This window comes from Pteropus medius, unplaced genomic scaffold (genome assembly GCF_902729225.1).
Source record: "Pteropus medius unplaced genomic scaffold, Ma_sr-lr_union100, whole genome shotgun sequence".
NCBI classification, from domain to species: Eukaryota; Metazoa; Chordata; class Mammalia; order Chiroptera; family Pteropodidae; genus Pteropus; species Pteropus medius.
The window spans coordinates 4,286,143-4,430,321 of NW_024349224.1; the positions used below are offsets into that span (position 1 = coordinate 4,286,143).

The 144,179-nt window shown below is 45.2% G+C and overlaps 2 long non-coding RNA genes across 2 annotated transcripts; both read left to right on the forward strand.

Annotated features, from left to right (window-relative positions):
* Nucleotides 1–35,385: 35,385 nt before the first annotated feature.
* On the forward strand, nucleotides 35,386–70,383 carry LOC120617268 (uncharacterized). The gene is made up of 2 exons (XR_005656849.1): nucleotides 35,386–35,691; nucleotides 69,207–70,383. It is a non-coding gene; the product is annotated as an uncharacterized LOC120617268 (long non-coding RNA).
* An 11,900-nt stretch (nucleotides 70,384–82,283) lies between these two features.
* On the forward strand, nucleotides 82,284–84,556 carry LOC120617267 (uncharacterized). The gene is made up of 2 exons (XR_005656848.1): nucleotides 82,284–82,430; nucleotides 83,589–84,556. It is a non-coding gene; the product is annotated as an uncharacterized LOC120617267 (long non-coding RNA).
* The last annotated feature ends 59,623 nt before the right edge of the window (nucleotides 84,557–144,179 follow it).

A 144,179-nucleotide genomic window follows, 5' to 3' on the forward strand; every position in this document is an offset into this window, starting at 1 on the left:
ATCTTTGAAAAAGCACATAAAACTGTGTTATTTCTTGCTAGGGTGATATTTATACAATAAAATTATGAGAACACGCCTAGGGAATTCCAGTGTTTTGCTCAGTTCTTGAGGGAAATGGGCTAAATCATGCTTCTTTAAGTGGAACTGTATTGTTTCATGTCTTTTGAAAAAAGAGAGATCTGTAGCAAAAAAAAAAGTTATTAAGAATGATAAAATTTAGGTAGTGAGTAAACGGGAGTCGGTTATGTTCTTCTCAAAAATGTTTTAGGTCAATATATTTTCAAACTTCCTTTTCAGTTAAACTTTTTATAGTTTTCAACATTTAGGTTTTGTTAGATTTACACTGCAGCTTTCCTTTTTGAGCAATTTTAAACAGTATTGTAATTTTAATATTGGCGTCCACTGTTAGCATGTAGAAGTATTTTTTTTTTAATTTTTGTATTTTTATCTTGTTTTCTGTAACCTTGCTAAATTCACCTATTCTAGGAAAGTTTGGGGGAGAATGGGGTCGGGGTAGATCCCTTGGAATTTTCTAAATAGCTATCTGCCAGTTGGGGAAAGTTTTATTTCTTCCTTTTCATTCTTTTAATTTCTTTTTTTCTGATTTATCGCATTAGCTAAAACTATTAGCACTATGTTGAGTAAGGATGGTGAGATTCTTGACTCGTTCCCAATCAAGGGGAAATCTTTCAGTCTGTTACAATTAAATATACTGTCAGATGCAGGCCTTTTGCAAATGTTCTCGATCAGTTAAGGAAGTTCCGTATTTCTAGTTTTATGAGTTTTTTTTTTTTCTTTGACTCAGAAATGGGTGTTAAATTTTGTCAAATACTTTTCTGCATTGACTAATATAAGCATATGAAACTTGTTTCGGCCTATTAATGTGGTAGATTACATTTATTAATTTTATAAAAGTTAGCCAGCCTTACACCCCTGGAATGATTCCAAATCGGTTATAGTACACGATTCTTCTTATATATAGCTGAATTCTCTTTGCTAATAATGTCTTAAAGATTTTTGCATTTTGTTTACGAAGGATATTGGTCTGTAGTTTTCTTTCTTTTTTCCTTTTTTTTTTTTGGTACTGTCTTTGTTTTGAATATCAGGGTAATACAAGCATTATAAAATGTAAGCAGTGTTCCTTTTTGTTCTTTTTTTTCTGTAAGAGATTGGGTAGAATTGATGTTAATTCTTCTTTTAATGTTTGCTAGAATTTTCCAGTGTAACCATCTGGGGCTGGATATTTGTTTTGGAAAGTTTTAAAATGATCAATTCAATTTCCTTAAGATGTATAGATCTATTCGAATTATCTATTTCATGTTTAATGAGATGTAGTATTTTATATTTTTGTAGAAATGCTCCGTTTTTATCTAAGTTGTCAATTTATGTAGATAGAGATGTGTATAGTATTTCCTTATTGTTCTTCTGAGTTCTTCAGAGTCTGCAGTGATAACTGCTGTTTTATTTCTGATATTGGTAATTCGTGACATCTCTCTTTTTGTTAGTCTTGCAAGAAGGTTGTCAATTTTATTGATCTTTTTATAGAAATAGATGTTTGTTTCAATAATTTTCAATAGTGTTTTTCTGTTTTTAATTTCATTGATTTTTTTTGTTCTTATCTTTATTATTGTTTGTATTATGCCGCTTTGGGTTTGTCTGTCTTCCTTCCTTCCTTCCTTCCTTCCTTCCTTCCTTCCTTCCTTCCTTCCTTCCTGCCTCCCTTCTTTCCTTCTTCTTCTTCTTCCTTCCTTCCTTCCTTTCTTTCTTTTTTTTTTTTTTTTTTTTTTTCCTTTCAACTCTTCTTCCTCCTCCTCCCTTCCTTCCTTCCTTCCTTTTTTTTTCAGATTCTTTAAGTGGGAACTTAGATTTTTTTTTTTTGATTTTTTTTTTCTCTTCCTAATAAATGTGACCAGAGCTGGAAATTTCCTTCCCAGCTGCTTTTACTGTTTCCCACAAATTATACGTGTTGTATTTTCATTTTCATTTAGTTCAATGTATTTTTTCCTCTTAGATTATTTTTTGATCTATGAACTATTTAAAAGTACGTCTTTTAGTTTCCAAATGTTTGCAGATATTGCTTTTATCTTTCTGTTATTGATTTCAATTTAATTCCATTATGGTTAGAGAAGACACTATATGACTTCAATGTTTGAAAATTTATTGAAACTTTTCTTTACTAACAAGAATAAGGTCCATCTTGGTATGTGTTTCATAGAATCTGTGTTCTACTTTTGAGTGGCATGTTCTCTAAATACTCTGTTTGTGTACAACCATTCCTATTGTTCCATCTTCAAATTCACTTAATATTTCCTTTGTTCCTTTCACTCTGTTGTTCAGCCTCTCTATTAAGTTTATTACATCAATCATCGTATTTTTTAATTTTAAAATTTCCATTTGGTTTTTTATGTCTTCTCTCTTTTATGCAATGATTTCCTTATTTCTGGGATTCTATATTTATAAACTTGTTTCAAACATGTTGATAATTGTTTGTTAAAACGTTTTTATCTTGCTTTGGTGTTGTCATCTATTGATTGCCTTTCTTCATTCCATTTGAAAACTTCCTGCTCTTTGGTACGTGAATGATTTTTATTGAAATCTAAATATTTTGGATATTGTGTTAGAAGACCTCGAACATTATTTAAACCTTCTGTTTTAGCCAGTTTCTTCTGACACTCCTCTGTCAAGAGAGGGGAGATGCGGGCTTGTTATGGCCAGGCGGGAATAGAAATCCAGTGTTTCATCTGGCCTCCACTGACCTCTGAGTGTGTGTGCTGGGGACTCCTCATTACTGCTGGGCGGGAATGGGACTCCCGGCTCCCTACCGGCTCTTTGCCGACACTGCTATGGTTTCCCCTACATCACAGGGGAACCGGTTGGCCTCGTTACTGCTATGTAGTCGTGAAAGGCCTGACATTTTACTAAGTTTCCTTCGGTACCATCCCAGCGGGGAGTGAGTGCTTCATTATTGTGGAGTGAGTGCTTCATTATTGCTGAGTGAGGGCACAAGTCCAGGCCCTCTCTGCTGGCATCGCGGTGGAGCAGGAGGGGGCTGCTCATTACCACCTGGCAGGGATGAAGGGCCGGACTCCCCACCTGGTAGTCCCTGTACCCACTGCTGATCCCAGTGTACCACCTTCTTCAGCTTTGAGTCTGAGATATATAAGGGAACAGGAAAGCCCAGGGAACTTGCCACCGTTTTGCTCTTTGGGCCCTGAAGTCTCTAATCATTCTGTCTTTTTCTCTCTATCTTTTACAGTTTTCTTATGTTGGTTTTATATGTAATGCCTAAGGGTTTTTTCGTCATACTTCACAGGAGGTCTAGGGAAAAGTATGTCTCTTCCATCTTCTCTGAAGAAGAAGTGTCCCAAACTTTAGAAAAATATATTTCAATCATTTTATAATTAAAATAAGTATTTACAAAATGAACAGGATTTTGGGGGAGTGAAGGGTGCATACTAGATCGGGGAAAAGCAGAGAGTTTGATAAAGGCAGGGAAGAGGGCCCAGTAATAGAGCCAGTGACAGGAACGCACGTGGAGGAGGGACAGCCGGTGAGAAGGTTTCCGGTAATGAACTCTGACAATGTAAGAACCGTTTCCAGGCACAGTTGGATTTTGAAGATTTTGGGAATATGTGAGGAATGTTCTTTAAATGATCACTTTCATAACAGAAACATGGGCGTCCCTTTGTCCTTCAGGGCCCATGCTAACCTCTTTTTTTTTTTTCACCTTTTTGGAGTAACAAAAAATGACAGTAATCATTGAATTCATCGTATTATTTGAGAATGACCCCTTGACCCAGAGGTCAAGCCTTCGCTTGCCCGTCTGATTAGGACATTCCATAATTTTTGAAGGAACTTATCTCCAGGCCCTTTCCATTAATTAGTCCAGCACTAGCAAGTCCTTGAAGAGGAAAAACCAGTGCTGAGGGCTCTCCAATCCCTCTTTGGAGATTAGGAAGTAAGATAAGGAAGAGAAGCTTTTAACAACATGACAGTCATCTTGCAAGCCCCAGAGAGGGGGCCGTCTGCAATCTGAGAGGAGCCAAGTGGCATGAGAAAAGCAAACAAACAAAAAATACCTCTGTGACGCTTGGAGTTTATAACGTGCTAATATCTGGTGTTTCATCTGCCTATCCGGGCCAGAGAGGACAGTGTTAAATTGCTTTCTATTCCTGGGCCACCTTAACCTGTCATTGTTAAGCCAGCCTGTATGGGAGCCTTTGAAATCAGAGCTCGATGTATAGGAAAGTCATACTGGCCCAGGTCTGGTGAATTCCGAAGTGGCCCGAGGTGAAGTGACGTCACCCAAGCTGGGCGAGCTCTGCTGGCTGGACAGCACAGTAAGATGACTCTTCAGAGTCTGTGGAGGTAAGAGAGGTGGCATCTCTCAGGCCACTTTCCGCTTTCCATCGACTCGGGAAGGTGGCATGGGACAATGATGAAGCACATGGCCTTGGAAAAACCCTGCCTCTACCACGGACCAGCAGGGTGGCATTGGGGAATGACTCCATCCCTCAAGCTTCAGTTCCTCACCGATGAAATGGAAATCATAATGGGCCTCTCTTACAGTTTTGTGGCAAAGATGAAATAAGAATTAGTGTGTCGCATGGGAAGTGCTCGATGAACAGGAGATGCTATTATTTTTAACACCATCGGTCTAGTAGAATATTCATGGAGAATCAGAAAGAACCTTTGAGAATTGAGTCTGATCATCTCATCTTATCAGACGTAGCTGAGACTCGATGTTATTTTCTGTGACCCTTTGCATGTCAGCCGGCTGGTTAGAGGCCGAACTGCCCTGATGATGTCAACCTCCTACTCCCTGGGGCCCCCTCCTCAGAGTTTTCAGTTTCCCCACCATCTAGGTTATAGTTTGACCTGATGAGCATGTTAGCTGATTTTTTAAGGTATTTAAAAAAAAATACATGTCTCAAGAAAGTTGTACCGAAATGAAACGCAAAATAAAACAACAACAAAAAAAACCCACAAAAAACAGTAGTATTGAATGAAAGAGACCTTCGAACGAAGAGACACAGGTGCAAACACCCAAACGGAGGGACGTGTACATGGTCATAATCGCATATTATCGGGGTCTTTCTCATCTCAGGAGGTGAGCGATCCCAAGTGCATTCTAATGCATGTTTTATTTCTCCATTGATTTTAATTAAAAGGATATTGTCAAGGTTGCTAGGCATAAATATTGACTGATTTTGACACTACAGTTGTCCCAGAGGCTCAGGTCTGCCTTTTCAAGGTTCTTGTATTTCCTTTGACTCCTCACATTTCTTTTCTCTGTGTGGGAAACATCAAAAATAGAACTATTAGGACAAGCCTGATATACAATACAGGTTGAGAAAAATAAAGGTCCGGTAATTGGGAGCCATAACTCATAGAAGAGATCTTGGGCCTCGACTAAGCCAGAATGACTGCATCTGTGGTAAATATTTACTAAATAACAATCTGATTCTTTAATCAATTTGGTCGGTGTACACATATGTTTATGTATCTCCCCAAACCCATAGGAACATTAATTATGCCTTTAATAAAACAAAGCAGTGTGTTCTTTTAAGAGATGATTTTACTCTGATTCCTGTAGCCCCTCCCGCACTCAACCCCCAACCCCAGGTCTAGTTCCTTTGTGGTTTCTGGGTGATCACACCTCCCGAAATGAGCAGGTTCACTGCTCAGAGACGCCGTTCCTGCTCGTTGCTGTCCAGGGGCCAGAAGCCCCAAGTTGATGCTGGGCCTTCGGGGTTAATTCTCAGAGTCCGAAGCAGCAGGGGGCTATAGCAGCCCAACACTGTATCAGGAGGCGGTGGGCTGCCAGAGCAGGAATGGTGTGAAATGCATTATGAGCATTCTCAGCGAAGAGCAATTGTCTTTTTCTAGTTGATAGTAGAAAATCAATAGGGTTGTTTTCTGTTCCGTTTTCAAGGGCACGAGTTGCTGCTACTTCAGGCTGGAGAAGTTCACTGGGTGGTTAACGAAATGTCAGTGGTGATTGAGCAGTTCAAGCAAAATTGACACCCCTCTGCTCTATGTCTGCCCTGAGTGAACCGGGGGCCATAGGGGAAGCAGAGCTTCCCAGGCCTCGGGGGGCAGATGGCCTGACGTGTCAAGCTACGAAAGAATTTCTGACTCCACATGACAAGAGGAAAGGGAGACGTGTGGTCACCCTCCTTGGTGTGGGCAGCTGATGAGGACGGGAGAGAGACCCTGATGAGCAGAGGGTTTCCCCAAAAAACTGATACAGCGCCAGACACCGGAGACTGAGTGCCAGTCTCTCGCCCTGCTCCGATCTTGCAGCGTGGGGCGTGTTTTTTCACATGGTGCTCTCCGGCCTGTCATATATGGTATTTCCGTTTCTCCTCCCCAGATGACCTCTGGGTTCAAATCTAGTGCTTCGATCCCAGACTGGACATTTATTGGCAAAGCTACTTAAATTTTTCCCAAGCCTCCGTTTCCTCAACTGCAAAAGGGCATAATAATTGTCCCCACCTCCTCAGGTTGCTGCGAGAATGAAATAAGATTATGCACATGGAGAGTCTTGTGCGTAGTGAGAGCGTCAACCTCCTTTTTCCAAATACTGGGCCTTCCTGGTTCCATGAGTAGCCCTCATCTCCAAGCACGCCTCTCTCATCTGTCAGAAAATATACCGATATGTTAACTGAGACCAGAAGGTTGATAGCACCCCGTCCCCAGGCACACTTCATAGGTTACGAAGTGCCATCAGCTCAGTAGATCATTTAGCCATCCCACAAAGCCCTACAAGGAAGGCGCGGACAGAACATGTTGGTCCTTCAAGATGTTTTAATACCCATGGTTCCTTACTCCAACGCGACGACTCTAACTGTGGGGTCTCAGTGGATGTGGAAGTCGAGTTAGAAAGATGTTTAGGACAAAAGAAGCGTCTCTTAGACCCCCTCAGATCACATTATACAGACACATCTATACCTTCTCTAATGGAAGGCTAGTTCTCATTGGAAAAACTGACTTTGCCATTGTGAGCAATCGTCAGTAGTCATATATGGTGCTATTTTAAGCTACAGCTGATCATATATGGAGCTGGTCAGATAGGCTAACTTCTACACACCGAACTACCCTCCAATACCTGAAGACATAAATGTATATGTCACAGTCCCTTGAGGGAGTGCTGGGGGCAGGGTTCTCCTCCACGCAGTCAATCAGGGACCCAGTCTCCTTCCCTCTCACCAGTGAGGGGGACGAGAATAAAAATTTGCAGAAAGTGGTTTATGAGGCTGGACTAGAAGTGTCATATTCGCTACTGCTCACGTTCCATTGGCCAGAGCTCAGTCGCTAGGTTGGGCTGCATCTAAGTGCAATGGAAGCTGGAAATCAATCTATCTAGGTGCCCAGAAGGAAGAAGGAAATCGTTGCCGAGTAACCAGCCGGAGTCTGCCACACATACAAACAATATAATTTCTGTTTTCATCGGGGGAGGGACTGATCTTGTCATTTTAGGGAGGGGCTTGAAAAGGCCAAAGAATCATAGTTTATGGGTGGGACAAGGTTGAAGAGGGTGAGGCACCCAGCATACAAGATTTAAGGAGGTGCTTACTCTCAAGGTCCCGCAAGTGCAGGGTGGATGCCTGAGAGTGGATGCTCGAGAGCGGATGCCACCTTAACTGTCGTGCCCCACACCTCACTCATTTTACCCTCCTAGTGGTCCCATTTGAGTCACACTTTCAGGTAAATCAATTGGTTTCTTCCTTAAATTTTTTCCACATTGAGTGATTATGACATTTGTATAAATTTTCACTATTTGGCCAAAGCACATTCCCAGACAATCTTCTGACTGTTACAGGATTAATCGCTTGCTTAGTTTCCTACCCCCACCCTCACCACACACACCCCCTTTCTTGCTGCTGGAAGATGACACCAATCTCTCTCATCCGCCACAGAGGTGGTGCTCGCACAATAGGTCTGGACTAAAAGCAGGAGGCGGCAAGTTTTCACTTCTCACCCAATGGTTACAGAAATCCTCTGCTCTGACTCTCCTACTCATTTCTATAGGGACTAAATGGGTTAACGGAACTGGGCGTGAGCAGATGAAGAAAATGTGTCTGGGACAACTCTGTTATGGGCTAGAAGTTTCCTCTCTAAATGTGATGACTGGCTCTTGAGAGGAAGACATTGTGTTGGAGCAGCATTTCCACAAGGGAACACATACACATGTATGCACTCAAAGATGTGTTTTTATACAAAAGCATGAATAGGTTTCTACACATGTTACTTAATTAAGTGATGGCCAAGATTCAAATTTGCATGGGCTTCAGGGTCTCTGCATGGTACAAAATGCAATAAGATTCAAGGTTTGCCAGGTCTCACAGAAGGCCTCCAGAGATTAAATATAGTGAGAGGCAAAAGTTCAAAATCATTTGGATGTAACTACTTCTTCCCTCCTTAAACATTGTCCAATGCATGTGAGTCTCTCCCCAACCATCTGACCCTCCACCATAGCATTTTGGAAAGGAGAAATAGACTGAAAAGTCCAGCTTACAATGAGAATAAGGACATCCTCTGAGAAAGCGACTTAAAGCAGAATCCCAATCCCATTGCTTCTGAAGTCTCCTTTTTTATCAAGATACTGTAATTTAGTCACCTTAGAAAAACTAAAGAGCTTCCCCAGCTTTTTAAGGAAAGCATTTTCCTTCCTTCCTTCCTTCCTTCCTTCCTTCCTTCTTCCTTCCTTCAGCAGCCTTCCTCACCCTCCCTCCCTCCCTCCCTCCCTCCCTCCTTTCTTTTTTCTTTTTCTTTTCTTTCTTTCTCTTCCTTTCTTTCTTTCTCTTCTTTCTTTCTTTCTTTCTTTCTTTCTTTCTTTCTTTCTTTCTTTCTTTCTTTTCTTTCTCTCTCTCTCTCTCTCTCTCTTCCTTTCTTTTTCTTTCTCTTTCTTTCTTTCTTTCTTTCTTTCTTTCTTTCCTTTCTTTTCTTTCTTTCTTTCTTTCTTTCTTTCTTTCTTTCTGTCATTAGGTGTGAGCAATAAGAGGATATATCTTTGTCTTTTCTGTAAACCCAATTTAGCATGACTAAGAAAAAGGACATCAAAAGGCTCACTGAAATAGATAAAATGCCCCATCAAATAGCTCTAATAAAACAGTGTCTTGATAGTTCTTGAGAAGATGGATCAGAAACATATGGACTCAATTTCCCTTGGAAAATCTATTGGGAAAAAGAAAACCCAGTGTTGTGGGTAAAATGTTCCAAGTGTTTCATTCCGTTTCCAGTCCTGAAATGCAGCTCTAACTCTTAATCAAGAAAGCCCACTGGAGTCGATCTGTGCTCTGGGTTCAGATCAGTTTGACTCCCAAGGAGTTTAGAAAAATAAATTGGGGTAACCCAAAAGGGTGCTAGCCTGTGTACAGTTTATCTTTTTTTTTTTTAAAGATCACTGCATTTTTATCTCTAAATGCAAGAACTTCATCTTGGGGGTGGGGAGAGGCGAGAAGGGTTATGGATCGGACTCAGCTTCTTTAGCTTGTAACCTCTTGCTGCAAGCCTTCCATCTTCAAATGTCATTGGTCCTGAAATGGTCACTAATTTTCACTATAACCCTTGCAATTGTCAACCATTCTTTTGTTTGGCGTCAATTAGATAGCGAAGAACTTTCAATAATTCAATAGTTCTGTATTAAAGGGCAGCTCAACCGCACATAACTTATCCCTACAGATATCAATTGTTTATACAGAACAGCCAAGTGGAGATCACTTGGCTAACTCACCAGTCATCCATCAGGGCCCAGATTCATCTGAGCAAATGTAGAGTTATGATTTAATTACCGAAAGGTTGGGTTCAAATACAAGGGAATGAGACTTGTTTGTAGAACAACGGCTTGTTTTTCTTGGTTACTAATCATGAGCTTAATTTTTAATGGAAGAGCATTGCTAGCATAATTAACACCCAATTTACATGTGCATCCATAGAACCAATTAATTAAATTTTATTGATGTCTAGTTGCTCTTTAAAATGCTTTCCAAATGCCTCCAAATTGATTTTAAACTGTTGATAGTGGAAGTCAGTTTATACTTTTCTTGTGTTTATGAAATACTAACCTCTTCATTCATTAAAATATGTTTTATCTACTAGAGGCATTCCATAATTTGCTAAGGATATTTTGCATGGAGTACACAGTGTGATCTGACGGCGATGTAAATTGGAACAGTCTTAGAAATAAATGCTACCATACTTGGGGGCTACGCTTAGGGGGCCCCAAGGATCTGAAAATGAGCAAGAGCAAAGATAGGCAAAGTCAACAGAAAGGGCCCAAAACAGAACATCTAAAAACAACTCCAAAAAAAAACAAAACCAAACCCTTCCAGGACAGCAGAATCCGACTGCAACTTGAAAGGGATGTTGACACATCTCAAGAAAGAGCACGTCACTCCTGTGAGGTAGATCAGCAGTGAAAGTTTGAAAAAGAGGGTTCTGATGGCCGTAATTGAGTAAAGGCATGGTCTGGAAGCACATCGAGGCGACTTTTATGAGATAATCACTGTTGACATTTAGTAGCGATTAGACCGTGACTACTGAATATTATCCAAGATGCTCAAGAGCTTTAGAATTAAAATAAAAAGAGCACATGTTATTATGGAGACTTCCATGAATTATTCATCAATAAGTTTGTAGGAGTTTTCTGGTGTCACTGAGTATAAAAATGATGGTAAAAAGGTGTCATTTGACTTCCAGGACTATTTGTAATTTAGTGTAAAGTTATGAAAATATAAATAGGCTTGCTTTGGCTTAGCATCAGGCGCAGATCTGAATTTAATTCATATTTGGTGACTCACGGTTTCATTTGAACTTACTTTTGAGAGGTCAAAAACTAATGAAATTTGGTAAGCTTTTGGGATCTGGAGGTGGGAAGTCTCCTGAGAAATTCTGTGCCTTAAATAATCAGCTTTTCCTGGAAACCGGAGGTAGATGGTATCACCGAGAACGTTTGCTTGAAGTGAAGTAGCTGAGATGCAGGATCCAGACCCCTAAGTCCCTTGAAAATATCATCGAGGAATCAGTTCAATTGTTTTATTGAGCTGATGGCCAAAGGCAGAAGAGGGTCCAGGGAGTTTGCATGACTTGTGTTAATCCCAAAACTCAAGGCCCAAGTGTGAAGACATGTGAGAAAGGCATGTATAGTTTGTAACATGACAGATCTGGGCTTTATTCCTGATTCTTACATTGTGATGTTGGACAAGATATTTAACTTCTGAGCTTTTTTGTTTATAAAATAAATATGATAATAAATATGATAATCGTCATTATAGTGGTCACTGCTAAAATTTACGGGGAAAAGTATGGAAGACACCTAGCAGAATGCCTGGTCTTTAATGGGTGTCCAATGAGAATAGCTACCTTTGGTGATGCTTTTATTTTGTGTTTAATCGTACTTTACTTACAATGAAAAATAAATTGAAATATGAGGTGAGAGTAGTAATTTGGCAAGAAAATTACCTCAAGGGTCTTATGGACAGTGTAATGGCAGAGTTGAAGTTTAAACTTGAGTTCTCAGAACCGTACATCTTCTGCTGCACTGCACATTGCCTCAGGAAATCTCAAGTTCTCTTCTTTCCCCTCCAGCTTGAAGGGCACTGTGTTCTGGGATCTCAGCTCTGGAGCTAGTAGACTCGCCTCCCGAAGTTTCTGATTCATTTCTAACAAGTTCCCAGGGACCACAGTTAAAGGACCTTTGCCCTAGCGTGTGATGCACCAAATTTACAGTCCTTCGACTACGCACAAGGGTTCCCTTTTCTCCACATCTTCAGTAACCTTGTCTTCCTTCCTTCCTTCCTTCCTTCCTTCCTTCCTTCTTCCTTCCTTCCTTCCTTCCTTCAGCCTTCATCCATCCTTCCTTCCTTCCTTCCTTCCTTCCTTCCTTCCTTCCTTCCTTCTTGATAAAAGTCATCCTAAGAGGCATGAGGTGATATCTAACTGTAGTTTTGATTTTTCTTGCCCTGATGATATCATATATCTGCTGGGCATTTGTATATAGTTTTTGGAGAAATGCCTATTTATTTCCTTTGCCTATTTTTTTTTTTTAAATTAGCTTACTTTTTTTTTCTATTGAGTTGTAGGATTTCCTTGTGTATTTTGGATACTAACCCTTTATGAGATATATGGTTTGCAAATATTTTCTCACATTCCATAGATTGTCTTTTCATTTTGTTGATTGTTTCCTTTGCTGTGTAAAAGCTTTTCGGTGTGTTGTAATTCCACTTATCTATCTTTGCTTTTGTTCCTTGTACTTATGGTGTCACGTGTAAGAAATCATTGCCAAGACTAATGTCAGGAAGCTTTTCTCCTATATTTTCTTCTAGGAGTTTTACAGTTTCAGGTCTTACATTTAAGTCTTTAATCCATTTTGAGTTTATTTTATGTATGGTGTAAGATAAGGGTCAAATTCTATTCTTTTGCATGCGGATATCCGGTTTTCCCAGCACTATTTATTGGAGGGACTATTCTTTCCCCACTGTATATTCTTGGGACCCTTATTAAAAATCAGTTGACCCTATGTGTGGGTTTATTTCCAGGGTCTTGATTCTGTTCCATCAGCCTATATGTCCGTTTTCATGCCAGTACCATACTGTTTTGATTGCTGTCGCTTTGTAATATATTTTGAAATGAGGAAGTGATGCCTTTAACTTTGTTCTTCTTTCTGAAAATTGCTTTGGCTATTCAGGATCTTTTGTAGTTCCGCATAAATTTAAATTTTTTTTTTATTTCTGCAAAAAAAAAAAAAAAGATGCCATTGAGATCGTGATAAGAATTTCATCGAATCAATGCAATTTGAATAAAATGGTAATTTGGATAAAATGGTCATTTTAATATTAATCATTAATTCATGCACATGTGATATCTTTCATTTATTTGTGTCTGCTTTAATTTCTTTCATCAACATTATGTTTTCAGTGTATAAATTTTTCACCGCCTTATTTAAGTATATTCCTAAGTAATTTTTGGATACTATGGTAAATGGAATTATTTTCTTAATTTCTTTTTCAGATAATTCCTTGTTCTGGAGACTTTTATGTGAGAAAATTAATTTTTGTCTTTTTTAAACTACTGAATTTAGAGTTTTTCCTCATTTTTTTTTGTTTTTTTGTTTTTTCCCCCCAGTCGTTTATCTCAAATCTATCCGGATTTAAGACCGGATGAAGCCCCGCATTCTCCCACTGCTTTGTCACGCTGGGATTTTCTCTGTTGAGCTCCTGTCACACTTGGGGTCTATATCACAAGCTCACCACTTTGTTTTCCAACTGTTCTAAGAATCTTTATGCTATCCCCTTCCTTAAACATACTTTTCCTATACTTTCTACTCTATTCAGCACAAATATGAGCATATAGTAGATGCCTAGGAAATAGCTGTCGATTAATGTTTTAGTAAACTTGAGAATTCACTTATATATTACAAATGATCAATTTTTAAAATGAAAAAAGAAATTCATAAAAGACACATACTAAAACTTTCTTGAATCATTCAGTGAGCTTCCTTTAATCATTTAGAAGGCAATTTTTAAAAATGACCCTAGAGGTTTTTTTCTGCATATTGTTGGATAAAACACTCCCGCCTTCCCATTTACACTCAGATTATTTAAGATTTGTGATTATTACATTACAATAAAAAAAGGGGGGGGTGGGATCCCTGCCCACCCCCCCTTTTTTTTTATTGTAACGTAGGTCAGCTTCATAGAAAGAGATAAATGAAGTTACATTATTATTATTTTCCATGGTACCTCATTGTTTATGCATTGTGTTTATAATCTACAGACTGGTGATGAGGGCCCACCACAGCATGTGCATGCAACAGGCCACATGTGCCTGTTAAGAAGACAAATAAGCCTGAAGTAAACAAAGAGATCCAATCTTATGAGTGCGGGCCTATCTCCACTAACACTTACCATTCCCAGTTAAATGCCACGGCAGCCAAAACAGATCCTCTATTCAACTATACTTAACTTCAAAGCCTCAAATTATTAGACATGGAAGAAGAAATCGCAACCTCTCCTTTGAGTTGTTCCTGATTTTAATCTGCAGATCATCAGCATTAAAACAATGTAACTTTCAGTTTGTGGAATATCATTTCCTCCCATGGAGGGCATTAGCCTTGGAGTCATCTCACATAGAAGGCTGGATCAAATCCCACATTACTGTTTAGGCTAAAAGATATAGTACATTTTATAATAAAAACTCCTTAGGTTCGTTTAATTTCTCTTAAATATCTCACAAACTATAAGTATTAACAATTAAAAGCAAAAACGACAGAAAGGGTCCCTATACTATTTTATGCCTATGCAAATTGAAAAGAGTTAGAATGTTTTGCTAGATCCTAAGTGAAATGAGGTAATATGTTTGGATAAGTATACAATGACATATACATATCTACACACACATTTCTCTATACCTTCTGTTTGTGTAGTGTGGGTGGGAAGGGCAAAATTATATTCAACAGAGGATTTGTATCCTGAATATAATACCCACATATCAATAAGAAAAAGACAACCCAATAAAACACGAAATGGGCGAAAGCCCTGAACAGGTTTTCACAAATCAATATATAAAATAACCAATGATCATACTGGACATCAGAGAAATGCAAATTAAGACCATAATGAGATACCAAACACCTATCAGTACTGTGTGTTGCCATTGCTCGTAGCCCATGGTATAGGGAGCCAAGGCCACCACATTGTGATGCGTGAGATGACAAGCAGGAGAACTGAAAGCTGATAAGCAGAAGGTAGCACTTTGGATGGGCAGGAAAAAGCTACTCTCCTGGGCTGGGGTCACTGTTGGCAGTGTTGGTGAGCCTCTAAACCAGCACAAATCTATCATTTGCCCCCGACCTCTTGTTACGGGAAGTGAGAGACAGACAGACAGACAGACAGACAGACAACCCGTTTAAACTCATATAGGGTCAGGTTTTCTACTAATTGCAGCTGAACATGTTCCTAACTTAGAGACATTACTCATTGATCATGGGACTGTGTCCTGGAAACTTTCTGCTCTGGCTTTAGATTGCTTCTGAATGAAGCCTCCACTCTTACAGTTCCTCAGACATTTATAGATCATCTCTACCACTTGGACTTAACCTTCAAATGGCAACCTAGATTGTAACGCATATGCCCTCTATACTCCTTGTCAATTATTTGCGGATTTCCTGGACGACTCATGTTACCTTCCAAACGAAATTGTGGGATGTGTAGGAAGCAAAACTGTGACAAGGAAAAAAGAAAAAGTCATAAATTCCTATTACGCAAAGATAATAGCTATAGCTTTCAGTTTTATATAAACTGTTCATCATTTCTTAAAGCATAAAAGTCTATGTATAAGTACACATCCTGTGTCTCACTCATGGTCGTATTCTCAGTAACCAGCATTGTAAGATAAGCTACGGGAAGTGGTTGGAACAATTACGAGTTTGCAGCCTGACTGCCAGGGTTTAGACCTTGGCCATGTGATCCTGGACAAATCATTTTACCTTTTCATATCAAAGTTTCCTCATCTGATACATGTGATGCAGCATCATAATTGTGCTTACCTCGTGGGATAGTTGTGAGTAATAAAGGAATTAATGCATAGAAGGCTTTTAAAATAGTACTTGGCACATGTAAGTATGATCTAGGAGTGAATACCAGGCAGTCAATATTTATTAAATAAAATATCCACCACCCTCATTTTAACAGTAAAGCAGAAACAGGTGAACAGGGCAAGGGAGAGAAGCTTGTCCTCGGAGTTTTAGTGGATGAACAAGCCAAAACTTCTTCCTGGAGTAAAATCCGAGGATTACCGACATGTGTTCTCTACCTTTCCCTCACGATGGTGGATGGTCTGGAGAGGATGGAAAGTGTGTGTGTGTGTGTGTGTGTGTGTGTGTGTGTGTGTGTGAGAACAGAAAGCCCCAAAAATGATTGCTGAAATACCAAAGAAGGTTATTATTTTCTTAGACATGAGACTTGACCTGGACAGCGGTCAAAGCCTGGTAACAACCAGCCAGGTTAAAATGAGGTCGGTGTATCTTAAGCACGTCACCAGCAGAGTGCCGATGGGAGCTATGGCTCCTCCAGATTCTGTCTTGTGCACTGGCCTTTTCCTCAGGAGAACCTGATGACAGGAGCATATGGTTGGCATAGGGGACATATTGACCCGCCAACCCAGGAACGATATCAAGATTTATCATCTCTTGGAGTAAAAATTGACCCCAATTTAACCTCTATTAATATTTATTTCTCAGGTCAATAAATCTAGAATTTGTCTTAGTAAAAGTCAATATCTGTTGAATTCTGACTACTCTTCTTGGGAGGCAAAGAAGAAAAGGGAACTGTAATTTGAATATGTTAAAAATACAATCATGAAGCTACATGCGAAGTTTCTAGGAAGAAAAAAAAAAAACAAGGGCAACAAGACTTATGATTTTAAAACAAATGGATATTCAACCCCCAAACACAAACTGCCTTGATTCCCTAATTAAGATCTCTGGTTGGGAGAGAGATCGCTATCCAGAAGGAAATGAGTGTAGCCCAGGTTCCAGGCTCTGGGTGACCCCCAGTCCATCACCGCATTCCTCCCAGCCCATTCTCTAAGCTGGAAAAAAAGCTGTACATTTCTACCTAAATTGTTTGCTCATTGTACATTCTCCCCAAGAATTTAAGCTCTGTTATACTAGGTAGTCATCTTTCCTGTGTACATTTTGCTGATCTTACTGGAAAAAAAAAACCAAAACAGAATTATATTACTAGATTATATTTTAAGGAAAACATAGCATTCGATATTATGGGCTGACACACGAAACTAGTAAAATCCTCTCATCTTCTTCATCTTCTCAGAACGCTTTGTGTGGAGGGGCAGCTAGATGTCAACAGCCATGTATTTGGGTCATTAGTTTTCAGACCTCTTGCCCACCCACAAAATCCCCTCTACTTTTATCCCTTTATTCCATTCTTACTGTTTTCCTTTTTTCTTGGAGAGTACCCTTCCAGGATGCCCTTTCTTCAGTGCTCCACAGTGTCCCATCTTACCCATGTCTTGCTATCTAATTCCTACCCAGGTATTTCCAAGAAATGCTGAGAGAATCAGGCAGATAAACGGGGAGGGTACCCTTTCCTGACTCTCCTAAATTAGTCTCTCCCCTCCCTCTTCTACTGTCCCCTCATTCTTTGTATCTTTCACATTACCTATATCGATATCCTACTGTTTTATTTGTTGTTTTTTTTGTTTTGTTTTTTGTTTGTTTGATTTTTTTTTTTTTTTGCCTGTTTGTTGAGTGTCCTTTTCATGAAAATGTAAGTTCTATGAGGACGGGAAGCTTATCCTCTTATACTTTTGGCTTCTGTGTGTTCAGCACATGAATTTGTACTCTGCAAATATTTATCGAGTGAATAAGTGAATAACCAAATGAATATACGTAGAATAAATTTTTAAAAATAATACATGCGATCAGATGAACGGATAGCTGTAATTCCTCACCTTTCTCTCTCTGCATGTCTTTTGCTGTGTGACTTTGAAGCTCCACCCACAAAAGGGGAAGAGTCTGTTTTTCCACCGTTGGCATTGGTTCGGCTATGTGACTTACTTGGGTCAGTGAAGTGAAACGGAAGTGACAGTGTGCTAGGTCCAAGCCCAGGCCTGTCATTTGCTTGTTTTTTTTTAACTTCTACCAATGAAATAAGAAGAACATGGCTGGGATAGCCCATCGGTCTCCGTAGAGGATGAGAGACCTGCAGCAGAGCTACCCATGGCCCAATGGTTGAAATCAGCTGATTCCCCAGGCATGGGAAATAATTTGTGATGGTTGTTGTAAGCCATCGTGGTTTGGGGTAGTTTATTACATAGCAACACTCATGTTATAATAAATAAGATGAATAGTAGTGGTAATCAAGCTTATATTGACTTGGATCACCTACGTGCAGGTAATGAACTGGGTTGCTAGAGGTCAAGAAGGCAGATAGTTCTGGAATTGTGATTTTGGATACTGGGCTCTCAAGTTATTGTCACAAGAGCCTCAAATCAGGAGGTGCCAGAGACACATGCGGAGCGCTGTCTCTAGTGCTCTTCTTCCTTTTGCCTTCCCGCATCTTCTCTGCGCACATCTTGATGCTGGATCTGGAAACCGAGGTTTTTTGATGGGCGCCTACATTATGTGTGGCAGAAACCAGAACCTTTCCCATCAAGTGACTGAGGGAAAATAAATTGTGCTTTGGTATTTGCATTCGCTGTTGCATTTCCCACCATTTGTGAGACTGAGCAAAGTTAATTTGACAGACGTTTATTCATCTTTTGTAATGAAATTGTAAAGAACGGTGTCAATTTCTTCCCTCAGGCCTTCAAGAACATCATTTCCTAAATATGTTTTTTTTAATCACCTAAAACGTTTATCTGCCCCCACGCTTTAAAACCAAACACTTGACATTCCAAAGCATCACTTAGAAAACCATGAAAACTTTACTATTAATCAGAGAGGCAGGAAAGTAGATTACAGAAAAACACTCAATTGTTTAAATCAACCTCGTAAAGCATATCTATTCATATTTCTTATTTTCCTACATCCAACATTTCTTTTTCAAACACTAACGGTATTAGCACTCACGCATTTAATTTACTCGTTGGAATCTCTTTTTTCTTTTGTTCTTAGTGAATTTTTAAAAATAGTTCTGGCTTCCACTTAAACCGGTTACATTTCAAAATAGTGGAGCATTTTACGTTAACTGGCATTGCTATGAGGATAGTGATGCTTCTGAAATGATTTTTTCTGATTTTCTTGAGTTCAAGAGGGTAGGCCGAGAATGAAGCCGCTCAATGATTAGAAAGTTAGAACGAAGTCTAGGCCGGACGTACCAGCGGACGCTTCTCTCAGAAAGTGATGTTTATGTAGATGCAGAGGTTGGAAAGGCCTTGGAAAACAGCATAACGTGGCAAAAGAAAGGCCCCTGTGGACATGCGTATGATAAAAATAGTTATCAAACTTTAACCCACTTTGCATGGGCCTAATGATTTTTTTTTTTTCCCTGATAGCTATACCAAAAATTCTGGGTTGGGCTTCTATTGGCTTGTCTTAGGTCACATGACCATCCTTGAGCCAATCAGAATAGCCAAGAAGATGACTTACCCTGATTGGCCAAGCTGCAGTCTCGTGCTCTTTGCTAGAGGCAGGGAGAGATCAACACTATCTGAATTACAAGGAGAAAGGGGAGGGATAGTTTTCTAAAGAGAAATTGCTATTATTACTAGAACTGAGCAGGCAAAAATGCCCACTAATAATGTTTTCTTTTTCTATTTTCTTAGTCTACATAAAACACACACACACACACACAGAACTATTTGGGTGAGTCAGGCCCTCTATGACGATTTAATTGTTGGTCCTACCCCCTGTTCCTTTGAAATAGATTAGTACATCTACAATTTGCTTTGTCTTCATGATGGAGAACATATCTGATTTGCCACCTGAAACCAAGCCTAGCCAGGTTTAGACAAGATATGCTGAACTCCAACTGAACCATAGATGCATGAGTGAGAAGTAAAGCTTGTTACGTGCTATTGAGATTTTGAAGCTATTTGTTACATAGCAGTAGCTGACAAAGACATCTTCTCTTTCCAATCTAGCTATAAGGAAGAATGAGGAATGAGAATATATATCCACCTACTACTTGTACTTTCTGGAAAATTATTCATCATCCTTCCCATTTGTCAGTCTGAATGCCATCCACGAGGTAAGTAAAAATGATTTCTAATTTGGTTGAGTAAGTTCTCACTATGATTTCTCTGTATTAGATTTTACTTCTGCTGTTCTATATTCCTATAAACTTCCCCCAAGCTCTAAGAGTTTATAATTCTCGTCCTGAAATGTTTAACATTGACCGTGATGCTATAAATAATCCACGGCTTTGAGCATGGTCAATATAAATTACAGTACCATTATTGTGACTACCTTAGGCATTTACAAATTTGCCTTTAAATGGGGATTTATTGGGGGTTTCAGCTGCTCGAAGATGGGACAATACTAATGTCTTCACAAGGACAAGTGAGTTAATACAATCTTTCTATATCCTTAGAGACTCTTTGGCGATGTCATCTTGGACAGCTGGTTTCCCACACACAATAACTTCTCTGTTACATTGAATGGGTGGGGGATGAGCTGTTTACATGTTTCTTTCTCTCTTTTTAAAAATTATTGTTATATAGGGCTTGAGGTTGCAGGGAAAGAACCACTGATATAGGCTTCCCATTTAGTCTGAGGTTCAGACATTCCCAGAAGACAGGAGAAGCAGCAGAGGCATGGTTGCTAAAGGAACGTGGTCTGGCCCTACAGTGCTGGCCTGGCTAGGTGGCTTTTTCATTGGTGAACTCATTAGAAAGGTAGCTCAGTGGTTAAAGTGTGGATGTTAGAGTCAAACCCATGTGGTAGCTCTGAGTTGTGAGCCTGACATTGAAACATTTTATTTACTCATTCATTTTATTCGCTGGTTCATTTATTGTCAAGTTGCGTGGAAGCTGAGCCTGAGACAGGGATTCAGATGCCTTTGCTTTATTGATGGAGGCTCTTAGGCTTTTCCTTTTAAGAGAATGAGGGGCTGAACAGGGAAGAGGGCGAGTGGCCCCAGGTAAGGTCTAAAATTGGCCTTATCTGCAGGATACTCTGGAGCAATGTCATGCCATAGAGGTGTCCTTGCTTGTATGGTGGTGAAATACACTGAAATAAAATTTACCATTTAACTACTTTAAAATGCACAATTCAGGAACGTTAAGTACGTTCGCTATGTGGTGCCATCTTTACCGGTATCTAATGCCAGAACTTTTCTTCACCTCAAAAGAGAATCCATACCCACCAGGAGTCCTCACATTCCCCCTTCCCCCAGCCCTGGCAGCCACGAATCTGCTCTCTGTCCCTATGGATTTTCCGATTCTGGATATTTCATGTAAATGGAATCATAAAATATATGGCCTTTTCGGTCTGGCTCCTTTCGCTTAACATTATGTTTTTGCGGTTCATTCATGTCGTAGCGTATATCAGTACTTTATTCCTTTTTACAGCCTAATAACATTCCATTGTATGTGCATTTATCAATTGATGGACACTTGGGTTCCTCCTACGTTTGGGCTCTTGTGAATAACGCTTCTACGAAGGCACGTGAACAAGGTTTTATTCGGATTGCTTTTTTTTTTTTTCCTTTTGGTTTACAAATCTAGAGTGGAATAACCTACAGCATGCGTGTTTATCCGAAGAGTGACTGGAAGCCATGGCAGGGAATTAAGCGGGGGTAGGGGAGGAGGGGGTCTGATTTGAATTTTTTTATACTATTGCTCTGTTTCTGGTATGGAGAATGGACTGGAATTATAGGAAAACATGAATCTGAAGGAGCACACACACTCGATAGTGAGATTTTTCCATTGTCTCTGATATTGGGGAGTGAATTTTCCAATTTGTGGGCTATGCTGACAAACCTCGTGGTTTGCTTCCCCATCTGTTTGTAGTTTTTAGTGTGAAGTCACCTCCAGCAGGGGTTATTATCCATAAGAACCCTGAATGCTTTGGCCTGTGGAAGCGTTCTTACCAGTTTTGATTTGTAAGCTTGAGGTCTCTGCCTCGTATGGATAGGAATTTGAGGGGGCAGAGATAAATAACAACCTTCCTCCCTGCCTGAGTCCAGAAGCAAATGGCCTAAGCAGGCAAATCAGTATCGGCTTTATTGTGGATAAAGTTGAGATTAGACAGCATGGCTCAGATGCATGGAAATAAAAGGTTTCCTTTACACCTGAGAATTAGACTTCCCCATCTGGTCACATGTAATGGTAAAAAACTGCTGACTTGATTTCCAGGTACTATCCATACCGTTACCAAGAAGCTGACTACAAGGCTGCGTTAGACAAATTATTCTCTTTTCAAGAAGAGGTGAAGAGCGTAAGAGCTTTAATTGAAGAACAAACTGTCCTGGGACCATAGAGCAGATGAGAGAATGTTTCTTAAAGGGAATGAGATTTGAACTGGGCCTTGACTGACATGTTACTTGTTTATTTAAAAAATATTGATTGATTATCTACTGTGTGGCAGGCTACACGAGCTGTGATGACAAAGAATTGGCAGAGGGAATTGATGGCGTTCCACATTGAGGTTATAGATTAAGTCGAAGTAGAGAGGCCTTCCTGGCGTGAATACCAAACTAAATCATCATGAGTTACTTGAGATGCTGGCTAGTAGCGGATACAGTTGGTGCCCTGCCCATGTAGCCTTGATGGTCGCCCTTCTGGCTAAAGATTTCTTGCTGGTAGCATCTAAGACTCTCTTCCAAAGGCTTTCCTGGGCACTGGGAGCGGCTGGGCTGGCATGCAACAGACTCTGTCCAGGCCTCCAGAAGCAGCCCTCAACCAGTGATGAAAGCACTGGGTACCAGCTTCTTTGCCCCTTGGGTTGACTCTGAGATATGCCGCCCAAATAGATATTGACTCTAGTTGCCTATGCTGGAAACCTACTCATCAATGCCTCTGGGTTGACTTCTTTCCCTCTTTTGTTTCCTCCCTCTCCTCTTGAGATACCCTCTTAAATCAAATACTTACGTCCTTTTCTCCAGACCTCCTTCTGGACAAGTTAAGACATTTATCCTTTTACAAAGGAAAAGTCCAATTTTAACTCTTTAGATAACAACACGTGAGTTAATTATTATGTACGGACATTATTAAATATCAAGTTAAAAAAGATATTCCCAAATCCACATACATGAGATCATTCATCTGTCAAATACCATTGAACATGATTGTTGGGCAATGTCGAGCATCATTTTAAGAAGAGATAAATAATCTCAAACTGCATATAGAGAGTGCTGTTGAATATTACTTCAATAAAGATAGGATTCATGTCACTAAATTGACAGGAATGAGTTTCTTTTGTTGTTTTTTGTTTTTTGTTAGTAAGCTTGTTTTCTTCTATTGCAGTCATTCTAGTATATTTGTAACAGCCAGTTGCAATGTTGATTCAGCTGCCCTTTAAATGTCAAATACCTTCCACGTGTCATCAAAGAACGCTTATCTTAAGCCCAGAGAACCATGCTGACTCAATAATAGTAACTGTATCGACTTGGTGTTGACCACCATTGTCTTTGTGAAGTTAGGACTTGGCCAATCACCTGGACAATTTAATCAGAGATCGACCTACTTTTGAAGAACAGGTTAGGGTTATTTGATAGCTAAGTGCAAAGTTCCCTTGGAAGGTGGAACAATGTTTGCTTTTATATCCTGACATCCTCCTGTGCGCACCTAAGTGAGTACGCACCCTCACGTGGACACACAAACAATAGCAGCACCAACAACCATCAGGAGGTATTTTAGGAAAGCCCCAATTTCAACGCCTTAAACAATAAGCCATTTAATGTTTTTATATTCCTTCCTAGTCTTTGGCCATAGACAAATGTCATTTTTATGTGGTTATAATAAGATTTTTGTATTTTGTTCATTTCTTTTAACATTATTTTGCCAGCATTTTTTTCCCCACAAGGGTTTACCAGTGCTTTCTAGAAAGATGTCAAGGCTGGAATGAATTTGTTCCCTCTGTGCTGAAACCACGTGTGGGGTCTCAAGGAAAGAACTACTTTTAACTTCTGTTCTCTAAGTAATGGCCTCCTGGCTCTGGCTTCTTTCAGGAATTAATGTGTTTGGATAATTGTTGCAAGTGGGGGTGTGCCACTGGAGGCCAGGTATAGGGTCTTGGCACTTTACAGAGGCCTAGTTTGTGTATTTGTCATTTATTCACTCATGCATTCATTCAACAAACATTCTCTGAATATCTTTTACCTACTAGACAGTAGTTGCCATCTGCAGGCCGGTGATGGAGGCTGGAGACTGTAATAGGAGCAGGAAGATGCAAGAGACGAGGGAACATGAGAGCTGAGTGTGAGTACCAGGTAGACAGGAACGGAGGACCCAGAGGACCAGAGACCAGGACACAATGAGAAGCCTGTGATCCGATCCAACAGACAGACCAGGAGTAGAAAGACAGGCCATAATGCTCAGTAGACCCAGATCGAAGTAGGGGCTGTCAGGTAGGAGCGTTGCCAAGACGACTCAGCTGTTCGGTGGGAAGCCTGACTCTCGCAGTGGCACCGTCAGCCCGGTGGTTAGTGACAAACAGAAAGACAGGGGCCAGGCAAGGACTTGGCGAGGACGAAGGAAGAGGGTGCGCGATCTACTCTCTTTCCTATTCTTTTTGTTGACAGAAAGACTCTTTGTTTCATTCATTCGGTGCAAGAGCTAAGCAGGTTACAGTAAAAAGAGATAAGGGCAGGCCCAGGCTTCTCAGAGATAGGGGAGAATCCGCGTTCCTCTGGCGGAACACGTCGAAAGCCTGTTCTTCCTGCCTCGATTGGAAGGTGCAGTTCAGTTTTGAGGCTGTTTAAACAGGATCATGCCTTTCCCCCTGAAACTCTAGCTGGGGTGGGGCCAGGGGCTCACATGATGACCCGGGGAGCTCTGGAAGGACGGGACGGCAGCCCTGTGTCACACGTTCCTGCCGAACCTTGAAGGTGGAAAGTCACGTGTGCTACTTCCACTTTTCAGACTGCCAGTGTATTCGAAAAAGAAGAAATGCCATAGGACAATCGCAAAAAATCAAAACACAATAAACAAAATGGCTTTGTCAAATGCTGACTTTCGGCAACATAACACGTTTAACACACACACACTCTGCATTGATTATATGTGTGACTTCATCTGCGGATAATGTCAAAAGTTTGTATTTGAGGAACAGGATGAAAATGAGGCTCCTGACAGATGGTCCCCGGGCCCCCCCCGCCACCTCCAGATGGTTCCGTCCACCATGCTTCTACCGAGAGGATGCCCCCCCCTACAACACAGACAGCCCCTGCACGGAAGGCCTCTCACCCTCACACGGCCACCTCCCCAAGAAACATCCTATGTCTACTCCAACTCCTCTTATTTTTTCTTTCTCCTTCTAGAAAGCCCTCCGAGAGAGACTTCACCTCAGCACTAAGTATTCTCTGTTGCTTCAGAATAAGCCTGAAAATCAAAGCCCCTCTCTGCTCTCCTCTCTCGGCCCCCTTCACACCACACGCACACACACACGCGCACGCACGCGCACACACTGAAACCAAGCTCCAGTCCTCTGTCTGCGTCATCCCTTTTCTGCCCCTTCCGCACAGACTTATTTCATAAAAATGTCAGCTATGAAGTTAACATTATTTAAGGGGCTTTGGGCTTAAGTTCCTGAACGCAACCTAAGCTGGGTGGGTAAAGGCCTGGCACGGAGACCCGGCCGCATAAAACACGATCCACAGAGGCTCTAAGTAAATAACCTGGCTGTGCGCTTCCAGAGCCTCCCTACTTATCACTGTGGGAACGATAAGCATCTGATTTAGAGTGAACCCAACGGAGGGTCGACCCCCAGCACAAGCCGTAATGTGATCTGCGGGGAGGACAGATAACCCGAAACGACGTGAAGAAGCCCTGTCAGATAAATAAAACAAACTGTTTATCCATTAAATAGCGCTGTCAGGAAGAGGACAGGCCAGCCACACAGAGCTAAATCCAATTCTTTTATGGAGGCACCAAGCCGGGAACACCTGAGTGGAAATAACTTCGCTCGGAACTAGGTGGGGGGCTGGGGAAGGAGGGGAACATCTGATTTATTGAGGTCACGGCACTCTTTGATCTCAGGCGAATCCTTTAGTCTCCCTGGGCTTTGGTCTCGCCATCTGTGACGTGGGACGCATCCGCCTGGTCCTGCCCAGCTCACTGGGTCGCTGAGGTGACCCCGTGCAAGAAATATGTAAAAAGGATTCCGAAGAAGAAGGAAGTGACTACGTGATGCTCAGAAATGCAAATGCGGAAAGACCAAGCTGGTGACAGAAGCGTTGGAACCGAAGCATGACGGGCTCCTCTCCAGTGGCAGCAGTGACCTAGTGCCACCAACGCAGATTCCCAGAAATGCCACCCACTGCCGACAAGTCGGAATTCTTTCAGTAGAAGCTCAGCATGTGGATTTGAATGTGAAATCTCAAGAAGTCTAAGTGTCAAAGGCTAAGGTAAGAATTACCGAGAACTCTGTGTGCGTTTCGTTTAAAAACGAAATGTATCTAGTTGAAAAACGGTCGATCAGTCTGTCGTCTGCAGCAAAACCAGGCGGAGTGTTTTGTGATTCGCACCGTTGCTCCTGCCGTCCACGCCAGGCTGAACTTGGGGACACGGAGGAAGGCGACACGGCCCTTCCTCACGTCTATTGGTGGGCCACGCGTTAGTGTTAGCGCTTTCGACTCTTCGACGTAGTTTTCTGGAATCTATACCACAACTCACTGACTACTTCACAGAATCCTCAGATAACAAAGATTCTCTTCGATCCAGTGTGTGATAACTGTCTTCTGAGCTTTTCATCCCTTGGTAGAGAACGCTGGCCCCGCCCTCGGCCATTATTTCTCAATGGGAATGCAGTTGAGATTTGTCAGGAGCTCCTGCCCCCACAACCCCTCTTCCTGAGGCCTAAGGTAACCCCCAGAATGCCCCTTCACTTGATCAACAAGGCACAAAAAGCAAACTTTGGCCATGTCACATTTGTGGGAACCAGAGAACCTACTTCTGTGTTTTTGAAGAAGACCAAACAGAGTAGTGTGGCCCCGTCAGTGGCCGGCATGAGCGGGCAGCCCAGGACTCGATGACAGACACCCTGAGGCAGCTCAGAGTGTGTTTACTCTGGGAGGTCTCAGTTTTCCAGAATGACAAAGGCCAAGCCAGCAAATGGGGACAGAAGGTTCTCTGGAGGGTCACCCAGAGCTTTGTCCCCACCCCAGGCTCTGAGTTGTCAATGCTACTACTGAACAGGGAGGCTCCTGGACCTCATTCGACTGGCCTGAGGGTCTGACCCGGGGACACTTATTTTTATAGATAGCTTTACTGGTGAATCTAGACCATTTTGAGAGCCCTCACTTTAATAAAAGCATTAACACTTCCTCTCTCAAATTTGCTTGTTCTTCAAACTTACCTGGCAAGCTTTACAAAATATGTCTCTTTAGGGACTGGTCTAGGGGACTGATTTTATCTGGATATTGAATCAAACGCTTACATAACTGTTGTGGACATAGAGGGAGTTAGGGAGCTCTTGTATCTTTGCTATGTTTTGGAGGAAGGAGGTCTGCTTATCCCCACATCACAGATGGCAAAGCTGACACCCAGAAATGGAAAATGACCAGTAATGTCTTGCACCCAAGACCAGAATTAGGTTTAAATATTTTGCCTTTTTCCTAAGGGTATTACCAGCACTTTTTATTCAGCAGAATCTGCAGGCAACTTGCTACATTCAAGCTGTTCTTTGCTGGGCTAAAATTAACCTTCTGAGGCAGCAGTAGTGGGATATTTCTTTGCATCAAATTATATTTTTGCTCTTACTTTGTGTTTGTTGTTGGATGAGTCTCTCCCTGGTCGGGCATGAAGCCGGTTCTGTGCTTCCTGGCTTCAAGGCGGTTTACGGCAGAGCCTCCTAGTTTTTATTTCCAGAACCTTAAGCTCCTTGCAGAGCTTGTGTTATCGGAGTCAAGGACTCCTCCTGGACTAAAGGGTGGTTCCCAGAAATGACGGGAGTTGGAGACGGAGGCTCAGAATCACAATTAAAATGATCGAAAACACAGATACATGAAGTAATTGCTTAACTCAGTTTTAAGCCAGATGGACCATCTTTACTTATGTTGTAAATGAACTATTGGCCTTTTCAAATTGAACCATCTCACAGGAGGTCAATCTTATACTCAAGAGATAAAATTATCCACATGGAACAAATTTTTATTTTGAGGGATTTCTTAAGTAAAACAAAAAAATTCATTTAAATTCTGTTAAGAGAATAAAAACACAACCTAAACAAAGTTTAGGACAAGAAAATAAATAAGAAATGTATCGGGCTATATGAGTGGAGAATCCAGGAGTGCAGATGACTCCAAAGGCAACTTCATCCAGCTTCTAATCACATTATCAGGAATTTCTGTGTCCCCTTTACTACACTGGCTTCACTCCTCAAGAAAGTGCCCCCATGTGGCGCCCCTCAGGCTCCTGGCTGACATCCTCCCAACCTGGCAACTCAGCACAGCCAGCCCTTCTCCCTGGCCTGCCTTGGGACGTGTCCATCATAGTTAACAAGGTATGGAACATGCTGATTGGACAGCACTGGGTCATGTGTGCATCCTGGATTCAGGAAGGTAGGGTCAACCTAGCTAAGCCACATGGACAGACAGTAGAGATAGGGTGACTCCCAAAGGAACACACACACACACACAGGACAGCTAAAAAAGGGGAGTTGATCCTGGTCAAGAATGACAACAGATGTTTTCGACAAAGGGAGACAAGATGGATGGAGGGAAAGAAACCAAGTCCATTTTCTTCTTTTCTGTCCCACATTAGCATTCATTAAATAAAAGCAAGTCAATCAGTAGAACAAACACCAGTTGAGAATAAAATCGAAGTCAGGGCCCTTCTCTCACAGTGAATGTTTCTGACTTGATATTGTTTTTAAGAAAGCTTTTTAAAATTTTTTTTTGAAAAGAACCTACAGTAACTCAGTTTGGCTAATAAAGTGTTTGTCTAGTACATTATGGAAGTCTTTGGGGAGGCTATTGAATCAATTAGAATGATTTGTAATTAGCACACCAACCTAATGACAGGGTGCCTCTAAATCGCTTGAAAATAGTTTGCTCTCTTAAGGGATCTGTATGCCCCTCTTATGAACTTAATTACCTTAGTAATATGCTCACTAGCCTTTTAAATTTTTCAGGAAATTAAATTTTGCTCAGATTCTGTATGAAATATTATAAATTCTGAATTAAATGGTTTCAAATAATTAGAAAGTTACTATATTAATTAGAAAGATCTCCACCCCTGTAAAAAATTATTCACAAAAGCCTGTGGAACATACTATCACAAATGCACATTTTTGAGAATTCTGAATGATATTAAGAAGTCATGTTAAGCCCCAAAGCAATTGAAATAGAATAGAAGCTAATAACAATAAAACTGTCTACGTATAATCCTAAGGAATTTCACAAATACACAATACTATTTTAAAAAATGCCCTATGCTTTTTTAAAAAAAGTTCGAAAGGTAAGCTTGAAAATTAACAGAACGTATTCCCCAGACTCAAATGGGAAAGTACCAATTCATGTGGTACAATTTTAGTTTTTAGTTTCTAGAGCCTAATTTGAAAGCCGTGTCAGCCCACAGATACATGGCATTTTCGTCAATAACATAGGTTCTGAAGTCGGACAAAGCTGAGTTCATATCCTACCCCCTTCCTTACTATAGTTGTAGAATTTGGGGCAAATTACTCAAACTTTCCCAGCTTTTACTTTGTCAAAAAAATAGAGATGATGGTAATCACACATTTGGGATTGAAAAAAATGCATGTATCTTGCACGTAGTAAGCCCATATTGGTTGCAGAAAGACGCCTGGGTTAATGGGGATTTGATCCTGGCGCATTAACCCATTTTTATCTTATGGTAGTGAATAACCTGAAAGGTACAGAATAGTCTCCATCACGGGCTAGAGCTAAAGTTGGACAGTGTGGAATGTTCAATAGTAGAAGTGTGTTTTTAGTCAAGTCATGTTTCTAGCATCTCTTAAGAGCTAGCAGTTTTCATTCATTTACTAACTGCATAGGTATCAAGACCTACGCTCATTAACTGAGTCTCTGCTGTGTGTTGAGCATTGCGCTAAACACTGGGAATACAAGGGAGATTGGATCCAATAAGGTAGCAGTGAACTTTCTGCAAGTTAACACCTTCGGTTAATTTCAGCTTGTCATCACTTCTCTTGAGCGATAAAACTCGTGATATTTTGCCATACCCATCCGGCCAAGAACAATAGAGAATAAAGCAGCTTCCCGCTTCATGACTGTTGTTCAGAGAGCCACGTGCTTTACAGCAGGCTTCGTTCGTAACACAAGAAATAGCTCAATATAAATAATAGCTCCAACTGTTACTACAATGATCATTTTGTGATTAAATTTTTTTTTAAGTACTATAATATTATTGAAAAAATGACACCGAGCTGGGCTCGGATCTGGGTCTGCCTTATTACAGCTGCTGATCTTGGGCAAATGACGTAACTTAAGTTTCAGTGTCCTCATCTGTAACATGAGTAGTTTTCAATGCCTGTCTTGTAGGGTAAGTGAGACATGGCTTAGAAAGCGACTCACGTAGTCCCTGGAATGTAGTACATGCTCACTAGTCACCATAAGCATCAGAATATCTAAAACTTGCGTTGCCATTGTAAGGTGACATTATTCTTACACTTAAACCTTTTCATTTAATACTCAGCATAGACTGTGAAAGAACAGTCTGATTCACATAACCGTCATTATCATAAAGTAGGGAGGGGTTCCATGACCTGCCCAAGATCATAGGGCAGGTATGTGGCACTCGATCCTTTGTCCTAAAAAGCATGTCTGGGTTTAGGAGTAATTTTCAAAATAATCCTTGAGACTGGAGAGAACACTTTTGAAGACAGTTGTATTAGGGATTCAGTCGAGACCAGGATAGGTCTGAGCTGACCCTTCTGGATGCAGATTTTGGTGGGAGCGTGACTTATAGAATTGGGGGCTACGCAAGTGAATAGCTCACACCTCCCTCCATGGGCAGAGCCTCTGCTCAGCCAGCCACTTGCTGTCCCTTGCTGTCCCCTTCCACCTGCATCACGACTAAGATATGTCACCATTAGACCGATACTGAAAGATTCTTTCAGCTTGCTTCCAGCATCATTTCAATACTAGCATATTTTCTTTTTCAAAATGTCATAAAAGATGCCACTTGTGGAGAATGTTCTCTGAAATGGCTGGTGAGGCTCTCACCTTCCCCCATCTCTCTGGCCGAACTTCTGGGGGATGTGACTCCAGCACTGGTAGACCTTCTGATTTTCAAAAAAGAGCTAGTAGTCCAGATTTTTATGTGAAATAGCCATGTTTTAAAAACACAGATGCAATGAAAATGGAAACAAAACACGGCTAGTGACCGGATGAGGTCTTGGGCTTGCTGTTGGCACACTCGCAGCTGAAACCAGGGCCCTGGTTCATTTCAGAGGGTAGGGAAGCTGGCCGTGAGCCGGTGGCCTTTAGAGGAGGAATGAGTAGGCTTTCGTTAAAAGAAGGCCAGGAGGCAGCTGCTGATGGCCGCAGTGTAGACTCTACACGGTAGACCGTGGGTAAGAGAGAGCGGGAGGCTGACGGGGTAGGCGAGGGCCAGGTCGAGCCTGCACTGTGGGCCATGCAGAGAGGATGGTGGCGTGGTTGACCCAAGGAGCGCGTTGAAAACAAGGCCGGGGCATGGGCCTTGACTGACCGGGAAAGAAGGGAGCTGGCCAGCCTCATAGGAGCCCGCTGCTTCTCATCGTCGGCCCTGCAGCGCCAACGCCAGGCCAAGCCAAGTTCATTTTCTCCGGCATTTTACTATGTTAACGGTGGCTATGCTTCAACTTCACCTTCTCCACGGACATACAGGAGGCTCCCTGGCTGCTTTCACAGCCTCTCGTACCTCTCACTGACTCCGGGCCCTTCTCGGTTCTCATTTACTCTTCTCTCTAATTCTTTTCCCTTTGTATTTTCTTTTTATACTTAAATGCCCGGTTTTCAACTGTCATCGAATGAGGATTAGAAACATGCTACCTTAAAAAAAAAATAACTTACCCGTAAATCAAACCTTCTGGCAAACATTAGGGTTTAGGTACCTCGTGTCACTTTCTTTTATATCTATCTCAGGAAATATTTTTTCCCCTCCTTACTGCTGACATATTTTTCTGAGAAATGCAGGTCGCTGTTGTGCACTCTTTGAAGTCACCGTGAATTGAATAAATCTGATGTTGGATGGCAAACTGCCATGAGAATTTAAACAACTCGTGAGAGGGGAGTATTATTATCTTTTTCTGTTATTTTAAATTCCCAAGACCATCCCATGGAACAGTGGGGACAGATATTGCTTACTAGTGACTGTCCCTTTGTGCAGGCTCTCGCACTCCCAAATCTCAGTGTAAAATTCTTGGGAGCTAACACGGTTTTTACTCACACCCCCCACTTCCTGCTCCCAGTAAAAACTTCGAGGTCATCATATTGACTTGACGTCTTTGAAAATTTGAGGATTGGGATAAATTAAGAGACGTGTTGAAGAAACTGTCTTTAATTGATTTCAGTAAAGCAATGCTTCTATTATAATGCACAATGTGCCATATTTAGAGGGGTTATTCGGAGGGCATTAGAGTCTTTGTCGAAAAGTTGTTGGGTTTTTTTTTTCTTTTTCTTTTTAAAATGTCCTTAATTCTCTTTTTCCTGTTCTTTGTTCTTATTTCCTACTTTGGAAAAATCAACATAAATCTACCTTAGATGAGGCTAAATGCCCAAACTTCTCTGCTCTTGGTCCATGGTGGGGAACGTGCATTTGGATCAGTCACTTCGAGTGGCTCTGGGTGACACCTGTCTGTGTGGGGCGGGATGCATTTTCTGGTGGATCAGGGCTTGCATCTGCTCTTTTTGCCATGCACTGACTTTTGCAGGTTTTTTTTTTTTTTTAAACGGCAAATAAATCGTTTCTTTCAGATTGGATAAAAAATGGGATCTCCTCTTTGGAAGCAGAAGTCTTCCAGATAATTCTATGTTTGCACTGTAAACTATATCAGTCAATTGTACATTCAGGTTTAGATTTGGGCCAGATTTATGCCCCTGAGAAAATCCTATTTTTGCATGATTTAAACAACAACAACAACAAAAAATGTGTCTGAACAGCGTTACCCAGCCTAATTTATATGAAACTGGGATTCTGCCACCTGGGGTTTCGGGTCTGCTCTGTGAGACGTGTCTGGTATGTGACTAAAAGACCAAGTGAGGAGGAGGTGGCAGCGGCAGAGGGGGACCAGAGCCCACTTGAAAGGGAGGCGGCCATCCTGGCATCTGAGTTGGGCGTGCACGGCCAGCTGGAGAGTGAGGCCTCTTCATTGTGCTTTTATTATCGGCTCTTGTGTACAACCAGAAAGGCGCCCCCCTCCTCAAGGCATGCTTGGTTGCTACGATCTGTTCCTGGGGGCTTGTGTGCATCCCAAATGCCCCCACCCCCAGACAGGCCCGGGTTGCACGATTACAAAAGTCTCCAGCATTCTGATCCCATGCCCTTCCGGGTCCCACCTGCATCTCAGAATGGGTGAGAAAGAAAGAAGACGAGACCTAGGAACTGTCACTGCCGCCAACTTTGGGAATCTCTGTGAGACGACTCGTCTCCCACCGGATGGATATCGCCCGTCGCTTATCTGACAAGCAATGTCGGAGGTGTCTTGGTCTTGCCTTGTTTGAAACTGTCAAAGTTCTCTTCTAAGGCTCCAGGGGGTCTTTGCGTGCTGTCCTCAGGGGCCGGGGTCAGGAATCTCTTCATGGGGTGGAGGCTGACCCTGCAAGGTCCGCACATTTCACAGCCACTGGGACCCCTCCAGAAGCTTGGACATGTTTGAGCATTTTCTTCACGCCAAGCACTATACTGGGGGGTGTCAGGCTGAGGCTGGGGTACAGGGATAAACAAGACACACAGGGTCCTTACTCCAGAGGAGCTAACAGCTTAGTGGAACCGGGAACAGGGAGTCCAATAATCACAAAATAAGTATAGAATTCAGGCGAAAAGCGCAGCCGATGAGGAGGGGGATTCTGGGTTAGTGGGAGGCCGCGGTGGGGAAGCAGAGGAGGGGCTGTTCGATCCGAGAACTGAGGGCTGGACGGAAGGAACCAGGGGTGTCTCCGACTCAGGAGGGGTGACTTATGACCAGATCAGGTCAAGGACTTGCCCAAGGACACTCAGCAAAGCAGGCACAGGGGTAAGGCAAACCCCACTCCCCAACCCTGTAGTCAAAAGGGGCCGAGCCCAATACCCAAGTCGTCCCGCTAGACGGCTCATTCCTCGGTCCTCGTGGGCCTTCATTTCCTCACCTGTGGAGTGAGGAGCCTAAGAGCCGCCTCCACAGAGGGATGTTTTGAGACATAATTAGGAAAAGTATGTAATGTGTTTGAACATACTAAATGTTAGCTTAAATGACTATCAGATAGTCTTATTTGGTCTTTCAAAGCAACTCTATGGAACGGAAAGATAGAGAAGTAACCCATCCCCCGCCATACCCACCCACATACATTTTATTTTAAACAAAGAGCTGTAAAACTTGCCCAATAGTGCATGCATAAATTCACTCAAAATATTTATCGATTGAGTTCTTTCTGTGGTGAAGGCGTTATTTAAGGTGGTAGGGAGGAGAAAGGGACTGAGAAATAGCATCTTTGTGCTCGAGGTTGGGCTACCTGTTTGAGGAGGTTTCAGAGAATCACAGGTGACGGCTAGAGACGTGGTCTTTCTCAGCCCCTCGTTTCATAGGTGGAGAAACTGAGGCCTGAATCAGGAGGTTGGCGGCCGATAGCAGCATTTCAGTCCCGTGTCCTTGCCCTGATGCATCCCCCGTGTCATGACCAGGGACAGTCCCTTTGGACTGAGCACCTGTTTCATGTCCGTCTCCACCGAACCGCCTTAGATCAGCCGAGAGATACTTGAGAGAGTTAGAGAACGCTCCTCACCTCTGTCCCTGTCCCAAGGACTTTGGGTCACTTCTGCAAAGCAGCAGAGGAAGAAACTATGTTCGTTCAGGATGCCATGAAAAATGCATCAGTTCACACAAGACAGTGACTCCACAGGCAGCTGGCGGGCAGGTGGAAGGATTTATTTACTGACATTTCCAAGTGCTTCTCAAACTTCTTCTAACTCCATGCCCCCCCACCCCAGTTTCCAGCTTCCCCAGAATGGAGGGGGTTTCTGGGCTTAATTGTCACCACTTGTACTTGTGTGGTGTGGTTATAGCACGTCTTCATCTCTTAAAGGCGTCATGGTGCAGGACCAAGCTGCTGTGCTCCATCCTGGTGACACCCGCTCCTTCGAAAAACCACTGAGGGACAAAAACCCTGTTTGTCCACAGCCAGCCCGGACTCAGCTGATGGTTTAGGGGAGCTTCCTGCTTTTCTTTCGGTCCCCCTGGTTAATTTTCTAACAGCATTGCAAACAACGTTTTATTCCTAATTTTTTCACGAACGGATTTTCAGGGGCCGATGAGAGGAGGCAACATCCTGCCTGACGGCGGTGAGGATACGGGGTCAGCCCACGAGCCGCGGGGCCCGGGCCTGAGGCTCCTCTAAAGAGCCCGCCTGGGGAGCCCTCCAGCTGCTGCCTCTGGGACAGTGTTCGGGGACCAGATTCAAACCCCAGAGAGCTGACTTCCGAGCCTGTGTTGTTTATCGGCAATTACCCTAGAAGTCCTTCCTGTAATTAACCCCAGCTTCACCGAAGCTGCTATTTGCACATCGGCTCCCTCCTCAACGCCGCCCCTTTGCCATTATTTCCTGGGAGATGAGTCACGGGAGGAGATGGCTTATCTCTACGCAGTCTTTAACTAGCTTTTGTCTCCCGGAGATGTTTGTCCATGAGGCAACATTTCAAACCGGGCACTTTCCACCCCCACCCCCCACTTCTTCAACTTCTTCTTCTTCTTCTTCTTCTTCTTTTTTTTTTTTTTAATAACATTTTCTTCCTTTCTGCTTTTATATTTCTTCCTCTCCCTCCCATGGCCTTTCATGCGTTCAGGATGTAGGAGAGCCAGCATCAAAGCACAGGGCCCTGCGAGTCCTCCTCCCCTCCACCTCCCCTCCGGTAAGACTGCCCTCTCTCTGTCTGATCGTTGACTCATAACCACAGGCCGGCTGGGTGCAGGATGGGGAGAGGGAGGGCCGAATGAGCCGGGACCACGGTCTGCAGCCCCAGCACAGACAAAAGTGGAAGATTTGTTCAACGGGGCTTTTTCCGACTTTGGGGATAATTGTTGAGGACAATCTGAGCTGACCCAGCCCAGGGCCGAAGGCAGGGTTGGGGGTGGAGAGCGGGGAGGGGAGGGGAGGGCGGGACCCCCACCCCCACTCCATCGACTGGCAACTGCAACCGAGTGAAAGTCATCTGGTCAGGCTCCAAATCCAAGACCAGGCCGGTCCTAAACCCACTCCCTGGGCACCACCGAGACATCCGATGGCATTATTTAATTTTAATTCGATTGAATGTGCATGTATAGACGGCCTACTAGGTGCCGGACTTCGAGTTGACAGGTGACGGCCACAGACGTAAACTCTGTGGAAGTTAACGTGCCAGTTCTTCAGGACAGGATTTGCAGGCCAAAGAGCTCCCCCACCCCCCACCCCGTTCCTCCCTCCCCTTCTGTCTCCATTAGGCATGAATGGGCATCGCATCTGTTTCTTTTCTTGCTGGAAAGCAAGAGGCAGAGACCCTAAAATGGGGACAGACCAGCACACACCTGGGTGGTCTTTAAATTAGAAAAAAGCTTTTGCCAGAGCTCTCCATTTGGGCCCGCGGTCTCCATACTTCTCATTGCTCTCTGCCCCTACGTGTTGGGAGAAGTGTGGGTAGCGGGGGACCTGGTGGGTACAAGAGGCGACATCCATTGTATCGGTCTTCTCTAAGGCTCACACATATTCCTCTCCGCCGTTTCCAGCACTGGCTTTCTCACTGGGCAGACCAAGCATGGTCTGGGGCAGAGGCAGGGGTGGGGCGGGGAAGCAAGCATTTCAATTTTAGACTTTGCATACAGTTTAAGTCTTTTTGAAAATAAAATTGTTTATGTTACGATTTCTTTTCATGTTATTTGAAGGATAGACTCCAAAGCCAGACTGTCTGGGTCAAAAATCTATGTTCTATAGCTCTGTGGCTCTGTGCCTCAGTTTCCGGGACTGCGAAATGGACATAATAGAAGTCCGATCTCATTAGACTGTTTGGGGCATAGCGAGTTAATATATCAGATGAGATGTTAGTTCTGGGTAGTTGCTGGTGACAGCCTGCATGTGTCTGCCTTTCCCACCCCGAGATACTTTCCTCCAAGGGTCGTTTTTTGTGTCATCGAGAGACCTGGACACCTGTGATCTTACTCAGTATCTTCTCCCTTGTTTATAATCACAAAGGAAGAAATAAAATACCCAGGATCAGTCACTTCCCCAGAGTCGCCAGGCTCCAGGCCTCTTCGTGGGTCTAAATTTTCCATGTCCACCAGAAAGGCGTCTGGTCTCGGGCTTTCACGGAATAGTGCTGCCAGATAAGGACCGGTATGTCTCGAATATTGCTTGGGGACATACTAATGCTAAAAAATGATTTATTGGTTATCTAAAATTCATATTTAACTGGATATCTTGTATTTTTATTTGTGAAATCTGAAAGCCCTACCTGGGGATTTTCCTCACAGATGTTTTGGTCAGCTGTCCTGTATCCCTAAAGAGACAGAGGTCAGTTGGGCATCTGGAGCTGGTTCTTTTCAGGAATATTCAAAAGTTTTAGGGAGATGGAAGGAGAGAGGGGTGTCGATGAGAACACAAGTCTCCCTGTTTCTCATACAAGTAGTAAGGGCCATTCTCGAAGTCGCTGTCCATGGCTGTCTAAGAGGATGGAAGACTATGCCTTCTGGAGGTTTTGTGTGTTTTTTCAGATTTCAATGTGGTATTTATGGTGTATGTGTGTGTGTGTGTGTGTGTGTGTGCGTGCGTGCGTGCGTGTGTGAGGAGAGCAAGGGCCACGGGAGGGATACAATTAGTGGCTTCTGTACAGCCGTGTTGATGGGTTCTATGAACTATGTGATGTATAACACATATGCCTTTTATTTTTGTATAGACATATAAAATGTTTAGCCGAATGGCTAAGCTACTTGGTACAATTGCCTGAAACTTTCCAAGTTCTTTTTGCTTTGCTAACTTTTTCTGAGTTGCCGCAAGTCCTAATTTACTCATGAATGAGTGAGATTAAGTAGAGGAACACTCAAACGTGGGGCATGGTACTGTGTTTTATTTTGGAATTTGCCGTGGGAGCTATCGAGCGAGGCTGGCTAGGTTTTTGTGATTGTTATATGAGGCTCAGCTGATAAAACTTATTAGTATTCCTAAAAATCATGAATAAAGAGTAAAATCACTGACTCAGAGGAGGTTTATAAGAATATCCATTTTACAGAAGGTGCTTCCCACTGAGCTTATCATTATCTACCACTACGGCTTGTAATGTCAGGGCGTCGTGCTGCCTGCGTAAGAAAGCTGTCTAGAAACTGTGAGCATGTGTGTTTCTTTTTCTTTCTTTTTCTTTCTCCAAAGAGAGTGATGAAAAGAATATTTAGTCTCTAGCCACCACAGCAGTGTGATTCAGATCCCTGTATTTACAGAGGCAAATTAGTTGATGCACCAGCATGCTAATGTGGCCAATGCCAGCCTGGTTGGGTTGTGTGTGTGCGTGTGTGTGTGAGAGAGAGAGAGAGAGAGAGAGAGAGAGAGAGAGAGAGAGAGAGGACAGAGACAGAGACAGAGAGCAGAGAGAGAGACAGAGAGAAAGAGAGAGAAAGAGAGAAAGAGAGAGAGAGAGAGAGAGAGAGATTTCTTCAGGAGGTGATTGAAGGAGACCCCAGGAGGGAGCCCCTCTGTTACTAATCTCAGGAGGAAGTTAGTTGGATTCTTAGTGTCTTCCAAAATTTTTTTCTCTTTTATTGGCAAAGCGCGCAGACATATAATTTTCTATTGCTTCCATCCATAAGTTCTCATCCAAGTCCCTAGGATAAATAAGAAAATAAATGAATGAGGTCATGATTTCTTAAGCAGATCTAAGAGGCGATGGCTAGGAAATAATTTACCAAAATTAAAATTCTGGTCTATATGTAGAGTTGTTTGATGATATTCAGCCGCTCGGAGCCAGGTCCCATCTAAGGCAAGCGTGAGCCCCTTTGCCCGTTTAACCTACTGCTTCGCTCGAAGAGGAAGCAGACGTCGTTTCTGGGACGGCAGGAAGTCAGTGACAGACAGTGGGAGACTCAAGAGTGAAATATAATGGAAGCCACTTTTTGACAGAAACAGTTTCCAACAGATGCGTGGGGCCCCTGGGCCAACAATGATAGAACTTACGCTTACCCCCTTTACCTGCAAGAGAAGGTGCTTTGTGTCCTTCCATTCATGGGGCTGGCAGTGTATCCAGTTATAAACTGTCAACAGTTTGACCTAGAAATATCCTCTTGCCTCAAATTTCACTTTATCCAGCATTTTTGGTCTAACTGTTGGAAGTCATCTAGGCATGGCACGGAGCTCTCCCAATACAGGGCGCCTCCACCTCGTTTTAAGATTTCTTTACTTAAGTACAAGGAGATGGGGTCTCCCTCTGTCCACAAGTCTTGGGACCTGCCCGCTCGCCCTTTGTACCTTCTTCCCCAGGAGGGCCTATCCCTTTTCTTCTCCAATCCTATTTAATTTTTGCATTTCCTGATTTTTATCTTGGGAAAACACAAGCCAGCTGCCGTCGGTTGAGGAAGCGGCGGAAGGATCCTGGCAGGTAGAGGACTTGCAGGTTTTCGGTCTCAGACGGTGAGACTTGAAATGCAGGGTGTCAGGTTGCACGACTTCTGCACCTCCCCGTTCCCTGTGCTCTGCCCGTGCGCACACCCCGCAGGCTCGCACGCGCACGCACGTCCCCTTCCGTCGCCTCGCGCCCAGTGTCCCCCTCGCTTTCCGCAGCTGTATTTCTAATCAGCAGAAGATACATCTTGCCGGGAGACAACGCTCCTTTTTTCTGCGCATTCTTAACCTCCTATCTTATGCATGGATCACTGGTTAGCTTAGAAATGCGCAGACACAAAGGAGAAGCTGACATTCGAGGTTTGACGGCCATAATGGCTGTTTATAAGCCTAATCCATCACGTTTAGTGGACACCTCCATTTTTGTCCCTCTGAAAAGGTATAAATAATAAAATGGGATAGCTCCGGCTCAGAGGTGCCTTGGTAAATATTTTAACTATTTACAAGATCGAACCAATAACAAAAGAAGCATCTGTACCATCCACAGAGGGGCCCCCGGTCGTTAAAGGAGACCCAGATGGTCCCTACCAGCCAACCAACAATAACATTTCTTAATGGCAGAGCTTTTGTGACACGGTTTACATTGTTTTTCTTCATATCGCCTTGTGATATTCTGAACTTGTCGTCTTTCTCTAGTGCCCCCAGCAACCTTTCTAAAGAAAATCTCCCCAAACAGCCTGCCCCCTATGGAAAGAATGAGGCCTTGAAGGAAACTGTAGGTTTCAAAGCCCGATTCAGAGACAAGTCTGAACAATTAGAACCCGGGCCTTCTCCAAGTCCAAATATTGACAGGGGCCCGCCCGTTCTGTGGGTAAACACCCCGGTCGAGCCCAGGGTCTGTGCCATCCCAGACTGTGTGCACGGCTTTGCCTCATTTGATTTGAATGTACCCTTCCCTGCTAGGCATAAAGAACACGCTGTGGGCTTCCCAGGCACCCCAAGGAGGACTTCTAGAGTTGCAGGTATCCTTCTCCACGGACCCTGTGCCTGGCGACAGGACACAGATCAGTGGAGACAGTATGTGACTTTAGAAATCTTTGAGCAGGTTGGATTCCTTCTCAGTTCTGAGGGGACGCTGCCGCCGTGGCTGCTTCTTAGTAACTGTTGGACGCTTTGGCTCTCTCTAAATCACCAGGAAAGTCAACTTTTTGGTTACGAGAATGATAGCAAAGACAGAGCAGGTGAGCCAGGTGGTTATCAGCTCTGGCGCCCAAGGCAAAAGCCTTCTCCACGTGGAGCCTGAGCTTCGGTTCCCAGTCTGTTACTGGGGTGATAACAGTATAAACTTCCAAGAGTGACTGTGTGAATTAGAGACTTATATTTAAAGCCAGGAGCTGAGCTCCATGATGGTCTCTATAATTGATACCAACAAACATATCGCACAGCAAATCTTTTGAAACTAGGCTCCAGATAGCAATTCCATGTCACTGGCATTTGAAGCTTCCTTCTGGGGAGGAAGGGGGAAAAAGCAAAACCAAAAAAAAAAAAACAACCAAAAAACAAAAAACAAAGCTATGTGACCAGTTTCTAGGTCTTTGAGAAACCTCAGTGTTCATTTCTCTTCCAAAGGCTCTATTTAATTTCGGAGCTCCCGCTTTCCAAATTTGGTCAATAAAATTAACAGCCTCCTTTTGAGTGGGACATCACACCTCCAAATGAGCTCAAGCTGGCCTGGCGATTGTCCTTCGGAATGTGAGATTTACATTTCACAGCTCCTGGCCAAGGCATGAATGAATCAGAGCTCGTAAACAAACGATCCTCCGACAGCGGGGTGGACGCTGCAAAGAAAAATATTTATCCTGTTTGTGTGGCTCTGGGTCCCTGAATGGCCCCCCAATAAAACAACATCATAAAGGGCATTTCACAGCCGAGCTCGCAATTTAATAAACAGATGCGAACAGGAGGCCTCGGAGGTCAACAATTAAAAATAAAGCAGCCGAGGTTCTCCTTGGAATCCTCCTCGTCCACAAAGAGGAGAGGGCCGGGCCCCCCGCGGCTGTGGCTGGTGGGTGAGGGGTGGCAGAGACTTCCAGGCTCAGGGGAGTTGTACCTGTTCTGAATGATTATTCCGACCACTGCCTGTCTAGCAAGAAAGGGAAACTCTGAAAGCAGATGAGAGAGAACTCACGGGCCGAAGTGGGCTGGAAGACGGTGCGGTTAACTTTGGTGGACAGCAAACGCCACACGTCGATTTCTCTGTTTTCTGCGCCAAGGACAGTAAATATCGGAGCAAATGATCCCAAACAGTTGGTTTGGGGAAGGATTTTCTGCTAAACTGGAAGTGTGTGCGTGTGTGTGTGTGTCTGTGTGTCTGTGTGTATGATGTGTGTATGAAATGACAAAGCCACTGAATAAAGGCCCGGAGAGCCGGCCGTGGTGACGGTCCTGTACCCACCTTTAACTTTGCCTGTCCCCTTCTTTTCGCTGCTCAGGTCAGCTGTCCACCACAGGGGCACGCCTGTCACCTCCATTGGACTCCACTCTGTCTGTGTCACCTCAAGCTCATCGCCATCTCTCCCGCCCCCACATCTCTCTCAGGTTAAAAAGAGGGTAGAGACAGTGGCCGTCGTAAAGCTCTTAAGGCAGCGTTTGCTAACAGCGAGGACTCGAAAAATGCTAGCTCGTTTGCCCAGTGTCTGTGCAGTCTTAGAGGCTCACACTTTCTGCTGGACCAGAGAATCTCACCGCGGCAGGTCACACTCACCTCGTCTGACAGTGTGCTGCAGGCTTGCACGCCTCTTTCTCACATGCTCCCCCACCTAGGCTCCCAAATGCCTGCACAGCAAATGCCCGCAACCTCCCCACATTCCTCCGCTGATAAGGGGGGAAATGAAGGATGGGTTTAAAGATAACCATTTGCTATGGAGCCAGACCTCCCGCGAGGACCCATCTGGCAGGCAGCGGGGAGCCCTGTGTCAAGTGGCCACACCAAGCCCCTCCCTGGACCCCAGAGCCACCCCGAGAGGCTCCAGTATAAATGACCACCACGATGGCTCTGAGCTACACACTTAGCAGCTTACTTCCCTCACACGTGAAGAGTGGGGGTGATGAGCTGGAGAAAATCTTCAAGTACTGTCTATTTACGTGGTGCTCCCCAATATACCAGGGGGCTCCATACTGCCTTGTGGCTCATCTTTGGATGTTTTATGCTTTTGGAGACCCTCCTCTCCTTGAGTTAGAATTATTTTGGAATCACATGGGCTTGAATATATATGTGCTAACCCGCCCCCCCTTTTTAAAGAAGTGAGAATATACAAAAAGCACTGTTAAGAGACAGGATTCAGAATCAGTCTCTCTTTCCTTACCTCGATGCAGAAGACATCCTTCTCTGCAACTGTTTACTGACGTTGAAATGACCCCCTCCTGGGCACTTTCTCACCTACTCCTTAGGACCAGCCTAAGGGAATATTACAAATCCTTCTGTCACCAAGGAGAAAATAAAGGTTCTGAGGTGACATAGTCCCCTTCCAATTTCATTACTTTCAAGTAGCAAAACTAACCATTTTTCATTCATTACTTTTTTTCCATTGTGGTCTAACGCTGAACTTTAAAAGGCTAACCACAGTCAAATAGAACATTCATACTTTCGAATAATGTATGAAATATAAACGCGTAGTTTAATAAAGCAGCTGGCCGAGCAGCTACGGTTCAGGTCAAGATAGAAAAATCTCCGTGTCTCTTTCTGTTCCTTTTTCATCAAGGCACTCAGAACAGATAAAGCCATTATTTTGACTTGTCCGAGAATCATTTTCTTTCTTTATTATATGGTTTTACCACCTATACGAGTATCCATAAACAATACAGTAGAGTTCGCCTCTTTTAGAACTTTATAGGAATATATACATTTTGCATTTGGTTATTCGTGTGTGCCTCCTTTTCTTCGATATTAAGTTTGTAAGATTCACTTGTGTGATGCATTCATCTTTTTTATTGCTGTATCGTATTCCATTCTGGGACTGCACTCTGACTTATCCGTTCATTCTGAGTCGGTTGACATCCGAGCTGGTTCCAGCTCTGGTGTGTGTGGTAGGCTGCAGAAATTCTTTAAGCCTCTCTGCCTCCATGCTCTCTGTCAAATGACATACTTTGGCTAATAAAGCGGTGATGGCGTGTCAGGCGCGAGCCAGAGAATCATGAGGACTTACGTGTTTCTACCTACTCTCCTGCGCCTCTCTCATCACCTAGAAAAGGCCATGAGCGTGGGAGGCTGCTTATGCGAACAGGTGGATGAGAGACACGTGGAACAGAACAAACTCAAAAAGCCACGAGCCAGGCCAACCCAAATCACTTGAATGCGTACGATAAATGCTTATCGTTGTATGATGCTAATATTTTGTAGTTGTTTGTTGTGCAGTATTACTCAGCAATTGGTAATTGATACAAGCTGCTATAGGTAATACTTCTAAGCTTATAAGTGTTGTTGTCGGAATTAGCCATTTTAACTCAGAAGTCTCAAACTCCAAAGCCTGAGTTCCTTCCGTGGTGCTGGTTCCTAGTCTTTTTTTAAGTAGCGTTTGTGGAAGATACCAGATGGGATGGACGATCAGACTCCTAGCTTATGGGTCCAAGTGTGAAAATCCATCCATGGCTGTTATGAACTCTATATCGCTCTTGTTCATATTTATAGTTATTTATTTTACATTTGCAAACTTCAGCTCTTCGAACCTCTTCTTTGGTTTACTGTCCATACGGCTCATGCACGGTATTCTTTTTCTTTGTTTTCTCTTCTGAGTCCTTTAGCGACATCGTGGAATGGCCACAGTGTAGAAGTATGTGGAGAGTCACATCAATACTTATCCTGGACACGTTTAGTCCACCAGTGTATTTTGTCTATCCTATAGAATTTTTAAAAACTTGGGGCCAACATGAAACCAACAGGACTTCATACAGAAGTCTAGATTTTAAGCTTCTCCCACATCATCAGAATATTTGCTCCCACTGGGCGTTCCCTCCTGCATGTTAAACATTTAATGAAACTGAGATGGGGTGGTCCCCTTCTGAGGGACACATAGTCTCTTCTTTGCCACAGTCCCCATGATGCCTTATCGATTCCCAATCCTGAACCTGAGTGTCGGTTGCCATTTGTCCTTATGATAGTTCTCTGATGATGGAGAAATATTTTTCCTCACCCATGTCTAACAAAAAGGGAACGATGCAAGTATCTAAAAGTGAGTTCCGATTTATTTTTTAGCAATCGAGGCTCTAATGAAAGTCTTTATTCAGTGACAAATGTGCAAATAGATCTCGTCACTCATTCCCTTACTCCAGAACCTTCAGTGGCTCCGTTAGCTACTGAATAAAGTTCAGATCCTTTAGCTTGGCTTTCAGTTTCTTCACAGTCTCAACTCAAATGTCCTTTGTAGCCTGTCCTACCGGATGATCAAATAGGAATTGCATGGGATTTATTTCTTTGCCCTGGCTCATCCTAGCACGGTGCTTGAAACGTGATAAGAATACAGAGGATGTTGAATGAATGACAGAATCATTGGCATAGAAAACTGTGCCTATCTGCTTACCCTTATCTCCTGAGAACCTGGTCACACTAATTTACCCCTCCAGCCATTGCTGGTTGTTTGGGGGTTGCACAGTTGAGACAACCTAGCCAGTTATGGCTCTTTGACCTCCTGGTAACACTGGGTAGCTCCAGGATTGGGCAAGTGGTCATGGCTGAGCCAGTGAGAATCCTTCCCTGGGACTTTTCATTTTATAACCACAAAAGACCGGCGGTCTGTCATCAGTGGTAAAAGCTGTAAGACATAAAGCCTGGAAAATCTCGGTGGCTGTGCTTCCCTCTCATGCCAAGGACACCAGGCCGCAGAGAGTAGAAACAGGCTCTGAAAAGCCTTCAAGTCACTATTTGGTGTTATTATTGTTGCTCCCAAATTTGGGCCCCATCTTTGACCTTCCCCCAGCTTGGATGGTCGATCTTTCCTGGAATCCACAAGCCAATATATTTCCTTTTGTGACTAATCTCACGTGAATTGCATTTCTGTCACTTCCAAAGCAGTCCTCATGGATATAGAAGTAGGATATGGACACAGTTTTAAGAGAACACACTGTGTATTCATTTAAACTTACGAATCATGATGCTTAAGAGTTAAAAAAAAAAAAATAAGACACTAGCTGTCAATGAACTCAGAAATCGTGATTCGTAATTGAAATAATTGTAATTTCTTATTCACCTCTGCATACTTAGTGCCTGGTCCAATAGATGGCATTTAGTAAGAGTTTATAAATGTTTATTTTAAAAAAATAGATGTAACGCTCAAGTTTATGGACTGTTAGCAAAGTGTAATAGGTGCACAGAAGAGGAAATGAAAATCCTACTAGGATGGGGAGTTATAGATGTTTCAGGAAAGCTTTCGCAAACGAGGAGACGCATTTGAGCTGATCCTTGGAGGATGAGCAGGTGTTTCGTGGGCGGAAGGGAAGGCGAGTTGGGAGTCCAGACAGGGACAAGTGTGCACGCGAACGTGGGGGCATGAAAGAGCGGGGCGCGTTTCAGAAACCAAAGTACTTTCAGGAGGGTGGATCGTGGTGTTGGAAAAGGCTGGGAGAGGAGGCTGGCAAGGCGGGTCGGGCTGCAAAATGCAAATAGAGAAGATTAAATATTTACATACGCTCCTTCGCGACACTCTGTGCATGTGACATGTATGATTTAGTTTAAACCTCCAAGGTTTCAGTACCCTAAGTGCAACTGTATCTTTTTGAAATCGATCACGTGACACTAATCGGCTCTCTCTCGGCTCCAGCGCTGATCATGGTCGTGATGCATTTCCTTTGCCCTCATTCCTGGGGTCGGGGACGGTCCCCGAGACCTCCACCTTCCCCTCTCACACCTTCCTCAGAAAACCAGCGTCATCTACAAGAACCCCCTAGTTTTTGTCCTCCATAAAGGTAAGCACTTTTGCTTCCCAAGTTTTAACGGGAAAATGCCTATTATGAGGAACTCGTTAAAAAAAAAAAAAAAAAGAGAGCCTGTGTCACAGCGATTTTCTCGATCCTCTGCATCACCCGTCAAATATGATTCAAGAATTCTTTGAGAACTGGTAACGTGCCGTATAACAAGGCAGGCAAACTCGAGGAATATCTAAGATCTCAAAACATTCGGGACAGAATCCCTTCCCGTAAGGATCTTACAGTCTTGTTAAGGAGTTAGTAAGATCAATATCATCAAGTTTGCCAATATCACTTGCTTTTATAAAATATTTATGAAATGTTTACACATTACAAAGCACTTTTGTCTCTATCCTTCCATTCGATCTTATCTGTGCACTGACTCCTTTTACCGATTACTGGTTTATGTTAGGTAGGGTCTGAGGGCTCTGGAGAAAGGTAACCCTGGATCCAACCCTTTAATTTGATGCTTACTAACGATGTATTGGTTAAGATGGGTTAAGTTTTGCTGCAGTAACAAAGAACCTCAACAAACGTTTACTCCTCACCTGTGACTATGTCCAATGAAGAGTGACTGGAGGCTCCGCCTCTCACATAGGTTTGGACTCCAGGTCTCAGAATGAGAGAGCAACTGCTCTCTTAAGCATCACTTTATAGAGGAGGAACTGCGGAGGAGTCTTGAACGCCAGCAATTAAATGCTTCAGCCCAGGGTAGCACCCTCCTCCCCACCCCCCACCGCCCCACCTCTGTGACTCTACTGGCCAGATCTGGGCTGAATTTAGAGCAACTTCAATGAAGTTTATTTCTTTTTTTTTAAATAATATTTTTCTTTTTTCAATTACAGTTGGCATACAATAGTATATTAGTTTCAAGTGTCTACATGGACCACTAAAGGCAGGCCATAATTTTTACTCCTAGGTTTCTAGCAATTAATGCAAAGAGGGTTATATGCCTTATGATATTCGGCACTTATCAAATTTGAAATCAAAATCCCATTGCTCGCGATAAGAATGAGCACTCCTGGGGTTAAAGGCAGAAGAAAATGTATTATTTCAATATTTCTCTCATAGAGAAGATGTCGTGGGATGAAGTAAACGATATTTTCAGTCACATCCTTACAGCAAACAGATGGGCTTTTGGGAGCTTTTTAAAATAGTGTCTTTGAGTATTGACCGGTGGTAAAAAACTAAAGTGCAGTCCCGTGAAAACAGATTGCAGTTTCTGGGGATGCAGAGGCCCCGGCAGGTGACACTCTGCGGGGCTGGGCTACCAAGGGACCGATTTCAGAGCCTACGACAGAAAGGTTGCAAAATGGCAGACGTCCCACCGACTCCGGCCTGCCGAAGTATTTGGTTGGCCTCTATTTTTAGTTAGCTGTCAATACATTAAGTCAAGAGGTGTCACATACAAATCTAAATTTTTGACTTTTATGGGAAAAAAAATAGAGCATCTGGCCCACCTTTGACCAGCTCGGGGCAGCACCTGCCGTTTATAAATGAGGCGTGAGTGAGCTGCCCAGCCCACCACCGTCGACTCGAGCCGTCTTCATTCAGGAATGGGACCTGCCTGGTCCTTGGTGGTGTTGGCGTTTGTAGCTTCTGGCTTGGAGGGCGGGACACATTGTGTTCTCTTTAGGTAACTCTTCGAATACTCTTCTCAAGTGAGTTTTTAAGTCGCAGTAACTTCAGAGTATCTCCCCATCCAGAATTTGATATTATTATCCCCATTTTACAGATGACAAAATTGGAACTCGGGTTAGTGACTTACCCAAAGTCACGCAACAGAAGGATGTAGCTTCTAAGGGGAGGAGCTGGGACTTGATATCTGAAAGTGACTGACAAGGCTCCGGCAGATCTAGGCCCCTCCTGCCCCGTGGGCATCTTGGACTGCCCCCCTCCAGCTCGCTCTCAATGCTCCGGCCTCACTGAATTTCTTTCAGTCCTTCGAAGGTGCCCTGGTCACTCCCACCTCAGGAACTTTCCATGTGTTCTTCCCTCCATCTCGAATGTCTTCTCGATTCCTTCTACCTCTCCTTCTTCTGGTTTGCCTGAGTCCGGGAGAGGATGTGTGTGTGGTTCAGTGCATACTTTTGCATTTCCACCATCCCTGTAAGAAGTCATGACCTAACTAGCTCCCTGGTACCAAGGAGAAATGAGATCAGCCAACCCATAGGTATGTGAGCTGAGCATGTGCCACCGATGTTGTGTTGTTACGGGATACACAGCTACCGCTAACCGTGGGGCGGTGTGTCACAAACTGAGCCAAGGGCTGGAGAAGCCCACCGAAATCAGATAGAATTGACTTTCCCACTTTCTTCAAGGGGTCGGCTGTGGTTCCAGGACACTGTCTTAGGGCTAGAAAAAAGGCCAAAGGAAGTAACGTGTAAATATAATCGTATTATTGTATTTTGACAATTTATTGAGCACTGTGCCGTGCCAGGCTCTGTGGTATGTGCTTCAGAAGTATTATATCATTGAATTGAAGTTTCTTTCTCCATGGGCCCCATGGCCCTATGCTCTTTTCGGACTAATTGTGAGGCCCATCGGGGGACCAGTATGCAGACTGTGCATTTTTTGGTTCCTGTCTAGACCATTCAACCCAAAACTGAAATAGCTGAACCGAATAAGGAGCTGGGCTGCCAGGGGTTGAAGTAGGGGACGGGCCAAGCTGGGGAGGGAGAGGGGACAGACGGCTTAAAAATAGTGGGGAAAATATTGCTTAAGGGCGTGGGGCTAAACAACGTGGTGGTTTCGGTGTCTCTTCCCATGACTCGAATCACGGGTCTGAGGAGTGTGTGCAAGTTGTTTGTAAGTCAAGAAGAGGTGTTCACTTTCTAGCAACAGCGAGGCTCCCATGCCAAACAACCCCGGGCTGTCTTTCTCCAAGGGCATGGTGGAGTCGTCGTGGGACTCTGTTAGATTCAGAAGAATGATCTCGGCCGACACATACTGAACGGCAGTGTTGGCAGGTCGGGGAGTATGGGGTGTGCATAAATGATCTCCCATCGACAACCCTCCGAAGGACACGCTGCACATGTCCCCGTTGCACCCACAAGGACACAGGCTTGGGGAAGCGAAATCACTTTGCAAAATCAGATGGCTCCAAGGGCTAGAGTTAGGGCTCGGGGTCAGACTCTATGCTTGTCGAAATTCAAAGCTATCGTGAACAGTTACGCATTGAGAAGTGGTGCTGTTGAATCCTGAAAAGCGCCATGGTGACCGTCGGCCTCTAAGGAACGAGGCGGGGACGATGGCGGACTCTCTACCAAGAGGGAGCTACTGTGAGCCTGTTAGGCTGCATCCAGTGCCCTTCTTCTCATTGCATCTCATGTTGAGAATTTCCACGTCATTGGTGGCTGAGCGTTCTCACCTGAGCTGATTGTTTTAAGACCAGGCAAGAAGACGGAGGGGCCTTTAGAAATCAGGGGAGCATCTCAGTTCCTACACAGCCCAGAGGCTCCGATCCACCTGTTTGCAGCTAGAACCCCAGGCTTCGAGGGGTTCTGCGGCATAGACAGGCGAGGAGAGCCAGCCCTCATGTTAGTGAGGGAGATACCGAAGCAGAGAAGGGAAGAGATTGTTCCAGGGTGTTCCACGGCGAGATAATGGGGCCCCTGCCAGGAGGCCGTGTGGCCCCGCACCCAGAGCCCTGCGCTTTCTGCTCTGTCATGCTGCCCCCTCCCCTGTCTTGCCTGGGCCCTAATCCTGGGATTCTGCCCTCACAGGCATTCTCTCCAACAAATGTCACATTCTGGTTTTGAGGAATGAGGGGAGAGCTCCAAGAAATTAAATGTTTGTAAACTGGAGCATATTGTGTTGTTTCCTAGCTTAATCTCACTCTGATTTATTTTGTTTATCAATTTTTTTTTTTTTTTTTATGGAGGAAGAGGCTCACGCAGATACCAGAACTAGAACTGATGGGGACATTTAGAGGTGCGTCAGAAAAACAAACTAACAAACCAACAAACCTTATAGCCGTAGTATTGGGGTTGGGGAAACTCTCAGCGTGTTTTTGCACTTGTAAATTTTGCCTCACTGTGTGCGTGGGCGCACGCGTGTGCCATTCACTGAGCGAGTATTCCTTGTGCATCTCTAATGTCTCATAGAGATCGAAGAGATGACAATGCAGTGCCACCCAACACATTCACCTTGAAAACCGGCTTCATTGGGCTCTTTGCTTAAACAAATAAAAATCTACTTAGATTAGCTCTGGTACAACAGAGATATCATTGAAAGGGTACACGGGATCTTGCTGAATGAGAAATGGATAGGAATCGGGGCTTGGTGACTCCGGGACAGACACCTTTCAATCTTTTCTTCCAGGGTGCCATCCGTCCACCTCCGATGTCTCATTTTTGTTTCTCTCTCTGACGTTTCTTTATTAGTTCTCTTTCTGTACATTCTACCAGTCCATATACTAAGTTGCAAGGGAGAGGGATTCTAACTGTACCGGGAGAGCTCTGTGGTCTTGCCATTTTCCATCCAGTCCGGGCTGTGATTATACTTGGGTCACCCCGGCTGTAAAACCTACAGCTTCTTTCTTGTCATTTCACAAGCTTTCGTTCTCACTGCGTCCTGCCATTTTCCCGGATGCCCAGGCAGGCTGCCCTCCCTCCACCCCCGCCACCCCACCCCCCCAGAAGGAGGGAAGAACAGAGCGATTAGAAGGATGTGTGAGTAATGTTTCATTTCAAGAGAAAAGTTAATTTTATTATGAGCAGGTTATTTAGAAGGTGACAGCTTGGCAGCTGGGAACTCTTTTTACTACTCTCCTATAATCTTAATAGCTAACACTTTTTTGATTGTTCATTATGTGGCAGGCATGGCTCTGAGCATTTCCCACACATTGGCTCATTTCGTCCTCCCGATAATCCAGGGCAGCAATGAGGATCGGGTTCCCTTTTACAATTCAGGAAACTGAGGCACAGAGAACTTTCCTGGGGTAAACAAGGCGGAGCTGGGATTTGAACCCCGGCGGTCTAGCCTCAGCGCCTGTGCCGTTGACCACCACCCTTGTCCGTATTCCGTGACGACTATTCGTATGTCGGCTACTCACCTGGAACATTGTGGCACTTTGTACATTTTGTTTCATGATGTCTACACAAAAGCCATGACTGGTCGCCAGAACCATCCTGAAGATGTAGAAAGTGAAGCGCGGTGAGGTTAAATGGTTGGTCTCGAGCGGTGACAGAGCCGGCATTTGGAGTCACGTCCAGCTGGTCACCACATCTGGGCTCGTAGCCACTGGGCTTCACGTTCTTAGCTTAACACTGACGTACAGAGGCTGGAGTCTCAGCAGAGAACGTCAGAAAAGAAAAAACAAATCTGTTATGAGGGCTTAAAACGAGCAAAGTGAAAACGAGAAGTTTGAAGCGATTTTCTAGATAGAGGAGGATTTAAAAACAAACAAACAAACAAAAAAACCAGAAACCTCAGACTCGGTTTTGACATATCTGAAAGGGATGCATCAGAGAGAGAAAATCGGGTCGATTCTGAGCCCGTTCCAGGTTCCCAACAGCTAGAAAGAGTTCAGCTTCAAACCAATCGTTGTCAGAAAAGCAAATACAAATTTGCCCCAGAGCAAAATAACTTTCGGAAAATCAGGAAGAGGCTAGATAGACAGCAAGTTATGAACATAAAACTCTTTGTACCCGACCCAATTAACCCTAACCCAAGGCAACCCTGTGCCTCTAAGCTATTCATTTAAGGGTTTTACGATTTATAGGCCGCCCTTCTCAGGGGAGGTCCCGCCGGGCTCCGATTTCACGTTCCTCAGCTGCACATGTGTAATCCGGGTGCGTCACAGCTACGCTATTAAGCCGAGACCAGAAAATGCACGTTTCACAGAATGGAAAGAGACCAGGGGAGCCCACCGTCAGCTCCGCGTCCCTCCCACCTGCTGGGGGGAGAGCCGGGGAAGCGGGGGGCGGTGCCGAGGCGGCTCCATCCTCTGCTCTCACCATTTACTCTTCAAACTGGGCAGGTGGTGTCTTGTGATAGGTGCAGAAATAAAGCGAACCCGAAGTCAGAATTAGTGTCAGCTCCAAGCCAGTGTCCACCGGTCTCCAGAGGTATGACCGTTTTCTTTACCCCAGTTAGCCCGGGAAAGGCCAGAGGTCCCTTTAGAGAAGGATTAATGGTATAAATTACCTTTAGAGACTAGTGGACCCTGGCTTGGTACTGGTGCTAATTCCGGGAGACCCCAGACGTCATTGTGGTCCCTTTCCTGAGGAGTCCAGGTGCTCGATGGAGATTTAGCTGAAGTCCATTCACAGTGGGCCCAGCGGGTCTCTAAACACGTCCCGTGCTTCTCTCGCAAGGTCCAGCATCCATAATGGGAACAGAGGTGCTCGTTTGCTGACAGAATCACACGTCGGTTCCCTGACCTGTGGAGCGAGGGCTATGATGATGGGAAAGGCCAAATAGAAAGCACCAGAACTGTTTCCACCAGGAAAACCGTGAACCAAACACTGCATCACATTCCTGGGGGAACCGCAGAGATCAGTGCCACTGCTGGGGACTTCAAAGACGATGGCGGCAGTGGTGGCGGTTCCCACCACATCCCCACCCGCTTCACCTGCTCGGCCGGTGTGGGTGACGGACGGGCCTTGAGGAGTGGCAGAGGGTCGCTGTGCGTTTACGCAGGTGGTGGCCCCGGTCACAGCTCCCCTCGCTCGAGCAAAAGAACACGCATCGTGGAGCCTGATTCGTAGCCGTCGGTCTGGCCAGCGCCTTTTTCTCCGTCTCCGTCTGGAAGACCCACCAGAAGCACTCCGTTTCCAGCTGGCGGGGCCGGCAAGACGCTGTCACTGTCCCCCCTTGGGGGAGCGTCAGTCTCCAGCTCTGTGTCGTGATCTAGTTCACAGAGGTCCTGACCGCCTTTCTCTTCCACAAGGCGTCACGCGGGTCCATCGCCTTGATGACACTATGCCGACCGTGTCACCTTCGAGCAGGAAGAAGTAGCAACTACTCAGGGCTTACTGGGAAGACATGGCATGCTAGAGGGTGGAGAAGAAATCGAACTAAAATTCAGGTACCTCTGCCTCGGTGGAATTTCCAGGGGGCCGGAGGTGTGGGGTGCGTCAGGATGGACCTTCTAAGGGGAAGGGTGATATGCCGCATCTGGTTCCTTTTAAAGCCAAGAAAGAGGCACAATGCCTCACAGGCCTCCTTGGATTTGAGGGGGCATATCACTCTTCAGGGTGGGTCACCAAGTGAGCCTGAAAGCTGCTCGTTTTGAGTAGTAGGACCCGAAACAAGGTCTGGGCTACTGTGCGAGCTGCTCTGAACTTAGGCCACGTGACCCGGCAGATCCAGTGGTGCCCGAGGTGTCAGTGGTGGGTAGGGATGTTGTCTGGGGCCTTGGGAAGGGCTCTGTAGGTGAATCTCAGCACAGGCCCTTAGGATTTGGGGGGACAAAGCCCTGCCATCATCCATGGATAACTACAACCCTCAGGAAACAAAGCTCATGGCCTGGGACCGGGCTTTGGGACAGACTGAAAGTTTAAGCACGTGCCACCAAGTTACCACACGACCTGAGCTGCCCGTCGTGAATCGGATGGCATCTGACTCGCCCAGCATGAACACGTGCTGCGAGAGAGAAACCAGCCAGTGTGCTTCGGCTGGGGAGGGGATAAACAAAGTATGATAACTCCATTCAATGGCGTATTACCGAACAATAAAAAAGGGACTAACTCGGAATTGACACAAAATCTGCAATGTATCATAAGTCCATTTTGCTGAGAGAGAGGCTCGACCTCAAAGGCTACGTCTCGTGTGAGTCCATTTAGTGACATTCTGGAGAAAGCAAAGTTACAGAAACCGAAGACAGATCGGTGATTGGCAGGCATGGGGAGCGGGGGTGGTGGGCCGGAGGGAGCTGGGAGGGCGATGGACTGGTTCGTGAGTGGTGGATGCACAATTCTGTGCGTCTGTCGAAGCCCGCAGAACTGTGCACCCCAAAGAGGGAACATTACCTGATATACATTTAAGAAGAAGCTCAACCAGGTTGTGGAGGGAACCCAAGATGGAATGCAGCCTGTGACAGAGGAATCAAACGTTGTCGCAAATGGATAATAACGCTGAACCGAGTGAAGAAAGCTGCTGACCTAAGTAAGTTTGGAAGTCAGCGTTCTGACTGGATACCGTAAGGCTCGAGGCACAAAGAACGCTGGGCAGCGCTGTGTCCTAATTAGTAAATTCGCTTTTCACAGGCGGGGCTAGCAATGCAGAAATGGCACGGGTACCAGGTTGAGACAAGTGAGTAAATATCCTGTAGGTGATGAGAAGCAGGTCTCCCATTGTCAGAGGAAGAAGTTACAAATGAGGAAGTGGCACAGGCTAGACCAGCCCCGGGTCAGAGTCAGAGGGATCAGCATAAACTCGTGGTTTTACAAATGTATATGGCGGATCGGGCAGATACAAAAATGAACATAGGGATATGAGTTAGTGTACGTACACAGACACACCTTTCCGAGCTCTGTCTTCCGAGAAAGCATAAAAATAGTAACACCCCAGTATCAATGAGTACTCCCCGTACCTAAGTATCATTCTCCTCAGAAAAAAAAGTGGTCGACTGCAGGGCCGGGACTCGGAAAATCCAAGATGAGCCCGGGGCATAGTGTGCTTCTGAGGAAAAAGGAAGTGGTATGTTAGCAGACCAGGAGCCGACCTGGAAAAATTCCCAGTGACCGAGGCACTGGGGAAAATGTAAGCAACAAAATAAATAATGAGACGATCGCTATAATCTAGGAGTAATGCCCCGGAATTCATACCGATAAAGAGATCATTGAATAAGTAAAGATCCGAGGCAGAAAGGACAGCTCTTCTTTAGGGAAGGATCCCCATCAATAAATAGGAAGGAGAGAGAAAATAGAAACTCGCCACGAGAACGCCACAGGGGCTACTGCAGGTAGGATCTGCAGATGAATGCTAAAATCAGCGGGCAGAAATGTAAGAAGAAATAAGATATTGGCAAAGCCTCGAAAGCTCGACCCCCGCTCCTCCAGATAAATATTTATGAATCGCAAAGGGAAAGAGGGGAACATCACAGTGGAGGAAGCTGGCAGTCACCACCTTGTCCACGTGACCAAGGCTGACGTCACCTGTGCTAAGACACCGTATCATCTTATGCCCCTGGCCGCACAGCAGTTTGCCTTATGGCGTTCTCCCCAGTACAGTGTAACCCTAATACAAACATGGAGAAATACCATACGAACCCAAATGGGGAACCGTTATACAGAATAACTGGCCCGTACTCTTCAAAGGGTTTCAGATCACAAGAGACAAGGGAAGACTACGTAGCTGTCCCAGATGGCGGGGGATTCAGAAGACGAAAATGAAATGCAGCGTGGATCCTGGACTGAAGCCTGGAACAGAAAAAGACCTTAGTGGGAAAACGGAAAACCCAAAAGAAATCTGTAGACGAGTGAAAAGTATCACACCAAGGTTAATTTCTCACATGTGACAAACGGATGATGGTTTCGGGAGACGGCATCACCGGAGGATGCTCGGTGACGGATGTGTGGGGACTTCCTGTGTCTTCCACGCGATGCTTCTGTAAATCTCAAACGATGTCAAAGCAAAGAGCTGCTTTCTTAAGCTACTGCTAGTCAGTCTTCATGGCTCGCAAAAGCATCCTGAAGGAATACGAAGCTCGAACTTGGAATATGGTGGTGGCGACAAATACGCCCCCAAATCACATTGTTGCTAATTGGGAGTACGGTCAAGAACAAGGAACTCTGGGGATCCACAGGTTGTATTCAGCATTAGAAAGTGAAATGGATCTTTTTTATTCTCTGTCTCAAAGGTCATTTGAATTGTTCGTCACAGTTTCAAGTACAATCCACTCATTTTGCAGCCAACCCCTACCGCTAATTTTTTTAAAAAATGGATTGGCATCTATTCTAAGGGGGAGGGGAAATAGTAAACAGTGGAATATAAAATGAAAACCCATTTATAGTTTCCAAAGGGCCGAGGGATGCTGCCAAAAAATAAAGTTGGCAGAAAACGGTTTACTGAATCTCTAAAGGAGAAAAAAATGCTTATAGTACAAACCCCATAAATATTTCGCAAGTGGTAGGTAAAGGGTGTTTAATACTGGCGAGCAAAGTTTTAGCATGTATTGGAAAAATGGTTTCTAATATAAAATTACCGACGACTGGAAGTTATCTGCAAAATTTTATACCTAAGTACTTGCAGATGTAATTTATTTTTCTGACAGCGCCGCCTGTGTAACGAAAGTTGCTTTTAATAAAACATGAACGCAGTTAGGTTTTGCCAGTTAGGTTCAGAGGAGTCATAATCGGTCTGATTCAAGTTGATATGTAGCTCCTTAAATTCGGCGCTGACCCGTGTAGCGGCTTCGGGATTTGTAACGTGTTTGTGAAAGATGAACCCCGGAAGCTCTGACTGCTCAGGCAGAAGTGAGGTGACTCTGGCGAACTCAGGACAAAACCATCCCCGAGGGACTGCCCTGGTGGTGGCTGTCAGGGATTGTGTGCGCTAAGCGTTAATGCTTCGCTAAAACTGACGTGAACAGACGCTCATTCTCTATGTCATTGACTCGCGAAATCATGTGCACGTGTGTAATGTATGCAGGCATCCGTATATCGATGTCCCCGAAATTGTATCGTCAACGAACATTTATTGAGTCCCTATTATTTGCCAAACAGAGAGGGCAGCGTGGAAATATTATTGGCTTCAAAGCCAGAAGACCCGTTCTCTACCGGTTGTTCTGGTTTTTACGTGTACGAATAGTGATGGTAACTCTTGCCTTGCCTAACTCACTGGAACGCTGGTGGGGACACCGTATCGCGGTCTGGAGAGAAAGTGCTCTGAAACATTGTTACGTGTACCATGCAAATGTAAGTTTCTGCTGAGTGCCCGGTGACAGAACAGAGGGCCCCGTGGTTTTTGGAATCTTACGGTTGGTTGGGAAGGAGGGCTGTTGTCACTTCTTAGGTTTCAGATTCCACGCTAAGTCACATATTAAGGAATTTCATGAGCGTAACCTCACACCCATCCTGCAAGGACGAGGGCTGGGGACGGTGCAGACTCTCTGATGCCGTATCCCGCCTGGTTCATCCCGCGCCCCGCCTGCCTGCTCACGAAGCCAGGTAACAATGGGAGAACCTGGAAGACATTCTGCATGGATGGTGCAGACGCAAATGCCATGTGGATGGCGAGGAATTGCCTCCTGGAGCTGCGGCTTGGGGCTCACTCTGCCAGCTCTTCCTTCCAGGTTGCAGCCTGCGTAGAGTTGGTGAGAAAAGCTAGTGTTTCTTGCTCTCTGCAGCTGCTACGCCCCAGACAGGAAGTGAAACACGCCTAGTGGTCATTCATTCATTCCCACCTCGAGTTTCATCTTTCCTGTACCCCGAGGCACTTCCAGGTTCTGGCCTTGAAAAGGAAGTCCCTGTGTGAAAGACACACAAAGGCAGCTTCCCAGTTATTTTTGTCTCTGCCAGCTTGCCGAGGCGCCACTGCCAGCCTATCTCCCCTTCTAAAGTTACTGGGATTCCAAAGTGGAGGATGAAAGCAATGCTTCTTCACGCCTTTAGAGCAGCTCCAGCTCCTGGGCTGGCGTGGGGATAATGGGGCCAAGGGGTGGCAGCTGGCTGCCTCTTGGCTAAGCCAGAGGTGACACCAGCACCTACATTTCACTGAGCTTGCTTTCATCTGTTTGGCTGGAGCGTCTTAAACTCTCCTAGAGTTGGAAGGAAGCCTTAGATTTCTAAGTTCAAAAACATTTTTTTAATGGGTTCATTTTGGATAGGTTTAAAACTATGCATCTCGTTCAGTGGCTTTTGAAGGATGAGTTTGAATGACAGGAGGCAGTGGGCAGTGAATTAAAGAGATATTCAAAATGGCATCAACAGAAGCAGAGCTGGAACGAGGTGGGGAGACGAGTTGAAAATTTTCATGTTTTATTCGTCATGGGGTATTTTTGGCATTAATTTCGATTTTGAAAGTTGTTGCACTCAAGCGTCATTTTATTAATAATTAATAGTTACCGCAATAAGGCATGAAAAATTATTGTATTCGCATTTTAATTACAGAGTGTTTGGGTGTCCCCTTAAATTTTGCACCCACATGCCTCAGTGGCCTGAACCTAGTCCGGATCCAGCATAAGACACACCTCAGCAGGGTTCTGAGGACTTCAGAAGACGTCCCGTGTCACTCCTGGAATTGACTCAAAGGGAGCCTGTTAGGGATGCTGTCTCCTTCCTTCTCCCCCAAACACAACCCGTGTTCAGCTCGGGTAACAGAAAAGTCTTCTGCATGTCTGCTCTGGAGAGAGATGGAGAGCTGTTCGGTCTAGGCTCTGGGCAGGAGGTCGTTGGAGCCAGCACTTCTCAAACTTGAAAGTAGGCACAAATCCCCCGTGACCTTGTTAAGAACGTAGATTCTGATTGAGCCAATCCGGAATGGAGCTTGAGAGTCGGTCGGTGTTTCTGGCAAGCGCCCAGGTGATGCTGATGTCGCTGGTCCCTGGACCAGACCTTGAATAGCAAGAGTCTGCAAACTGATGGGTTATGGGTTGAATGTGTCTCTCAGGCATCGTTCATTGGTTTGTTTGTTTTAAAAATATTAGCCGAATTTTCACCTGGCCTTAAATAAATGCCTAGTATCTGGTAAGCCTGGACCAGCATTCTTGCACGGTCACTGAAGGCTGGAGAGGGGTGAAAGCCTTGCCCTTAGACACGGGTCCGGCCCGTGCTCCGATTTCCTGCAGCCCGCATCACGCGTACACACGACAGGCACACGCTACCCTCGCCACTGCATTCGTTGTTGGCCTGGACAGTGTAGGCACTTGAATTTGCATCTCTGATCCATTGTTTAGTTTGTCAATAGCATTGACTGATATTTTCCCAAATCGTAAACTAGTGTATTGTTCCTCCTTTACTCTTTTGTCCTCAAGCTATCGATCGATGCTTTTCGTGGCATTATTACCAACTTCTGACACGTCAAAGGCTATATGTAAAAGTAGCCCTGTGAACAAGAGGAAACAGCAATGAAGTTAACTAAGAGGCTTGGGCCTCGGCGACTCTTGGATTTTGAAACTATTGGAAAATTTTATGTGTGATTAAATTGAGGACTGAAGAGTCAAAGGAAGACCATCTACTCGTTCGTGTTTAAATGTGGCCGAGGCAGCATGTAGAGCTTGAACGCATAGAATTATTAGTCAGATTTGCAATCTAACTATAAAAACTGTACCGCAGCTGGTATGATTTGAATGACAATTACCAAGTAAGTAGCTTCTTGCTCACAGACGTCTCACCTGCCTGGTTTTTGTAATCACTGGCCGGACCCAATGGCGTCTCAGATCCTGTCGCTTCTCTTCCCTGAATATGTCTCCATCCTTTCCTTTATCTTCCCCCGCCCCTCACTGCTATGACATCATCTCTTTCTTGGATCACTGCTAGAGTCCCTTAAAAGTCTTCTTGGCTTCCAGTTTCACCCCTCTGCACATGGTCTGCCTTCCTGTGGAAGTAGCGGCAACAAGTCACCAAGTCCCTCCCTTCGTAGACGTCCTCAGTGATTTCACTGCCCACGACACAAAGCATAAGGCCCTCGGCTCCCCTACCCGGCCACCGAACTCTCCACCTCCCATGCCACATAAACCCCTGTGCCTTGACCCATCCCAAATTCCTATTCATCCAGGAAGTTCTCACAGTGTGTCAGACTCTGCTTTGTACTCGTGGGTCTCTGGGTATATTCACCACCCCAATGAGGTGTGGTCACGTAGCACTCACGATGCACAGTGGACGTCCGCATTGCATGGGCATTAATTTTAATATCAGAGTGCAGGGAAAAACATCAAGTGCGCTTTAAAGAATTACCTTGGAGAAGCCTTAGTATAGCTCTCATAGCACAGATGACACGTGCTGTGGGTAGGACAGAGCTGGTTCCCCACGTGGAGCAAAGAGCTATTTCTTCGTTTGATCGTTGGTCGAAGTAGTTGACTTACGTTTGGAATTCTGGGAGAATTTGATTTTGCTGGGCCTCAGCTTCCCTAGCTATAAAACAAGAAGGTTAAGCTAAATAATCATTAAAATTTTCACTCGGTTTTAATATTCTAGAATAAGAATCAAATGCAAGTGTCGGGGAGAGAATTCCAGATGGGCTAGCATGGGGAAGTCTGTTCCCCAAAAGAGAAGCAGTTGAAAGAGGGGATCTAAGCTACTCTTCTCAGATTTGGGCCAGAGAAAGACATGGGCAGAATGTGAGCTTTCGGAAGATGCCAAAGCCCAAACCGAGTGGGGGAGGGGCAGGGAGCTGGTTCCCTTCCTAGGGCTTCAGCAAAGTTACCCAACTCATTAGCCATCCAGGGATTTGATTTTTTTTTTTAGGAAAATGGCACAGAGACTGCAGTGTGGCGTATGTCTAGACCGAGAAAGCAACGAGGTTGAAGAAATAATTCAGGAAAAATCTTCTTGAAATAATTATGCCAGAAAAATCACAGGGAACTAAACAGGGAGTAGAGGCTTAGCCAAACTCTGGGTGATTCCTATCAATCTCAGCCATCCCCCATCCTCTTCTGAAACCGAGTGGGGTACAGAGGGCGGGAGAGAGGTCTCAAGTAGAAAGCCGTGACTTTCTCCCATCCTGATGAATCGATTTTCCAGAGTAGTGAGTTTCAATTCCCTCCAGACGTCCAAAGGGCTTTTTCTGTTCATGAGAAACCTCGGTGCTGGAGGAAACTCATTTTCGACTCGTTTTCCTCCAGAATTGTTACGACATTTTCCATTTGTGAGCTGTGGTTACTTTTCTTCCATGCAGTACGCAGCTCCCGCTATTTCCAGTGTATTTCTGTTTGTTCGCTTTTTCTTTCTTGTTTGATGGATGTCTGTGGTCTGTATGAGGTTCTGCTTTTGAGAATGAAGTTCGAACTTGGAGTTCTGCAGAGCTGTCATTTAATCAATCGACATGTACGCGACGCAGACCTTCCTTTTTACTCTGTGAGAGAGACAAGGAACTATCTGGCATAGTCTGTCCCTCGTACGTTTATTACTCTGGCAAATTTTATCATGCTGAGCAATCAGCAAATAAATCATAGATCTTCGGGTTTTACAGCTGGACATCTAGTGCGACACTCATTTCACCTAGAGCCTGAGATGGGGAGGGCTTCGGGTTTGGTCCACATCATGGCAGAGGCAAGACCAGAGCCCTGTCCACCCTTACACTCCCGTCCTGCACTCCAAACGTGGGGCTTTTCCCGCAAGACCACGGACAACACCTGCCCGATAATATCATTCCTCGATCTTGTTTATAGACGAAGGGTTCCCAGCATTTGTCTTCCACAGGTGCCAGGAAGATATCGAAGTGACCAGTGTGAGGCGTATTTTTGTAACACATCCTTTCTGTTTACACACGAAGCAGGTGGAATGAAGCTTCCCCCTCCATCCTCCATTTATTTGCCGCGAGCTCTATGTCTTCCAGGCCTGTCTTCTGTCTTCCTACTTTGCGGGGAGGGATACACATATAGAAACTATTTCTCCGTTAAAAGAATTAAAACGGACTAGCAACATGATAAGTGGCAATTGTCCAGAGGCTCCGTGTTGGGAATTGCTTGGGGACAGCAGCAAATTGCAAAGTGTCCAAAGGGGCCGCCACTACCCAACTGCAGGCACTGTGCTCATGTGACGATGTGGGCCTAGCACAACGTTCTGATTTTTCGAGAGAAGTTGGAAATCGGTACATTGTAGTGAAATCTGATGATTTTTAAAATGCCAGTGTCTTCTTTTAGGATGACACAGGACAAATGAAACACATGCACGTGCTGGATCCATGTGCTTACACGCACTTTCAGAGGCTTTCCTTCTGGTACCTGGAGGCCGGAGAGGCCCGATAAAGACCTACTGCCCGTCTGAGAAAGGGAAGGTGGGAGGTCTTCGGATGGAAGAAGGCGCAGCAGAGAGAAAGGAACCGTCTTTGAAACAAAGTTGTGTTCACATCCCAGTTCTACTGCCTACTTGGTCTTTCTTTTGGGCAAATAAAGCGACCTTCCTTCTTATGTCAGTTTCCCCAGGAAATGGACTCTGAGATTTGTGCGCAGGAGGATTGTCCCTTAGTGCAGAAAAGAGCGCTGTCAGAAACAACGCCTGGGCCGGGGGAGGGCACCAGGACCCGGCACAGTGAGAAGTTGAGCCTTGACGCAGTTACATCAGAGGCCTTCGCTGACTCCACAGGGAGCTCTGGACAGAGGATGTCCTTCAGAAATGTCCTCAGTTAAGGCAATGGGGGCAGACTTCTGTCTCTGTCCCAACGAGTCACAGGATGTGGGCTGCACCAAGCAGGGAAAGCAGCCCCTTTGCAATTCCCGGGGACGGGTGACAGTGTGAGCTGTCAGCAGTCAACACCCTCGGTGGCCATGAGGATCAGGGCCTTGGTCTTGAATAGGGGGCCATTCAAAGCGAGGCACATTAGCACAAGTATAGTCTCTGGCCCCGCATTTCCTGTTTGATGTAGCAGAGGCTGCCATACTTGATCTCCTTGGACACTGTCCAGGTAAGATAATAAACCATAAGCAAAGGGACCAGCACAGTACTCGGCACATAGCCAGCACTTGATAAAATAGCATCCGTGGATATAAACCTGAAGTCCTGGATCAGAAACAGTGTGAACAAAGGCTCAGAGGTAGGGACAAATATGATATTAAAGAAAGCAGAGAGATGGCAGCAAGGGTTTAACATAAGTGATCAGTGGGGACATAGCATGGATTTAGGTGATTGGGGACCGGATAATAGAGATTCTTCAAATTTAAGCCAAAGAATCAGGACTGGTGCAGTAGACTGTCAAAGTCAGCTAACTTGGCTGTAACTTGCTGAAGGCAATCTGCTCTTAGATTTAGAGTGTGGGGCAGACTCGGGGTGGACGTAAAGAAAGGCTTGCTTCAAATGGAGAACAGAAAGATGGCAACGCTGCGTCTCAGGACAAGGCGTTACTCGCCTGCACCTGTGGACTGACCTGGCATCTGCTCTTGTATTCAACAAGGCGTAAAAGCAACTTGAAACGTGGGAGGTTTAGATAGGACTTCTTGGGATACAGCTGGCTGCTTGAGGGAGAACTCAAGCCCTGTACCCCATCACGTCTCCAAAGAGTACATAGGTCTAGAGGATAGAAATACATAGTCCTGGCAGAAGGAGAGAAGCTCAGGGTGGCCTTTTCTGTGGAACGTTCTTAGAACAACCCGCGTGAGAAGGTGACCTGACTCGCCCTGCACACTCAACTTGCAGCCAGCAAATAAAGGTGCACTTTATCGTCTCTACCCCGGGGACAAAAATGTATTGGGCGCTGCTCAAAGCCAGCAGAGCCACAGGCGAGATGGGCCGTATCCTGTTTAACGATGGCCACAGATATTCCCTGGCAGACGGCGTGGATCAGAGTTATACACGAACGTGCGATTATACACAGGACTCATTTGTGTACGAGTCAGCGAGACCTTGGGATTTCTCGAATGCAGCAATTTCTCCTTCTTTTTCTTTATGTACCTCTTTGAAAATGTCACTTTTGATCTTGGGTTGAAAAATGATTGAAGAGTTGGAATCATTGGACTCCGTGATCCTCAAAGAACATTTAAAAATGTTGAGGATCCGCCCGTGGGAAATAGTCCCTCTGCAAAACCCAAGAATCCCCTGCTGGTTCCTACCCGCTCTGAGCAGCAGCCCCTTCCTCTCATAACGAAGAAATCATTTTTTACAATGTTATTATAAACTGGGGAATGGCTTGAATTATCTCTCTCGGTGGGGACTTCCCTTTATCTGGAATATTCAACCTAATTAGCTGCACCTATTGGTCAAGACTCAGGAAGGCAGCCAGGGGTAGTTTTAATACGTTGAAAAAAATGCCGATAGCTCTTTTAACCAAATCATTAGTGAATATTTAGATACTTAATATGGTTACTTGAGCGTATAAAGAAAACATCGATGACTGTATTTACTTGAACAAATAAAGGAACTATCGACGAGGAAGCTTCTAAACTCATTATCTGGAGATTGCTAGGGACATTTCAAATCCGTGTAGACTCACCTGGAAAGCTAACTTGGGCCTTTCGATGTGCAATGATGTTTCCTCTTCATGTGGTTTGCGTGCGTGTGCGCGCGCGCACGTGCGTGCGTGATTTTTAAGTGGCCATGCTGATGTTTGTGCTGTCCCGTGACCCAGCAAGAACGCACCTGAGTCCTCTCTGGTTTCAAGAGTGTGCAAATTCAAACACAGGGAAGCAGCCTCAGGGAGCAGCGAGCGGTTGCTTTGACGAGCGTTAACCAGCTTGCCGGCGACACAGGAGCAAACGTTTTCACGCCCCGCACCGGATGGGCTGGAGAGATAACCGTGCATCAGGCAGTCACTTAAGCGGAACTGCTGGTGTGAGGTCACCGGCGGTCCTTTTCTTTTAGTGCTCAAGGGCAAAGAGCACGGTTAATGAGGCCTACACCGGAAAGCAGCTTAAGAGGGCTGACACCGAACTGTTGGCGGCATTACAGTTTAATGTGCGTGTCCTCTGACTCAACGCGTAGATGCCACTTCACGCTTTGTAGCTCCTCAGAAAACTGAAATTTAGCTGTCTGTAGGCGGGAGGAGTGGGATTGATGAATCATCTGGAGGCAAAAAAATGAAATACATCTTTGTTTCTTTGAACTCAATAATACCCGGTGCCTGACATGCGAATGTGTTAATTACAGAGATTTCAAAGCCAAACCATAGCCTGCAGACAGTAGGTGTGTTTGTCCTCAGCACAGTACACAATACCTTTCCAGGAGGTGCGGCAAGATACTGAACACAAGGGATGTTTACGGGATGCAGCGACGCCAATTTGTGAGCATCCAAATTGTAACGGGCCAGAAAAAGTCTCACGTGAGTCATATGATCAGACTTAACAGATTGTTCTTTCTCTTGTCTGCTTTTTATCAAAAACAATGCCATGTGCCGAGGGGACCTAAATCATACCCTCCAAGAAATACCAAGCGTGATATTTTACTGAAATGCATGTTTTGATTTTAGACAGGAATCGGGTCTTTTCGAGTCCTGTTCTTTTCTGTAATGAAGCTTTTATATACTGTTTGAACCATGCAAAATTCTTTATGGTTATAGGGCGGTGCGATGGTTACGAGGTTGGGTTTTGGAATCTGAACTCTGTCCTCTCATTTCTGTGATTCAGGCACAGTCAGGGAGCCCCCTTCACACCCGTGTCCTTATCTGCAAAATGCGAGTGATAATATTTACATACTGTAAGGATTAAATGAGATAATACGTGGAAGCTGTTTGGTCTAGTGCCTGGCAAATAACGAGTGCTCAGTACACACTGCATTTCAAATATTATTCGTGTGAATAATATTAGGTGAAAGACTAGGCATCATTTAACAGATGAAAGGCAAGATTTCTTTCTGCTTGCCTATGTTCCTAGGCAAGAGAATCTAAAAGAAGTCTGGAGATTTTTACTTTAGGAAGAGCTTCTAAGATCACCCTTTTATAAATAAAAAATTTTAATAAGGTGCAGATTGGGAAAAGGACTCTCTCAAAATCAGAATGACTTCATGGCAGGAAGAGGAAGAGGCCCAAAGTCCTGGTACCCTGAGCACTGTGCGTTCGCCAGGCTCCTGGCAGTGTTTGGGTACAGGACACCTCACGACGTGTCAGTGGGAATGCTGGGTCTGGGCCATGGTAGCTGGTAACTGGGGTGCGTGTCCACACTGCACTAAACTCTTTAGACGGGTTATGATTTTAAGGGTTCTTTTTTACCTGTACTTGAGTCGAGATCATGTGGAAGTTTTGGGGCACGTGTGTCTGTTTGTAACCTTCTGGGTGTAATGTAAGCTTAGTTTATACGCTGACAAAAGGGGCAGTCCTTTACGTGGGTGTCAGAGAGGTTTTAAAATTTTAAACCACCTGGCCAAAAATTCTATTAGATCGGCTCTCATGGGATAAGGTAAATTCTCACTAAGAAGTTCGTGACAAGACACTGATAGATATGTCTTAGATAAGAATAAATTTTCCACGGGTTGCCTGCTAGCTATGACAGTACAAACCAAGGAATTAAGGTAATAAAACAGAAATCTTTGTAAGAAACACTGGGAGATATTTCTAAACATGGCACTTTTCCCAAAGAGTAGATCCAGGGAACAGAATCAGAACACCAGACACCAGAGAAGTTAATCAAAAATGGTCAACACCTGGACAAGAGAAATGATGGAAGTCTGGAGCGTCAGAGAGTTTGAACGATATGACTGACATAGGCCTCATCTCACAGGTGACCATCGGGTGGCACGGCCTTCTTCGCTCACCGCGTTAGTTTGCAAGAACACAAAAATGTGTAGGAAACCCCATTACAGTTGTCATAAATAGCCACAAGTCACATATTTGGGGAGTTAAGAACAAGACCATGAGCAAATCAAGGCCACCGCTAAAGCCTCATTATAGCTAATTAAAAGGCATTTAGCTGCAAGTAAAACAAAACAAAACCAAACCAAACCCCTACCTGACCCATCAAAAGCTTAATATCTCAAGGAATTTATGAATTTGTGGACAGACCCTTTAGAGCTGGCTCAGTAGCTGAACGGTGCCCTAGCATTCGATAGGCTTCCAATGAATTCTCTTACGTGTTCTCTTACGGTCCCATAGCTCCGGGCACCAGCTAGCCTCCCAGTGGGAGAGGGTGGCAGAGGCAAAAGGCTGTTTCCTCACGAGGCTCTGTCTTTTTATCTTACGAGGAAACCTTTCCTTGAAAAGCTAGACTCCTATGTGGGTCTACTTCCAGCTGCAAGGAAGTTTGCCAAAAGAATATTTGCCGAGGAGAGCTGGAATGGCCGTCAGGACTAGAGCTGGACCCCAACCAAAGTCAGGGTGTTGACAAGAGGAGCGTGAAGACAGGCTGGGGAGCGGGGTGGGTGTGTGTAGAGTCAGCCACGTTTGCCCCGTCAGTCTTCTGAGGCCTCGGGTCAGAAGAAGACTGGAGGGCATCCGAGTGACTTTGGGCAGAGGCAGAGAAAGATACCCTCGCGGGTTAACTGCCCACGACGACGGGTGACTTCTTCCTGATCGGAATGACAAATTTTCTCCTGTAAGACAAACAAAATCCAGGCAGCTTTTCTGCTCTCTCTTCACCTCTCACGTTTCAGAGGGCGTGTTGAGTTTCAGGACCCCTTTGCCGTAAATCGCACTGGTGAGGGGGCCCAGTGCTGGCCCCGTGGGAGTTAACCTGTAACTTACAGCTGGACACACTGTGGTCTACGGAGGCTGCTCAGAGGGGAGGCCTGGACCAGGGGTGGGTCTCGGGCAAGGAACCTCCCGCTCCGAGTGATTTTGCGGGTTCGGCCAAAGCTGAAGGCCCGAAGGTCGTAGTTTCAGAGTATATAACCTTTGTTATTTTTCTATTTATATTACTAACATTCATTATAATTATTTAGTATTCATTATTTAAAATAGGAGAATGTGGAGAAGAAAAATAAAAATCCCTCCGAGATAACTACTACTATTATTTTCATATTTATCATCCATTTTCTTTTCTAGATGTTTTTATTTGCCTATGAATATATTTAAAAATGGGACCCAGTTATATCTCTAAAGCTGTTTTATTCTGGATTGACATGGAACATCATATTGTGATAATTATCTCAGTTTAAAAGTATTCCTGGAAAGCATGCTATTTAATGGATGCTTATATTCTATTTTTTAAAATTGTCATCATATTTAAAAAAGAAATGCCTTTTCCTGTTTTGCAGTATAGTGATGCTTTTTCTAAGTTTCACTCTTGTACGTTACACTGCAGTGAACATCTTACACACGAACTTGAACTATACATTTGATTATTTCTTTAAGATAATCTGTGTCAGTGGAATTAACGGAGTTCAACGGTATGAACGTTGTTCTGTGATTTTACGCAGAACGTAAACATCCCAAACTCTCTTCACTTCTTTTAAACGAGGCATAATTTAAATTAAGATTAAAATTTACATACAGTGGAGTACATCCCTGTTATACAGATAAATGAATATTACACATATAATCACCAGGCGTGGTACGTTAGCTCCAGCATCTTCAAGTCTCAAGGTCGATCACATATTACGACTTGCTTCCCAGGAAGTTAGTACCAACTCATACTTCTTCCAGCAGGATGTGTCCGCATCGTTCTCAGTAAAGTCTTGCCAGCATTGACCCATAACGCTTAAACTATCTGACAATTTCGTGGGCAAAATTATGATTTTATGTTGCATCCCATGGTCTTTCTTAGTTATTTGTGTTTCTAGTATGCATTACCTTATCTTTCACCATGAAAAATAAGTGTGCTGGTGGTATCACATATTCTAATTGTCTCTAGATTAAGATTGTTAACCCTTCGTCTGAAATTTTTAAAGTATCATTTCCGGTTTGTCATTTGCCTTTTAATTGTGTTTGTATTGCTCACTGACAAAAAATTTAAAAAATATTCTCCGATGTATTAGTCTTTTCTCTCATGATTTCCACTATTGCATGTCCCTCCTTTTTTTTCTCTCTCTCTTTTTTCCTATTTTTCTTTTTTTCCTACTGTTTTTTTTGCTCAGGAATTCCTTGTTTATTTCGAATAATTCAAATAATGGCTTTTTTAATTTAATAAGCTCAAGATCATTTTTTAAATAAGTATTTTGTTTTTCGTTCAACCCTCGAACCCACCTGTAATTTGTCTTAGTCGTGGTATAAATAGTGGCACAGGTATCCCATGAGGCTGCTTTTCCATCATACATTGAGAGTTTATATATATAAGATCTATTTTAAGGTTTTCTCTTTCATTCTTTTGAAACCGCCCATGGTAATTATTTTAGATTTGTAATACATTTCCATATTTGGTGGGGAAGTCCTTCTCACTGGTCTTATTTTTCATATATTTCCACTGGTCTTGCCTGTTTCTTTTTTTAGATGAAAACTATTGTCTTTTCCCCAAAACTCTGGTTTGCAACGAACCTACAGAAACATCATTCATCTAGTTCCCCATGCCAAAAGCTAGTGTGGCCAAGATGGCACCCACAAAATGTACGTGTGGCCTACATCCAGCCTCGTACGTGGTTGGTTTAGGACAAGGTGATTCATTCCGGCGAATGGACTCTAAGCAAAAGTCACCTGAGTCAGTTCCAAGACAAAGAAGTTACAGCCTGGGGCACCTCTCTCTTTCCCTCCTGGCACCTTAAAAGACATGCATTGACATGGCAGCATCACACCTTGGAGAAATCCGGAAGCCCAGAGTCAGTCCTAACCCACAGCGGGCTTTGCCTGAATAAGAGACAAACACCTGTTTCTCAAGCCGCCGAGACTACAAAGCATATTTGTTATCATGTACCCGACTCCCTTACTCCCATCGCTGGCCCTAACACCCGAGATGCCATCTTGGACTCCCTCCACCTACTCCCACCCCGCGTCTGCTCCATCGGCAAGTCCTGAGCCTCCGCCTTTCGTGTTTACTCTGACCCCAGTGATTCTCGCCACTTTCCTTGACAAAACCACAGACCCATGGGCTGGAAACTAGGGTTTTTCACCTCTGCGGGATGTCAAGAATGTCTCCCCCGGGGTACAAACAACAATAGTGTGAGACAATCGAGCCCTCTATTCTCTTTCCCAGCGGAAGCCTGCCCTGCCCTTCCACCGTGGCACCTGTTTCTGGGCTGAGAGCTCTGGGCTTCCACGGTGAAAGAAGCGACAAGGAACACATCCGAGGACTGAGAATCCACCCAGGGCAGGCAGGGCAGGCATTTCCTTTTCCTGGTACTCAGCAAAACGGAGGCAGAACCCAGAGAGCGGATAGATCATGAGAACCTATTTTGATGATGGATTAGCTTGTCATATTTTGGCATATAACTCAGAAGGAGTTCAAGTCATTGACAGATCTTGCTACAATAAGACTCCTTTCGTTTCTATTTACATATTTTTGCGAATGAGTTTTCTCAGCCCTTATATCGCTAAAAATAAAAATTGGCATAGTATGAGTGTCAAGCCCTGTCTCTTTCTAGTGGTAAATAAAAGCCATCCAAGGGGAAAAAAGCCCCATTAGCACCCTGAAGAGATGCATTTCTAATAAACTTTAATTTTGCTTTATCTTTAATCATTATTCAATATCATTCGTCATATGTCTATGTTATTATAATTAATCGTGTTGGTAATTAATAGTTTATGTTATTGTAATCAATTGCATTATTAATGTGTTTATGTTATTGTAATCAATTGTGTGTTAGAATTTCTGATAATCCAAGAAAAAAAATTACTAGTTAGAGGTTTTATGGCCATAGGCATTAAAAAAAAACAAATTAAATTCTTACACATATTTTTGAGGCAGAGACTTATGCTAGAATAATCAATAAAAGACCTTCAAATACTAAAATCTATTACATTCGGATAAAAATCTGTAGGGAAATGTAATGGAAAACATAATGAAAATATGAGTTAAAAGATAAAAAAGCGTGATACATAACAGATTTGTTTTAAACCGTCAACATTTACAATAAGCAGAAATCACATTTTTTGTAACTACTTACACTTAGGTTGAAAAATTTTAGATGCCAACTTAAAACTGTGGGAAGGAGCTCATAATATTTCAAAATCTTTTTTTGGAATGAACAAGAGACAGAAGTTTGGAGACCCCTGCCCTAGGAGAAACGACCCTTGTCAGCTACGAGTGCTTCTACAATCACCTCCCCCACCCCCGCTCCCACAGCTTCTACGCTTGCCCTTCCCACTGTCAATCATTTCTTGCCAACTGTCAATTCTCCACCCAGTCACCAGTGTGTGTGTGCGCGTGCGTTACGCTGAATCAGACGATGCCATTCCTCCACGTGTGGACTCTCCATCTTTCCATCGATACAGCTTTCTCATGGCCTAGTGTGCCCGTCGGAGCTCGGCCTCTGTTATCGTTTACCTCCTTGTTAATTCTTCATTTGCCTCCAGCCATTTTGGACTTCCTGGTCTCAGAACGTGCCAGACTCACTTTGCCTCCGTGAAGGCTCATTCTTTCTCATCGTTGGGGTGTCACGTACTCAGAGAGGTTGTTCCTAAGGTTTCATCTGCGCTCTGTCTCCCCTGACGTGCTGTATTCCCCGTCACAGCAGATGGTACTCTCTGGAATTTTGATATACACGATTTCTTCCGAAGTTATTTGTGTGTCTTCCTCCAGAGAATGGAGATCCCACGAAGGCAGAGACTTTTGTCTATCTTGTCGCCTCTTTGTCCCCACGTTCCAGAGTATAATCTGCTTCATGCGAGGCACGGAATTCATATTTGTTAATGATTGAATGATAAGAAAGAATTGGAAACTATATTCACTAATAAGGCAGCTATTTCTTCGATATAATAATGTACGGCTTTTTAAAATCACGTTTAAAAGAATTTATAGTAAGAAAAAAATGTAAGGACTTAGTGTTCAGTGGAAAAAAGGGTACAAATATCTATATCTGTATCTGTATCTATTATCTATATCTATATGACCTCACAAGTCAATATGATACGCAGTCTCATAAAAAATAACCATAGTTGTGTGGGCATGGGTTATTTTCTGCTGTGTTATAAATGAGTACTTATGTTATGTAGGGAGTTTGAAAGTTTGAGAAGATTAAAGACAGCCAAAGGGCCATAACTTGAAAAGAATCACGTCTGTGTACAGGCACTGTTTTAGACATTCTGGTGTCCAGGAAAGAGTATGAAATCCATGTGTGTCACGTAGTGTAAGCCACGGCAGCAAACAGTCCCCAAGTATCAGCCGCTTCAAATAGGTCGACAGCGTGTGGTCCGTGGTAACTTACTTTGGTGTGGTCCACAAGCTAAGAATAATTTTTATTAAGTGTTATTAAAAAGGAGAAGAGTATGTGATGGAGGTAAATCCCACAAAGTTGAAACTATTTGCTGTCTGCCTTTTCATAGAGAAAAATTGTCGAGGGCTCAAAGCGACAGACTTCATGCTTGCTCATGCTGCGTGTCCACTGTGGGTTGGGAGGGGCTCTTCTCATCCTTGTCCCTCCTGGACCCAGGCTGATGGGGCAGCTGTCATCACGAATGTTTCCAGTTACTGTGCCACAAGGAAAGAGATCTCTGGGAGTCACATGACTACAACTAAACCGTTAGCCCAGAAGTGACACATGTCACTTCTACTGTCAGTTTGCTGACTGCCAAGTAGACCTGTGGCCCCTCACACCCAGAAGCCAGGAGGTGGGACTGGGGGGCAAGGAACGGCTACTATACCGTAAGAGGGGTCGTGAGACTCTCGAAGCGCCGTTTTGAGGCCTCTCAGCTCGAGGCAGAGGGAGTCACTCCAAGTCTTATTCTAGTGGTTTCTGGAGAAAATGACCCGATCTCAGAGCATAGAACCAGGCAATACTACTGAAGGTCACTTAAATCTCCACTGTTTATTTAACCATTTGGGAAACAGCTTTTAAATGATGAAGTCAAATGAGAAACTGGAATGAAGACACGAGGCACAAACTCTAGTGTCTGCAGGGGCCAGTCGGGTAACAGGGATGCATATCAACACGGAGTGTGGGGACCGCAGTGACTTGGGGGGTGCGGGCCTATTTAAGAGACTGGCTGCCACACAGCCTCAGTGCGTAGCCACAGATCCTGGACAGGTTTGATTTTATTTTATTTCGAAAGAGAAAACAGTAATCTTGGTATTTATTTATGTGAGGTCATCCCAATTTTAAAATTAGCAACAGATTTTGAAAATTTGCAAAAATGAGTGGCCTCGATAAGCCACGTCTGTGAAGGACTTGTATCCAAAGGCGTCTGGTTTGCGCACTATATAGAGGGGGGAGGGGAGGGGGACCCAGTTTTTCTTGTAGAGCAAGCCCCACGCGGGGCTCGAAGCCTTCGGAGGCAGCGCCTTGCTGTTTCTCTTCCCAGTCGGCTGCGGTTCAGGACAGTGAGCGTCTGCCTTGTAGCAGGCCCATCGCTGGCTCTTTATCCCGTCCCACGTCCACAGAAGACACTAGAACACTGTCACAGCCCCTGGAGGAGGCCGAGGGGGCAGTTCTCGAACACTGCGCTCACAGCGGGTGGGCCAGGTAACCTCGGGCTCTCTGAGGAGGAGGCAGCCTGGCACCGCCCTCGGACAGGTCAGTCAGGCCCAGCCAGGCGCCGTTGTGGGTGACAGGCTGGGCAACCAGCCCGGGGCTGCTGCAGAGGCCATGTGTCGCGCACCTCCCATGGCACCCCCTGACGTTCTCCTGGCCTTTATCTTAGTCCAGCCAGAGCTGTAGCGACCTGCCCCGTAGGCAGGAAATCTGACAGGGCCCCGGGGGGGGCCGCATCGTGTATCTGTCACCTTCCGTTTCAGATCAGCCTGCAGGGACCCACTTGGTGGTCACACGGGGCCGTCTTTGACCTATGGGGGTTGAGGGGGCTGGATAAGTACTCCCCTCTTCGGTCCCTCAGTAGATAAGTCTGAGGAACATTCCAGAAGCTCCTTAGAGGCTCCTGGGGGAATCGAGCCCACGGAGGCAGCCATCCCGATGAGAGCCGCTTTCGTGTGTCATTCTTTCCCGTCGCTCACCGAGGTGCCCTGAACTCAGGCCCCATGACAAGTCAGCTGCCCCCAAACCCTTGTCCTGGTTCTTCGTTCTTGGGGAAACCAAGTTAAGCCAAAAGGCATTGGACAAACGTTGACTAATTGAAGGGTCCCTACATGGAAACGCGGGCTCGCGTTCCGCCGCGTTGGGTCACCTGCGCCCCTTGTCTTGGTGGGGAGGTGATGGAAGGCTTCGGGAAAAGCCAGATGGCACGAAGGAGAGCAAGCCGCCTGGGGTTGTCCCAAGGACGGGTTCTCAGCGTCCCCCACGGAGCCCCCTTCTCTCTCTCTCAGCTCCATTGGCCCAGGCAGCCACCTGTCACTCTCCGCCCAAGCTGAGCCCGCCCCCTCCCTCCAACACATCCCTGACTCGCCAGCGATAAAAATACGTTTCCCCCTCAAGGGCCGATTCCAGTGGGTTGCCCATGGTCGCCTGAGACCCGGGCGGAGGGGTCCAAGGCTGCGTGGACCCACGGGGGAGAGGTCTGAGGGCTTATCATGCCCCAGCACACGAGGGCCCGGGAGGGGCGGTGGTGACCGCAGTGCCTCGTGTTTGTCCTCCATCCCTGGGGCTGTGTGCGGCTGTCTTCACTGTTATCCGTGCTACTTATAAACATTCTCCTTGAAAGCAGAGTTTAAGATTATTTTTACCAAATCATACATCTCGAGTTCACTAAGGACAGCTTGGACGCGCCCTGTCCTAGCATTTGGCCCTCGACCACTATCATTTCAACACCCTCCGCCCCCAGATCTATATCACCATTCGAACCAGGTTTTCTCGTAATCCCTAAAACAGCCTGCTGAGCGTAAAGAATTATAGTATTTGGTCCAAATAACCCAGGAAGATGCCACATGCACTTATGTGTCATACAAACAGAGGCTCCTAGAATAGCATGCTTGAAAATTAGAGATGGCAGACAGCTAGCAGGTTGTTGGCGGCCCTGTGCAATTTGGTTCAATGCCTGGTATTTTTACAGAATTTCTTTTAACATTGCCTATTTTACTAACGATTTCGGTCACACCTGTTAGGAAACTCGATTCACGTCTCTTGTTTAGCCAGCTTGAGAGACCACTGCCTCACGAGCTCGTGCCAGCTCTTCGCCTTGATTTTAGTTCTCAGAAAACTTTCGAAAGCATCACCAAGTCATCGCATTTGAGCCACGACAACAACACTTTAATGGAAATATTTACCTGGGAGGTGGCTCACCGAAGCAGTTTACAACACACCAAAACGTCGGAAGCTGCCTGAATGTTTGAAAAATAACGGATTAATTAAATTAAGCTTTCATTCACCCGTGGCGTATGATACTAGGCCATCATTAAAAATGATGTCGATGCAAACTGAACAATCTCAAATAGGAGCCAATAAAGACTCAAAAGCGACAAAAGTAGATTATAAACTAGCATGCGCACACTGCCCTGACTTCTGTGAGAGACCGTATAGGATTTTTCAAATGTGAAATGTTGTATGCCACACTGAACAGCAGCTAAAGCTGGATGCTTTTGGTTTACCCGTCTCTAGCCTCTATAGTTCCTCATTTATCTGTACTGAATATGTAGTGCTTTTTATAAACAGGAAGAAAAGTCATTTTAACCAGAAACGAACCTTAGCCTCTTTTTTCCCTTTCATTTTTATACCTGCTTAAGAGGGGTCAGTCCCCACGAGTTCACTCAAAGGCAGCCACTGAGGTAGCCACTTGACAAATCAATATTTACCTTCCTGTTCACCAGAGCACGTGCTCACTGATAACCTCTGTGAAGAATTTTCTGGAGTTGAATTGCAAAGGTGTCTTCTAGTTCCTTTAATTCTGCCAGGAACAGATTCTGGCTCTTTCAAGCCCTGGCAGGTTTGCACTCAGCTGAGTAACTGATATCCAGGTGCAGACCAGGTAAATAACTGTCCCCAAAAGCTCCCCGAAGGCAGGCTTGCAGTCCTCTAGCTGCCTGCAAACCGAATCCCTCATTCCTTGGACAAAAGAGACAGCGTCCCCTCTAAAGCTGCCCCGTGGGACGGCAGGGTTGCTCCGTGTGTTCACCTAAGCTTTGTTTATATCCCTTCCAACAAAGGTACAGAAAGCCACCGGGCAGGAAGGTGTGTCCGGCCTGGAGCCCTTTTCCCTGAGCCTGTGCGGGGTGTAACGTAACTCCCATCCCCTTCAACCCCCACTTCGTAAAGCCCAACTGATTACGGCTGTTGTTAAAGGTTAGTGAACTAGAAAAACACACCGGGCCACGGCCAGCGCCTTCCTCATCTCAGCCAGGGGTGCCCGGACGTCCCTGAGCCCCCTCCGGAAGTGGGCTGCTCCTCTGAGGCCACTCGGAAGAAAGGGTTACTGACCATCTAGAAACTGCGATCAGCTTTCTTCTCTCTCCGGAAACTCACACGAAACCATTTCTCAAGTATCAGCTTCTCCCACAAAAGTCCTTCGCGACTGACATGGCATCATAAAAACAAACTCAGCAGATCCGCCCCCGAGGTCTGTGCACCCTCCCGATCGTATTCCAGAGGGGACGACTCTGTCGCTGGCTCCCGGAGGAGGGCGGGACGGTGGCCGCACGGCCGCCCAGGGTGTCCTCACCCTGAGCAGGTGCCCGTAAGTCAACCCCATGGGTTCTTCTTCGCGGCTAAGCGGCTTCGTGAGCCCATCGTCTGAGATTTAAAGCGAATCGGCTGAAGGGAACAGGCCGGACTGATGTAATTCGTGGGACGGTCCTCAGGGAGATGCATCTGGAAGGGTTTTCATTTTGTAGACACGCCGAGCAGCCTCCACGACCGAGGGGAGCACCTCGACACACTCTGTGTGCACCAGCCGTATCCCGTGTGTATGTCAACCTCCGGGCCTTTAAAATACCAGGCCCCCTTTCTGTTAAAAGAAGACCCCCCGCTCCCCAAAAGAAAGAGAGAGAGAGAGAAAAGGAAAACCCCACAACACTCCCACAACACTGACGGAGACGTGGAAAGCAGGCAGACACCTGGCCCTCCTTGCTGGATGTTTGCTGTGGAAAGTCTGTTCACATTTAACGAGAAATGACATCATGAAGCGTTCGCTCCCATCACTGCGGCCGCTCCGTCTCGAGAGTCATCCTTGCTCAGATCTGAGCGAAACTTCGGGAGTCAAGGAAAACGTTCGACACAAAAGAAAATCGAGCTCACGGAGACGAAAATGGCCAGCAGGACGGGGCTGGTGACAGTCGCGCCGGGACCGTCTTGTCCTGGTGCCAAGCCTCCATCTTTTCGGAACATTCCATTTTCGCCAAAGGGCCAAGGGGCTATAAAATGCTTTAAAAACATTCTATTTTAACAATGCCGTGCAGCGAAAACGGTTTGCTTTTAATGGCCATCTGTATAAAGTCTCTTTTTATTTAGGAAAATCTATTTTAAATTAAATATCATAAGCCCACGAGCCATTGCAAACAATATTTTCGACCATATGCTCTGAATTACTATGCCATTTTCTTAGGAGAGCATTGCTCTGCCTTGACGTGGGCAGAGCGAGCCCAGAGGGCAGGATGGCAGGAATTTTCAATAAGGCCACCGAGGATAGAATGATGGCCAGGAGCCAGAAAGCAGGCTTCCCGCAACTTACCCGTCTTCTGAGTTATCACAACGCGGATCCACCTCCCTTTTACGAAAGACCTTCCGTTTGATCCACCTTTCTGCCTCGTCTAGAAACCAGTCCTAGAAATGCTGGCCGCTCTGCCCGTTGCCCATTGCTTGCCCTTGGCGAATGTCCTCCCACTGCCTCCTCCTGTTCCTTCTGCGGCTCCCCCACTAATGAACACCAAGGGGCAGCGCAGCCACCTGGTTGGCTGAGACCCCCGGTGACCGAAAATTCGGTGAGCTGGTGGTACCTGACTAAGGTAGAGGGAGTACAAGGTTCGCTTGGGGACTGGTTTCGTGGGAGTTACAGACGCTCTGATCCTGGGCATGATCCTTCCATCTGACCCTTTACCAGCTCGCCGGGCGTGACTGCCCAAGGCCGGCACCCCTCCCACAGGGGGTGACCCAAGGCATTGCTTCGGGCTACGGAGCAGCTTTCTGCCTGGGTGCCTAAAAACCGTCCAGCACGAGGTTTGACTTTTTGGTGGTGCTGGTTCCTGTTTCCATTCTCTCCCTCCAGTCATCGCTTCTTTCCTGTGTCCCTTCCTCCCATTCTGCCACGTTTCCTTCCTTTTCTCCCTCCTTCTCTTTCGTCCTCCTCGTTTGAGTTTCTGTCTGTGCGACCTGGAGCAGGACTATAATTATTCGGACTGTCCAGGATTATGGGTGATGGTTAATGTGTAGGATTATTCATTATGATTTTGATGTCTACTAAGTGCTACCCAATTGACAAGTATCATCGTCAGATCTTACAGTGGAGATGAGAGTATTGTCGTCTTCATTTTCGAGGTGAAAAAGAAATGAATTCTGAGGGGGGTTACCTGACATGTCCGAGATGACACACCTCACAGTAGTAGGATCCGAACTCCCCACATCTGTCCATACTTTTTCCCCCTATGCCTTAAGGACGGTCATATGCCATGTTTGGGTCTCTTTTTTTTTTTCTTGTAAAATGAGCTTTATGGCTCCATAACATTATTGGGTCTTCCCAACTGGGCTGCTTATTCATCCATTCACTTCCCCTTTATTATGCTCCCAACGCTTTGTTGTCTAAGTTATAAATCTTCTCTTGGGCCACACAATGGATGTGTCAGGAGGACAAGCTTTAGAGAGAGATAGAGCGGGGTCAAGTTTAAGATCAGCACTTAATAGCGGTCCCTGAGCCTCAATCTCATTTTCCTTTAAACGGGACGTGTGCGTGGGTTGCTAACTACAGCACTTCCTTCTTATGGTTTATGAGCGGATGAAGGGGATGTCTTACTGAGCAGTTTGCACAGATAGCTAATTAGTGCTAATTTCTCTCCCTCTCAGGCCTCACTGAGCCACATTCCCCATCGCTCACCACACCCCAGCCTCACGAACTGTTCTAATTCCCTTAAAAGTCTCAGGCTCTTCCTGAACGCGAGGCCTTAGATGCCGTGTCACCTCTCAGGTGGATATGTCTCTCCCCATCCCTGGCCAGGGGCTATATGTCAATGTCCTTTAGTTACGAGTAAAAGAAATGTTGGTTCATTTAGGTAAGAGTCAATTAATTAAAAGGATACTGAATAGACTATAGAATTATAAAGAGCCAAAGAGCCAGGCCACGGAACAAAGGTGAATCAGGGTGGCTGTTCCAGTAGTCATCAGTGGGAAATAAAATGCCTCCAAACTTGATGGCGTGTAAAATAACAATCATTCAGTTTGCTTATGTTTGGGTGAGGATCAGAGGGAGTCGAAGTCTCTGGTTCATGTGGTCCAGATGGCTCACCCACCTGGTGGTGAGCTGGTGACAGCCATCAGCTAGGGCTCGGGGGGTTGTGTACCTCGGTCCCCCTCCATGGCCGCCTGAGCGTCTCTGCGGTGTGGCCATGAGCCAGGAACGTAGAGGGTTGTTGGAGACAAGTCGTGAGGTTTCACGGTGGCCGCGTTCCGAGTACCCACGAGAACCAGGTAGATGTCACGTTGCCTCTTCGGGCCCAGCCTCAGAAGTCACAGAGCATCATTTTTACCATCACCTCAAAGCCACGCAGATTCAAGGGGACGGAGTGCAGACCCTACATCTCAGTGGGAGCTGAAGCCGAGCAGGCAGGACGGGAGATAGTGACATAGTGATCTTCAGAAAACGTAGCGTGTCATGGCTTCTCTGGGAAGGTTCCCATGACAGCTCTAGGGCTTCGCTCCCCATCAGAGACGCTCGCCATCCATGCTACCTGTTTTGTGACAACATGGATGGACCTCGAGATAATCATGCTAAGCGAAATAAGCTAGACAGAGAAAGTTGAAAATCACATGATATCACTTATATGTGGGATATAAACCTAAAAGCAACAAACGAGCAGGACAAACAAACAGAGACTCATGGGCATAGACTATAGACTAGTTGTTACTAGTGGGGTCGGGGAGGAGGGGGTAGGTAGATGGGGTAAATGGGGTCACAAATGGCAGTATTTCATCTCTTCTAATGTCTGAGTCATATTCCATTGTATATATGTACCACAGCTTCTTTAGCCAACCATCTATCGTAGGACACTTCAGTTGCTTCCATGTCCTGGCCACTGTGAATAATGCTGCTATGAACATCGGTGTGCAAATCTCTTTTCGGATATGGGTTTTCAAGTCTTTGGGGTAAATACCCAGTAGAGGGATTGCTGGATCATATCATAGATCAATTCTTAGTGTTTTGAGGAACCTCCATACTGTTTTCCATAGTGGCTGTACCAATTTGCAGTCCCACCAGCAGTGTATGAGGGTTCCTTTTTCTCCGCATTAAATCAATCCAGTTTTTAATTTTAAACTTGGAAGAAAAGTAGACTGAGTGCTGAGAACAGCCATGAACCCAAAGTTAAACTGGGGATTCGGGGAGGGCCTCCTGGAGGACGCGACACCAAGTGTTAGTGGACGTAGCTTGTTTGGATCTACTCCTTCTTTTATGCAATTGACCTCTCTCACTTCCTGTGATCCTAGAGAAACTAACTGTCACATGTCCCAATCCATTGACTATGGGAAGTCACGTGGTACAACATAGGCTAATCAGATCTTTTCCCCTGGAAGTTGGGTTTAAATCGAACACAGAACAGGTAGCATGGTGAGCATCTCTGATGGGGAGCGAAGCCCTAGAGCTGTCACGGGAACCTTCCCAGAGAAGCCATGACACGCTATGTTTTCTGAAGATCACTATATCACTAATTTATTTAACTATTGTATATATAATATTCTATTATATGAATATTCAACAATATATTCATTAATTGTCCTACTAATGGATCTTTATGTGTTTACTGGTTATTCCCATTTCTTCCCCTGTCTATCACCCGGTAACATCCTTTGTTCTTTATGGTTTTTAGATACTATTCCTTGTCGGTTATACACATTGCAACAATCTTCTCATAGTCCCCGGCCCGTCTTTTCGCTTGGTTCAACGTGAGTTTTTTAATAGAAGTTTTAATTCTAATGACATCAAATTAGTCAGTCTTTTATGGCTTGCACTTTGGGTACCTTGATTAAAAAATTCTCCTTCAACTTGAGGGAGCCGGCACCCGTGACTGACCATGACCAAGCCCCGAAGCTGAGCCCCGGTGCAGTGCCTCACGGCGGGCTGGCTCTGGGGACCACAAACACCCCACTGTCCCCTTGCGATCAAGCCGAGGCTGGACTCAGCTTTGCTTCGCTTCGTCCCCTGCCCTCGACACCATCCATCCCTCCTCCTAAGCTCCTGTAAGGCTGGTTGATTGAGGCTTCAGTACGCCGCCCTCCTAAGAATCCCTGCCCCAGCCCCTGTCCCTGGAGAACTTAGAAAACGTGCTCGTTTCCTTGTTGAAGATTTGTCCTCCCCGCTCAGGTCTAGGCTCCTGCCCTGCACCCTGCAGGGGAGCAAAGACCTGCGTTGTTACATTGACCATTTCGCTCAGCATAAGGCCCATTACACAGAAGGTGCTCGGTGAGGGTATGCCGCACAAATGACGGGTGGATAAATCTGGCTTTGTAGAACCAGCTCCAGAGTGACGGCAGCTCAGCATCGACAGCAGAGCTGCAACCCGCCCATCCACCCCACCCCGCGAACAGGTACCCCGGGCTGCGTTCGCAGCAAGTGTGCGCTGCAAATTCGCTTCTCTTATTTTTATCCTTATGAAACACAAACCCGTATAAAGCCGGGGGTGGGCTGGGGATGTCAAATCCCACCCCACAGTACGCCTCCTCCAAGTATCCGATTACACAAAGTCCTCAAAGAATATGATTAATGTAACTAAGCCATATTCACACTCTGACATTCTTCCCGGCCAAACACATATTTCAGCCTCACCCGGTCCCTTTCAACAAATAAGCTGTTTTGAAAATGATTTCCAGGGCGATGTCTGTTGCCATAGGAATGACATTAAATGAAAAGGACAGAAAATATAGAGGGTGATAAACTGCATACTTGGATGACACACTTGACTTGGAAGCCTGTGTTCAAATGAGGCATACATGCCAAGATTTTTATGAAAGACAAAATTAAAATGTATCACTATCAAGCTGTAACTGACAAGGTATTGTGTGGCGGGCTGTTAACATACTGCTCCATATATTTATTGTTTGTCATTTTACTGGCCTTGACAAAGGTCTCCCAGAGCTGTAAATCACACCATTAAATCTGCCATGAGCAACAGAGGCTGTTGGAAAGAAGAGAAAGCAAGCGTGGTGTTGAATCCCTGTTTCTGATGCGTGCTGGGTGAGCCATCGCGTCCTCCAAGGAGCCTTCCCGCTTCGGGCTGACACTTTTATAAGTGTCAGATTGTTGGCTTTTGACCCCTTGGAAAAAAAAAAAGGAAACGCAGAAAACTTCTCCCCACCTGTTCCTAACTGCTCCCACTCTTTGCTTTTTAGGAGATGCCCACCCCAGGCTTGGTTTATGCTAGACCTCAGATTCTCCGGAGTGCCCCATGGCCAAGTGCCCGGCCTGAGCTGGCTTTTGTTATTTTCCTGAAGTTTCCCTGAGTCTTTTCGCTACACCAGCCGAGACTCGATTGTTTTAGAACTGGTAAGTTTATAAAGGCTCTTTCCACCCGCGGCTGCGGTCCAGAGTGGGACTGTGCGGAGCTGCTAGGTCCTGCCTCTGTGTCCAGCTGGGCCTCAGAAGTCCTGACCTCGCCAGCTCCCCTCGCCCTTCCTTCCAGATGTGTCGGGGAGACGCTGGCTGGACGCTGGCCAGGCAGAACGCTACGATGGGGAGAACAGGGAAAGGCCAATTAAAATGAGTCGGGATCATGGCTTCCCTGCCATGAGATGTGGGAATTTTGCAAGTTTTTAAACCCACGTGGAGCTTAGTTTTCTCACGTGTTTAGAAAACGGGGGGTCGTCGGATTTCAATTACTTCTAAATTACCTTCCGGCTCCATTTTTAAATAAAATTAAGGGACTCGAGGAGGCGCTCTGGGGCATTCGCAGCCTCTGGGAAGGGCTTGTCTGTGTTATCCAGAATCATCTTAATCAGAGGTCCAAATGAAGACTAATCAGGCAATGGGGCCGCTCTTCTCCAGGTGGTGGGGGTGAGGGGGATGGAGAAGAGAGAGGAGAGAGAGAGAGAGAGAGAGAGACAGAGACAGAGTATAAGAGGAGAGACAGAGAGAGAGAGAAAGAAGAGAAAAACACCACCTCAAGCGGGCTGGCTCTGGGGACCACAAACACCCCACTGTCCCCCTGCGATCAAGCCGAGGCTGGACTCAGCTTTGCTTCGCTTCGTGACAGTGAGAACACAAGGATTCAATCACTGGTGGGGAGCGGGGACAGTTGGTTCAGGATTCACTAAATATGGGTGAGCTCTCTGCCAACGCCTCTCTGTAATGTCTGCGTTTATTTTTATAACGCGAATGGCTGTTTGGGGCAACAAGAGTTTAAAAGATCAGACGGCTTTTGTCAACACACTTATGTGCAGAGTACCTTTTTTCCTGAAACCTTCTGTGCCAAGAAGCAGACTTGTCAGAATGTTCGAAGATCTCTTTATACAAAAATTAAGCATTTTAAGGCATACGATTTTTGTTTTGGTCAGTTACTGTCAGAATGCCGTGCATGCAGCCTTCGAAATCAGCAACTTGTATGTTGAGTTTGCAATAATCTTATAATTACAGATTCGAGGGAAAGTTAAAATTGCCTCTCACTGGGAAAAGGCTGACCAGTGAACCGTGACATTCTTTCATCAGGTCCCTGTAGTGGGCGAGCCCCGTCTCGGCCTCGGAGCTGCTGGGAGACGCTCTCGTCACATGCTCTTGTACTAAGAATCGGCGTAGAGCAAAGCTGCAGGCCCGTGCTTGGCGTCGACCCTGGGCCTCGGTTCCGGCTCTGAAGCTGATGTCGACTTGCCGCTGTTGCAATGGAGTTAATCAGTGCTGCTGAAGAGTCCAGGTTCTAGCATCTGCCAAGGCTGAAGTCCCGACTCCACCACCTACTTGCTGTGTGACTTTAGGGGGAGGGGTCATTCCCCCTCTTGGAGCTTTGTTTTCCTCATCTGTAAAATATGGTGGTTGTGATTCAGTGAGCTGGAACATGCTACACCTGATGGATTGCACAATAGGGGTAGAATCTTAAGTGTCATTACCTAATTATTATTCGCTGTGATTCTAGAAAAGTCATGCGATGTCTCAAAAGGTGCATCTGTCCCACCTCTTAAAAAGTAATGAGATAGATGCTGTCGTTATTATGAGACTGATATTAGATCAACCAGGACTGCGAGCAACTTGAGACTTACGAAGTACAGATAAAAAGAAAGTGATTATTATTTTGATTTTTCAACTGTTCCAAATCAGAAAATCTTCAGGCGAGATAGAATGACAGCTTTAATTATCACTAGATTACTTAAAACCTTTTGAACATCATTTAAAAGTATTGAGACTAAAATACAAACTGTAAGTAATATCCACAGCATCGGCCAATTAACAAAGCTTGGACCTATGGTCTTTTCATTCGCCAGCTGTAAACAATTCTACAGCAAAAGCTAAGTGGGAGCTTGTGTGTTAAGAGTTGAAAGTGTTACCCGAACGCAGGTTCCTGCCGTAGGTTAATACCTGGGGGCGTGGCGTTTCGAATCCTTACTATTAATATCGATATCAGAAAAGCTCGATCAAGGAATATTATATAAATCTACTTCAAAGTCTTAAAATATTCAAATATATTTAGAATATGTAGAATTTGCATTTTTTCTATTTAAAAAAAATTCAAATTCGTATTCCATTTAGAACGTTTAAAAACCGGCTTTCTTTTGAACATTTCAAAAGGAAAAAAAAAAAGCACGCAAAAGAAATATATGCAATAAGCCAAAGGAAATACACACAACCAATACTCCCAGATAATCGAAGAAATAACGAACTACCACGAGGGTGCGCTGTCTTACTGGTCCCTCTGGCAGAGTGCAGTGCCAGGTCAGCGAGGGCTGATGGGAATAAGTGTTCACATGGTCTGTTGCTAGTACAGTTGCCTCTGGTGAGATTATAGGTGAGATTATAGGTGAGATTATAGGTGAGATTATAGACTTTTAGTTTTCTAACTTTGCGTATTCTCTGAATATTTTTAAAAGCTGCATCCCTTTCACGATGAGAGAAAAATTATTCTCAGTTTCAAAAGGCACGCTAAAAATGTATTTGATAATATTGTGTAAGTAAGACACTGATTCCTAATTTCGTGCGCCAGCTTTTTTGGCTATCCCCCGCGCAGAGTTTTAGTTGAGATACAGCTGTTTGGATGCATGTGGGTTTGTCACATTGTCGCAGTTCTCACTGAGGGTAGTACTTTGATGTCCTAAAATGTATGTACTCCCATAGACTTTCTCCGATATTAATTTACTTAGAATTTCCTTGAAGACGAAGTTACGTTCATGAACAGAATTAATTAAATGCCGAGAATAATTTGCCTCGTTTACATTTTAAAAACAAATAGAGCCAAATTTTAAAATATTCCTTGGGGGTCAAGATTGGATCCCATACTGAATTTCAGGAAAGAAAAAAATAAAGCTAGAGAAAAAGTTGGGGCGCACCTTGGAGCTGTATCCAGCTATCAGAATCTCTCTGTTTCATTGACTTAACGTGACCCACATCTAGGTCACTGTCATGGGAGGTCAGATGGATACAGATGCAGGAGTGAGAACAGGAGGAGGGGACTCTATGCAGGCATTCGGGGCCCAGGCTGGTGGAGGCTCCGCCATCTTCACCATGAGGCGCTCAAGGGCAGCCACGACCAAGTCCTGAGAGAGTGTGGGAAGGTCCCTCAGGTGGCGTCGGGAGCCGGGCCTGGAAATGGCGCTCATCACTTCTACCCACACTCCCCCACTCCTGGAGGACCTCTCTCCTGGCCATACCTATTTGTAAGAGAGGCTGGTACCGGTAGCGTGGCCACGTGCCCAGAGGAAGGGAAACTGAGTTTGGCAAATAGCCAGCCGCCCTCTGTCGCAACCCAGAATGGCCGGTACGTTCCAAATCCGTTTTCCTTGCCACCAGGGGTTCCAGATGCTTTCTCCCAAGTTTTCAATAATTCCTCCACCTTGATTGACACTGATCCGCCATTGCTGTTCACACACATTTGTATCAAGAATGCAGGCCTGAACCTGCTTGTGCCATCATTTTGATGCCCCCTACCTAAGCAGCATACCCCACAATAATTGCTACTCTTTATAGAGTACCACAGGGGCTACATTTAGACATGGTACATAGGATTTCGCTGGGACATCAGGATGAACCCATAAAGTAAGTTGTAATAACACTTTTATGACTGAAGAACTAGGCACAGAGACGATATAGCGAATGACCAAGGTCGTACAATGAATAAGGTGCAGAAATGGCACATGAACCCCAAACTTCACCTTCCTTGAGTGAGATATCGACCTATAACTTTCCAGCTGAAAATCTCTGAAGACAAAACGTCCTGGCGTTTCCCAAGATGCATCGTCAGTCACTTTTGCTGGTTCTGGCTTCTCCCTCTGAGCTTACGGTGTGTCTCAGCCCCACAAACGTTTGCAGCCTTCCTGCTGTAATAGTTACTGGTACCTACCGAGTTCGCATCACGTGCCGGGAGCTGTGCCCAATGTTTTTGCATGACTTATCTGATTTGATCCTTAAAACCATGCTGCAGGAGTAGCCACTCTTATTACCTCCATTTTACAGGTGGAAAAACTGAGGCTTAGAAAAGTACCCGGGCCAAGGAGACCCAGCTCATCTGTCACAAGCTAACTCTGGAATCCTGGCTTCCTTCTTTGTCTTCAAAGTTGCCCGTGGTTCACGGTTTTGATAGTCTGCACCGTGGAGGGCAGCATCGGGGTAAAATTGTCCACTGGTGCTGGCGATTCTAAACCAGACGTAGTTTCTCTCCCTTGTTTTTCCTCCAAAGCACTTCAAACACAGGGCCTCTTGTTTACATATGCGATTGAATGCTCAAATTTGTTCAAAATTCTTTTTATGGCAAACTGTTTTCTGTATGGTATAATTTTCGATAATTCTCAGTGGACTGTTGAAATCGGATCGGCACACCACCTGCGTTTATTTTCTCTTCCCAGGCAACTTTGAAAGGGGTGTAAAAGATCTTTTTAATGTTAATCTTCAAAATTCTTCTGGGGCATATAATCCTGAAGTCAGCTTAACTGCAACCAATACTGAGTTTTCATTTTTTTTAAGGCAAACAAACAAAAAAAGCAAAAAGATAATTTACTAGTGTTAATCCTTTTCTGATCATATATATATATATGTGTATATATATATGTATGTATGTATAAATATATATGTATATATATTTATATATATAAATAAAATATTTTTTGGTTATTTTGCTTTTAGTCATATGAAGTTTTGACAGCTAAATCCTGAAGGGATGTAAAGGTTTTCTCTACAACAAGACAATGATATAGAATGGGCTTTGGGGTACGATTCCATTTTTAACAGTCTGTAATGTCGTTTTAAGTTCGTTGCCTTTTTAAAGCATGTTCTTAAAGAAGGCATGCCACAAGGCCATCCTAGAAAGGATATCTAAACATGAGAGCAAACCTAATTACTTAATTTTTTTTTTTTTTTTTAAAAAGGAAACCGAAGCTGTCAGATGAGCCCATTAATGAACCATCTTCCAAATTATCACATTTTAAAGGTGTCTTGAAAGCTGGGGTAACTTCTTCTTGAAAGCTTGGGCATAAATATTACATAGATATTTCTCATTAATTTAAACCAGCCAATTGTTGGAATGCAATATGAGCTTTAATTCTTGTCTTCCTAGTGCTAGAAAAAGTGAAATCTAATTAGAAGGCTTATAATCATGGATCTCTGTTACCTGCATTCTTTACGAAATTTGTTTTAAAAGCATACAAAAGCCTTAAAAATATCCACTTAAAAATCATCAGGGGCCATTTTGTTTCATAATGGAACCAGAATCTTGGCCAGTGCATTGAGCTCGTCTTCCTTTATTTTGCAGTGTTCTTGTTTAAGGAAAATTAGTGAAAGGCGAACAGCTGTTCTGAAACATGCCGAGGAAGAATGCCGAACGGGCATATTTGCCAGAAAAATATCTCCTATCGGAAAAGGAACTCATATCAGTTCGACTGCACAGAAAACTCTTCCCTTTGCTCAGTGTCTCTAAACGCAGAAGCTCCCCGACCCCCGGCAGCCCTCTCTCACCTCCCAGGGAATCTGCATTGGCCAGGGGACTTCCCCATCATCCGGGGACTTTGGAGTCTGGCTCTACAAGAAAATTAAAGGGTCTCGATCTAATCTAATACTTCGTGCTTTTTACCGGCTAGAAATTCTTCGGGATTTAAACATCTCATTCGATGAACAGATCGATACAAAGCAAGAAGCCCAAAAGGATCCGGATGTTAATGAAAATAAAAAATGTGAGTAAATAAACATCGTTACCTGTTGTGCGTGTATAGCTGTTTAATGACATTCGTGACAAAGATGCTCTAACTATCATGCTTCTTTCAAACTTTCAAAATAGACTCCGTATCGAAAATGCCTTTCGAAACAGACATCACCAAGGGGTCTATTTTGACAACGGGGCCAAAGGAATCTTTGGCGGGATGATTCTTGCTCCGTAGAAGTAACCAGATAGAAATGAGAATCATGGAGAGGTGTAGGGTGGGGAAAAGGCCATATTGCCCGACGGCTCAGGTTTCTTGGTGACAATGTGTCCTGGAAGACAGCCGTGAGAGCTCTCAGCGACAGTCTCAACAGGCCACGGTTCCTTGTGTTGTAGGCCTGGGAATGCCGATTCCGCCGAAGGGGCTTCTAAAATCTCACCTCCTTTGTCGGCTAATTGGCCGCATCAGCGAGTTGCCGGTGGCGAGCTTGCAAGGTGACAGAAGAGGAATGGGCCGCAGCGAATGGGAAGGCAGGCGTGAGGACCTTACGGTCACTGCTCCTAGCGCTTCTGATCCCCCTGGCCAATGCCTTGGAATTTAACCTGGAGCCAGTAACAGGAAACGCAGATCCTCCTGCAGCCGAGCGTGTTTCCGAGACGCATGTGCGTGACGTCCGCGGTAACTGATCAGCAAGAACGGGTCGTTTCTGGGTCTTCCTCTTTTCTCTTTTCTGTTAACAGTCTTGAGGTGACCGTGCTGATTTTCATATATTAGAAAATGCTTCTTTCGATAACTTTGCAGGAAAGGTTAGTAAGGGTTCACGGCTGAATGGAGATTTGCGGCAGATGAGGCTTTTTCGATCCTAATGATTCGAGCGATCTGTCAGTCAAGGATTCGAGTGATCGTTTCACTGGAATTAATTACTCTAGAAGTCTCTGGTTTTTCTTTCGACCTGCCTTTACCTTTAACGCTTCTATGAAAATATGTAGAATTTATTAAGACATTCAGGACAGAATTCTGACTTAACGGGTATTTATGAGGCATCTACTACGTGTTTTGAATCATATAGAGTAAGAGTCACCGTGTGAAGAACAGGAGTTTAAGATTTGCTCTCAGTTTTCAAGGTATGCTGAAAATTAATTAGAAATAAGTACAAAACCGTATGTTATCAATTACCAAAGTGAATAAAATGCACATGCAATGCTCCAGAAGTCAGATCAATACGCCGATCAGATGATTCTCGCGAGCTTTTTAGGGTCAAAGGAACTTACAGGCAGCTTGGAAGGATGGTTTTGAGATAGAAAGCACGAGATGGCAGGAATGAGGATTCCTGCAAGGGTAAATAACTTGAGAAATGGGAGCCCTGAAATTTCCTTTTTTTTTCCAGCAAAGCGAACACGTTTCTTTTCAAAGCCAAGCTTGAGAACAAATAAGGCACTGTGGCTTTTCATCATGGAAAGAAAAAAAATAAGAGGTAGTTGGTTCATTTCTCTCATCGGCAGGGCTGCCTCGTGTTGTATATCTCGGTAAATTTTTAGGGTAGGAAAATGTATGATTTGGAGACCTCTGCGTCTGCTGTAAAATAACTCTTGAAAGGGCATGAAAGAGAAGGCCACCGAAACCTGAAGTTGGCTGGGGTTCTCTAGAGGATGTCTTTTTGTCCTTTGCACCCAAACTAGGCCAAAATAAGACTGGACGCCATGCCTGGAAGAAATAAATGGGAGCCCCACCCCCCTCTACAGTCATACAGGAGGATAAAGATGATGCATCCTACAAAAAGGACTGGGGTCTCAATCATTGATGCACCTTCCCCCACAGTTCACGTCAGAGCTGGCTGGACCACAGGAGCAAGCCCAGGGTGGTGGGCAAGGGTGTAGTATGTTTTCTGAGGACCTTTCCTCTAAAGAGTAAAAGTCCATCGAGAAATACAGGGCTCAGAGATGAGAGCTTCCGTCTCCCATGGAGGAACACCCGAGAGTGGTCTTCCCTGCAGCCCCTCCCTGCTAGAGGTGTTGTTTGGCTTGCTCGTTAAGGGGCAGCGATGGCAGTGTATCATCAAACAGAAGGCATGGATTTTGGATTTCTTAAACATGGCTCTGAATTGAAGGGCTTTATTGGGTTTTGGGGTTTTGTTTGCTTGGCGTGTTTATTGAATCTGATATCAAAAGGAGAAGAACAGGAGGGATCAAATATTTCTGAAGAAAACGACAGACAGGAATTGGAGTTTCACAGCTAATGTTCACTAAACTTGGGACCAAAACAACCCAAGGCAAATTCAATTAAGACCTGACATCGCCTCCCCAGGAGAGGAAGAACGCTCGGGTAGAGGAAGAACGCTCGGGTATAGGATACAGTTGTTAAACAACTGTGTAAGAACTCTAACAAATTATTTTCAGTCAGAACTAAAGATCGCGATTCAAACACTGCTCAGCTAACTACACGTACCCTACAAAATCTTGTTGAGTTATAATAATGAGTACCCCAAAGATGACCTAGAATTTGGCTTAAGAAGCTAGCATTGTAACCAGAGATCACAAACGAAGCATGCAAATCAAAAACTTTAAAAAATACAACCCAAATACAACTTTGAAATATACATTTTGTACTTAGTTCAGTAATTGTAGTTTCTACCTCTCGAGTACCGACTATGTGCCAAGTACCATTGTAAGAACTGGGTCCCAGCATTATATCACTTTCTCCTACCTTGAGGGAGAAATTAGTATTTTCCTCATTTCAAAAGTGGGGATGCTGAAGGAGGTGGCAATAGGTACAGAGCAGGAGAATAGCCCAGGTCTGCTGGATTCCTGACCGGGTGTTGCTAGCTGCTGGAATATCCTGCCCAGCTTCTTGATTCTGGTTTAGGGTAGAAAAAAATAATCACTCTAAGGTCAAGAAACAAGGAAGATGAACAAAAATCCCAGAGAATATGTTGACATTTTTTGGTAAAACAAAACAGAAGCAAACACAAGCGAAAAAACAGCTTTCAAGGAACGTTTCACTTTTTCCAATGACGTGAAATGCGGATGACACGTACACCTGCGTCCATCTAAATGGACCTTTGGAAGGATTCGTTTGCTATCAATTCCGTTGCAGGATTTGTCTGAACAGAAACGTGTCCATAATTAACGACAATGACCCTTTTCAGTCGGGCATGAGCTAGTCTAGAAAAATAAATTTCCTAGATGATTGTTATTGACCCATCTCAATACCAAACCTAATCACTTCTGAAAGAAACATTTCTAAAATGTACTATATTTTATTCATGCCTTCTGATAAGCATTATACTGCGTATCATTCATTATTTTCTAATGACGTGTGGCCTTAATGATGAACACCAGCTCTTGGCCGGAATATTACGGGGATGCAACCCGGGGCAGCCGAGGCGCACTGGATGACAATTCCTGCATGGACCAGCCCTTCGTCACTATGTGTGTTTCTTGGTAGTTTTATTGTTTTTTCTACCTATCTTTTATCTTCCTGCTCTACTCCTTTCTTTTCTACTTCTTTCTCCCTGATGTTCTTTCTGTTAAACACACACACACGCGCGCGCGCACATACACACACACACACACACACAGATATTGGAAATGTAAACTGGTGCAGCCACTATGAAAAACAATATGGAGGTTTTTCAGAAAATTGAAACTAGACCTACCTTACGATTCGGCAATCCCACTTGTGGGTACGTAGCCAAAGGAAATGAAAACAGAATCTGGAAGAGAGATCTGCATTCCCACGCTCTCTGCAGCGTTATCCACGATAGTCAAGGTATGGAACAACCTAAGTGTCTTTCAACCGATGAATAAAGAATATGTGTGAGAGATACAGACAATGAAATATTATTCAGCCCTGAGGAAGAAAGAAATCCTGCCGTTTAGGACAACATGGATGGACCCTGAGGGCGTTATGCTAAGTGAAGTGACTCAAACAGAGGGAAAAAAAAAAGGAAGAAAGAAAAGTCAAAGTCATAGAAACAGAGTAGAAAAGTGGTTGCCAGGGGAGGGGGTAGGGGTCGAGGTGAAGGAAATAGGGAGGGGCTGGTAAAAGGCACAGACTCTCAGCTATAAGATGAATGTCTGAGGGGCGAATGTAAAACACGGGGACTCTAGTTGCTGACGATAGATAAAACTTTTAAATGTTTCAAAAATTAAAAAACAACATGAAACATGTATTTCGAGAGGCTACTATAGTCCTCGGGGAGCCAAGTAGGGGGATTTAACTGCGAGCAAGATGCAGTCCGTCTTCGAGTGTCTTGTGGACTTAATGCTCTCAAGTGTCACCCTGGTTCCCGTGAACCTTTAGACTTAGCACCTTCTGATTTACTGTTTTAATCATGCTCCACGTAATTCTAACTAAAATAAGAATAAACGACCTCTGTGCAAAAGCTTGAGAGACCTATGGATCTCTGAATTCCGTGAGATTTTATAGGATTTTATGAGAATCGGGGATTTAAAACGACTTTTAGCATCTGTCACAATTTCATACCGGGAGCAGTGCCGCATGGTGACAGGAACGTAGAAGTTCACCGTGCTGTTTTGCACTTGCGTGAAGCTGGCCGAGTCATTTCATGTTTCCAGGTTCAGTGTGATCATCTGCAACCTGGAAGGTGGTGACAATTTCATGATGAAATAGACGTCGATTCCCTAATCCAATGTTTGGCATATTAAGTACTTTTCCTATATTTTAGGGGGAAGAACTATTTCTGTTTTCTTTTTGTAAAATTATATATTCAAAAATTTATTGTGTTTTGATGTTTTGACTGATGATGAGCAAAACGCGGCTCACATAGAAACCACTGACTAATATAAAAGAAGAAAAATATGGTGGACTATTTCCTTGTGACGTTTTTCTATACATATGTCAGTTTTTTTCATACAAATGAAATATACTGTCTAGTCAACTTCACTTCCCAGATTTTTTAGAAAACAAATTTTAAATATATATTTGTGGTCAAATATATAAATCTATCCCATCGTCTCTGGTGTGCTGATAAACCAGCTCTCAAATAAACAAATAAATAAAAGCCCTGATCTGTAGCATTTGACAATTAATGTGTTATAGATATTTCTATTATTATGGCCTATTAACAATAAATAACAATAGTTTATAGGCTATTAAAATTTCTGAATATTTATGAAATTCAGCATGAGCATAATACTATTGATTTTAAGTACTCTATTCTCTATATACTCAGTAGGAAGTGAGGTATTGAGTTCTTTCTAGTAGCTAATTTATTATTCTGGTACAGTATAGGGGAAAATCCTTTTTTTATACATGCCTTTGATATGGGCTGCTGCTGTTAGGATACGGTGTCTGCTCGTGTTCGTTAAGATCTGTTTCTAGAATTTCTATTCTATTTTTTTTTCATATCTCCGTTCGTTCCCATCAATCCCAGTCTAAATTATTTTGACCTTATAAAAATCTACTAAGCATGTTGAGGATAGTGAACATATGTTCATCGCTGCATCCCTGAGCCCAGGAAAGATGGGTATATGTGGTCAGGTTGTCGTTAGTGTGCTTCACTTTCTGGCGAGACTCTAGGGGGCCCTGGCGATCTGAGATATGTGCCAAGTGCTTAGTGGACCAACTACTTTAGTGACGATTCTGTAGAATTCTGCCCTTAAAAGGAGTCTTTGGACATCAGTATTGTTAGTAACGAGCTGCTTTAACACTTAGAGGCTTGAAATGAAGATTTATTCGTTCCCACAGCTCCGTGAGTGTCTGGAACAGTCTCCTACTTGTTACTCGGGCTGACCATGAAGCCGCACGAGGCCGGAGGGTCAGTGTGGTGCCGGGCTCCCCTGGGAGGCGAGGATAGTTGGGACTCTCTCTCCTAGGTCGTATCTTCAATGGGGCTGGGCCTGGCTGTCTCACATGGTGGCAGTGACATTTCAGGGGGCGACACTTCAGGGGGGGCGTGCCCCAATACCTGGAATCGCTTATCAAGCCTCTATACTCCAATGTCTCTTTCGCTCCAATGCCCTACTGGCTAGAACAAGTCACATGGCCAAGCCCAGTGTCCCTGTGAGAGGTGGCTGCACAAGGCTGTGGGTTCTGGGGACGGGTGACTCATTGATTCATTCGTTCAAGGCAGGGACGTCAGCATGCCGATCTATGACAACGATTCGTTTTTCTTTTCTGACACAGTCGGGTCGCATCGTTGGCCTCCAAGTAAACGAAACAGCTATCCAATGAGCTGATTATAAATGTTTTTTTTTTTTAGGTAAATCAATATTTATTATATTCTTGGCATATGTGATTCTGTGTGCATGCATTAGTTCTATACCCGTCCCAAAAGAGCAGAGATCGCTTGCAATGACAAGCGGATGTAATATTAAGCATTAGAAATGCTCAAAAGCCTCGAAGGCTACCTTTCTTGTTTTGATTGAATATTAAATTTAACATTGAGCTTCCTAGGAATCGAGGCAAAAAGGGAGAAACGTGATGGGCCACGTGCTCGTCATGAAACGTGATGGGCCACGTGCTCTTCCCAGGTGAAGCACACTGCTGTGGGAGCGATCGTGTTTTATTGCCTCTACCCGCATAGAGCGTCACAGAGAACCGTGTCTTCCACAGAGCGTTTCCGAGAGTGGAGAAGCATTTCCCACGCATCCTGGACAAAAACCAAAGGCAGAGCCGTAGCGTGAGATCCGGGGATGATGTTTCTGACTTGGGATAAACCATGTGATGAAGGAAGGCAGATTTCCGGTGTGTTAACATGGTGGAAATAAAGGACTTTGGATCGCTCAAGTCATCGAAGCAAACTTAGATCATAGGGACACAGTGTGAGAGACGCCTGAGGCCCACCACACACGCCCCGCTTCAGAGCTCCGGGCCTTCCTGTCGCCTCCCTGGAGAATGCACCCACGCACATCCGCGTAGCTCTCCCTTCATCCAGGTCCCCACTCGAACGACCCGTCACCAGAGCCCTTCTATGACCACGCGGCCCAAATCAGTCCCCACCCACCCCGCATTGGCGTCACGCTCTATTCATTTACCTGCTTTATTTTCCCTTGTGGCTGTCATCACCGTTTGACGAACTGCAGTGCAGATGTGGACCGCTGCCCACAGCATGGCGCGTCGTCCCACAGTGACTTCTCTGGGTGCGGACTGAACCTTGGTTTTGTTGGAGTTCTGGCTGACGGCTTTCTGAAGCCGCTGGATGCATGAGATTTAAAACAAGGCGAAAGTGAGTCCCCGCCTCCTTTGTACAAAGCGGCTGCTGGCTGTGTGGACCGGGTCTGCTCTGAGCACAGGCGTGTGGAGTGAAGTCGAGAAGCCAGGAGATGGGGGGGCCGGTCCCAGCTCCGCCACTCACTAGCGGTGCGACTTTTGGTACCTTCGGGCCTCAGTTTTCTCAGAGGGGAAATGGGGCTGATGACCGCACCGTCCCCAAAGTGGCTGCGAAGATTCGGTGACGTGATGGAAAAAAACGCCCACCGCAAGGACGGGCACGCGGTGTGGACTTTGTCTTCCTCGCCACATGTACAGGAAAGAGGCAGAAGTCGATCCAGGAGCCATCTAACTGTTTTTCTCTGAAGGCAATTTATTAACTGACCACAGGGTTGTTTGTTTTCTTAACTAGGGGTCACGAGACACAAAGGCCACTAATGAGTGAGATCGGTGGCTGGGGGAGCTGGAGGGTCCCCCCGCTTCTTCCAAGCCTCTTCTCAGGGTGCAGGGAGAAAAAAAAAATGGTCCCCTGTAAATTTTATGACTGCAGTGTCAAAAGTCTTCTATCCAAATCCGCAGTAAATATTCTAATGAAGTCTGGAAAGAAAGCCATTTGTAATGGCTCCAGGCAGAGCATTAAGATAGCCTGTTTCTAGTTAGTCAGTCATTAGAGAGATCTAACGTGCTCGGGAACGGTTTCCTGTGCTAAGGGCTTTAAAACCGGGTTTTAGGAAACCTCCGTTTCCTGCCGGCTCGTTTGGCGACGACGACGTGCCGACTGGTCAGACACTGCAGATGGCCGAATGCATGGCTCTTCAGTGACACTTTAGTTCAGCTCAGAAGCCTCTACCAGAGAAAGTGGACTTTGCGTCTCGGGGGGGCCTGATGGGAAGTAGACAGGTCCGCAGTGGAGGGACATCAGGATCCTTCCACAGGGCTGTCCTTGGCCTCCGTTTTAAATGCACTGGGACTGGGTGGTTCACACTATGAACCAAAAACAGAGGGGAAGCTTCCAGCCTGCAGCCTGGACGCATGTGTCTAAGATCAGACTGATGGGGCTGATGGGAAAGTGTTGGCTAGAACCCCCTCCCCCCCCCAGCCCCCTCAGCCCACCCCGACTCCCGGCCTGGGAGGGGCGGGGCAGCCGATGGGAGACGGAATTGTCTTGGCTACCTGATGTGTCGGTGCATTAAAATGGGATTTTCCAAAACAAGGAAGTCCCATTAGGACTTCAATTAGGATGTAGATGAAAGTATTTGCTAATCAAATCCATTTGCTTCTGTTGGTGTGTGAGATGAGGGTCAATACTGTACTGGAAGCAGGAAATTGATGGATCCAGGAAGACCACACATTTCCCCGCCTCCAGGAGACACCCCCTTTTCAGAAAGGAAAACCCTTAGCCCTGAATCCATCACTGCTGCCTCATTCGGTAGAGCACCCAATCACGCCCACCTCTGGGTGCCCTGCTGGTCCCAGGGGGATGATAAGAGTCTCGTATGAACAGCATAGCCACCCCTGCTAACCGGAGCCTCCACAGCTAATCCTCAGACACATGAGAGTAAGTAACCGTTGTCTGAGGACCTTGATCTGGGGGGCAGTTTGTTACAGCACAACGGCTAGCTGATACACCTCCATTTTACAAACAAAGACAGTACGACTCAGATCTTAGCAGTGATTTTCCCAAGGTATCGGACTTATAGCTGGTCAAGTCAAGATTCAGACCAAGAGACATTTCATTCTTACACAACATGCTAAACTGCTCTTCCCAGGGACCCGCCTGCTGGTGATTAGCAGTTTCCAGGACGTTTATCAAAGTTGGAGATTTCTCTGCTTTTAAGACAGACTCCGTTGTCATCTTTGAACGACGAAGGGGTAGAGGTGATTTGCCAGCCGGGATCTCACTGCTCGTAGGTGAGAACGGGCAGGGAGAGAGGAGAGACCGACGGCATCCATCTCATCCACTCTTTACATCGAATTGAATAATTCATCTGCACCGCCCTCATCATCCCATTTCTGCCAAGCCTTTCCACGTCGGTTGATTTCTAGTGATGAGTACTTTCATTTTAACAAGGGACACGTAATTTTAAAAAGTCTTCGTAATCCAAAGTAACCGATCTTTATCGGTAGAACTTCAGTTGGGTCTCCAGGCGGCTGGGATGAAAGCTTTGGTCTGCCCAGAGCACCTTCGAGCGACGTCCGAAGGAAGCCACTTGTTCTGCTGTGGCCGGAAGAGAACGTGAAGACAGCACCCCAGGTTGAGACAGCCTTGGCCAAGGCTCAAGGGAACTACGCTGGAGGCCCCTTTGTCCCTCTAACTCCCTGTGTGAACTTGAAAGGCTCGTCATCTCTCTCTGAATTTTCCTGACCCTGTTGTCACAGGAGAGGCTGTCAGGAAGGCATAGTCTTTGTGGTCCCTTTCAGCTTTCTCGTGCTCGACTGCCCATCACTAACCGCCATGCCTCAGAAGACCCGGGCGATACCACAAACATGGAGCTCGAGTCGAGTCTCCCCTTCTAGAGCACTGGGTCTGAACCTGTTATTTTCATGATGTGTCTTGAACAACCCAAGATGTCATGTCGCTGGGTACATCATAGATATAATTTGGAAGAGAGGAGGTTTATAGGAAGTACAATAACAGTTCCCATTATTTATTTTTTAAGTCTTATTTAAATAAAGGTTGTGCATTTAGAGTTGCATTTGATTGAACAACTGTCCTTTTTTTAAATTTTCCCTGACAAAGGCTATGAATTATTAATTTCTGTCATTGTAGTCACTGAACAAATGTAATTGCAAGTAAATGTCAGAAGTTAATGAAAAAATTAAGAAAAAAAGATTTCTTTATAAGAATTAATGAAACATTTCCACAACCCTCTTTGAAATCATGATTACGGAGCCTTGCGACATTTCTTTGGAGCTGCATATCCAGAGCGAGGGGTTGCAGTTTTACCCTTTCTTTCTCAGGAAGGGCGAAAATATTTTATTACAATTGCACCAGCTGTGGCAATTAGCCCACACAAGGATCCTAACCTTACCCCTCACACATTTCAGTTCTTTTTAAAAGTGGTTTTTTTTTTTTTTTCTTTCCCGTTTATTTTGAGCCATGGATGGGAGGTCGCCCTTTTCCATTTTGTTATCCTGGCTACTGTCATAACCGTGAATATTTTTACATTAACCTAACACAGTGAAAAGTTATGCTTTCATTTCTTAAAGGGCAGGAGCCCATTGGATGAGGCTGATGTTTGGCCTCAAGGCAGAGACCTGGAATAATTTCATGCCCCGCCCATCAAACATGCTATGAGTAAGTCTTAGCCAACACTTACGTGGGACCAGAAATAGTCTCCAATCCCACCCAGTTTCCAGCTTTCTTGGGGAGATATCCCCCCCTCCCCAAGGAGCATCTACCCCTACAATTTTAGTACGGTAGTAAACACCATGAACTCAACACTGGGACAGCCGTGTTCTGATTCGAGTTCTGTCACTCACAGGTTGGTGACCCAGGGCGCAGTATGTCCTTGCCCCATCCAGAGACGCACTGCACAGCGGGGCTGACAGCATCGTCCCCCTTAGATCTGGCCTGCCTGCTGCGCGAACTCAAGCCCACTGTGGACAACAAAACACAAACGTTAAAAGGCTGCTTTTGTGTGTGTTATTCATTTCGATTCCTTTTGTCTCTGAGGGAATCTCACAGGCATCCGACAGCGTGGTCCTGTGGTTTCTGCCCCAAAACAGAAGTGGGAAACCAGTTATCTCTATTTCCCAGCATCTTTTGCAGTTAGGGGGCACTCTGTGAGTCTGCCCAGAGATCCATTAAGCCTCCCAGGGCTGCTGGGCTCCTCTCTGTCTTCCTCGTTTTCCAGCTGATGCGGAACATCTAGTGGAGTACTCCAAGTGTTTGTAGATGGCAAAGTCACCAGATGGGAGAACACTGGGGACTTAAATAGCCGTATAGACGTCCACTCCCTGAACACCCACTAGGACTACAATATAAGAAACAAGTTGAGCTTCACCGTGTTAAACCACTGAGATGTGGGGCTGTTTGCTACATCAGCTAGTGCGACTGAGTCTTACTCATTCATCAGAGTGAGGAGGTCTAGGGGGAAGCTTGAATTCAAACCTACGGGCGATGCCTATCAAAACTAAGTGAGTCATTCTTGCTGGGATGGTTGCAAAATCATTTTTCTGGGCTAATTGACCACCGGCTTTTATGGAACAAGGAGAGATTTACATTCGGAGCGCTCAGTCCCTGGGGGGTAACTGCCCAAAGGGAGCAGATCCCACAGGGATGTCTTGATAGGAAACCGCCGGAGCGCCTCATCATCGGTTACCCCGGAAGCCAACGCGACCGTCCTGTCCCCAAGAGACGCATGGGGGAGGAGGAGGCCTCTGTGTGGTCAGTGATTGATTCTGAGGTTTGCGATGCAGGATTTTTCCTCTTCTCTCTACTGCTAACCAAATGGGGGCGAAGGAGGGCCGTATTCTGAGTTCTTTCTCTCTCTCTCTCTCTCTCTCTCTCTCTCTCTGTTCTCAGGCACGCATCTCGCAGATCTGAAGATTTTTTTTTTTAAACACACAAAAAAGCGATTAAGTGAAAAGGCACATTCCTGTAATTTACCCAAATGTGCACATTTCAATCCATGGATAACAGAGGCTCCAAATTATCCCCAGACCAACACACTATCCCCATTTAAGAATCCTCTTAACTCGTATCCCGAAGTCTCCATAAATCTGCCTGATATATAGATGTCAGGCATTCCCCGTAACATGACATCAGCTGGAGATTAAGTTACCACTCATAAAGACCATGTTTATTTGCTGGTTCTGTTTAAAAATTTTTTCCAACTATCATTTTACTCAAATGGCCTCCTATTTTATGGGAAATAAAGTTAGAAGTAATGAAGAAAACGCTTTCTGAGCTCAGACAGACATGCAGGCTGTGACCGTCTTCATTGTAACCAAATATTTAAATTATTTAGAGCCCATCGTAAACTCGTATCATTCGATGTGTTGACAAAATGGTACCATGAGCTGGTACAGAGAATTCTAATGCGGGGATGGGGACAGACATCCGAGAGTCAAAGACAGAGCTGTTAAGAATTAGGGGAAGAAGCCAAATTGTGAGAAAGCAGCCCAGGGTGAAGGCCTGCAGTGCTCCTTCCTCCCCTCAGGAGCTGCCACCTTTCTGAGGACACTCTGAGCCAGTGGATGGAGGGCTGCAGGCAGGTAGACAAAGAGAAGGCTGCCTCCCGCACCCATCTGCCCGTTGCCCAGGGCGTGGCGTTAGAACGAGGGACAGGGACTTCATTTCCAAACAGCACTGGCTGGCAGGAGAAGACATTCCTCTTGCTGAGGGTTCCAGGGACAGAAATAGCCATAAGAAGAACCAAGTTCTTAGCGTTAGACACCGGTATTTATACACTGTGACTCCTCTCCCAAGCCCTCCTTCAGAAAAGTTTAAAAAAGAAAAAAGAAAGAAAAAAGAAAAAAAAAATTTAACAACCGCGAACACCCCTCTTGGAACACAGTTTCTCGAGAACTTTGTATTCCCAATGTTTAGCTCAAAGTAGGTGCTCAGTTAAATTTGCTGGATTAAATTTTGCTCGTCCGACAAATCTTGGCATATGTGCAAGGAGGCAGCTGCCCGAATTATATTATTTTAGTCATATTGAGACGATCCTTTGCCCCCTTTCCGTAAAATTCCCTTCCAGAAAGTCTCCTCTTAGTAATTTAAAAAAAAAAGGGCCCAGCACCTTATTTTAGCAGCACTGACAGGTCCCCTTACCTTTCACATACTCCACGATTATGATGTTTTTACTTGTTTTGCCGCCACTGTCCGTTTATTTGAGGGTCTCTCTTTCGGTGAAGACAATCCTGCAAGAGATTTAAAAGGTATTTTTTATATCCTGTGGTGAATCGAATGGATTTTCTCTCTGCCTGGATCCAAGGGGCATGGTGCCCGGTTGGCTGGTGGGACAAAAATGTCAGGAAGGGGAACAGGGGGCCAACTCCAGGTCTGCTTCGATCCCAGAATTTCTCAGTCCGGCCAATCTACAATCTAACAAGTTTTCCAAAGGTGACATTTCCTACCCACCAGAGAAAACCGTCTAATCTTTGGAGAGATTCCACATAGCATCAGTAAAGTTCCTGTCTCATCATTGATTTGGGGTTCTAGTTTAAGGGTCAGCAAGCTTCAACTTAGAGGCCAAGTCTGGCCCTCTACCTGGTAAGACCCACAAACCAAGAATGATTTTTACATTTTTAAATGGTTGAAAAAAAAAATCCAAAGAAGAATAATATTTTGTGATGTCTGCAAATCATGTGAAGTTCAAAATCAGTGTCCATCAAGGTTTGGGGGAAATCAACCAAACTCACATGTGTGCATATCGTTTGTAGCCGCTTTTGCAATTCAAGGGCAGACTTGAGTAGTTGCTAGAAAGGCTGCATGGTTTATAAAGCCTAAAATATACACTATCTGGCCGTTGATGGAAAAAGTTTGTGAACCCCCATCCTGACTGGGCATTTCATGGCTTAAGGGACATGGTGTCTGTGGGGGTTTTGCATTTCTTACCTTTATTTATTGGTGTCATATTTTAAAGTAAATCTCATTCTCCAGGTTGGGCGTGTGTGTGTGTGGTATTGTGTGTGTGTGTGTGTGTGTGTGTACCCACGTGCATGCATGCTTGTGTTTGATTTGCGTGTGTTGAAATATATATAACAGAACATTTACAACTTTAACCATTTTTAAATGTGTAATTTAGTGGCAAGAAGTACATTTTCAAAATTGCACAACCATCATCACTAACCATTTCCAGGACATTTATCCCAGAGACTATTATCCCAAACAGAAACTTGGTACCCTTGAAACGCCAGCTCCCTTCCCCTCGGCCCCTGGGAACCCACTTTCTGTCTCTATGAATTTGCCTATTTAAAATAGCTCATTTAAGTGGAATCGCATGACACGTGGCCTCTTGTGTCATATTTCTTTCAGTCAGCGTAACGTCCTCAAGGTTCATCCATGTCATAGCAAAATTTCGTTCCTTTTGAAGACTGAGTAGCCTGCCCTTACGTGCATGTACCACTGGGAATTCTTGCCCAGCCACAGCTGCACTGTGTGGCAGACGAGTCTTCGGATTCATTCAGCTGCATGGCACCAATGAGACCCACAGGCGAAGGCCACCAGGCCCAGAGGGAGGGGAAGGGCGGGGAAGAAGGCCTCCGTTTCTGGATGTAGGCACCTCCATGCACACTGGGATAAGGGCAGGTGGCTCAAGGAATTCTTTGGTCCTAGAGCTCACAATAGTGAGCTCTAGGACCAAAGAATTCACTGTGCCATTCCAATGCCTCAGGGAGGGGGCCGCCGATGGGGGCTCTTTATGTATTTCCTGGGGGTGGAGACAACCTCGGGGCCTCAGAGTTGTGTCCTTTTGTCACAGGGAAGTTTCCGTGGAACGTCTCAGATGGACAGGACTTCTCACCAAGTTGCTCTGAGTACGTGCGAAAAATGCATCCTTACGCGTTGGCAGTGACTGGATACGCACGATGGGTGTGTGCTATCGACCTGTCTGTCATCCTTTCAGCTGGAAAGATCTGAACAAGCAAAGTGCTAACCAAAAGCACCGTTCTTTAAACAATGCCGACTGAGGGCATTAGATACTGTGCTTGGCACTGAGGATATAGAGATGGACAAAAATATCCCAGAACACCGAGACACTTAAGTCAAGTGTCATGGTTCCCAAACTGTGTGCCAGGGCACCCAGGGTGCCTCAGTGACTTCTCAGGAGGCACCGTCTGACATTTAAAAGTTTTCGAGGCAAACACAGAGACATTTGTCTGACACTGCACAAACTACTAGCTTGAGGCAGTTCACGGTTTCAACCTTAGACCATGCTACATTTCTTTCGATGACGTCCTGTTTTTTGTGAAGCTGGGTTTTCGGTGGTTGCTGTGTTAAAAAGCGAGAACCGTCGGAAAATTAGTCTGGAACCGGAAGTGAAGATGCAGGCTCTAGCCATGCAGACCCCAATAGGCACAGACACCCCATTGAAAATAACCACGGGAGTCGGAGAATAAAAGAGACATAATATTTTTTCTTTCAATTTATGTGTTTTTTTCCCATGCCTGCTAAGTTGTCAGGACGTAAATACTTATTAGGTTGTTTGGACTTGACTACTTAATAAACAGAACTGTTAGGTGTTTCTTTTGAACCAGGAGGCTCCCTGAAAAAAAAATGACTGAAACATTTTTCTTCATTCTGTGAATGAAGAAAATTTGGCGAACCTCTGATCTCGCGTCTCAGGCGTGAGATGCATTATGAACACGAACACTTTTTAAATTAAACAAAAACAGAAGACAAAGGCTAATGGTGTGTAAACACTTCAGCAACAAGCAGCGTTGCCGCCCTTAAAATCCAAGGGTCACCAATGTGATGCCATCGGCATTAATAACACGGAGTCGATAGGCACCAACTTTTAATGGAAGCCTAATTATGAGTGTCTCTTTGCAGGAAACTAAAAATATTGAAAATGTTGACATTGGGGAGGTGCCCTTGGATCAAAACTCCTGTAGAAGTCAATAATCTATTATGATTTTCATTTTGCAGAAGTGGTGCTATTATTTCAAAAGCTCTCAGAAATCAATGTGGCGTTCAGTATATCTGTGTCATAATGACATCCTAATTAAAAATCCCGATCTGAATAGTACAAAGGAGAACGCTGAATCTCTAATCGATGGACACCAAGTCCAGAAGTTAGGGACGCAACAACCCTTTTCAAGGAACTTTGCTACTTTTCTCAGGTTTGGTCTGCTTTTCACCCTACAATTTGGGGGGCCTTTTCTTTCCGGAAACGTATCGGAAAAAGCAGAGACCATTTGGCGCAACGAGCACATACATTAAAGCGAGAAACATCAAAGAAAAATATCTTCAGAAATGTGTGGGTTTCTTTTTAATTGGAATTTATAATTGCTCCTAATTATAGGACGTATTTTAAATGCTACTTTGAGGAGCCGAGGGAGGAGGAGGGGCCCTGTCCACTCCGGCCTCATGAGCTATAACCTTGACATTTTAATTAGATATTATTTTGAAATATGTAAAAGGGATTTACGTACTCAGTGAAACATACCATCGATCGTGCAGTTCGCCCGAGGAGATAAAATGATGCACAATTTACAAAATAATCGACTTCTCAAAGGAACTGTGGAAAGTTTGAAGAGGGTGGCCATCGTGAACGCGTTAAGATTTCCTAATATTTCCTCCAGGCGGTCTCTTCACAGCAACCCAGTGTCTGTGACAGCATCGGACAGAGGGAAGTGGCTTCGGCTGATTTACGGGCCCCACACACCCATCCCACCGATAAAGAGGAAGGTCAGAGGCCGGTCAAGAAACTTTCCTTTGTAAGGGCTTTCTGGTGCCATATTACGTGGCTGCAGCGGGATGATGAAAACCATCCTGTAAGGCTCCTTCTCGTGAGAGGCCTTGCTCTTTGATGCTTTAATAAGTGAACAACGTAGGACAGAAATCATAGGACAGGAGGGACAAATCTGCCTTCCAAACTCTCCCATCACAGATGAGCTGTAGATCCGATGAGATGACATTCACTTCGAAAATCCAGCAGTTGGGAAAATGTACTTATGGGTCTCTCCTGGGAGGGAAGAGATGCGAACGGAGGTCTTCCCATGGACCTTCCCAGGGTTCAACATCACTGGAATCTTTCCGGATCTTAGGTCCTAGCCGAGACTTAATTAGGGAGGAGCAACAAGCCTCTTAAAATAAAACCTCAGGGAGATTCGAAAGAGAAGGCTGGGTAGCGAAAACGGAGCTTGGCTACCTGTGAGGCCCTGGATGCCAGGCCTCACCCCGGCGTCCGGGGCACTGCGCCCGGAGTCTGTGTGTGGGCGGAGATGCCTGCTTGGACTGCGGAGGCTCCGGCCAAATTTGGAGGGGGCACCCTGGTTGCCCGGCCGCGCCAGCCCCTGAAGGACTTGCTGCGGAGGCCGTGATCTGAGGAAGAGGCTGGACCCAGCCCCTCCCCCTGTCCCCCCCAGTTCAGTCCTGGTGCTGTGAGCTTCAGCCTCGGCAGCCTCCGTGAGGTAAAGAGCCCTCACCCACATCACGTTTAGGGCCCGCTTTGCCCCGGTTGTCTGCGAGGCCACCCACTTCCAAGGGGACTGTGTCAGCCGTGTCCTCCAGCACCAACGGGGTGCCTCGGAGTTACGTCACTGCATAGGGTATGGCCAGGACGAGGGAATCTTTGAGATTGAGGAGGTGATGGGAAGGGGGACGCCAGAGAAAAGTAAAAGGGACGTGTGATGAAGTTGCTTAAATGACACTCAGAGGAGATGTGACCACGTTCTATTGGCTCTAATCGGCAAAGCCGACAGTCACATTGGTGTAAAACCCTCAACCTGAAACTCTGAGTAGGTGGGCGCCGGTGGAGTTGGGGAAAGGCCAAGGCTGCCCCGCGTACCAGCTCACTTTCTGTACTTGGCTTGTCACAGCCCCTTGGAAGGGAGGTGCCCCCGAGCTGGAGGCAGAGGAAACACGGAGAGGACGCACTCTCTGGGACTGTCGAAGGCTGGCACTTCCAATGACAGCAGCCACGACTCTGCACCCCACTTCCTGCTGTCAACAGGCTCGCGCCTGCCATGCCCCACCCCACCGCGGCCTTCACTGGCGACCCGCCGGGGCTAGCTGCCACCTAGGGTCACTCCGTGCCCTCCAGTTCTGGGTTTGAGCTCCTCGGCCAACACACAGTGCCTCCTGAGCTCACCTTGCAGAGTGGGGAGGCGTCCCCTGGGAAAGAGAAAAGGCACAAATGATTCTTTCTGTCTCCCCAACTCTTGGGGCCTTTGTGGCCCCCTCTGGTCTCACCCCGGTAAGGTTCACTCCCTTGAGATCAGGGGCAGTGGAAAAACAGCCCCAGCGAGACTGCAGAGGGCAGACAGGTGCTCTGCGGCGGGCTCATAAACCCTCCTCCCGTGGCTAGGATTCCACTGCGCCCCTCCGCGCACCTCAACCCAATTTCCTGTGGATTCCAGATCATCTTTTATTTCCAATTATGCTGCTGTTCACATTATCGATTGGGAGGATACAAATGTTGAATGGAAAGGGGAGCGACGAGGGGAGGGGGGGAGAATTCCGTTTCGCCTGAAGGATGAGATACTCGAAATGCACCCGGCTCTGCATCTCCGAAGCGTTCATCCACGTGGCAGAGGCTGGCTCAATTATCTTCGTGTCAGATGATTATCTGAGAGCTTAATTTAATCTCCATTATCCTCCCCCGTCATATTTCAATTAAATCTGCTATCGGAGTGTTAACACATCTTTGAACCTGCTATTTCTTCAGTTAATTTTCCACTAAGAGGTGCTGGAGAGTAACAGATGTCATAATTATGCAATTATTAAGTGTATTTGACACTCATTCTCTCAGGATTCTGTGGTTGGGGTAGGAGCATTGGAAAATTAATCTGATGACAATATGCTTCCGTTGTGATCTGTAACACCACTGCAGGCTGGGGGACGGCCCCTCCACCCCCCGCCCCCGCTGTTTCATGGGCCGCCGCCAAGAAAGATGAAGGATTAGCTGGTCGTGCGTCAGATTCGTTTCATTTTTGTGCATCTGGCAAATCGGATGAGCTCGTTAGGCGAGAAGTTCAGAGACAGGTTTTCCTTCCCTTTTTTTTTTTCTGTCCCTCTTCAGGAGGAATTAGATAACCGTATGACTTTGGTTATGTCACACTCTCTCTCTGAGCTTCATGTCCATGAGGAATGAACCATCCTGTGAAAATAGCTAAAATCTTGTCTATTCTATAGACGATAGATATTTCTATATATATTAGTATACATACATGGAGATATATAGATATCTCTATATATGTCTATCTATAGATATCTCTATATGCTAGATCTCTCTCTACATATGATATAGAAATATATATTTATAAAGCACATAAATACGTATTTATACGTTTTTATATATTTAAAATTTTAAACATTACACGTGGAACATTTATGCTTTATAAATATATGTAAATATAAGTACATATATGACTCCATATCATCTATATATGTAGCTATTTAAATCCTCAGATCTGTTAAATTTGGGGTCTCAAAGGATGTTTCTGTTGACCTTTGAGTCTGTAATCCATAGTCACTAAAACTAGACACTCGTTGGGACTTTAATCCTGGTCCTGACACGCAGGTCTGTGTGACCTTAGGCAAACTGCCTACCCCCTCTGAGCTTCAATTTCCTGCCCCGTGAAATGAGTACGGAATGATGAACCCTAGTTCATAGGACTGCTGAGGTGGTTCCATAAAACACTGTATCTGTTACGTCTATTCGTCTCCATACATCTGGTTCGTGTTGAGTACAGAGCTGAAAATACGTAGGAATTGTTGAAGTCAGGAGTGGGCATACGGACTGGATGAGCATAGGTATTTCTGGAAGTTTCTTTTTGGCATCACATGAGGTTTTGCACAACACTGAAGAACATCGGTGTGTTATGAGGACCTCAGAGCTTATCCAGGTGGAGCCCTTTCCTTAAGGACGAGGAACCACAGGCCAGAGGAATAAGCACTTCGCCTGCTGGTGGTGACTCAGTGGGGTCCGGCTCTCCCTGCTCCCAGCCCAGGTCTTCGCTCTTTGCACTTGGCCTCTGAATCCACATGGATCAGTTTTACAGGAGCTCTGAGTCGCCTCAGATCTGCTCTTCATGGAAGCCAGACCCTCCTGCCCTATTACACTCTCAGGGCGACTCGCGTAGATAAAAGGTAAAAGGTGGGTTACCTTCAATCCAGATGACACGCTTAGGGGTTTGGCCCAGAGCTCCTCACTCAATGGAAATCCTATCTGGAAGCCAAGTAGATAAACGAGACCAAAGTAAGACGCTCTGCTAAGTCGGGATTATGACGTCAGTAGTTCAGTGTGCTTACCTCCTCCTGTCCCGGAGGGGCTCAGACGAGAACACTGGGTCCTGCAGGGGACACTTGGAAAACTATCATTCCATATCATAATTTTTGCCCGAATTGCATTTCATCGAACGGACATAGAAGATTTCTTTGATTAATCCCCTTTTGTTGGGCATCTAGGTTATTCCTGATTTTTCACGCAAAAGATCGGCAAAACTCTAGATATCTGGTTTTCAAAAAGCTTCCTTACATTATAGATTTGGTTCCAACAGTTTTCCTGTCTGGAAGGTGTTAATTTTCTCTCCCTCAGAAAAGAAGTCATCAGGACGAGCCAGAAGGGCTTGATGTAGATGCCGATGTTTGTCGGAGCCATGAAATTAAGTAAAATCCACACCGTTCTCCGGCATTTAGGTCTTTGGACTGAAAGAGGAGAGAGGCTTCTGGTATTGTTGAATCCAGGGCTTAAACGACAACCTCGGGTTCACCAAAAGATGTCTTGCTCTCACTGTCTTGTCTCCTCTGTGTGCTGGCCACACTCACGCTCACGCTCACGCTCACGCTCACGTACTGCAGGGCAGGGAGCCACCCGCTGGTCGGGTGCCAGGTTTGGCAAAAAAGAATTTTTTTCTGTTGTTTTTTTTTTCTTTTTCTTTTTTCTTCCAGATCCACCCTCTATTCCCATCCACCCTCCCAGTGACTGCGTCCGCCAGGTCCCCTCGTTCCCCGGCTTCCCGCTAGTGTTCGGCCAATGGGAGACTGTCTTAGTTTCCTGCCCTGACACAGTGCCACACACTGGGTGGCTTACAACAAGAGACATTTATTTTCTCACAGTTCTGGGGGCTGGAAGTCCACAATCATGGCATCGTCAGGAGCTTCTTCTCTCTGAAACCCGTAGGAAAGAACCCTTCCTCGCCTCTCCCGGCTTTAGCGTTTGCCGGCAATCCTTGGCTTTGGGGTGCGCAGCAATCCTTGGCTTTGGGGTGCGCAGCAATCCTTGGTTTTGGGGTGCGCCCCTCCGATCTCGGCCTCTGTCCTCACGTGGCCATCTTCTCCCTTGCCTGCCTGTCTCTGCGTCGTCTCTCTTTTCATGAGGACTCCGGTCACACTGGATTGCGGACCCTGCCTCCTCCAGTAAGACTGTCTCAACCAATCACATTCGCAATAATCATACTTCCAGATAAGGTCCCATTCTGAGGCACGAGGCGTTAGGACTTCAACACGTCTTATTTTTTGGAGGGGGGACGCGGTTAATCCCATCACAGGGGCACCGGCAGCGGAGAGAGCGGGAAAGAAGCGCGAGGTCAGGGTGTTCATTTCCCCAGGGTTGGAAGCGTGTCTGTCCCCCCATTTTTCCACCGAAGGCCACGGCCTTCATAAAACACCCCAGGTCCCGTCAGGAGGCTCTGTCCTACGGGTTCCAGGATGCTGGTGACTTCTTCTTCTGGCCTCCTCGGGACAGGGGGGCCCGCTGCCAGCAGGGCCGTGTGCGACAGCCCTCGGATCCCACAGCAGCTTGCGGAGGCGCGCGGTTGAGACGCGGTGAGTGCCGACAGCAAACGCGCAGGCCGCGGACGCGCACGCCACGGACGCGCACGCCACGGACGCGCACGCCACGGACGCGCACGCCACGGACGCGCACGCCACGGACGCGCAGGCCGCGCATGCGCCGGAGGGTCCAGCTCAGCCCCCTCGACACGTGGGCCCGGGCGGCCCGCCTCTGACTCTGCCCCCCGGCCTTGTTCTCTCCCCCAGTTTTACTCTTCTCCCTCCCTCTCCTTTTCCCCCAGTTTCCATCCCTTCAGGCATTTTTTTTTTTTTTTGTAAAGCAATCTAGTGACAGACCGCCCGGTGGAAGGTTTCATGCACAAGAAATTACTATTTTTATGCATTCTCCCTTAGGGTACACGCCAGCACAATCCATACTTTTGTGGGCATTTTTCCCCTATAATATGTTTGTAGCCAGAATATGGAGCCGGCTTCGAGAAAATTAAACAGAACAAGAGAAGCCATGTGCCCCACAATTAGAGGAAACACTTCAAGTAGCAATAGGAAGCCAACAGGACAGTCCTCTGTGCCAAGAGAAAAATGTGCAGCCGGAAAATCTGCCAAGCGTCCCTGATTTGTAAAGATTTTTTTTCCATATTTAGGTAAATTAATGTAATTATTTAATGCCTCCTGCAATGGTAATAGGATTGTGCTCGGGCCCTTTCAACATATGGTGCTGGCACCAAAATCCTCTTTGAGAGAGGAAAAAAAGGTGGGGGTATGTCGAGGCTCAGATCCCATGTGCCGGTTTTAATGTCGGAGGCCTGCCTGGCCCTCAGCCAGCTCTGCGGGACGAAGGGAACTAGGTCAATTGATTCAGGGCCTCTCACACGAGGTGGTGGGGACGGCAGGCACATGTGCCACCCACGGCCGTCACTGATTCTCCCGTCTCGCCCAGCAAACCCGCGCGCTCATTTGTGACTCCCGGCTTTTGGGCGTGGGACTCACCTGCCTGTGGTCCCCTCCACAAGACCCTTCCAAAAGTGATCGACAAGAGTAGGGAGCCGAGTTCCTTCACTTTCTCTGAGGTCACTTCATTTTCAAGGATGTCACAACTTTTTAACAATCCCAGTCCTCCTCGGAAGTTTATAGAGATTGTTCCGTGCCCCCGAATCTCCCCCACCTGGCAGTCCTGTACTTGGCAGGTGGCAAATCCATTTACATCCCAAATTTGGGTCATGTCGTTAGAATACAGCATCTATTACGTGATGCCAAAAGCCTCCTCCATTACCTGAAAAAAAAAAAATAGCAACATTTAATTTTTAAAAAAATCTAGTGCTTAGTTGATACACTGAAGAGTACAAGGTATATCGCCTCTTCACCAGAAGGCCTGTCATCTCAGAGGAGTGATGGGGTAAACATGCATACAATAATCAGAAACGGTGGGAGGCGTGATGAACGGTGAGGTGGGGCCCCTCTCTCCAGGCCACAGAACTTGGGGGGAAGTAAGTGATCACATGCCGACCTTGAATCTGACTTAGAAGAGAGGGTGGGACTTGCTCAAACAGATAGACGGGGAAGACCCCTTTCAGATCGTTTATGCAAGGTTGGGACGCGGGAATAAAATGGCGTGCCTGAGCGTTTCTGAGGAGTGGAGTGGACCTTGTGAGGTCAGATGAGCAGTCCTGGAGAACTGTGTTCCACAGACTTTTTTTTTAAACTACTGTTTTGTACTCCAGAATCTCTAAAATCTTATTCCCCTACAACAGTTAATTTTCGCCTCATGACGTCACCCCACTCCTTCCAGAATTCCTACTTCTCTGTACCGGTAAGTCAAGGAGGTGACATTTACGTGGGTCTAGTGGGGGTTGGAGGATGACTGGTCATCCTTGGCCCTCTCATGCTTTCCATCTTCATTTGATGGGGACACCCCAGGAGGATGTTAGCAGCTGGGTCTGAGTCTCAACGTCTGTGGAAGTGACCACGTGAGCTGGTTCTATGTGGGATCGCCCCGTGTTGAACTCAGATGCCGTGATGGCTTGTAACCAGCAAAGCTGGACTGTGGTGTTGATGGATCCAGGCTCTGCCACCGAAGCGCATTTCTCAAACTGTAAATCTGAAGCCCCGGCTAAGGCACTGAGGGAACGCTCCCAGGCCTTCAGGGACCTGTCCGAGACTGTCTTTTCTTGAATTTAGACCACCTGTCTGTTACTTCTAGCCAGATTCCAGACTGTGTGCATTTCTAAGATGGGGGTTCAATGCTTTCGCGCTACAACTCTTCCTGTAACAGTCTGATCGAGTGTAGAAGGGAAAGGACTATACTTTATAAACACTGAGTGTGAAGGAAAAATACGTGTTTGCACTGTGGAAGCAGGGCAGGAAAATGTGATAAGGAAGACCAAGGGCTAATAGTGCTTAATAAATAAGTACTTAATGAATATTAGCTGAATGAATGGGTGAATGAATAAATAAATGAATGGATGGACAAATGGATGAATGGATGGATGGATGGACAGACAGATGGATGAACAGATGGACGGATGGACAGATAGATGGATGAGAGGTGGATGGATGGATGGATGGATGAGAGGTGGATGGATGGATGGATGGACAAAAGATGGGTGGATGAAAATTTAAGTGTCTCGGGTTCTTGACCTGAACTTGTTTTTAACATTTTTGCAGTGTCATCGAGTCATATTCCCTCTAGAATTCTCTCTTCACCTGTTAAATGGGTAAATTCCCCTCTGCTCTCCTTCCTTAAACAGATTCGATATTCAAATAAAGTTATGGATGTGGGCATCCTGCTACTGGACTTGGTGACATACACTGGGAAGGATGGCCATCATCACTGCTGTTTGCACATATTCTTGAAGAACTCGACAGTTAAACAATCTGTTTAGCTATGATATTCAAGACCCCATCTCAATAGCGGGAATTTTCCTCTTTATCTTTCTTGACACTGGATCTCCAAGCAGACCTCAACAACTTTAGATTGCTTTTTCTATGCAGGACAGGTGAAGCACAGAGGTGAGGAGTATCAGTGAGTACAGACCTACATCCTGAGGTGGCCACTCCAAGTCTATCAGGAGCTATAATACCTGAGTGGGATTATTCTGTTGTCTCTGTGGCTCTCCCATTTTATTTTTTTTAACTGGCTGGCCTAAGGTGAGTTGTAAATATATCAGAATAAGATCTGCTTTGTAGAACATCTACCATTCATTTATTCATTCTTTCAACAAACCCTTTTGTGCCGCTGCTACGTGTTAGCAATATGCTAAGTGATGGGTATTTAAATCCTCATCTCAAGAAGCTTATAATCATGATGGGATAGATATTATTCTGAGTGCCAACTTCAATCATTTGGTAATAATTGCTATGCTAAGAAGGATTCTGAGGTTTCATAAAGACTGATTAAAAATGCTATAGTCAATTAACAATATTTCCAATGGGCGTGTTTTAAAAAGAAGGTACTATTCCCCAGCCTTAGGGCTGCATGTCACTCTTTTGGGATAATATTAGCCACTCTTAAAACTTCCCCCAGATATAATGGCTTAAACACAATAGAAGTTTCTTTCTCACTCCCAGAATGTCCAAAATGTATCTTCCTAATTGGCAGTTAGCTCGCCTCCAAGTGGTGACTCAAGGACCCAGGCTCCTTCCACGTTGTAGCTCTGTCATCTCTACCATGTGGTGTCCAGGTGACTGTGCGCCTCTGCAGGACGCCAGCAGGAGGGAAAAGGCAGGTGGGCAAGGAACACTTCCTCCTCAAGTTCCTCGGTCTGAGAGTCACTCACGACTTCTGCTCCTGCTCCATTGGCGATATTCCACGATCCTGTCTGGATGCAGGGGAAGTGGGCAAATGTAGTTGTGGCTGGGAAGTGGCTTCCTGGTGATAACTCTCCACCACCTTTGCTAGACAGGAAGTCATCGCTTCAAACGGTGTCTGATCTCCTCCAGTAAGGCCTGCTTTAGCTCGTTTCCTTCTGCCCTGGAATGAGCCCGCTTCCTTTTATTCTGAAGTTGGACAGAGTCCAATCTGTGTCTCTCTACACAGGACCTATTCTCATCTAGTATTTAAGGACACCATTTCTATTCCTTTCTGACACACCGTAGAGCAAAAACCTAGAGGGAGATCACCACATCCAAGTTCAGGGCTCACCAGGTGTTGTCAGCAGAGGTGTTTGAGGAAAAACACCCCACGAGATCATGGCCATAAAGATTTCTGAGACTTTGCCCCAGCGAGAATGCAGGAACTCATGTTTTTCTTCACTGAGCCACTCAACAAGACTCGGCCTTCCCAACTGAGGGTTTGGAGCTCTGGGCTGCTTATTGAGACACACGATTCTGCGAGCGCCTGGCCGCCCACAGTGACATTCCTTTACTCTGCCTCGCAGGCCACACAGAGCCTTTATCGTAGAGGGCAGCCTTGGATCTTTTCATGAAGATGAGCAGATAATTTTATCTAATTTCGTTGACTGTGGTTAAATGGTATTTTTTCTTTCTTGTTTAGTTAACCTTTTTGGTTGCTACTTACGAGGTCCCTCCCGGTCTCTCCACCACCCTGTGCACAAAACTCACAGGAAACTGGCTGACCACCGGCTCCTGGGCACCCCCAGGCCTCTGCCCATGCCTGCCTCCTGCCTCCTCTGGAACTCAGTTCTGTTGCTTCATTAATTCATCCTCAGACCTCATACCACGTACCCCTTTCCTTCGGCAAGGCTTACTGCTCCCCGTGTCAGATCTGATCACAGCTTCTATTTGCACGTTTGTTAACATATCACGCTCTAACTTCACAGCACTCACCACGGTCTGAAATGATCTATTTGTGGGACCATTTGCGTGGTCGCTGTTTTCTCTGCTAGAGTTTAAGCTCGATGAGGTATAGAGTGACATGATTCTGTTTACTAGCACCAGGTACAGCTCCTAGCGCAAGGTAGGACCTCAAGAAAGATTTGTTGAGTATGAATGGCTTCTCCCGCTCCGGCCCCTTGTTCTCCTCTGACCCATGGTAAGGCAGCTCAGAGGAGCTCTAAGGGCCTCCTCGACCCTCTGCGGTTACGTGAGCAGACGTCGGTTAACGTGTAGATGCCATGAATTTACGTTGATACGCTTCTCTCCTGAAGGTATCGGCCGTGGAAGCCTAACCTTGGGGCACTCAGGGGCCAGATCTGGAAGGTAACAACACGCATCTTCTTTCTGTGCCTTAGATGCAAGAACGACTGTGGTGTGCGTTATGCGTGTGTGTGTGTGTGTGGGGGGGTGTATATGTGTGTGTGTGCATGCACGTGTGTGTAGGAACCACAGTGTACTAATCTTGTAAATTCAAAACAGAAATCCTCATGTTAAAGACCCCAAATCCTCAAATCCTGAGGCTTTGGGGTCTTTAAGAGAATGAAGATAATGGCAGGTCACACTTTTATTTGGATTCCAAAGGCACACGCAGCTCAGTGTGGTAGGTGGGTTAGCAGTTATCATCCTTATGCTATAGACAAATGAGGGCGGGAAAGGAGGAGGGACTTGCCGAAGTCCCACTCCCAGGACGAGTCGAAACTGGACTGGAAGTGAGCAAGTCTCAGCTCCAGACGTGCATTCTTCCTGTCGCGTTGCCCTAAGGCGCTGAGACCCAAGAGTCCCCTGCAGAAACGGTAACCTGGCAGCCAGCAGAGTACGTGGAACAGAGTCGGTGACGTCAAACGCTTTTCGAATAGATATGAACGATGTTACTATTTTGTCCCTGTCCACCTCTCACCTCCTTAGCAGACCTTCCTATACTTAGAGGGATAATAACAACGAATGACAATAATAAATCACATTTATTGAGCACCTGCTATATGCCCAAACCTCTGCTAGGTAGTCTGCAGTTATTTATTGGCTTCTGTACTCCTCCCAGTTGCCGTGTCAGGTAGATGACCTTGCTCGAGGTCGTAGCTAACAAGTGGCAGAGCTGGGATTTGAATCCAGCTTCTTCTGACTCCCAAGCTTGTTCTACTACTTTTCCTTCATCGTGCTGCCTCCATTCGAAGCTTCGAACTCTCCGACAGCACCCCAAGCCATCACACAGGCCACGGCGCCAAGTGGAAGAGTCAAGAAGAATCGCGGCCAGCCTGCCGTGTGTTTTGGGGTGCTGTCTGTCCAGCGGGCACCCTGCTTCCTCACAGGCTGTGCTAACTTCTCTTCCCTGTGTGGATCAGGATGCACGAGAGACCGCCCTCCCCCTCCCTTCCAGATCAGCCCGTTCCTCCTGGGGCCATTCAGCTGACAGCTGCGCAAAGGACAGCGTGCCTGCTGGAAAAGGGTCCATAATTGCCCTCTGGCAAGAGACTGCAGTCCAGCTTTGGAGAGGACAATTAGCATGCTCTCAGCTGGAACAATGGGAGCCGCAACAGATGCTTCTCCTCCCGGGGATGCTCCCAGCCGCAGCCCCTGCTAACGGGAGGCCTTCTCCATCCCTGTGAGGAAGCTGGGCAGCCATGCCGGCGGCCGGGCGTGGGACTGGCTGCCGAGCTAGTGTGAGAGGAGCATTGTCACAGCAAAGCAGAGGGGCAAGGCCTGCAGGAGTCCAGTCCCCTCCCCTTCTCGGATGGCTGGGGTACCGTCCCATCTTCCTCTGGATGATGAAGTGATCAGGACCAGGTCTGCTCTGAACGAGGCTTTTGGCCAACTCCAAATATGTTGCCAACTGGGTCACGAGCAAGAATTCAGGAGGGGACAGATGTGGGTTGGAGTCCTAGGGTTGCCACTTTCTAGCTGTTGTCCTTGGGAATAGCTTGAACTTCTCTAAGCCTTGGTTTCCCCACTTATAAAACAAGGAAACAATAGTATGTGCATCACAGGTTAATTTTGGGCATGAAATAAAATATGAAAACATCTTACAGTGACAGTTCTGAAACACGCTCCATATCAAAGGGACTTTTGTGCCATAATCAACTTTATCTCTGGGGATTAGCACGCAGTATGTGCTCAATAAATGCATAATCAGTGTTAGAGCCCTCACGGTGGGGAGGGGTACCTCAGAGCAGCTCAGCGGTGCCACTGCCGCTGTGAAGGGCAGAAGTGCCCCCCACCAGTGGGGATGTACGCCATGTTCATCGGGCGCCTCTGTTTGAGAGCGGCTGCTCTCGGCTCCACCAGGGAGCAGCCGAGCTGCTTCCACCGCCCATGTGACCTGGGTCCATAGCCTGAGGTTTTCAAAGCCTGCTCTCAGGACTCCTGCCTGGCAGGCTTTCTGAGGAATGCTGACTTCGTCTTAGTGGAACCTCTCGAACAAGGTCGAGGGGTCCACTGCCAACAGGGCAGAGCGGCGACCTTACACACTGAGGGTAGAGAAGGGTCCACATGGCAGCTGGCCAGGCCGACCGAGAGCTGTTTGGGGACTTCAGGCACCAAGTCTCAGCTTCTTTTGACTTAAGGAGCAGTGGGCAGTTGTCCAGGAACCCTCCCGAAGCTATCACCTTGTGGCCAACCTGAGATGTCACCTGGGCTTGTCTGGACCATCTGGAGGGAAATGGCTGCCTGTCAACAAGTGCACATGATGGGCAAGACCTCTCTCCCGGTGGAACGGACATTCCCACTGGGGAAGGGCAATGAAGAAGACCCCAGACGTGATGGTCAGTTTCATGTGTCAACTCGGCTGGGCTACGGTACCCAACTATTCAATTAGACACTAATCTAGGTGTTGCTGTGAAGGCATTTATAGATGTGGCTAATAACTATGATCAGTTGACTTTAATTAAAGAAGATTATTCTTGACAATCTGGGTGAACCTTGTCCAATCAGTCAAAAGGCATTAACAGCAAAACAGGTTTCCCTAAGTTTGGGCTACGTGTCAGTTCCTGCCTGAGGGGTTCCAGCCTGTGGCCCACCTTACAGCCCCCACGATCGTATAAGCCAATTCCTTGAAATAAATCTTTTTACACGTATATGTGTACAACAGTATATTTACCTATAGATCTGTTTCTCTGCTAAAACCCTGATAATCTACCAGTCAGCAACAGCAATCAGCAAAAACAAGGTATGTTCCGAGGGTGGTGAGGGCTATAAAGGGTGATGGGACCAGGTTGATGTAACACAACCTGGTTGGTGGGAGGGGCCTACTTTGAGCAAGATTAGAGGGAAGCTTCTCCGAGAAAACAATATTTGAGTTGAGACCTGGAAGGTGAGGACGAGCCAACCAGGTAAAGATCAGCAGAGCAAAGCACCGAGACAGTGAATCAGCCGGTGCTGGTGCGGGGGGCGTGGAAGGGCTGCTTTTCCAGGGAGGCTGGACAAAGAGGCGTGGCGAGATGGAGAACAAACGGACAGAGGCCAGATCAGAAAAAGTCAAGGAGGCCAGGGACAAGTGTGCAGATGCCATCTGAGTGCAGACGCAGACGGTGACCATGGGAGGGTTTTAACCGACAACCTGAGGAAGACCACTGGATCTTGTTTCTTTATTTGTAAATGCAGATTCTCATTCCTTACCAGGCTCCTTTATAGACCAGCTGTCAGGATCACATGCAATGTGATGTATGAAAATGTTTTCACAACTAGAGTCTGTTCTTCCCCAGAGTAAGAGAAGACTTTTCTTAAGCAGGACGATGAACCAAAGTTGTGAAAGCAGGAGCTCGATTTCTCTTGGATTAAACATAAACCTACTTAAGAAAAGTCACACATGTTGGCTGCCTGGGATCTGTCTGGGTTGGATCTCCATGAACCTTAGTTTAGTCAGCCATACTGAGAATGACATGTCTCAGCTCGGTTTAGAAATCCTCGCTCCCACAGCCCTTTTGACTGACAACTGCCCCTTCCCTAAAGAAGTCTCCTATGTTTCCAGTTTCTGGATATCTTGGTCCATATTCACCCCCAAATCAAGAAAAAGTGAGTGAGAATGGACCTTGCCTTTCACCCTCCATATCATCGGCCCTCAGAGATCTGTGAGTTGGCCTCAACAGGATGGAAGTTTTAGACTCGACACGTCTGAGGGCAAAGGATTAAGTGTAACAGTGAAATTATTGGCTAGCATAATTAAAAAGTCCACGGGTGCTTCTATAATGAGACATGGTTCATCCAGAAGAGCAAATCGGTGCTATGAAAAAAATCTATTTCCTTCTTTACCACGTTTCACTTTTCTGCTGTATTTGGCTTCTTTTTAAGACATCTCTTCCCTCGCAGTAGCAACATGGCCACCAATAGTTTCAGGGACTCCCTTCTTACCAATAAATAACTCATGACCATCCCATATTTTCCTTGGGTGTCTTGCCACTGCATGGTAACCCATGGGTGAGACTTCCCATGGGGGCCTGAAAAATTCCTAGTCCAGTCCATGGACCTCTTGTCCATCCAATATTCTTTGGTATTCTTAGCTAACTCGGCCTGTGCACCATCTCTCCTCCATCTCGACACATCAATGGATGCTTCAAGAAGCCATTGTTGACGCAGGAGACCTTAGGAGGGTGATGAAGGGTTGTGTGGTACAAAATAGAGGTGGCCAAAGACGTACCGGAGAAACAGAAGTCAATGGGGACACCTTACCCTCGGCAGGAGACTTCGATTTTGCCCCTATGTAGGAGAGGGAAGAGGGTTTCACCATATTGTGGTTTCCTCTAAGAGTCTTCGATGCTCAGAGTCATGACATAAGCTCAGGAGAGTGGAACCTCAGAGGACATTGAGCAAATCTTACGTACATATTGGATGGGCTTAAACTTGAACCACACAGAGCTGCATTGCCTCCTATTGATCCATTTTAATTTTACAAGTCATGTGTGTAATATATAAAAATCAAGGACACACACACACATGGGATTAAAACCTTACGAATAAAAATATAATGCACTTTTAAAACTCTTTCCTTCATTCCTGGCCTCCTCATACCTCCACAGAAACTAGTTTGGGATGTAAGTTTACAAGTCATCTTCTATGATTTGCATATAGAGACAGGATGCACCCTGGAAAATAAATAGTATTGTTTTATGATCTATTGATTTAACAATCAAAGTGTTCAGCTATCTATATTACTCTGAAACTCGTTTTTTTCCATCCAGCCTTGTATCTTAAAGAAGATCCCATGTTGATGAATGCGGACTCATCTTATTACATTTATCTGCTGTGTACGTATCACGGCTTATTTCACCATTTTTGTGTTGATGGACATGTAACCCGTTTCCCATTCTTCTGTCTCTCACAGTGAACAACCTGTACATGCTTTTGCGTACATGTATTTTTCTAGGATATTTTTCTAGGATATTGAGAAGTGAATTCCTGGAATATAGAGTAATCCCACTTTTAATTTTAAAGGATACGTTCAAATTAATCCCACGGTGATGTGACTGAGCCAATCGCCACTCTTGACAGATTATGAATTCTGTAAAAAATCATTTTCCCTCTCCGTTGGCCTGTGTGGGTTTTCAGACTTGATTTTCCTTATTTGTTCTCCTGTCCAGTTGCTTCCAGTCTTGGCATCCGTGTTGATAGTGCCGAAGTTAACGCGTTGGGTTTGCTGAACAAACAAAGGTAATTGATTGGAGTAGCTGACAGCTTGGCTTTGGTCGTGCAGGTCTGTGAGACAATGCTTTGCCCACTGTCTATTTTCTGATGTAGTGAATGCTATTGGCTTAGAAATCTCTTTGCTATAAAGATGTTTGACTTCAAATACACTTCTGCCTACGTATTAAGCGGACATCATCCGTTGTGTAGATTCCTATATCTTTATTTTTCTATTCTATTCTAATTTTAAAGGAATATTTTTCTTAAAAAATCATAATAAAAAAGAATCAAACTACTCTGCAATGAGCGTGGATAAAATTGGAGCATACGTTTTTATTTTCCCAAACAACCACAGAATGAGTCGGCTCTGCAGGGACCTTTCTCCACGCAAACACTTGGTTGCTGGTCCATGTTCAGCTGTAAAGGAATCGCTAATTAGCTGGCTCGATAAGCACTGAACTGATCTAAGAATCTCACATGTGACTCTGAACACATTTTCCTGTTAACTTTTAACATACGTAGCCTGCAGGCGCCCTTCACAAAAATCTCCAGCAGTCTAAGGAACCAATGATCAGCCAGAGAAACGTGTAAAGATTTGAAAACACACGCTATTTTCACTTTGTGTGTTGTCAGTGAGTAACTGTTCTGAAGGTACTTTTCTCACTACTTGACTGTAAAAAATGCCATAATGTGGTGCTACTCCGACAAAGTTACACATTTAATGAACACACCACCCTAAGGAATATTTCTTCAAATTCGATAACTGCTTCGCTTGCATTCGAAGACATCTAACTAGAGATGTTGAGTTAATTCTGCCATTTATCTAATGACATGGAGGAGATCGCCCCCAATCTCTTTTATCTTCATTCAGCATTCAAATCATTCGAGTATGCGCGAGAGTGGGGTTTAACCTTGATCAATAGAGAATTTGGTAAGCCAGCGATCGATGTAAACAAACATTTAGAGAGAACGTTCACACGACTCTGCTTCTTTTTTCTGACCCTGACAATTTGTCGTATGTCTTCCACATGTGGACAGATCATTCGATTGTATATTATTATTATAAGTCCTGTCACCCTGGTTGGATTTATGAAGGGGAAAGACCCCACAAAGGGACCTGTTTCCTTTGTGGGGTCTGGCATTTCATGGGCACTGGATAAATGTTGGCTAGGATGGAGGACAATTCAGAAATTCCAATTTACCGATCAAAATCAATAGGCCGACTAGAAAATATTTTTATCAATTCATTAAGCAATTTTCCTAAAGTACCTGTAAACATGTTTAGGCTAATTTTGAGTTGTTTCTTATGCTTGGAAGTATCACCATGAATTACCTTAAAGTTCACAAGTAATGGGAGAGGTTTAAAGCTAAGATGGTGGTATAGGGTCACAGGAAACACTGCCACCCTATTCCAAACACATAGCAGTAACAGGTGTAGGAGGCAGCATATCTTTGGTTGCAAGGAACGGAAAAATCCCAACTCAAATCATCTCAAAGAATAAGTTAGTTCTTCATACCAGATCATGGAGTAGTGAGGGACGGTGACTCGTGGGTTGGCTAATTCAGCAATGGAACATCGTCAAGGGCTTTTCTTTGTATTTTTCAGCTCTGCTCTCCAGTGTGTTGGCGTCGTCTTCAGGTTTCCTCCCTCATCATCACAAAATAGCTGCCTTTTTACCTCCACTTACATCAACATTCTCAGGTAGAAAATAAGACTGTTTCTTCTCATACTTCTTTTTAAGAGAGAGGAAACCTTTCCCACCTCATTGGCTGAATGTGTCACATGACTAATTTAAACCAATCACTGTTCCCGACTGGCTAGACTTCCTCGGAAACCTGGCCCTGAATAGGGAAGTGGCTACATCACAGGCATTCTGTTACAAAGCAGGAAGTCGAGGGACCCTAGGAGGCATCCGCTGTCATTGGCTATGGCTTGTGCAATTCACATCGGAAGACTCGAACAAGATAACGATTCCTCAAATAGCATCCTCGTGACTAGACTACAACAGGACCGAAGCACAGAGATGTGAGCAGGGCTAAACGCACTGGTCTGCTAGGTACCAAGTGCAACTTCTGTGATGTTTCTCAAGTGAAGATGAGAACTAAATCAATTTAGGGAGATCAGAAAGGAAAGCGAAGACCACCCATTGCCCATCACCAGATAGAACTGTTACCATTCTGTGTATGATTTCCTAGAATATTTTCCTTTTTTTTTTTTTACAAAATTGAGATTAGTTGTTTCCACCTTAAAATTAAAATGTAATGTACCCACTGAAAAATTTCACCACTTTTAATGTTAAGTTCTTCAAATTTGGACAGTTGTATAGAGTTGGAAAATCAATACTACAACCACCACCACTCTCATCAACCAGAACATTCTTCCACTCCCGGGTGTAGCCAGCTCCTCTCCCTGCCCCATCCCTGTTCTATAGCTCTTTGGGTTGCTTTTTGCAGATTGTCACATAAATAATATCATGCAGTATGTAGCCTTTTGAGCTTCTCTCACTTAATGTAACGTACTTGAGATTCATCTTTGTTACTGCAGGTATCAGTACTTTGCTTCTTTTTATTGCTGTGTAATATATGTTTCTTTTCGATCTCTAATTTTACTGATAAAATGATACGTTCTTTAAAATTTTTACATCAATCTTATTACTAGTGAAATGAAATAATGTTATCAGTACGGGTCATTACAATTAAAGGAAGACTATCTTCCTTTAAAACACACCACGAGGGAGATAAGATCTCACCTCTTATGCGATCTCGCCTCTGTGTGGAATCTAAGAAAATTGATCTGACAGAAGCAGGGAGCAGACTTGTGGTTGCCTGAGGTGGGGGAAATGGGGAGATGCTGGTAAAAGGAACGGATTTTCGGATATAAGACAAACAGGTCCTGGAGATCTAGTGTGTCGGGATGGTGATTATAGACCGTAACACTGAACTGCATCCTTGACATTTGCTCAGAGAGTAAACCTTGAGTGTTCTCGCCACAAAACCAAAAGGTAACTATGTGAGATGATGGACGTGTTAATTAGCTCAGTCGTGGTGATCATCTCACAATGTACGCATATATTAAATTGTCCTGCCGTATACACCTTAAAAACATCACATTGTACACCCTAAATATAAACAGTTTTTATTTGTCGATCCTCCCTCAGTAAAGCTGGAAAAAATACACCGTGAGTCAGGTTTTCCTCACCCTCTTCATCATGACGTGGTTTCACTGTCCAGGCCTAATTGACCAAGAAATCTCATCTCTGCTCTAGTTTATATTGGCACAGCCAGTGTGTGATGGAGGGTTGAGATGCATGACTCTAACAGATGGGCATTAAACCAGGGACTGAAATTTTCTTTTGGTAGAGGTGGGAAGAAGATGATTCTAGTCTTATCTACCTGAGCAGCAACCAGAAAACGGTAGGCTCACTTTCTAAGGCATCTCTGCCTTTCTGCCTTGTTCTCGCCAGAACTGTTGCTCCTTAGCCATCCCAGAACCAATATGATGAAAATTAATGAGCTTGTACCAATCAACCTTTATGAGGCTAGTTTCAGGTTAACAAAGTAAGCCCTTCGGGCAAAGTTCATCCACCTGCCTGGCTGGATAAAAGGGTCATTCTTCGATAAATTTCAGCCATCTTGCTCTACTATATGGCTCTGTGGTTGAGGGCAAAATCTTCAAAATCCACTGGTCCTGGGTTCGAATGCTGACTCTGATAGTAATCTAGTCATAGAAGTTGCTTAACTTACTGCAACTTTGGTTTCTCAGCTGCCAGAAGAGAATAATAACAACATCCAATTCCTAAAAAAAGCCAATGAGATTAGATCTGAAGTACACCTAAGGCACATGTTGAGAACTATTATACCCAATGGATGGATTAAATCTGAAGTATGCCTAGGGCACATGTTGAGGACTATTATACCCAATGAATGGCAACTATTGTTAGTGTCCCGTGGAGTAAGAGTGACCATCCTGCAGACGGATCCGGGGTCCTGGAGTTTGTTCTCGTTCCTTGCAACCAGACCCAAGTGGGAGGGCAGCGAGAGACACCGAGCACACTCTGCTCAGAATTAGAAAGTTCAGTGCTGTTTTGGGGACTGTTTCATGTGTCCACACCCGCTTCTGCTGGACTCTGAGCTGTGCTCCATGAGCGCCAGGCCTCTGTCCAGCTGAGATGTTAGTCCAAACTGGTTTAGCTTCCCAATGAAGAGTCCTCTCTGTAGACTCGGGAACTGGAACAGAGGAGCCAAATAGTGTCTAAAACCTGAAGCATGATGACACGCTAGGGCCCCTTGACGCATATCCATGCTTTGTGATGGCAGCCCTGTGAGAGGCAGCATCCACTACGGTAGAGAGGGTGGCACTGGGCATCTAAAGGACCAAGGTTACTTCCTGTCTCTGAGCCTCACGTTCCTCGTCTCTACCCTCAGAGGGCAGTGATAAGGACGACGTGGGGAAAAGTAGGCCACAAACATTTGGTTCCCTTCCTCGTCTCTTTTCTGATAGAATTCCTTATCATTTTGGTTCTGGTTCAGATCTTTGATCTTAAACTCCGGCATCTCTCTTCTTTCTCTCTGCTTATTTTTGCCCTGTTCTGTGACCAAAGTTTGTAGCTTTGATGCAGACTCTTGAGGGTGTGGGCTGTGGAGGTTCTGGGGCACACACACAATCGAGTCTGCAGACTTACTCATTTGCACGACTACGTATGGTCTTGCTGCTGGCTTGTGTTTTCTCCTAGAGGTGACGGCTCTCATCAGCGATGGGAATCTACCAGGGACCTTCTAAAAAATGCTGTCCACCTCCGAGTCGCCTTCTACCACGGGCTCCTCCAAACTTCGCAGGGAGCAGGGTTGCCACACGGAGCCAACCAACTACCTTATCGTCAGCTCCGCCGACACACAGCTCAAGCGCTAGAGGCTCCTTTTATTCTTGCCAAGATGTCCTTTCTTTGGGGAGAGGCAAGCCTCGGTGGGATCGGTCTATTTTCCCCGGCTTTCTTGTTGACACTCCAGGCTCCATCTTCAAAAGCAGTGTGTGCTTTGTGTGGTGGAGGACCAGGAGGGGTCCAATTTTACCATCAATCATATTTAATAGCATATGCTATTAATGTAATTCTGTTATTGAAGATTCTTAAATCTATTCAGTGGCTTGCACAAGACAATTATGGTTTTTAAAAAGTACATGCATGCAATCGGATATCACCTTTAATTAGAGCTGTAGCAATTAAATATGGCCCTTCTACACGTTGTATGAAATGGTCATTCAATAACAGTTGATGTGGCATTTCTTTCACTTAAAGGAAAATGACATCAGACTCAAACAATGAGAATTTTTATTAATTATTTGGTGCCCTATAAAAGATTATCTGCTAGGAGGATGACATGGAAGTGTCTGGGAAGGATGCTGTTGACATTTTGAACGGCTTTCTCTTGCCTCAGAGCCAAGTTCAGCTCTGCACCCACATGGGCTCGTAGTTTTAAGATCTACTCTGCCGGAAGCCAGGCCTTTTGAGTCCAGTTTTTGGACTTGATTAATAAGAAGGCACCCAAAGGCGCCCTGTAAAGTGGAGGCAGGAGTCTGAGACACGTTCACAGTAAGTCCTCATCAGGAAATCCACATCTCTTTCATGGAGCGTTTTGCTCTTGGACTTTAAAAAAAATTAATGTGTGTTCAATGCTAAAACGCGTTTCCTTGGAGGAAGTCGGTGGGAGGTGAGAAGGGGTAGGGGGGAGAAACACCCCAAGTTCAACAGCAGCTTAATCACATTTTAGATGTCAGGAGGCACATTTACCAAGCGTTAATCAAGAATCAGGATGGCTTGATTCATTTTTTTAAGTAATAAAAATTAAGACAGAAATACATAAAATAGACTAAGTAAATAAAATAATAGTAATTCTTCTTGCCCAAATCTGCCGGAGCGCTGTTTTGTGTTTTGATGTAATTAAACAGTGGAGAGATTTTTTTTTTTTCCTTCCTTGGAAAAACTAATGGTCTCAGTTTATGTTCCTTTATTGTATGTTCTCTGGTCATTTTGTGACTTGTCATTTAAGAGCCGGGCAAAGAGGCTGCTTTGTATCAGGGGAAGGCTCCAACTGGCTCCCCGGCCTCGTTGCTACAAACATATTGGCCAGAGAAGGATATAGAAAGAAACTACAGAAGGTGCATAACGATTCCTCCAACAATTTAGAATGTTTGAAGTTAATTATCCTACTCTGATGACTGGTTGTCTAGACATTTTAAGTATTTATTTTGTGGTGTCCCCTACAGTTCATAATTAAAGACCTAGAGGAAGGCTCCTGGAGGTTTTTACTGGCCAGACCAGAAATTACCCACACAACACACTGTGCTTGGGCAGAACACAGGAAGGAGTTACATTCCTTTTTTTCATGCAGTCTGATCGGAGGCAGCGGCTAGGGGATCGACTGTCTTTGAACCACGCTCGCATTAATGAACCTGACCGAGATCCATACGGCTCAGCTAAGTCTCTCCGCCTGGGACTTGGTTTGTCAAGTGCTCCTAAGAGACAGAATGGCAGTGGACAATCTGTAGGGGTCACGCGCTCCTTAATTTTCAGGTCCCCGGCATGACCTATGCATGAGTCAGGGACAGAGCAGGAGGCATCGGACTGATGCAGGCAAAGGGAATTATTCATTCATTTGTTCATTCTTTCATTCACATAACAAGTCTTTGCTCAGTGTCCTGATGTCAAAAGCGCTGAGTGGATATTGTTGGAAAGAGCACAGAGGTGGGGTCTGAGCCTTGGCTTTGCTACTAATGAAATGTGTGACCTTGGGCAAGTTGTTTAACCTCTCCGACGCTTTGTCAAGTGAGAATAAGAAGATTTATTCTCGCATGGTTGTTCGATGGATTGAACAAGAGAAGCTATATAAAAGCCACTCAGCATAGCGCATAGTGCACAGGCAAATGCTTAATCACTTGGGGTTTGGAATGTGTGCAAATATCTGCTAACAATATGTCGATGCAAAGGCGGGTGGAGGTTGCGGAGTTCTGTGCGTTTGTCACGGTGTCTTCCGTGTCGTGCATCTTTCCTAAGCTGAAGTGCTCAAGGGTACACTGAAGTCCTCAGTGGGCATCTTCTGCGTTAGCCTTCCCTTTCTTCTGGAAACTAAACAAATTCCCCGATGGAGTAAACGTCACTGCAGAGAGGCCGTACCGGGCGCTAGGGCACACAGGCGGGTGCAGATCTCGAGGGGCCGGAAGGACCCAGCTAGGCTTCCAGGAGGAGGCAGCACGTGTGGAATGGGCACCCTATTATCCCTCAGAGACCACACTCTTTGTTCGCCCTCTGCCTGGGCCTCTTGGCTCCTTCTCCCAGGGTCTCCCGACTTTCAGAAAGATGTACAAGGTACCCACAGACACACACGGAGACGCACACAGACCCTCAAACGCAGGCAGAGCCTGCGATGTAATTAAATTCCAAAGCGAGTGAGTGTGTGTGTGTGTGTGTGCGCGTGCGTGTGTGTGTGTGAAGTTCTAGTTCTTTTTATTTGGTCCCCAGGCATTTTATCCCCAGCTCTTCCTTGGGAATTTTCCGTCTTCACATCCCACAGAGCCAGCGCCACGTGCGACATTCCAGGCTGGGCCCTCCTCCCTGCTCTCTGCTCTCATCCTGTCACCGTGTCATCGAGTGGTAAGGTTCGTTGTAAACTCAACTGTTCAAACTTTCCCCCTTTCTAAGACCCAATACCTATCTTTCTGCACTGGCTGAAAATGAAGCCATTTTGAGGGATTTTTAGAGAAGTAAAAAATAGCCACATCCGCCTTAACTACATTCCTTATGCCACGAGGATGGGTGCATACAACAGTGACGCTCGTGTGTTCTCTGAGTCGGTAACCAAGAACCAGCTTCTAAAGAAGGGTTGGTGGAAGGCCAGGGCTGCATTCGGCCCCCCAAACTTAGCACATGGAATGAAGAAGACAACTGAATGGATGAATGAATGAATAAATGAGAGGTTAAAAGTTCCCTTCCAAGATAAAGAGACTCGATTCCTAGATTTTTGTTGAAACCTTTGGAATAGGGAAGCCATTTGCTACAGGGATTGTTAGTCATAAAGAAAATGTAAATCCAGAGTTAAAGGAAGCTGCCACTTAGGGAGAATCTGCTTGAGCCAAGAAATGGAGGGAGGGAAAGAGGGAGCGAGAAAAGGAGGGAATGAAGGGACAGAGAGAGACAGAGAGAGACAGAGACAGAGACAGACAGACAGTGTCCTGATGACATTATTTGACTTCCTGCCTCCAGCCCTGCTGAGCCCATTATACTCCTTGACTTCTTAGCTACATGAGTCAAAAAGTTCTCTTTTTTCCCTTAAGTTTTTTTTGATGACTTGCAAACAATAGTTCCGATTAATATAATGATTAGGGGGTGGGTGAATATTATTCTTATTTTTCTTTTGAAAATATAGCAGCAGATGACTGAGAGAAAAGGCAGGAAAACATGCGTTTGTGGTAAGTCCCACAGCAATTGACATTCCACGGTAATGTTAAGGGTGGGGGAAGGAATCGAACAGTCCTGCCTTACGTGAGCAGGAGGACAGACTTCTTTAATGGGGAGTTGTTCCTGGCTTGGCCGGAAGTCATCTGATGGGGAGAGGGACATCATCTGGGAAGAGGGCACACTGGGATGCAGATGAGTTGGATTCTGGCTCTGTTTTGTGGGGGGAGGAGGAAGGCTGTGTTTTCATCCCTATTCTTGAGCAAATAGGTCAACCGGTAATTTCCTTTTTCTGAATAACCTCTCTGAAATGAATATCCACCTGTCTCTCTGATTTAGGTATCGGAAAAATCCTCTTTTGGCAAAAAATTGACTGAGGTTGACGACTGGAATATCCCCCGCCCCAAATTATGTTCAGAAAACCTCCAGGTTGGAAAAAGTGGATTTTCAACAGCTCTGATATTTTCCCCTGGTTTTATCAATACTGCCTCATTTCGGCGTGGGCAGGCCAAACGGCCGTGGCTTCATCCCATGAATTAATGATTCTTCAAATCAATTTAATCTGGAGCCCAATAAATTTTCTTAATGACAAATCAATGTCAAAAATAATGAAAGAAGGAGCGATTCAATGTGTTTGCCCCACAATCTCTACCTCCCTGAGCAGAGATGCATTATCTGAAGGGCAGATTTAGCATTTTCTCTTTCTACAATTCATGGCTCTTTTTCCTGTGCAGCGTGGGTTTTCGAAGGCAAGAATACAGATTTCTTTCAGTTCCTACAATCAGACACCAGTATCTGCACGTTCTCCTTTCTCATGCTTTTAAAAGCCTGGACAGAGCATCAGCCTTAGAGAACTAAGCTCTTTAGTGTTGTCTGCACAGGCAAAGAAACAAGCCAGAAGGATGGTGAGCGTGTGTGCACGTGCGTGTGTGTGTGTGTGATACGTGTGTTTCTGGAAAATGTTTAAACAACACCGCTAGGTGAAGGTGTGTAATACGTTCCCGTAATGAAGTACGTGACGGGGAAGAAAGTCAGAACATGAGCACAGCGACTCCTTGGTTTGTCCCTCTTGAGTTTAATCGCTTAAAATAAATACGTAATGACATCATTAAACTAACATTACTTCCATCCCCAGACACTTGGTTGACGGCCCCAAAGGATTAACCAAGACTTGGTAAGAGCCTACTGTGTGTCCATCATTGTCAGGTGCTGTCAGTGGTTGAGGAGATGATATCTCAGCCCTCGAGAGGCTTGTGATCAAGGTTAAGGGCGCCAGTCTACCACATGCAAAACAGTGAGAAGAAAAGGTGGATGCTGATAGTGATGACACGGGCTGTTCGAATTCAGAGTTGGGTGAAAGGCCAGTTGTGAAAGAAGGTGGAAGGAGAAAAGTCACGTTTAAGGGGCTGAGATGCAGGGTTTAGGCGACAGGGCAGGGACTGAGTGTCAGCTGAGAGCGAGGATGCAACTCTGATAGACAAGAAGATGGTATCGTTGTTAGTTCTTGCTCATTCTAATGAGGCTCTAATGAAGAGGTTCCGACCTGTACACTGACTTGCTTTCTCGGGGGCCCTGTTGAGTGCTGACTCCCGAGGGAGCGCTGGGATGGTGAAGGTACTTTTGGCTGTGAGAGGTCTTGTTTCAAAGTACTCCGTTTGTAAAGAGCAGTGGACAATGATTCTCGATGCATTTATCTTAATTCTCTAGACGACCTTCAAGTTGGGTCGAATGACACGGGAGTAGAATGGACTAGATCAGATGACCCCAAGAAGACTTCAGAGACAGGTCTCCTAGCAGTCTCAGAGGCAGTCTCTTCCAGAGTCGTGAAGTTCATACCTCGTATGTCCGCCATAATGGATGTGTTTAATAACACCCATTGCCCTTCCGGGGACAAGGTTCAAAACAGCTCAACCTTTCCCCTCTCAGAGCTGAACATCATCAAATATTTAAGGCTGGAACTGTCCTTTATCCTTGATCATTGTTTAAGATAGGGAGGGAGGGAGGAGAAATCCCAGCCTCAACCGTAGCCATCTTGAGATGCTGATTTTTCTTAGACATTTAAGTAGAAACCAGGTGGATTAATGACAAATTAGATCAAGCTCCCGGGGCTTAGGAGCTGGAGTTGGCAGAAAAACCCTCTTTTATGCAGCATAAGTGATTGGAAAAAGGAGGACCGGTCCGTGTAATACGCTGGTGGTTGGACACCTTTGGACCGAGGGGTTCTGATAACATGGCTGACGAGTCTGTTGGGTTTACACAGGTTGGAGGCAGGATTAGGAAGCAATGGGAAATAAACACCAGGAAAGACTTACTCAGAAGATCTTTCCCGAGTGCCATTTTTAGCATTTTTATTGCTTATCAAATAAAAACTCAATTTGTGAATTTGAAAGAGAAGTATCGTACGGCTTTGTCTCTTATCAGTTAAAATGAATTAAAACTTATTTTTATCCGAGATATTTGGATGTCCCTTGAGACAGGTGTTCCTGGGGTGAAAAGGATTGGGAACTGAGGCTTCCCAGCAGCAGAGCGGGCTTCCTCTGCTGTTGCTCCAGACAAGGTCAACGGTCTAACCTGGAAGGACCCCGTGGCCAGGAAGCAAGCGAGTGTCCCTCTTCCATTTAAAGCCTGCTCTGCTCCGTGAGCTAGTCGAGGGAAATGAAGAACACTTTACCTCCTTTCGATATCCCCGAAGTACAACAGCATATTACGTGTTTGGAGAAGGCTTGCAGTGAAGAATTCTTCATAGTACATCGCATACTATGTGACAATGAGACAGGTGTGTTCAGGTGACACCTCGCTACTTGGTTCTATGCAGAGTGTGCTTTGGGAAATGCACCATTAACTACGTCTTAATTCTTTGGCTCATCCCCGCTCACCCCTGGCACTTGGCACAGCGCTCAGCGTGGGGTGGTGCGCGCCCTATGTTCGGGGATCCCTTTTCAAGGTGCCTCAGTGCTCACGACTCTATCTGACCCTTAAAACAAAACCTCTTCTTCTTGTAGACAAGGAAAATGAGAGACAGAGAAGTCCGGTGACTTGCCCAACAGTAGAGAAAGGGTCCTAATTGATGTCTGCTACCTTCAATGTCTGTGTTTTTTTCTCTTCCACTGCTCCACAGTGTACCTGGGCCAGAAATACAGAGTTACGCCAAAGCCTGAGGAACGAGAGCTCCCTGGACACAGGGTGCTGGCTCTGAATGCCCCTCAGGAGCCCCTTTCTTTGAGTGGGCGCTGAATGAAGTGTGATGACCGGTTTTCTTTTTTTAGATCACTTATTACTACCTTTTAAAAAGTGTTTACTAAGCATCAGCTATTTCTAATAGACATTTCACATAAATTATCTCATTTAATCCTCCCAAGAATCCCATGGGAGCAGGGAACTGAGGCTCAGAGAGGTTCCACGACTTGCCCAAGGTCACAGCGGAGGCGGTAATGGTGGGATTCGAATCCAGTAAAGAACCGTCTCCTAGTCCCTTCGTGGCAGCTGCTACATCGGGTAGAATTTATTCTTTTCCCATTCAGCTTCCTGATGTTACTGTCGAAATCTATTTCTTTCTTGTAACTCTCGGAGTTGGAAAATGGACTCTGCCTGCACTATACCAGCCACTTCGGGTCAGAGGAGCCAGCTTTTCACAAAGGGACCCCCAGAAGGGCAGCTTCCGTCCAGGCTGCACCCCTACCTCTTCCTGTGGTCTGGAACCTCTGTGGTTGCTTGCCCCTTCCTCCCGCATCTTCCATCTCCCCAGTCCCCCTCCTCGGCCCCACCATTAATGAGAATCAGAAGGAGGGAGAGTGGAGACTTGAAAGGGTAATTCCTTCCTTATTTATAGGTCTCCACAGAGGACCAGGGGCAAGGAGTGTGGTCTGTACTCTGAAGCGAGGAGCAAAGCTCTCACAGGGGGCTGGGTCCCGGCTGGGCTCGGCCTGTGACCCCTCGTGCCTTAATCTCCCCAGCTGTACAATTAGGTAAAAACTTGGGCTACAATGAAAACCAGATGTTCCCATCAGGAGCGAAGTCTCCTGGGCAAACAAATTAAATAATAAATAAATGCTTTCGGTTTTACTAGCGCCTGGCTGCTCTGTACCTTCTCCCAGGCTCCAATTAGGGTACTCCTGTTGTCTTGTGGAGTCTTAAAACCCAAGGGTAAGTTGGAAAGACCCCCGGGACCCCAGAAAGGCTTGCTAGTTTTCAGTTTTATTTTTGTCGATCGTTTGGGTTGGATTTGCTCCTATGCAGTGTCGCGAGCCTGCTTTTTTTGCAAATCATTGTCGAATTTAATTTTACATTCTGGTTTAGGGGGATGCGATGAATCAGGTTGTAACCCTTTGTGTTGCTGTTGTTATTTGGGGAACACTGATCCTGGGACATTCTCTGCATGAAATACTCTGGGGGTGACGAAGACGCAGCGCGTTCTTCTCTCAACCTGCTGCAAACCCAAACCAAACCCAAACCAGGAGGACTCCGGCTCTGGGAAAAGCAATACTGAGTTTTTAAACTGCAGCCAATCACTCGAGAATCTCTACGGTTCTCGCATCTGCTTCCCTGCCTTAGCTTGCGTTGAGAGGTCATCATACAAAACTCGAAAGGCCTCGGACATGTTACTTTCATTCATTCTTTTATGCGTGAACTCATTCGTTCTTGCGCCAAAGTTTTATTGAGCACCTGCTATGTGCTCAACACTTTTCTTGGCACAGAGAGCCCAGCTGCAACACAGCTGGCCAGAGTCCCTGCCCATCGAAGAACTCAAAAAAGAACGTCCGCAAGGTCACTACTGTGATCCCCATTTTACAGTAGAGGAAATGGAGGCTCAGCGGGGTGACGGTCCTTGCCTCATGTCGCACAGCTTGTAAGTGTCAGAGCCAGAATTCACACCCAGCTCTTTCTGATACCTAAGTCATCGATTCACCTCCCTCTACGCTTGATGTTTTATAAGCATTCGAGTGAATGTCGGAGCTAAGAAAACCAACCTCGATGTCTTTGCTGAGACCTCCTTGACCCTGGAAGGACCTGAACCCTTAAGACGTGTTCTAGGGTACCCCACATTCACCCCTGGAAACTCCAGAAAGTCTTGCTAGTTTTGATGTTTAGTTTTGTCAGTCGTTGGGCTTTGGTTTGGTTGTATGCGATGCTGCAGGCCTGTTTTGCCAATCATCACGAGTTTAATTTTATATTCTGCTTTAAAGGAGGGAAGTTGGCGATTAAACAAGTTGTAATCTCTTTTCAGTTATTCAGGGAACACTGATCCTGAGTCATCCTCTGCATGAAATACTCTGGGGGTTACAAAGACGTAGCGTGCTCTGCTCTCAATCAGCTGGAGACCCAAACTAAACCCAAACCAGAGGGACTGCGGCTCTAGAAAAAGCAAGACTGAGCTTTTGGTCAGAGCAGGACGCCGAAGCCAAGAGTGGCTGTGCCCCTTTGCCATGGGCGATTCTGTCGGAGACGCTGAGCAGATGCGCTCTCTGGCACAGCATTCTCTCGGGTGGAAGGCGGGAGGTGAAGGCACTGATGGCGAAGCTACATTAGGGGATGATCCTCAGTCCTTCCTTTCCGTGTCCCATGGCTGCCGGTCCAGCTCCAAACGCAGAGACAAGAGTGTGGGTCTAAGAAGGATATGCCTGGTCGGGACATGTTTTTTTTTCCCCTTTTATATCTTGCATCATCTGCTGTTGTCTATCACACCGACACCTCCAAATGAACAGCACTGATTGTTAACAACTGTATACACTTATATAATCACCACCTTGATCAAGACAGAGACTATTCCCATCTCCCCAGAAAGTTCTCTTTTGTTCTTTGCGATCAAACGACACTCCCACCCACCCTAGGTAACTGCCAATGTAATTTCTATATTTCCTTCTCTCTCTGTTCCCTCTCTCTTTTTATTTCCTCCTCTTTCGATAATAATGTTTCGTCCTTGCACAAAAGCTGATGGTTGCAAATTGCACATGTGCTCGGCTCGTTGTCTTTTTCGCTCGTTTCTCTCCAGGGCCCTTACTTAGCAAAATAAAAAGTTTGCAACCCTTGGCCTATAAATTTTACTGGTCTATGAAATCTAAAAGATCTATTTTTATAAGAACAGAAATAATTTGCTTGATTGGGGACCTAAGAGAAAGTACATGGACAGGAGAAGGTGTTGGGGGTAAGGGCTCAACAGTCATTTTACAAGATGGCCAACTCCGAACCTGCGACGTTAACCCAGGACGGGACCTGACCCCCGTCGGCTGCGCCCAAGGACGATGTCGGCAGCCGATTCTGAAAAATTCTTGTCCCAGTTGCACCTCTGAGCCACCAGGTGACCTGAGCCAGTGGCTGCTCGTTATGCCCATCTGTAAGGTAGATCAGGCGGTATAATGATTTCTGTGGTCTGATTTTTCTCTCTGGCCAGGTCTGGATTAATTGAGACTGATTTCCCCAGAGCTGCCCAAGGTCCGCCCTCCAGCCCAAAGCCCACATGGTTCTGAACAGCAGGCTTCGATCGGGTTCTGTCTAAAGTTTCCTTCCACCTCTTTCTGGGAAGTAATCAAGGGTCCGTTTTCTAGGAATCTGTAATTTGTTGAAAAGCATTTGATTGTTGTATTGAAAGGTTGCACTGTATGTATAAAAAGGTGTTTATGAGGCTTCGTACAGTATAGTTAATAACCAACCAAGACCGGGGCCTTTACAACGGGGACCCTGGCTGCGAGCATCCACACTGTGCCTTTCCGAGGCCTCTAACGTATAATTACAGTAGCTGGTGGTCTGGAATGCGAGCCTGGGGTGCCGGCCGCTGGCCCGCGGGTCAGCCCTGCCCTCCGTCAACAGCAGCACGTCCCTGCCTTTCCCAGGCCTGGCAGAAATGTGCCTCCCGACCCTCTCTGTTAGGCTCGCTGGACACCTGCAGATTCTGAGGTAGGCTGAGCAAGGTGCATCGTTAGAGACTTCGGAAGAAAAGAGCTAGATGGCAATGGTAACACGGTGAGTTTCCTGCTCGTTTGCTCAGGACGGGGAGACCATGGCTGAAGGGCCAAGGAGCATGAGCTCCCATCATTTCCTGCCGGTCACAGGACAATGGCTTCTTACGAGGCTTCCCACTGCCACTGTGTTCCCACGCCCCAATCCTTGCCCTACACCGTAGGTAGGGCACGTGCCTAAATTTCTAAGTCTGACCAGGGTTTTCCCTCCTAAAAACCTTCCGATGGCCTGTGTCACTCTGCAGGACCGAGCCCCCATCCTCCTCTGCCCCGTGCTGACTCTCCCGGCCTGTGGGTGCATCACGCTGCTCTCTGCACCGTGACCCCATTTCTCAGCGACCTCCTTCTGGGCGCCTTCTGCCTCTGACGCCCCATGTGAGCTCGGCTGTGCGCTATTCCCTCTCCTTAGGATGATTCTTCCCCTGTCCCAGCCTCCCCCAGCACCCCCACGCCGGGGAATTCTCTGCTCAGCCTTCAGACCCCAGATCAAATGCCATTTCTTCTGGGAAGCCTTCCCAGAACTCTCGGATCCAGTCGAGTTCCCTACTTGATTCAATTATTTTTGATTCCAAAATCACCACGTCTAGAGTGTCAGTTATGTGTCTGGAGCCGAGCCACACGGTTAGATGAAATAATCCACGTCTGAAGCATGTACCGAGACCATCTTCATTCTACGAATGAAGAAACTAAAGCTCAGAGAATGAGGGTAGCTTGTAAGTGACCAAACTAGAATTCAGTGACTCTGAGACATAAGCTCTACACCAAGAACACACGCTCTCAATATTCTGTTGTCGCATGGGGGGAGGGAGAAGTAGGGGGGATGGTATGTGTAATACTCGAATAGGTCAAATATCTGCCCCCAAAATGTAATAAAGAAGTAGCAAGATTTCAGCGAAACGCTCGGGCTAGTACTAGCCATTCATGCTTGGGGATGGATGTCTTGCGAGTGAATCTCTCTCTCTTCTTCCAATTTTTCTCAACTTTCTTCATTTTCTGGAAAGAGAGCCTGTTTTTTCTCCGATGAAAATATGCTAAGCTTTAAAAAGAATTAAGTAAACTGTACATTGCCTGAAACATTATAACGGTCCTAGAATTTATCGAAAACACTACCCGGGCGATCGCCACACTAAACAAACCGACTGCTTTCAATGACCTGTTTGCCTCTCAGGAGTCATCTCCGAAAAATATTTCATCTCCTCATAGTCATAATTATAGCGTCCATTCTGTTTCGGTGTTCTGTTCTTCTTACTTAATATTCCATGGTGATGACTGCGTAAAGCGAGGTGCAACCCCCTGACGAAGCACGCCTGCCCTACCGTCGGAGTCACTGGCGGGATTCTAATGCCTCAAAGACCAGCACTGTCCTTTGGGTCAACCCGCTCTGCCGCGGCATTCGCTTGTCCCTCCAGTGACTTCGTCATTCATCCCCAGCTAATTTTTGAACGCTTACTGTGTACCGGGCACTTTTCTAGGTGTGCTCTCACCTGCCTGTGCTATGTGATGGCTATGGCAGAAAGCAAAATTTATTTCTCAAGAAACATTTAGGGATTAGAGGGCTGTTTTATAGGAAGCCAAGGATTCGGGCCCTCAACTGATTTTCGCTTCTTACTCCATAAATTTCGAACACTGAATTATAAAGAACATTACGGTTCGTAGGATTCTTATACATCCACTGTCACTTTTTAATTGGCCATCACCGGGGAAGTGGGAGCAATACTCTCCAAAATGAGGAGACCAAGATCCCAAGAGGTTATTTGATTTCTTCGAAGTTTCTTAATCCATGAAAAATGGGACCGGACCATATGCATGGTGCTCTGACTTGATTTTCTCTCATATTGATATATCTAGGGAATATTTCTGTGTCAGAACAGTCATTTAAACAAAACAAAACAAAACAGTTGAGAACTATTTCACAGTATGAAAGAACCATCATTTATTTAACCTGTTTCCCATTGATGGATATCATATTAGCTCAACTTTTTTATTATTTGACTGTTGCCATTTAAAAAATCCTCATGATACGTCTTTGACTAAATGAGTAGAGTTTTGTGAAATAGATTCTTCGAAATGCACATAGATCGGTGGGCATGCCAGTATAAACTTTGACAGACAGTCCAATAAGGGGCCTCCTTAATAATATTGTGTAACGATATTCATTTACCAGCGACGGCACCAGCTGTTGAAACTATAAATCTTTCTAATTTTTGCCGATATTATGAGACCGAGATGATATCTCACTGTGGTTTTCAATCTGTACTTTCCTTTCCTGATCGCTAGTGGGTCTGAGCCTCTTTTCTTACGCATGTGAGTCTGTAGCATCTCATCTGAGCAGAGGTGCCTAAAGCCCCCGGAAGAACTCCCTTTGGGGAGGGTCCTGAGTCTGGGGAAGACTGGGGAGGGTTTTCCTCAGCAAGCCCATGCGGTTCAATCGTGAGGGCAAGTGCAGACCGAAGGGAGGACTCAAACGTGAGGTCAGTGGTTAGAAGAGGAGAAAGACAGAGACAGGCAGACAGACAGACAGACAGACAGACAGACAGAGAGCGGCCGGAACTCAGGATATGTCAAGCAGTTTCTGATATGCCCCAGAAAGGGAAAGAAGCCTCTGGACACTCCTTTTTGTGATCCCCTGGACATGTCACAGGAGTGGCTCCTTCCAGGAAGCACTCAACCCCGCGCATGAGATACCTTAGGATGAAAGTCTGTGTCGGAAGATGTCAGGGAGGTGTGGACTCACCATGAAGTTAATGGGCTTCATTCTCAGGCCCACTCGCTAACGGCCCAGAGAGGGGTCTTAGCGGTGGGTTCATGTGGCCACACGTGCTGTAGACTGAATATTTGTGTCTCCCACCCACCCCACCAAATTCACATGTTGAAATCCGAAGCCCCAAGGTGATGGTATTAGCAGGTGAAGCCTTTGGGAGGCTATTTGGTCACCAAAGGGACGAGTGCCCTTATGAAAGTGGCCTGGGAAGCTCCTGCCACTGGAAAGACGGCCTCTGGAAACTAGGCCTTCTCTACACACCTTGACCTTGGACTTCCCGGCCTCCGGGACTGTAAGTAATAAATGTTTGCTGTTTACAAGCCACCAGTTTATGGTATTTTATTATAGCAGCCTGAACAGACTGAGAAAACACGTTTCTGTCAAACTTGCAAAACTAGATATTTTAGCTTTAATTGAGTAAGACTGCTCTCTTTCTGCCCCAATGCCCCTTCCATTACTCTGACCCCTGTGGTGAGTGGCTGCAGGGCCTTACAGGGGCTGAGCATGAGGACACTGAGTCGGGGATGCTTATAGCTCGTATTTAGTGAGATGTATTCGCAGCGTCCACGGACTGTATGTGATGGCTCGCTGCCCCGGTGTGTGACTTCAGGATGTCTGGTCCTGCCCCCTGGGCCGACTCGCCATCTCGTGACATTCAGGGTCTGAAAAGACAGACCCTGTACAGAAATGGGAATGTGTCCTGTGGCACCTGGCCCCAGATCCAAGAGGACAAAAGAGGAGAGAAGGGACACGTTTGAAAGGGAGTGAGCCAGGGCTAGGCTACGAAAAAGCCTGCATTTACCAAATGTGCACAATTATAAGCAGAAATTCTGTTCACATTAATTCCTAGTCAAAATAGAAGCTCTTTCTTGTCAGAATATACTAAATAAAGCAGCATTTTATTGACAATATAATTATAAACCTACCATAATTTATATGAGACTCCCATGAAATATAATTTATCAGAAATATTGTATTGGAAGAGTACAAACTGTACCTTTCAGTGAGTAGAGCTAGCTGTGAAGCTGCACGTTTCATGCATCCCACGTATCAGTCTTGTTATTTTGATCAACGATGCTAGAGGAAGGGCTGAATTATCTTTCTATTCTCTCTATAGAAAATATTACAAAGCCGTCATCATAGGAAGAGGCGAGGCGTGTACAGCCAAAATTGTAGGGAACAGGTACTGCAGAAGGGCCCAGGCAGTTAACTAATTAAAATATTATTATTATTCTGGGTGCTGTAGGTTTTAAAAAATCTGTTAGCTTTTTAAAATTGATATTTTGTCATGATTTCTTTTCTTATTCTAAATAAACATCACTTTCATCCCTAAGTCTGTGTTCACGCCTTTCCATTCTTTCACTGGATGAGGACTCCCAGATCGAATACGCTTCAGGCCCCAGAGTTTGCAGGTTGGAGGCTTCGGGGTTGGCCTCAACGACTTCTTTAGTCTAAACCTTAAGAGCAGGAAAGGTGGGTTTGTGCCATCTTTTGTTCCAACTCTTACATCCTTAGCATGCCTGCAGCGACCAGGATAAACAGGCACTCAATACACCTTTACTGCATGAATGAACAACCCTCTAGCTTTAAGATGCTCCTATAGGATGCTTTCGGTACCTATGGTAGGTCAGCTGATTGCTCAGAAATATTCACTCTCTTCCCCACCCTCCACTGGTATTGAACTTGGCCTCGTGACTTGCTTTGGCCTCACGATGGAAAGAACACACTCGCCATCCCTTGGTTTTGGATGCAGGCAGAGGCTAGATAACCTCGCCCTCCTGTGCGTCTGCTATCACCGTGAGGAGGATGTGCCACGGCTCATCTGCTGATCCAAAGAAGATGAGAGACACGTGGTACGAACCTGACCCGACCTGCAGCCTTCGGGGCCTCTCCTGCCTGACTGCTGGTGTGTTTCCTGGATTTCGCCTTCGGTCTAAGAGCTAGCCAGCACACCACAGCCCTGTTCAGGCAGACGCTTGGGCAGGGGTGAGATGAACTAGCCAGAGTGAGAGGCAAGGAAAACAGCCTTGCAATGCAACCATTTAGACAAAGTCAAATATAGATTTAACAACTAATTATAGGAGAAAGCTGCAAAGTGCGTTATAAAATCAAGTGTTTGCACAGAAACATTTTTGCTAGAAAGCAAAGTGGTAGCTCATTTGCATGTTCCGTATTGTTAGCATACAAAGGAGCTGAACTGCTAAAATTAAGATAGTGAGTTGTTTGAAAACCTCATTTTAAAATAGAATAAATCACGCCACAGACAGATGTTTAAGAGTGTGCCTCATGGGGGGAGAGCCGGCCTCCAGCCGGGAGCCCTCATTCCACACACACCAAGCCACCTCCTCTCTGAATGCCAAGGGTCAGGGGTGTCAGGACTCACGGTCTGAGGCCTCCCGGGAAGGTGTCATGGTTGGGGCTTCGCAGTCGGGGACCAGCCCGAGATTACGAATATCAGTGCTGGCCGCCACCGGTGACCCCGGATCTCTGGGTGCCAAGTGCACGCCGAGTGCTCCACGTGCAGCAGGAGGAGGTTTAAGACGGTCCCTAGGGTGTGAGATGTCAGCGGCCGACCTTGAACGTGCACAGACCTGAGAGGGAGCCCCACCCTCGCCTCGCCCGAGGCCTGGCTCTCATGTGCAGTGTCCCCTTCAATCCTCTCCAGCGGCGTGAGTTAAGAAGGCTCAAGTATTATTAACATCACCGTCACCCCATGTCACAGATGGACACGCGGAGGAGGGGAGAGGTTCCAAAACACCCCCTAAATCCAGTAGGCAGTAAGTGGGGTGCCTCAGAGGGAACTCGAGTCTGACTCCAGAGATGTGTGATCATGGATCTTTTCTACCGCACGTCCCCTCACGAAGAAAATGAGTAAACATGAACTTCCGTCGATATCTACGCATTTATTTATAAATTATCTGCATGTCTGACTCTATTATCTACTTTATATAACATGCCCCCGAACAGAAAGAGGAAAAGAATGAAATAAAGGTAAAAATGAAAATACCATTATTTTCTTCACGTACTTAAATGAATTATCTTTGTGTTTTCCAAAGTTCAAGTTTTTCACACTTTGGGGATAAGTGTTTAACCACTATGCCTTTCATTCTGACCTGTTCTAGGCCAGGGAGTGTATTAGTCAGGGCTCTTCAGATAAACACAAGACGCACATGTATAATTTACACTATGTGCTTATGCTACATGTATATGGAATATACATGTATATATACAATTTATAATCTATATATCATATAAAGCGTAAGTTATATAAATTATACTTTATATAATATATGTAGAATGTACATATGTTTATAACTTACGTTTCTATGTATATATACATATATATTTATAAACACAGATATACACAGGTATACAGAAAAGATGAGTTATGTTGTTGTTCTGGAAAGAAAGAGAGAGAGAGAAGGGTGTTGGGAGAGAGGAAAGGAGGAAAGCAAGACTTCTACTGCACAAAGCGTCCACGGTTCTTCATGGTACCACAGCTCGCCTTCACCTGTGCTGACCTCATAAGCACTGATGCTGGAACATGAAACGCCATTTCAAAAGTTTACTGCCTTTCGACCATCAAAATCGCCTTGATGAGAAAGAAACTGAAACAGACTCTAGGTAAAAAAAAAAAAAAGATAATTTCAGGAACCAACCAAAAAGGAAAACAGAAACGTCATCGACTTCGAAATGTGTTCCCATTATCCAGAAACTATCAGGCTAGTGACTTAAGGGGCAAGGAGACGAGCTCGATGAAAGGCCTTCGCCCAAGAAACAAGAAAGAGGGATGGAACAGAGACAGCTCTAAAAAGGAAGAACCAAAGGGGCCCGGAACTCAAAAGACATACGTGAGAAGAACGCAAACATCGTTTTTCCTCAGAGAGAACGTAACTCACAGAAAACCCAACATCTTCAGGAAGAGAGAACAAGATCTGAAGATTTCCCAAAACCACTGCATTTGGAGCAACGCTTTAGATGTCAGGTCATCGACAATAGAATAGAATGAATTCGAAAGCCCTAGAGACTTAGAACCTATGGCAAAATTATGAAACCACTGGCGTGAAGGGAGGGGGCAGAACCACAAGAGGAAGGGAAAATCCTTCTGTGCCATGACATAACAGATGTCCCCAGCCAAGAGCGGGGAAGACAAAGGGGGAGCCTGTGACTCGAACGTTGAGAACTCAACGTTCTCACCCTGTGGGGCCAGTGGTTCCAGCGGCTGTTGTACTTCTTCCTTCTTCCGTCAGAGAACAGCTGGGAGACATTTCTTTTTAACATCTCACAATGATTTTTGGAACCGGGTCATGACACATGAATGCATTAACGAACGGGGGGCGGCAGTTTCTAGAAAAGGTTAACTTATGCCTATCGTTTGATCCAGTCATTCTACTTCCAGGTATTTGCTCAAGAAATAGGAAAGCGTATGTCTACACAAAGGCTTCACGACTGTTCATGAGAGGTATTTGCAATAGCCGAAAGCCAGACACGATCCAATACCTTTCAACAGGTGAACGGGTAGACAAGCTGTGGTCCAGCTACGCGACTGAATATTATTCAGCAATTTAGAAAGGAATAATCCTTGGACACAGGCTACGAAATTTATGAAGCTCATGATAATTACATTGAGGAAAAGAAATAAATCAGACAAAAAAGATACATGTTGTATGAGTCCATTTGCATCAAACTGTAGGAAATGCAAACTAATATATAGTAATGAAAATCACACCAGTGTGAGGAAGGAAGGGTCACAAAGAGACAGGAAGAAACTTTTGGGGGCGATAAATTTGTCCATTATGTCGATTGTGGTGATGGCTTCAGGACTGCGTACATACATCAAAATTGGTCAAATTGTATACGTTAAATACGTTCAGTTTACTTTGTCAGTTGTGTCCTAGTAAATCGGGTAGAAAAATAATAATTTACCTGTTAGAAAACTCAATATCGTTAAGATGTCAATTCTTCCCAACTCAATTTATATATTCAACACGATCCCCATCAAAATCCCAGTGTGCTATTTTGTGGATGTAGACAAAGTGATTCTAAGGTTTACATGAAAAAACAAGCCTCTGACTAGCCAATGCAACACTCAAAATGAAAAACAAAGTCGCCACTGCCCAACTTCGAGCCTTACTATAAACCTACCGTAATCGAGACAGCACGGCATTGGTGCAAGCCCAGACATAGACCAACACAAATAAAGCCAACTGATCTTTGACAAAAGAGCAAAAGCAATTCAATGAAGAAAAGGGAGAGGATAGTCTTTTCAACAAATGAAACCATTTTGACTTCTGTATGCAAAAAAGTTCATTTAAACGCTTTCGCAAAAATCAACTCAAAATGGATCACGGGCCAAAATGAAAAATGTGAACATATAAAACTTCTGGAAGATAAACAGAGAAGAAAATCTAGATGAATTTAGGTCTGGTGATAAGTTTTTAGACATAGCACCCAAATCATAATCCATAAAAGAAAAAATTGATAATTTGGCCTTTATTAAAGTTAAAAACTTCTGCTTTGCAAAAGAAATGGTTAAGGAAAAGACAAGCTAAGCCACAGATCGGGAGAAAAATCTTTGCAAAACACATGTCTGATAAAGGGCTGGTATCCAAAATATACAAACACTTAAAACTCAACAATAAAAGAAACAAACTGAAAATGGTGAAAAGATCTGGACAGATACCTCACTAAAGAAGATATACAGATGGCTAATAAGCATATGAAAAATGCTCTGCATTATTTGTCATCAGGGAACTACAAATTAAAACAATGAGATACCGCCATA